General features: G+C 47.0%; 4 protein-coding genes, 4 long non-coding RNA genes and 1 pseudogene across 32 annotated transcripts in view; 4 read left to right on the top strand and 5 right to left on the bottom strand.

Moving 5' to 3' along the window:
- Atp2b3 (ATPase, Ca++ transporting, plasma membrane 3) overlaps window positions 1–51 on the top strand; it is a 70,527-nt gene extending 70,476 nt beyond the window's left edge. For 6 of the 9 annotated variants that reach the window (XM_006528081.3, XM_011247612.2, XM_011247613.2 and 3 more), the window contains one exon: window positions 1–51. This exon is cut by the window's left edge and continues 2,991 nt beyond it. The gene's annotated coding sequence lies outside the window, so the exon portion shown is untranslated. The other 3 variants (XM_006528084.4, XM_011247614.3, NM_177236.4) reach the window with 2 other exon arrangements.
- On the bottom strand, window positions 4,904–10,776 carry Gm9730 (predicted gene 9730; annotated as a pseudogene).
- On the top strand, window positions 9,504–15,437 carry Gm52443. Its single transcript, XR_003953109.1, has 2 exons — window positions 9,504–9,810; window positions 14,242–15,437. It is a non-coding gene; the product is annotated as a predicted gene, 52443 (long non-coding RNA).
- A 35,818-nt stretch (window positions 15,438–51,255) lies between these two features.
- Gm46680 lies at window positions 51,256–62,911 on the bottom strand. Its single transcript, XR_001782768.2, has 4 exons — window positions 62,861–62,911; window positions 61,897–62,011; window positions 55,307–55,598; window positions 51,256–51,513 (listed from the first exon to the last, which is right to left on the bottom strand). It is a non-coding gene; the product is annotated as a predicted gene, 46680 (long non-coding RNA).
- A 3,253-nt stretch (window positions 62,912–66,164) lies between these two features.
- Dusp9 (dual specificity phosphatase 9) lies at window positions 66,165–70,290 on the top strand. 3 transcript variants are annotated; one of them, XM_006528333.1, is made up of 5 exons: window positions 66,165–66,417; window positions 66,969–67,444; window positions 67,493–67,580; window positions 68,123–68,578; window positions 68,860–70,290. In XM_006528333.1, exons 2-5 carry the CDS (start codon window positions 67,004–67,006, stop codon window positions 69,183–69,185), a joined length of 1,311 nt encoding a protein of 436 aa, XP_006528396.1. In that variant the 5' UTR covers window positions 66,165–66,417; window positions 66,969–67,003; the 3' UTR covers window positions 69,186–70,290. The 3 variants fall into 3 exon arrangements, with proteins under 3 accessions (XP_006528396.1, XP_006528394.1, NP_083628.3); XM_006528331.1 differs by having other exon boundaries at window positions 66,969–67,420; window positions 67,457–67,580; NM_029352.3 differs by having other exon boundaries at window positions 66,217–66,417; window positions 66,969–67,580.
- A 4,136-nt stretch (window positions 70,291–74,426) lies between these two features.
- On the bottom strand, window positions 74,427–81,420 carry Gm52444. The gene is made up of 2 exons (XR_003953110.1): window positions 77,730–81,420; window positions 74,427–76,725 (listed from the first exon to the last, which is right to left on the bottom strand). It is a non-coding gene; the product is annotated as a predicted gene, 52444 (long non-coding RNA).
- Window positions 81,421–82,767: 1,347 nt separating this feature from the next.
- Window positions 82,768–86,893, bottom strand: Pnck (pregnancy upregulated non-ubiquitously expressed CaM kinase). 11 transcript variants are annotated; one of them, XM_011247692.3, is made up of 12 exons: window positions 86,795–86,893; window positions 85,956–86,025; window positions 85,464–85,595; window positions 85,030–85,104; window positions 84,795–84,933; window positions 84,496–84,619; window positions 84,214–84,289; window positions 84,007–84,119; window positions 83,847–83,925; window positions 83,688–83,775; window positions 83,446–83,590; window positions 82,768–83,109 (listed from the first exon to the last, which is right to left on the bottom strand). In XM_011247692.3, the coding sequence occupies exons 2-11, from the start codon at window positions 86,021–86,023 to the stop codon at window positions 83,453–83,455; spliced, it is 1,032 nt and encodes a 343-aa protein (XP_011245994.1). In that variant the 5' UTR covers window positions 86,024–86,025; window positions 86,795–86,893; the 3' UTR covers window positions 82,768–83,109; window positions 83,446–83,452. The 11 variants fall into 11 exon arrangements, 7 of the variants coding, with proteins under 7 accessions (XP_011245994.1, NP_001186281.1, XP_030107390.1 ...); NM_001199352.1 differs by having other exon boundaries at window positions 82,768–83,162; window positions 86,795–86,846; XM_030251530.1 differs by lacking the exon at window positions 86,795–86,893 and adding an exon at window positions 86,443–86,773.
- Window positions 86,894–97,182: 10,289 nt separating this feature from the next.
- On the bottom strand, window positions 97,183–101,078 carry Gm32261 (predicted gene, 32261). Of its 3 annotated transcripts, none has more exons than NR_166887.1 (3): window positions 100,805–101,078; window positions 99,455–99,508; window positions 97,183–98,584 (listed from the first exon to the last, which is right to left on the bottom strand). It is a non-coding gene; the product is annotated as a predicted gene, 32261 (long non-coding RNA). The 3 variants fall into 3 exon arrangements; NR_166888.1 differs by having other exon boundaries at window positions 99,455–99,590; NR_166886.1 differs by lacking the exon at window positions 100,805–101,078 and adding an exon at window positions 99,697–99,827 and having other exon boundaries at window positions 99,455–99,590.
- On the top strand, window positions 99,909–109,278 carry Slc6a8 (solute carrier family 6 (neurotransmitter transporter, creatine), member 8). 3 transcript variants are annotated; one of them, NM_133987.2, is made up of 13 exons: window positions 99,909–100,826; window positions 102,414–102,545; window positions 103,426–103,675; window positions 104,097–104,229; window positions 105,412–105,546; window positions 105,642–105,745; window positions 105,840–105,964; window positions 106,461–106,573; window positions 106,695–106,847; window positions 106,908–107,010; window positions 107,108–107,208; window positions 107,281–107,451; window positions 107,736–109,278. In NM_133987.2, the coding sequence occupies exons 1-13, from the start codon at window positions 100,565–100,567 to the stop codon at window positions 107,874–107,876; spliced, it is 1,923 nt and encodes a 640-aa protein (NP_598748.1). In that variant the 5' UTR covers window positions 99,909–100,564; the 3' UTR covers window positions 107,877–109,278. The 3 variants fall into 3 exon arrangements, with proteins under 3 accessions (NP_598748.1, NP_001136281.1, NP_001136282.1); NM_001142809.1 differs by having other exon boundaries at window positions 106,695–106,832; NM_001142810.1 differs by having other exon boundaries at window positions 106,695–106,823.
- Window positions 109,279–111,715: the final 2,437 nt, after the last annotated feature.

Genomic DNA, 111,715 nt, shown 5'->3' on the forward strand with positions numbered 1-111,715 from the left:
AAAGAATAGATCAAAAATTTTGTGTATAAAAAAATGAATGGGTCTGAGTCACATGTGTAATTTATTATTTGGTAATTTCCCATGTGGAACCAAACAAAGGTGTCTGCATGCCATTGAGCCATAGCAGAAGAAGGCACTGGCATGGCCTCCCCTGTGCCTGCTATCCTGATGAATTCTATAGCAAGAAAGGGCACTGACCCTGTGGGCAAGAGATGCTACACCTGTGCTGCCTCCCAGTGATTGGTTCAACCACGTAAAGCCTGCTGAAAATATTCAGGCCACTGTCCTTGTATGGATCAGTGGGAGCATTGTGACAATTCTGTCTTCAGAACTTTTTCAGCTTTTCTAACTTAAACTCCATGCCATTTATCACCAACTTCCCATTTCTCTTCCCCAATCCCCTATTCTATTGTCTGTTGGCAAATCTGGCTGCAACATTATCAAATAAGGTCTCTCCTAGAAGTAGGATGAGAGACGTATTTGTCCTTTTATCACTGGCTCATTTCACTGAGCATCATATCCTGAAAGGTCATCCATGCTCTAGCAGGTGTCAACCTTCAGTTCCTTTTTAAGGCTGGATAATATTCCATTGCTTTCACAGACATGCTGTGTTTAGCCACATAATCACAAATGCGTGCGTTGCTCCCACATTTTAGACATTATGACTAATGCTACTGTGAACCTGGGTACACAAACTGCTCTTTGAGAGTGGTTTTCTTCAGGAAATGATATATACCCAGCCACAAGGTTGCTAGAACTTGTTGTATTGGGCATGTTCATATGCTCTCTCTCTCTCTCTCTCTCTCTCTCTCTCTCTCTCTCTCTCTCTCTCTCTGCATGTATGTGTGTGTGTGCACGCGCGTGCATTTACATCCTCATCACCAAAGTGCCCGATTTCTAATCATTGACTTCCTCTTTGTCCTAAAGCCACAGAAACAAAGCCCAGCATTTCATCCTCACTTACTCTTAGTTCCTCTGTCCTTCCTTCTTCAGATCCCCTTGAATGGCTACGCATAGACATCCAGGTTCTGTAGCACCCTCTTTGGGCCAGGAATAGCTACATAAATAGTTCTGTGGCTGGGCCTTACAAATGACCACCATGGTTACAGCACTCTACACATCCTCCTGACCTTCTCACCATATTTCTATTTTCTTTAAAATGTATTTCTCTTGATGTGGCTATGTGTATGGGCATGCATGTGCAGTGCCTGTGAAGATCAGAAGAGGGCACCAGATCCCCTGGAGCTGGAGTTACTAGCTATTGGAAACCTCACTCAGGGTCCCTGAAGGAGCAGCAAGTTCTAGCAACCACTGAGCCATCTCTCAGGAGGCCATCTTCATGGTATTTCCATTTCTCAGATACACACAGTGTCCTTTTATATTTATTAGTACCAGAAGACAATTTTCCAGGGCAAGAGTCAAAAAGAAGAACCATGGTTCCAAAGATCCCTTAAGTCTCTGCTTCAACAGCAAAAAGGGAAGCAGCACAGCTTGAGTCATAAGACTAAGGAAGTCTAGACAAGACAAATTCGATATCAACACAACTGGCTCCACATGAAGAGATAAGATGCGATGTTGCCCATAAAGCATGAATGTGTCCTTAGTCAAATGGCTGGGAGCATGAGCATGAACACACTACAGCAGCAGAGCCTAGGGAATGGGAGGAAGGTCTGTATGTCTTGGAGCAGTTTTGAAAGACTTCATACTGGGGCCGGAAAAAAAAAAAAAAACAAGAGAAATGTATCCTCTTACAGTTCTAGAGGCTCAAAGTCCAAAACCAAGGCATTAGTGAGGTCAAGCGTCCTCTGAGGGCCCGTGAGGAGAATGTGTTCCAGACCTTTCTTTTGTTTTCTGGTAACATCTAGGTGTTACTGGATTGGTAGACCCTTTACTCTACTTCTGCCTGTCTTCATCTCGCCCCTTCATCTGCCTATGTCTCTTCTCTTACAAGGACAGTGGTTTGTGGATCAGAGCCCACCATAGTGGCCTCACTTAGCTTGATTTCAGGGCAAGGACATGAGTTGAGAAACACAACTCAATGCACCATAGCTAGGAAGAAAGGGGCCAGGCAATTCTCCGGACCTGGTTGTCCTCCTCCTCGTTCCATTGGGTTCATGGGCTAAGTAAGACTAGGCTACTTATCACTAAGCTGTAAGATATGTTCTGCACCACAAGATCCTGGAAGCTTTGGGTTCTAGAATATCTTATCTCAGTCTGTCATTGCTGACCTTTTAAACCTGAATAAAGGAGATGGAAGACTGTCATTTTTTAATCTCCACTAGTCTGTTTACAAAAGCCTTGGCAACAGGAAGAAAAAATCCAAAAGACCCAGATTATAACAATGTCTTTAATTTCATAAGGCCTAGAAATGAGGCCTTTTGCTCACTGTGCCATGGGCCAAATGACAACCAGTGAGCTGACAGGACCAGAGGTCAGCACACAAATAACACCAAGTCAGGCCAGCAAGACTTCTGGGCAATTTGACAGGCACACAGCACATGGGAGGATTCTAAAATAGCAGTCACAGTCAGGTTATCTGGTACAACCAGCTCAATTTACAAAGTAGAAACTGAGTCCCAAGGAGAGGGAAACTGCTGATAACCAGTGGGGAAGGAAATACCAGGTTTCTAGGTGCTGTGCACTGTATGGGGCACTCTCAATGGGAGGGATGCCTGTTCCAACCCCTGCAGAGCTGTATCAACTATCCCATGCTGTGCTCTGAAAAGGCCCTGAGAAGGCAGAGTGAAGAAGAGCCCTCTTTAAGGTTAAACAGCCTCACCCATCCACCACTGCTATTCCAAGGGAAGGGTTCTGCCTTCTGAGAGCTGAGAAAACACCTTTTGTAGAACAGATGACCTCAAAGCATCAAGATGGGTACAGGGCTGAGGGGTAGCTCAACGATAGAGCACAACAGGAAACAAGTAAAAATGTGGGGTGGCTGAAGCCTAGGACGGGGACTCAAAGGCCTGTCGGGGAAGATAAACCAAGAGCAGAACATCTGTCCTGAAAGTCTGTTTAAGCACAGTTAGTGCAGTGTGGGGGAAGGGGAGGGGGAGGAGGAGGAAGGGGAGGAGGAAGAAGGAGAGGGGGAGAGGGAGGGGGAGGGGGGAGGGGGGAGGGTAGTCAATGCTAAAAACAGGTCTGGCAAGGAACTTGAAAACAGCAGACTACAGAAAGACAGCCTGGATTTCAGCCCCTCACTCTATGCTCAGAGCTCATACCCTAGGCCCTAGGCCTGCCACAGGTGTCCTTCAGGAGTCTCAGCCACACTGGATAGGTAAAGTGGAAAAGGGGCACTCTTATAACAGTGGCACTCAGAGGTAGATCCATGTGTACAGTTTATAGCAACCAGTCATTCAGGTTAAAGGCTAAGACAGAAAAGATAAGAAAGCACAAGATGTAGAACAGCCTGTGAGGAGCTGAGGACTAACCTGGAAAGGACAGAGGTACAGGACAGCTGAAAAAGGTGGCTGCACACTCCTCCATCCCATTTCCTGGCTTGCTTGGAAGGGTGGCCTGTACCTCCCAAAGCATGTCAACTGTGTCTCAGGATTGGTGGCAAGAGGACCTAGGGGGCTTCTGTTAGGTCCACCACTGTGAGCACTCCCAGAGGGAACGTTAGAGGCCTAGCCCTCTTCTACATGCCTCTTGAAGACTCTCTCCACACCAGATATAGTGTCAAGAGGCCACTTTTGTATTCAGAAGAGTCCAGAGGTCACCTGACCAGCTGTGTAATGAACAAAACACTTAGGCAAGTCACTAGGAGGAGCCACAAAGCATGCAGTTCCACATTCCTGTCAGGTCATTCCTGAGACCTGAACTTCCTCCCATAAAGGTGTTCAGTGAAGAGATAAATGAAGGTGTCGCCTGTGTGTTCCTGAAGCCAGGACCCAGGCAAACACTTGGACCTACTTTTTCCTGTCAACTCTGGGCCCTTTCTCCAAGAAGTAAGTTAAGTTTTGTCAAGTTGCTCTGTGGCTATGTTCCCAAGCTGACACAAGAATTGATACACAGCAGCTGCTCAGTAAATGTTTCATGACTGCTTGTCTCAAAATGTTTACATGATAAACCCATAATGAGTTTATCATTAGCACCCACAGAAAGAACTTTAAGATAAGAAAGCCAGGCCACTGGGTAAGACTGGCTCACCAAGAAGGCCATGATATTTTTGTGGCTTCCTCACCTTGGGGATAGATAGCATATGTAATTTGTAAAGTCGAGCAATCCTTACCAAAGTGTGCCTACTATGTGACCACTCTGCCTGCCCACCAGCAACAAGTAAGGCCCATGTGTTGGGACATGCTTCCTTGAAGCTCCATGAGCAACTGTTGGTATTACTCTAATACCGGTCCTTTCTAGTGGTAACAACTTACCACATGAGAGGAAGGAGCCTCCATGTGCTGAATATAGATCAAGACCAGCAAGAAGCCCAGGGAATACACAGCAGGTTGCCAATGCCCACAGAAGCAGACTTTCTGAAAGAATCAGAAGGGTGCCATAGTGGAGACTGCCCCTGAACTCTGTTATCATGACACAAAAACCCCATGGACAGTACAACGCGTAGAGCAAAGATGGGGACTTCTGCTGATTCACATTATTTTTATAACACAAAATAAAATTTCATCTATGTTGCACACTCATACTTTCTATAAATCTGGTTTCTAAAAAATCCCTAGGGATACAGTCCCATCTGTTCTTTTGACGCGTCTGTCAATGACATCACACTTCAATTGCAGTTGAGTCTTCTCAATAGGCTAAAAAGCAGAGACTGCTGCCTCAAGGCAGCCACCTTCCTGTAAGTTCCAGTCTGCCTAGCTGGAGGCAACTCCAGACATCATCTAGACCAGGGCTGCTGGGGACAGCATGTGGCAGCGTGTCCATCTCCCACAGCACACCCAGTCCCCTCAGCTGGTTCTCTGGGGTCTGGCTGTCACAGTGGTATAGTAGCACCATCCTCAAGCAGCCAAGCATCCTGGGCTTCTTTGGACAGGCCTGACCCTTGACCAGGACCCTAGGGAATTTCTGTGTCCACAATATAAATCTGAATGAGATCAGACACAATACTATCAATGGTTGGCTTGGTAAGGTCATCACTAAACACCTAAAGAGCCCCCCATCTTAGTTAGGGTTTCTACTGCTGTAACAAAAACACCATAAACAAAAAGCAAGTTGGAGAGGAATGGGTTTATTCAGTGACTTACACTTAGAGATCACAACCATCATTGGAAGATATCAGGACAGGAACTCAAGCAAGACAAGATCCTGAAGGCAGGAACTGATGCAGAGGCCATAGAGGGATGCTGCTTACTAGCTTGTTGCCCATGGCTTGCTCAGCCTGCTTTCTCTTATAGAACCCAGGACTACCACCCACAAGGACTGGCACCTCCAAAGCCATCTGTTGCCTGCTGAGTCCTGTTTTCTTCTCTAGTTGTATCTCCTAGTGCCTTGACACCACTCTCCAGCTTAGTTTGGATATGACAGACATACTCTACTCCAATGGTCGCACCTAACCCAAGTCCCCACATGTTTGCCTGATTCTTTTTTTTTTTTTTTTTCAGAGAAACATGCTCATACTTTTTGTTTTTTGAGACAGGGACTTCTCTATGTAATCCTATCTGGTTGCTCTAGAATTCACTGTGAATACTAGGCTGGCCTCGAACTCAGAGATCTCTCTGCCTGCCTCTGCCTCCCAAGTGCTAGGATTAAAACTGTGTGCCACCACCACCCAGCATGTCCTGGCTAGTTTTTTTCACTCTATGACCCAGTCAGGGCTTAAATTTGTGATCTGCTCTTCTTCCTAAGTGTTGGGATTACAGACATACACTACCTTGCCTGGCTTGAAAGGAAATCATTTGAAATCATTTTTTTTTGCTCCCAAAAGCAGCACCTTTATCTGCAGAATAGAAGGCATCACTCCCTGGTGTGATGTTCCTACCATGAAGACACTGCTTTCAGGAGGACCAGGGACTGGTGACTGTTTTTCTAGGTCATAACAAGAACCCAAAGTAATGGCAGCTTCAGCTATATCTCTATGGTCTCTCAGATTAGGTCAGTTCCTACTCTTAGAGAACAAATGCTTAGCCTGAGTCTCATGCAGTACAAAAAGATAGCAAGAGTCTCCCATATGCATATGTTCCTGGCATGCCAAGAAAGGCAACTCTTGCTACTCATGCCTGCAAGAAATAGAGGTGGGCACAGGTTCCTAGCAACACCTACTACCAGCTCTGATTTGTGCCCAGATCATACAACTTCCTAGGGCAGAATGCTATTCCTTTTCCAAGTCTTGTCATCTGGACAATCTCTATCAGCATGCAATTCCCATCTTCTGGGATACTGATCAGCCCACCCACTAAAAAATTGCTGTGCAGTAACCCAAGACTAGACGTTTCTGTGGTTATGAGGTGTTTAGGTGAAATTATAAAGGGGAAACAAAAGAACATTTGCATGAATGGAGTAATTTCACACCTGTATTCTGGTGGTAGACACATGAATGTAGATACAGGATAAGATCATACAGAACTAAATACACACAAAACCAGTGGACTGTGATATTATCAATATTTTGGAGATATATATATATATATATATATATATATATATATATATATTGTTCTCACTGGAGGTAGCTGGACAAAGAGCACAAGAAATCATTCTTGAATATGTCAATCTATAATCACCTCCACAAAAGATCCATTTAAGAAGACAAGAAGTCCTAGTTCTGCCCCAAACCTGAGCTTCTTCCTCTGCAGGTCATCCATCCACTGCCCCTATACATGGACCTGAGGTGCCAAAGTGATACATCCAAACGCTCCCCTGAGTCAGCCTTCTCCTGTGCTACTTTTGCAAATGGTCTTCTGCTGAGACTTCTGTGGCCATGAAAGTTAAGAACTTTATACAACTTTAAGAACTGGTTCTTCTGTAGATTCTAAGAACAGAGGAGCTAAATACAATAGCAACTCATGAGGACTGGGACTTCATCTAATCACAAAGCCAGCCCTGCTTCTCTGAGGCTCAGTAAGCACCAATCTAGACAGGCTGCAGGACTGCAATGGCTTCAGAGGACAGAAGAAGCCCCAAATGTAGCCATGGAGAAGTGCACAGAAAAGCAGAAGCTGAAGTAAGAACTGGTGAGAACAGCCCAGATAGGGCAGGGGAAGTCAGCTGACACATCATGAAATGTGGAATCAGGAGCCCCAGTTCCCAGTTTCCAATGTCCCTGCTCCTCCTCACATGTTGTGTTCTTGCTCACTGGAGGAGATTTTCTCCCAGACTATAAAACAAAAAAACCTGGTTAGAGCTATTAGAAACAGTTCACAGCCTCCAGAACACACATACCTTGTGTGGATGCTGGAAGGAGCCCTGGAAGCGCAGAAGTCTCAGCATGAGCAATTCAGACTGCACAATGTTGTCTCAGAGCTCCCAGAAGTGAGAGTCCAGCTCCAAAGAGTTGCTGCCCAGGTTAAAGTACCTGAAAAACACTGCAATGCTTACAACAACCAGTGATAGCCTCTCACCCCTAACCAATGAGGTGGTTTCAACAGGCAAGCCCTTAAGGAAAGGGATTTCCAGTTGCACATTAAGGAGTCTTGTAGTACTATTGGTTGACTACTAGAATGAGCTAGTAAGGCCCTATAGCTGATACCACATGCTCTGGTCGCAGAACATAGAGAAAGTAAGCTGGGATTCACAAGGAAGCCCCCCCTTCCCACTGGCTCGTCTCTGTGGTAACAGAACGTACTATGCAGACTGCTAGGGAAGAATTGTCATCTAAAGTCTTAGCCATTTTGGGATAGCATTTGAAATGTAAATGAAGAAAATACCTAATAAAAAAATTTTGTTTTGGGGGGAAACAAAAGGCTTAGCCAGTTATGGACCCTACATGCTAGACTACCAAGCAGCCAGAGTCCACTGGTGCTCTATTGTTAAGTCTGTTTATATAGTAGCCAAGTGCTTTCTGGTTGGACTTGATACCTACTCCACAGAAGGAATTTATTTCTGGTAAATGAAGTCAAAATCCCATAGCTAGGCAAGTCACAGGCCCTGGCTGAGAAGCTACTACTGCTGTTTTGCTAAATTGATATGATGTATCCATCATATTTGTCTTCTGAATAATTATATTTATGCCCATAAACTAGTGCTGCTCTCAGCTTTAGTGAGAAGCTTCTTTATTCAGTGGGCAGTGGTAACTGTAGAGGCTCAGAATTGGTCAGAAAGATGAAATTAAATGTCTGTTGAATACTCAGCTATAAATGGGACAGCTATATTGCCCCCTCCAAAGCTCATGAAACATTATAGAAGAGGAGGTAGAAAGAGTTAAAGAGATAGAAGAAGGGCTAGAGTTTTGTTAAACATTGTCTTTGGGGCATGCTATGCCTGTTGTGCTCTTGAACTCATAGTTGCTGTGATTCCCTGTACCTCAACATCTCGTCATGGAGTGGGACTCACAAGGCCCTACGTCTCCCCAAGGATTTATAGGCAGTAAATGGTTGATGGGTGAGGGTGAGACATTTTCTATACCACCACTTTCAGTGGTGGACCCATGGTCCTACAAGAAAAAGACATGCAAGTGTAAAGGGGACTAGTCGGGAAGAAGGGCATCAGCAGGAGTGACTGGGGGACAAGACAAGGTAATGATAAGAACATTATCAAAATACATTATATACACATAAAAATGGCATAATGAAACCAATTATTTATCATTGATAGATGCTAATAAAAACGTATCTTGAAGTGGGTTAACGTGTCATTTGTGTTATTATAAAATAAGTCTTGCTAGGTGTGATAGCACACACCTTTAATCCCAGCACTTGTGAGGCAGAGGCAGGCAGATCTCTGTCAGTTAAAGGCCTGTCTGTTGTACATATCAAGTTTCAGTATAGCCAAGGCTACATAATGAGGCCCAGTCTCAAAAAACAAAATCTTCATCTACATGTGTAATGTACATATTAGAAACTATGGCACAAAAAAAGAAGTTGTCTTTTATTTCTACCCCAAAAGGCTGTCCATTGTCAGTGAAATGCTAAAGAAAATGACTGACCCTTTGCAATGGCTTCAGAGGAACCAGAGGCACCAGCAGCCAAGTCAGTTATGTTCGTTATCACACTCAGTGGGGCACAAGTGGGGCTCTTTGCACCTGAGGTGTAATAGCCAAGATTCTGATTCTGAGCCCAAAAAACATATAGAAACAGGGAAAGGGCATATATATTTTGAAAGGTGAATTTTTATTTTTTTTTATTTATTTTTTTTTTTTTTTTGGTTATTTCGAGACAGGGTCTCTCTGTGTAGCTCTGGCTGACCTGGAACTCACTCTGTAGACCAGGCTGGCCTCGAACTCAGAAATCCGCCTGCCTCTGCCTCCTGAGTGCTGGGATTAAAGGCGTGCGCCACCACACCCTGCTTTTTTGTTGTTTGTGGTTTTTTTTTTTTTTTTTTTTTTGGTTTTTTGAGGAATATTTATTATTTAACTTCCTTTTTCTCATATTGTCTTTCCTTTCTTCCAGAACTTTCTGTCCTTATTTACAGTCTTCAGATCTACAGTCTCCTGAGAAACAACTCCAAGAGGGATACAAACAGTGCTTACACCCAGTGCTCAGAACTCTGTGCCATGACTCATCCTTCTGAGATGCTCACCGATGGTATCTCCCTCCCCATGTCCACATCTACTTAGGGCTCCACAATTTCCCTTCAGCTGCTCCTCCCTGCTGGGGACCAGGCAATTCCAGGGGAATTCCAGGCGCTCTTCTTCAGTCCTGCTCCTGTTTTAATTTTCACCTCACTCGGTCTACTGTGAACCCTCCAGGCTTTAAGAGAGTAAGGAATGTTTTTGTTGTTGGTATTTTTATTTGTTGAAAAAGCAGCAGGACAAAGCAGTTTGCTTCGTAATGACTAGAGTTTGAGGAAAGGCTCATGACACACAGCTAGTCAGTAATTTTCCATAAATGCCATGGCTGTCTCCAGGGTCCCAGAATGTTGGTGCAGCCTGAAGGCTGGGCCCAGAATCTTTCCCTGGCAAGGACACAACTGTATTGCCCAGCTAATCAATCCACTACCAAAAGCAGGAGGAGACTCAGTTTCTTGCATGATCTAGGTATGACTACTGCCCTTTGCATCCTTGTCCTGTGAGCCTTCCAAACCTACAATATAACTAGGGGAGTTTCTCTCCCATAATCTTCTGCCTCTGTCCTCTTCAAGACTCCATATGATTGTTCTCTGACGTACTTCTCCAAGCTCTAACTCCTCAAGCCTTACATCTAGCTAGGGTAGTAAGAAGTGGGGTAGTAAGAAGTGGGGGTGGGAGTGTTTCAAAGCTTCACTCCTACAAAGGCCCCTGATTAGGCTCCTTTATGATTTTGTAGCTAGTATTTGGGGACCTGGGTCAAAGTCACCCAGCTGCTTCTGTCCAAGTCTAACTGTTGGTTCCTGGAAGGCAAAGCACATAGGAGTCTATCTGCTCTCCTTGCCAGGGTGAACAGTGGGATACCCTCCTACATGCCTTGGCCAAGATGCCAATACCTGTTGAACATATTAATCATGTCAGGAGTACACAAGTGTTGCTCCTCTATTTTGCCAGCCAAGTAAATGGAAGAAATGGCAACCAGATATGGGTCATAGGCATCCAGGTTGATCTCTCACAAGAACTTGTGGTAAATTGCACAAGCAGTGGCAATAGGAATGGAAGATATTACTGACAGAGATTAAGTGTTTGTGTAGAATCCTAGTGCCTTACTTTGCCCTACTCCGGAAACGGGTGCAACTAGCACTGTGGTTACCTCAGCAAAGTTCAGAACTTACTGAACCCTGAGTCCTCCATGGGACCTCCCTAACAATGTGCTGCAAAAGGCCCTCCACTCTGGCAGAGATTATAATGAACCACTTTACATGGAAATGCACCCTTGCCTCAGTCCGTGACCCCTCCTCCACAGCAACCCTGAACTTCCTAGGGCGGTTCCAGGAGGTCCTTGAAGTAGACACAGCTGCCACACCAGCCATGCCATGGTACACCACGCCATGCCATGCCACGTAGTCCCCCTCCTCTCCGCCCCCACCCCACCCCCGCTCTCCGTGAATACCGCTGCTCAGACTGCAATCTCAGGTGAGAAGAAGCCAATGCTGCCAAGAACCTTGCTTGCACCTGGTTTCCTCCCTCTGTGGTTACAGGGTTTCTGGAGGTGCAAGCCACGCCCCCTAGAAACTAAAACCCCCGCCTCCGGGAAATACTTTTAATTCACAGGTACAGGAGGCACTGCCCCTGGGATACTCACGTGAGAAGGGGGTAGGGGATAGGAGGAAGTAGAGAATAGTGAGGTGAGAGGGGAGCAGTGAAAGAGTAGGAAAGGCAAATTTCTGTCCCTCTTCAGATTAGAAACTATAGGTATTTCTTCATGAATGTGCAACAAGGTCGCAGCTAAAGACAGGCATGAAGGCATGTCCAGACGCTGGAGTCCAAGAATCCCCATGGTTCAAGCACTGTCTGGGCTTCGTCTGGTGGTCCAGAGTGTCTTAGTGGTTCAGGACAGGGAGAGTTTTGCAGCACCTGGGTGAAAGAAAGTTCTGGACTTGTTTTGAGGCATCAGAGTCTGAGACAACAGGTGCCAATAATGAGAAATGTTAGTGCTTGCAAAATCTGAATCCAGACTTTGCAAAAGTTCCAGCATGCAAATGAGACCTAAGGAAATGCTGTACCAAATTGTGAAGAGGGGCCTTTCTGATGGAAACAGTAAGGGTGTTTATGTCTGGCCTTCACTGCTTTCCATTTGTTGCAACTGTGGTTTTTCCCTACCTTTTAAGCCTGTCACACAGTAGGGGCTAAGTAAATGATTACTGTAAGATTGAATATGAAACTCACATATTTAACATCCCAGTTAATTCTGTCTTCTACAAACAGGAAATTGGGCAACAGGTGTTAGAAATATAGGATCTCAAAAGATCTTCCAAGCTAGTAACTGACTCCAGTCATTTTGATACATTCAAATAATTGCTCTGATTCCAGACCACCAGGGATGTGGAAAGAACTGCTCCCTAAGCCCTTAGGTGTGATTGGTCTAATCTCACGAGGATGCAGAAGTCCCCACACCTGTCTAACCTCATTCTCCTTCCTTGACATGGCTTGCCTCTACCAAGCTCTTTAGTGTTCCCTCCATGGCAGCTAGGGTACAGTGCTATCATAAATAACCACAAAGGAAGTGACAAAAGCATCAGAGCTCTGATGGTCAGAGGTAACCAAGGTCAGTGGGCTGGGTTTCATCTCTAGAGGTTCTAGTCCACCTTGTTCTACAAGCTCCTTATAGCCTCCCTTCCTGGTACCATCACACCAGTCCATGTTTACCTGGCCTTCTCAACTCACTGTGTGATGAAGAGGGTGTATAGAGCCAGGATGCCCCAAAGAGGTTGTCTGAATATTGGGAAAGGATCTGTGGTTTGTGTCTATTCTCATCAGGTCACCCACCCCCCTCCCCCACATTGCTGTCAACACCTACTCTTCTAAGATATTACCGATTCTGCAAAGCCCAATTCCCCACAATTAAGGCCTTTTCTCTACACTAAAGAGCTCCCTCCCCCAAGCCACACCTATACCTACCCCCACCCAGGGACCCAGAAAGCCTTGAAGAGCTGTGGTGACAGAAGGAGCTGACCCAGAGCTGGTTTTAGCTGAGGCAACAGCTACACAAAGGGACATGAAAGGGAAAGGGAGTGCAGAGACCAATGGTGTCCTAGAGCTGCCATCACAAAGTCCCACAACCAAGTGTCTAACACAACAAAAACCTCTGCTTTTTGTTTACATTGCCTCCTGTCCTGTGTCTCCTTCTATCCTTTCTCTCTTCTGTCTGTCACGTGGACACACATCATTAGATTTAAGCCCATTTCAGTAAGCCAAAACAACCTCATATCAAAGGCCCTATCCTCCCTACATCTGCAAAGGCCCTTTTGACAGATAAGGTCAGCTTCAAAGGGTCTGGGATTTAGAACAGAGAGACATTTTAGGAGACTGTCATTTACTCATGACACCAGCTACCAAAATGAGCTTCCTGGAACTGTAAGTATGCTGAGGGCCATTTACTTCAAGAAAAAGCCAGTAGCTAGGACTTGAGGTACCAGGCCCCTAGGCCTCTGTATTGTTGACATGCCCTGTGCCCTGTCTTGGCTTTCTGTCCCCAGACTGTGAGCAGCTCTACTCCCTCCTCTGCCAAAGGCTGAAATTTCTCCCTCATCCTGGCTGGCCAAGGCCATGATCTTCCTTATACAACACAGTACCCAGGCCAGGCCAGTAGCTCTGAAAACTGGCAGCTTGACATTCAAACTCCCTAAATTGACTGACCTTGGTGGATCAGGCTGCTGCCTCTCAGTTTCTTATCCTACCCCCACCATACATTCAAGCACATGACATCCCCAAGTGCACACACACATGCAACACACACACACAAGCGCGCGCACACGCACAACATATAAACACTTGAAAATAAGACGTTTCCTTCCCTTCCCTGACAGACAGCCTACTTAGAAGAGTCTAGGCTCAACAAGTAGTAGGTGACTGTGAATATGACTCAAGGGAATGACTCAATGAACACATGAATTTTCAAAGCCCCAGGTCACAGAGCACTTTACTGACAGGCAGCCTCATCACAGTGGTTGATAAATAAATAATTTGCAAGCAACCAGTTAGAGCTAGCAAACCTCTAAGCAAGGTTTTTCCTCTGGCAAGCCACGTCTACCATAGAAGCCCTCATATACCACCTGTCACCAACATCCCCACATTTCACATCCTCCCCATATATCATTTTGGTTCCCTAAGTCCTTGCTCAGTTGGTAAACTCTCTGAAGGAATAGGCCTGGGCCTCCTGTCCAGTCCCAGCAGAACAAAAATGCTCAACAAAGGTGGGCTGGGCATTCCCTGGTGGAAGCACTTCCTTCCCTAACATTAGCTCACCACGTGTTAGCTCACCACACACCCTTCCCACAGAGACAGCTAGTACCTAAAAGACTGACTGGCTTACTTCAAGGTCAGACTTTGAGGCAGAAATACCCAGGTTGAAGCTGAGAGAGGGAGAGAGGCATTCGGGTGTTCAAGGACAGTTGTACCCAGGACGCCAAGCCTATGTCTCAATTCCCACACACTCCCTGCCTCGCACCTCCCACAAGTCTTTCACCATGGCTGCCCAGGTCTAAAATATCACCCATTCTCACATAGCCTTGCTGGCTTTGTCTCATTCCTTCTTCTCACCACCTGGTGTCCCTTCTCCACAGATTTCTCCTTCGTACCATTAGGACCCATCACCACTCTTTGCCTCATTCCTCAGCGCAACCGTCTACAGTAAAGAGCCACCCATGGCATCTAGATAGCTGACTGCTGACTGCTCTCAAGCCTCAGCCTGCATATGGTCTCTTCTACTCCACATCTGAGGGGTCTGACAAGCAAGCCTTAGGCTAGAACAGTGTGGTAATCACACCGGGGTGCACTCAGCCTGGCACCACCCTTGACTGAGAAGATCTCTCTGCTGTCTGTGTTGTTCCTTTCCTTGGCCTCTCAAGCCATATTCAAGCCAACATGGGAGGCTGCCTTGATCCCCCTAGAAAACTCCATTTGGGGAATGATGAAACTTTCTCTATCCTCCCAGAAGTGAGTATACCACAAGTCTCTCCACTTCTAAGCCACTTTTCAGTGTCTACCCTGTTCCTACAGAGTGACTACAAGCCATTCTATCCTGCTCACCAAGACTTTTCCCTTCATCGATTCCAGGATCCTGTTTTCCTGACTCCCTTTCTATAAGACTTCTCAAGCTGAATCTCCCTTTGCCCAGCTCCTGCCTATCAGAGAGTATGTGATTTACTCATGCAATCAATGGTTGCAAAGCCATGGCTAGGCGTGAGCCCTAAGCTTACTAACCCACAAGCTAGGCACCCCAAACACATATATCCCCATCTTCATTCCCATTTGTTCTGCCTACCTGAGCATGTACCTGCAGAGCTAGGCTCAGGTCTAGTGCTAGAAACACAGCTGCAACCATAAGCAAACTAGATTTGTCTCCTCCTTCTCTTCCTCCTCCCCCTCCTCTTCCTCCTCAATCCCATTCAACATGGAACAACTTCATCATAGCAGGTTTAATCATAGCCCTTCCCACTTCCAGACAGAAAAATACTACCACAAATTCTAGGCACACATAAGACCATATGTGTGAACAAGTAGAACAGGAGAAGTACTGAAAGCTGAGCACCAAGATGTCCAATAATCATGTGTTCAGAACCCCAAGAGTCAAGAAGTTTGATTGTTGGGGGTTGAAGAGAGGGACAATGAGGGGTTATGAATGCTACTGAGGAACTGAAAAGGATGCCCTGCACCTACATTTTGATGATTGATGAGGAACTCTGAATATACTTAACCCATTGAATTGTCGGTTATACCATGTGAATTAAATCTAAATAAAGCTCCTGGTTTTTGGTTGTTTTTTTTTTTGTTTTTTTTTTTTAATTATACTGAGCAATTATGCCATCGAGGGCAAAATCTGCCTAATTGACAAGTTCAGTACTGATCAATAAAGGAAATAGGAGGGTAGAAAGACAGGTGACTAGGCAGGCAAAGGAACCGGTAAAAGGTCTTAGAGGGCTCAAGGCTCTATGAAGACAAGTGAGCTCAGTCCTGGGGCATGAACATGAGTCCAGCTGCATTAAATAATTAAAATGAAAAGCGTCCGAGTTTGTGGATCAAGACTTGATATTGATGGGATGGCAATACTCTCTAAACCAGCGGCTCTCAGTCTTCCTAATTCTGAGACCCTTTAATAGTTCCTCATATTGTGGTGATGCCAAACCACAAAATTATTTCATTACTATTACATAACTTTAATTTTACTACTGTTATGAATTATAATGTAAATATCTGTGTTTCCAATTGTCATGTGTGACCCCTTGCTTGCCAATCAAGCATGAGGACCTGAGATTGGATCCCTAGCACCTACATAAAAAGCTGAGTTGTCAGTGTGCAACTGTAATCCCAATTCTAGGTCAGGGGAGAGGAATAACAGAGACAGGTAGATCCCAGAAGCTTTGCTGGCCAGCCAGTCTAGCCAAATGGTGAGCTCCAGGTTCAGGGAAAAACTCTCTCAAATATTAAGGTGGAAAAACAGAGAAAGCTCAGTAGTTAAGAGCACTGGCTGCTCTTCCAGATGCACTGGGTTCAGTTCCCAGCACTCACACAGCAGCTAATAATAGTGTGTAACTCTGGTTTCAGGGGGATCCACCTTCCTCCTTTGGCTTTCATGGGTACTTTATGCATATGGTGAACATGTAAGAGAAGCATCCATATACATAAAATTTTGGACCCTGCTTAGTCTCAAAGATCAGATGTAATGGTATGGTAGTATATAACAGTTTCTTCTAAGAGGAAACATTCTATCCTTCAAGAAGCTCTTTAAATACAGCTCAAAATAGCATCAGGAAGTCCCTAAAACTGACCATATTTACTAGTCTCCTCTCTGCCAGAGTAAACAGTAAAAGCTGGGAGTCCCCCTCAGATGGAAGCACAGAAGACTCTCAGATGAGCTGAGGTGCATAGAATGCTCTCAGAAGAGAAAAGCTGCAGAGAAGACTCTGAGACCAGAGCAGATGCCTGGAAGAAGCAGAAACCAGACGAGCTATTTGGAAGAGGTTTAGATGTACTGAGGTACTGGGAAAGGACCTCTCCAACCTGTTGAGCTGCCTGCAGACTGTGCAGTGCACTCCAGGTCCCCAGCTTTGTGAGCTGTCACCCATTGTGGGGTGGGCCTCGATGATGCAGCTGTCTTTGAGTCCTTTCTGATCCTATAAGTAATCCCTTGTCCATGCTCCTGTACGTAATCCTAATGAAATTCAGTCGCTCACCAAGTTGGAGTTTGGTGTTACTCACACTTTGGTCTGTGTGGTTAGATGTATGTGTTGTATGTCCCCAGGAAAAGTTTTGTCACACAAAATGTGACCAGGATGTTTTGACTATAGATAAGATTTACATATTTGGATCCTTCATATGATTGACAAGTACAAAATGCCATATAGTATAAGATTCAATTTATATAAATCCATCATTATTATTAGTATAAATACTAATCCATCATCCCTATTAGTACTTGGATGGGAGAATAAGTAAATTCTCAGAGTCAGAAAATGAAACTGATCCCAGGTTTCATTTTCTGGCATGCATCATTTTCTTGACAGGCAAATCTCTGTGAGTTCAAGGCCAGCCTGATATACAAAGCAAGTTTCATGACAGCCAGGAAAGCCCTGTATTGAAAGACAAAAACAAAACAAGCAAACAAAAGATTAAATTGTATGTCTTGTGTGACTTAGAAATGGGATGTGAATTTGGTTTTTTATTTTATTTTTTGTATTTATTAGTTTTAAATTTTTAATCAATTCTTTCTGAATTTCACATCATGTACCCCTATCCCATTCATCTCCTGTCCCTTTATTTTCATCCTTCATCCTTGCAATCTCACCCACAAAAAAATTAAATTAAAAAATTTTTAAATCTCATGGAGGAAGCTGTAGTGTGTCACTGTGTGTCACACAGTATCCCCTTTTGTCCACATATCTCCACTTGCAATGAGGAATTGGTCCGGTTTGAGGCCTCTGGCTTTTGCTACACTATCAATACTGGAACCTCACTGGGACTCCTTTCAGACATCCTGTTGTTGTCCTATGTCATGGAGATCCTGCAGTTTTGGATCTGTAGGACCAGCCCTTTCACATGCTGCAGCAGTTCATAGATGGGGTAGATGGTGGGGTAGACCAACTCAAAGTTTTGGATCTGGACCTGGGTAGTAGCTGAGTTGGAACACTTACTCTGTAGACCAGGCTGGCCTTGAACTCAGAAATCTGCCTGCCTCTGCCTCTGCCTCCCAAGTGCTGGGATTAAAGGCATGCGCCACCACTGCCCAGTCCTCTCCTACTTTCAATACCTTGGAGCAAGTTCTTCCACCTGCTGCAGGCAGCAAGGGGGTGGGAGGGCATCTCTCGATTGCCCATGCCCTCACTTGGCAGACTAGTGTCACAGCCAGTTCCTCCCAAGCTCATGCCCTCAGGCTCACTCATCAGTGCACCACAGTGCTGTGATGCTGCCTCCCCCCCCCCCCCAGCACCCACACACCCCACCCTCCTCCATCACACTAAGGCCAGCTCTACTCTGCTGCCCCGGCATGGAGCAGGGAGTGCTGCAGCCAGTGTGGGGTAGAAACAGCTCTACAAGCCTTTGAACATCAAAATGATCCCAGGCAGCACGGCCTTTACTGGTAACATAAGCCATGGACATCAATACAGGCCCCTGCTGCTACATAGCCACTGACCCAGACATGGTCCTCAGTGACAATATGGAACAGAACTTCACCATGGCCTCAGGTGGAGGGGCAGGCCACTCACACCAGGCTGTTCCTCGTCACCCTTTGGGCTCCTATTCTGCCTCTCTTCATGGTGCTACAAACCATTTGGTTCTCTTTCTCTCCCAGCTCTCTATTACACACTTGCATAGTGACTCTGGCAGCAGTGGACGGGTTATTATCTTGTCTTTGTCTTTCAAAGCAGGGTTTCTCTGTGTAGCCCTCACTGTCCTGGAACTTAGTTTGTAATCAGGCATGCACCACCACACACAGCCATGGATTCATTTTTTTAAAGGAAGAGTTCAGTGGGGACCCCTATGGCAGTTCTAGCCTTAGAAGGAAGTTATTTTGAATGAGGACCAGACACAAACTTCAGCAGCACTATGTGAAGTCCCAGGACAATAATCTCTGGAACCTGATTTGTACATTGTTCTGTAAAATATCAGTACTAGTCAGGCATGGTGGTACACATCTTTAATCCCAGCACTAGGGAGGCAAAGAGGCCAGTCTAGACTACATAGTGAGTTCTAGAACATCCAGGACTAACTGTGTCAAAACAAGAACAACAAAAAGATATCACTACTGGGAGAAACTGGCCAAAGGGTACATAGCTGCCTGCACTATCTTCATATCATTCTATGTCGTATAATTTAAAAACAAAAAGTTAACCAAAAATATGTTGGACGAACCATGTTACATCTGGGGGAGGCCCAAAGAGCTCATGCAGGTAGGTGTTGGCACACAGCCATAGGATCAGGATTTCCACTTTCTTGGTACACAGTGCTCCCTGACCTATAGCAAACAACCCAGGAGATCACTTCCCCTCCTCACGGCAACTGAGTGAGCTAAGGAGACAGTGCCTGAGACAGGCTGCAGGAAAGAGAACTTTGACATGTATTTTGAAGAGAAGTTAGTGTTTCCCCTGGGGTTATCACCATCCTTGGGGTCTAGTAGCCATGATTTCCACCCAGCAGATGAGTTCTCCTTTCTTTCATCCTCCTTCACTACGTCTTGTCCTCTTTCAACCCCCTAACCCTACTGATTAAGGGCATCAAGCTCCTTGGGGAAAATTTGAGCTTCATCATCAGGATATCTCATTTCTTCTTTGTGCACAACTACTTAATAGCAACCACCAGCAATCAACAACAACCCGCCCTCCCTCTCTGGGCCCTGGCATTTACATACCCTTGGAAAAGTCCCCAGAGTTTCAAATGGCACACATTTTTCAGAAACTCTCTGCAGGTGGCAAAACTACACCCCTGCCAGAGCACAAGGCAAATCACAGTCAGCTGCTGTGGACAGTCTGAAGCATCTCTTTATCCCACACCTGGGGTTAAACAAAAGCACATTCCCATAATATTTCTATATTTTTTAAAGAAAACAAAATTCGAGCCGGGCGTGGTGGCGCACGCCTTTAATCACAACACTCGGGAGGCAGAGGCAGGCGGATTTCTGAGTTGGAGGCCAGCCTGGTCTACAGAGTGAGTTCCAGGACAGCCAGGGCTACACAGAGAAACCCTGTCTCGAAAAGCCAAAAAAAAAAAAAAAAGAAAAAGAAAAAGAAAGAAAGAAAGAAAGAAAGGAAGAAAGAAAGAAAGAAAGAAAGAAACCAAAATTCTCACTATGCAAGTTGTGGCTTCTCCTTCCACCCAACATCAAGAAGATGAAGATCCTAGTCTGGTTCTCCATATGATTTATTTTCAAAGACCCCCTAGGGAATTCCAGTGAGCTCTAGCTGCTGGGGTAGTTTGTTCCCCTATCTCTGGCCTGTATGTTAGTTTCATCCTGTCACTAGGGGGCAGAGTTGTCTAGACCCAAAGTCACCCAGCTGCGTGTGCACACGTGTGGTGGGGCACCCTAGGCACAGGCGGTTAGAGTGTTGACTCATAGGAATGCTCTCTTCCTCTACCCCCAACGCCTCAGGAAATCACAAGCAGCACCTGGCCTGAAAGCGCTAAAAGGGTCCTCGTGCTGGAAATAGAAGAGAAACCTGTTCAGAAGAGTTCAGGTAGTGAGGAATGTCCCCAGTGACCCCTAATACATTTCCCCTTGACTGTCTGAAAAGGGGATCAGATTGTCCTCTGGAGATATGTATGAACTCAGAAATGGCCTTGGAGGTTGGAGGCAGTACTTCAGTGCTCTTTGGAGAAAAAGGAAAGCATGCCACTTGTCTCCCTACTCAGGCCCAATACTCTCAGTGCCATCTCTCCAAAATTGAAATGCATCGCAAAGTACACAAGTAGTGAATAAATGGGCTCAGGTCCCAGAAATTGGCTGCCCTTTCTAAGGGGTAATGGGAATATCCTCTCTGCCTCCTGTTGCCATGGTTTCCTCTCAGCCATCAGGCAGCCTGTTGTGTGGAAGTGATGGCCCTGGGTGCAGCTGAGAGCTACCAAAAAGAGACCGGGGGTAGCAAATGGTCTTAGATCCAACCAAGATTCAGAGAGGAAATGGGAGCCCACACATACTCTTGAGCTCATAGATCAAAGGAAGAGAGGCAGGCTAAAGCCAACAAATGCAGAAACAGAACATGCTGTTGGTTTGACCATTGAACATGTTTTTCAGAACTCTGGGACCCATCTTCTCTTCTGGCCAGAGAAGCCTAGCAGAAGGCTGTCTTCCAGAAAAGTCCCAAGCTAGCTGAATACGATATATTCAGAAGAGCTAGAAATTTGCAAATAGGTCTGAGCTTAGCCTGCTGCAGCTTCCCTGTTGGACCCAGAGCAGCAGGCCCTCCCCCTGACACCCTCCTAGGAAAGCAAAGCAAGGTGTTGCCATCTAAAGGACTTCTCAACCCAGTGCTTTCTGTCCACTCTTATCTGTTCCCACCCCACCTCCTAGCCTCCCCTTGCTCATTGGAAATGTCTCCTAGAGTCAGAAGGCCACAAGTCAATACAGCTATTTTGAAAGAAGAGGGCCAGCTATCCTTTCAAGGAGGGGGGTGGGCCGCTCTGGGATCTGTCCTGCCTGGAACTGAGGAGAGTGAAGAGAGACCCCCCACGGTGGAAGCTAGGCTCCAGGCTGGCCACCAGAGCTCAGGAGTGAAGGGGGGAGTTACACCTGGGCCCGCAGCCCTCCAGCACTTCCGGACGTTCTGCCGGCCATTCCAGACCTTTCCTGTTGGTGCAGTTCACCGGAGTTTGTTTATGCCGCTCACTGTGTATTCTGCACCTCCCCCCACTCCCGCCCATTAACTTTTCTGGTCTTTTTCAGTGTTAAAATTCAGCCCAGACTCAAATCCCCTGTAAGCCTTCCCCCTCCCCACATCCTCGGAGCTGGAAAGGACTGGAATGGAGAGGGAGGTGGCCTGACCTCCCATCTCTGCTCCTCCCCACCCCCTCCTTAGCTGGGGAAGGCAAGGCTCTTTTTAAGCCAAAGTTGAGGGTTGAGGTGAGGAGTGGTATCTTTGTCTGCCCCCTCCTTTGGAACCCTTCTTTAGGTCTCACCAGTGCCTGTAGCCCAGTGCCCTCTCCAAACAAGGATTCGTACCCCTCCCCGGCCCCTCTCAGGCTCTAGACCCATACAAAAGCAGAAAAGAGCTGGGGTAAGGATGTCTGCTTTTCTTTCCCAGCACCCATCATTAACTTTCCCCAGATAGCCCTTCTGCCTTCAGAAATTCTAGCCGGCTGACAAAGGCTCCATCCAGCAAGTCCAGTCCAGCAAGTACCCTCATCCCCACACCCAGCTCTTCCAAAGCTTACTCTCTGAGCAATCCCTGGCTGGGGGAGGGGGGGTGGAGACAGTTCTCTTCTAGTGGCACTCTTTGAACTAACTCTTCATTGAGTTTGGGGGGGTTAAACCATTAACAAAATGTTACTTTGAGAGACAATGGAGGACAGAACTAGAGGTCCAGCCTTCAGTTTAGAGGCTTAGGAGAGGTAATGGCAAGGCTAGAAGCTGGACAAAGGTCTTAGAGAACAGGGCCTGTGCCCTCCAGGCACAAGGAGTGCCGTGAACAGAGCCAGACTAGGCGCCTGGAAAGGGCTCTGATAGTTCCAGGTGCAGCAGACTGTGGCTGCTTCTGCAATAACCCCTTATTTTCTCCCAATTTTTTGTAATTTAACAGATCACAAGGTCACCTCAACAAATCAGTATTGTGGGGACAGTGAGCTCTTATCTGGGCTTCTGTTCTATGGAATCTAATACAGCTCAGCAGTTTCCAAGCAACTTCGGCTCAGTCCCTGTTCCGTCTAAGGGTCAACTAGTGGCCCAGAGGCCACTCCTGCCACATCCAACCTTTGTCCTTTTCTGTCTTCTATGCTGGAATGTTTAAGAGTTTTTCTTTTGCCTTCCACACAAAAAAGGACCTTTATCTAAAAGTGTTTTTTCTTGTGAGTAAATACATTATATGAAGAAAATTTGGATTTTATCATGAGTCATTTAGTTCTGAGCTAGATACAGTCCTTCAGTCTTCTTGTCACTGTGACAGAACCCAGCATGGTGGTAATTCTGTCCAGGTGGCCCTAGCCAGGGCGTGGCCATGAAGAGCCCCAGGGCTAGACAGCTCTGTAGAAAGAGCTGTGGAGTGGAGATCTAGAAAACATGGTTGCAGCTAGACACGTCCACTTTTAAAGGATCGGGAGAAAAGGATCTCCAGTCCTTGTCGCAGTTGTGATGCACAGCCTTGCAATGATGACAGACAGAAGACCTTTAGTAAATTGGTTTCAAATAACGTTTTTATCCAATCAGTAAAATCGATCATTAGAGAACTGATCAAGCAAGAGCAGCTGTTAGAATAAAAGGTGAAATCAACTCCTTCATTTGAATTCCAAATTCAATGGAGCTGACCTGGTAATGAGGTGAACTGGTCATTAGGCAAACTGGCTGAGGGTGGCCAGGGCAGCACATGAAGCCAGTGGGCAGCTGTAACCTTCATCTTCTCTCCTCTGAGAGTATGGGTGCTGGGTCTAGATGGATAGAAGAAACCCCAAGAAAACGGTGTCAGGAATGGACCTAGAGCAGGCTTTCTGAGCACCGAGCCTGTGCCTGGCAAGTGAAGGAAGAGGAGGAGATGGGGGAGAAATAGGAGCAGGAATGCTCAGAGATTCTGAGCTTTGGGGAAGCTACAGTTTGCCAGCAGGCCCTAGAGTATTCTGATGTTCTAGAGTAGGCTGTTGTGTGTAGACTGTAGCAAGCAGAGCCAGGTCTCAGGATCTGTTTCTTCCCTGAGCCTGTTTTGTTTCTTTGTTTGTTTGGCTTGTTTTTGTTTTTCTGAGACAAGGTTTCTCTGTATAGCCCAGGCTGTCCTGGACCTCACTCTGTAGACCAGGCTGGCCTTGAACTCAGAAAACTGCCTGCCTCTGCCTCCCAAGTGCTGGGATTAAAGGCATGCGCCACCACTGCCCAGCTTCCCTGAACCTGTTATCTGAGGAGTTGCCACAGCCCAGTGAAGACTTTGAGGTCTCTCAGCCACAACAGGACCCTGGTGCCCCCATCCATACATAATTCAACACAACTCTTGCTTTGAACTTTTGTCTTTGTCAGATGTTACTGGATAAAATGGAGCACACCAGCCAGGCATGGAGGCGCATACCTTTAATCACAGCACTTGGGAGGCAGAGGCAGGCGAATTTCTGAATTCAAGGCTAGCCTGGTCTACAGAGTGAGTTCCAGGACAGCCAGGGCTACACAGAGAAACCCTGTCTTGAAAAAAAAATGGAGCACACCTGTAAACCCAGCACTCTGTAAACTAAAACGGGAAGGTTGCTACAACTTGGAGGCTAACCCAGGCTACACAGTGAGTTCCAGGTCAGTTGGGACTACAGAGTAAAATCCTGTCTCCCAAAACTGTTCTTTTTATTAACTGGTACAAAAAAAAGTTACAAAATATTCCTAAAGTATATAAAAGTATAAAGAGCAATACACTAAACCACTGTGTTTTGTGAGGTTGTTATTTGTTGGGGGGGGGGGTTGAGATCACATGCTGTCATCGAACTTCTGACTCTCCTGTCTACCTGCCCCCTTCTCTGCTGGGATTACAGGCATGCATAGCCACAGTCTGCCCCTGTGTTTACCTTTATAATTGCATTCTTCCCCAAACAATATACCTGTATCTTAGTGTTTTGAACTTTGTATGAGCCTAAATATTTTGCCAATATTCTTTGCAACTTCGTTTCCATTGGTTATCTTTCTCCTTATCCAAATGAAATGCCTTACAAGAAGCAACTTAAGGGAGGAAGCAGGTTTATTCTGACTTACTACTGGAGGTGGTACAGTCCATTGTGGCAGGTGAGGCATGACAGGAAAAGTATGAATCAGCAAGTCCTGTTGCTTCTGCATTCAGGAAGCAAACAGAGATGAATGTCATTGCTCAACTCCCAGCCAATGTAATGGTCCTGCCCGCCTTCAGGATAAAGCTCCTCACATCCATTAAACCTCTCTAGAAATGTCCTCAAAGAAGCACCCAGATGTGTGTTTCCATGGTGATTTTAAATCCCATCCTGTTGACAATGGAGATTAACCATCATATGCTTCTTCACTGAACATGGTACTCCTGAGCTCATACCACAGTTTTAAGTGCACCTTGCTAAGAAATGACCAATTGTTTTCCCAAGAGCTGTCCGTTGCACTCCACAACCTTGCCAGCGCTTGTTGTTCTCATATCTCAGATTATTTTGCATATGGTTAACCACTTGTCTCCAAGTTATTTTGTTGAACAAACATGGCCTCCTGACCTTTGAATCTGCTAAAACAATGCTCTCTACCTCTTTCTTCTTTACAAGTGGCTTAGCAGTGGCTCTTTGTCCTTTCAAATAAATTGAAAAGCCCCTCTTTGTCTGCAGAGGAACGTAATGAATGCGAGGCAGGCTACAAAGAATATAAACAAAATATTTCTCTTTACATGAAGTTCAAAACAGGTGAAGATTTAAAAATAATTTTAAATTACAATTACATTCAATCTATAAATCAATTTGGGGAGAATTGGCATGTTCAAAAACATAGATTTGGGGGCATGGAGAATTCTGGGTAGCAAAGGTAATGGCAACAATGTATATTTAGAACTCTCAAAATGTTTTTTTTTAATTAAAGTAAGAATAAGTAAAATAAAACCATACCCACAGTATAACCATAAGGCAGAGCAAAGCCCAAAACATAGTCACAAGACAAGGCTCATAGTTGGTCCTTAGCAAGATAGAAACAACAGCCCAAACCATGTCATTGGGAGGAAATGGGGATACTGAGGGAATGTTCTTGAAGAGGATATTGGAAGCTGAAAGTATGAGCCCTCAGGCTAAAGACAGAAACCAATCATAAATTCCAGGGATGACTTCATTTCTTCATGGAGTCATGAATCAATAATTCTGAGTCTACTTTCTGATGATTCTAGTATTGATCATGGATATAAATACATGGTAGCTGATGAAAGCCAACTTTCTCAATGAGAAAAAAAAGTTACACATAAGTTAGTGGGAAGAGAGTTGATATGAACTCAGTGTTGTAAAATTAGAATTGGTGATACCAGGACCTGAAGAGATGACTCGGTGGTGACGAGCACTTGCTCTTGCAGAGGGCCTGGGTTCAGTTCCCATCACTCACATGGGGTTGTCTTAGTTAGGGTTTTACTGCTGTGAGCAGACACCATGACCAAGGCAAGTCTTTTTTTTTTTTTTAAGATTTATTTATTTATTATATGTAAGTACACTGTAGCTGTCTTCAGACACACCAAAAGAGGGCATCAGATCTCATTACAGATGGTTGTGAGCCACCATATGGTTGCTGGAATTTGAATTCAGGACCTTCAGAAGAGCAGTCAGTGCTCTTAACCGCTGTGCCATCTCTCCAGCCCAAGGCAAGTCTTATAATGGACAAGTTTTAATTGGGGCTGGCTTACAGGTTCAGAGGTTCAGTCCATTATCATCAAGGTAGGAACATGGTGACATCCAGACAGACATGGTACAGGCAGAGCTGAGAGTGCTACATCTTCATCTGAAGGCTGTTAGCAGACTGACTTCCAGGTAGCTAGGCTGATGGTCTTAAAGCCCACACCCACAATGATACACCTACTCCAAAAAGGCCATACCTCCTAATAGTGCCACTCCTTGGACCAAACATATACAAACCATCACAGTGGCTCAAGCCATTTGTGGTTCCAGTTCCAGAAGATCCAACTCCTCCTTCTGACTTCCAAGGGCACCAGGTATGCATGTGGTACACATAAATGCATTGTAGGCAAAACACCCATAAACATTTTTTAAAGCTTTAAGAAAAGAATTGGAGATATCAGTATGAACTTGTGGTAAAATATATATATATATGATAGATACATAGATAGATATATCTTTATGGAGTATAGATACATGTATGTGTGTGAACTTTCCAGTATTATAACAAATATCTGAGATAATCAACTTAAGGTTAAAGGTTGATTTGGGTTTATGGCTGCAGCTTTTCACAGTTTACTAGCCTATTGTCATTAGAGGCCTGTGGTAGCAGTTATATCATAATGGAAGTGGGTGGCAGAGCAAAGCTTTTCACCTCAGGGCAACCAAGAAACAAAAAAAAAAAAAAAAAGAAAGAGATAAGAAGGAGCCGAGGTGCTTGAGAGATGGCTCCGCAATTAAGAGCACTTGCTGCTTTTTCAGAGAAATCAGGTTCAAATCCAAGCACCCACATGGCAACTTATAACCAAATGTAACTCCGTTTCTAGAGGATCTGAAGCCTTCTTCAGGCTTCCACGGGTACCTGCATGTACATGGTACACAGACATACATGCAAGTAAAACACCCATACACAGATACCTGACAAAAAAACAAGTTAAGAGGGAAAGAGTTTGTTTTGGTTTGAAAGGATACAGTCTAGCACAGCAAGCCTTCAAGGCAAGAACAATGCTTGGAAGTAGAGTGTTGAGGCTGCTTGCTCACATCAGAGTGCATCTGGAAGCAGAGAGAAAACAGGAAGGGAGACCAGGACTGTGCACTCCAAGTTCCTTCCCTTAGGGATCCACTTCCTCAGCTGAGCCCCACCTCTGAAAGACTCCACAGCCTCCTAAAACGGCACCACCGATTTAGGATTGGGTATTCAAACACTTGAGCCTGTGGGGGACATTTAATGTTTTAACTAGAATAAGATCCTAAAATAAATCGATAACTCCAGTAATGGAAGATAAGTAAACTCAAGATGAGCATAGAAATAGAAGATTTTGTTCACTGAAAAAGTAAATAGCCTGAAACAGAGAAGACCAAATAATAAATGCAGAAGGAGTGATGGAAGAAGAAAACTGCCATTTTGCAGCCATGAGAGTAGTGATTGGCTCAGACAAAAATAATCAACTAGTGAGAAAAACACTAAGCCGCTGCCACATCATGTTGCCACCAACAACATATGAGGGCTTCAGTTTTGCTATATCCTCATCAACTTCCGTTATTGCCTGTTTAATTTCCAGCCATCTTAGTTGGTGGGAAGTAGTGTCATTTTGCCTTCCCCTACCAACTAATAGTCTTGAACCTCTGTGACTCCTCAACCACTTGGATATCTTATTTGAAAATTTTTAATTAGTTTTAAATAGAAACTTTTTTTCCAATTTAAAAAAGGGAGTTCTCTCTTTTTGTGGGTTTTTATTTTCATTTTCTTGGTAGTAACATTTGTAGCACATTGAAACTACTTCCTAAACCAAAGGCAGACAGATTTACACCTACATTTTATTCTAACAGTTCTGTAATTGTAAAGCTTACATTTGAGTCTTTATTTCACTTTGAGTTATTTTTTGTAGGATGTGAGGCTCAATTTTATTTTGACACAAACTTAGGTCAGAATCAATGGTAACTCAATCGCTAGACGCATTAACTAGAATCCTAATCTTGTAAGCCATATTAAATCTAAATCCTCCAGTGGCAAATCCTGGTGGATTTGCCATCTAAGGGGTCACTAGTAGCAACATCTTGTCCTCCTGCTGTCCCTATACAAAAACGCATATCTCTCTCCTGTCTCTTCTCTTCCTGGTGGTACACATCTTTAATCCCAGAATTTAATCCCACCAGTTTTCTGTGAGGCTACAAAGCAAGTTCCAGACCAGTGAGAATCTGTCTTAAAAAAAAAAAAAGTTTGTTCATTAGGATATTCTACATATTAGATCATGTAACCTTTGAATAGAGATAGTTTCACTTCCTGTTTCCCAATCTGTCTGCCTTTTACTTTGTTTTCTTAGTTACTTGAACTGGCTAAAGTCTCTAGTATGAGGTTGATTTGAAGTAGCATAATATGGACATCCTTGTCTGTTTTTTTTTTTAATCTCAGGTAGAAAGCATTCAGTTTTTTTATTATTAAGTATGATATTAACCATGAGATTTTTTTTCATAGATGCTCTTTATTAACTTAAAGATGTTTCCTACCATTTTCTGTTAATTAAAAATTATGTTTTAAGCTGGTGGTGGTGGCGCATGCCTTTAAGCCCAGCACTTGGAAGGCAGAAGCAGGTAGATGTCTGAGTTTGAGGCCAGCCTGGTCTATAGAGTGAGTTCCAGAACAGCCAGGCCTATACAGAGAAACCCTGTCTCGAAAAACCAAAAAAAAAAAAAAAAAAAAAAAAACAAAAAACAAAAATAAGATAATGTTTTATGGGAAAGTTTTTTTAAAAGATATTGTCTCCCATTAGTTAAGCACAGTACAGTTTACAGTTGTTTGGGGTTTTCTATTTTAAGTTTTATTGTATATACATATGTGTATGAGTAGGTGTGTATTTATGTACATGCAGAAGCCTTCAGAGGTCTGAAGAGGCGCTGGATCCCCTGGAACTGGGGTTACAGATGGTTGTGATCTGCCATGGATGCTGGGAACTGAACCCATGTCCTCTACAAAACAACCGGTTGTTCTTAACTGCTGAGCCATCTTTCCAGTACATATATATATATTTTTTAAATCTGTCCTTAAATATCTTTTAAACTGCTATACTTTTTTGAGACAGGGTTCCTCCATGTAGCCATGACTGCCTTTTTACTATTTTGGGGTTCTTCTTTTTCAACCTTTCTCCATCCTTTTTTGCCCTTTCAACCCTCTAACACTACATAAGAAAGGGGGGGGGAGGATAGAGAAGAAAGGAAGGAGATCACTGGATAAAGTCAGGGATAGGGAAAAGGTCACTATTATTGTTAGACTAGTTCCTGCTGAGTAGGGGCAAGTTTAATCTACGCAGTCAGACTATCTACTTTCTTCTTTTGCTTGCTTCTTTTGTATATAACTACTTAACAAGTTGCAACAAACACCAACCAACAACTAACCAACAACCCCACCTCTTGGGCCTCTAGCATTTCTATACCCTCTGAAAATTTCCCAGAATTCCAAATGTCACACAATCACAGATTACTATCTGCAGCTGGCAAAACCATGCCCCTGCTAGAGCATGAGGCAAATTGTTGTCAGCTGTGAAGCAACCCATATCCCCACCTCTGGAATTAAAATGAAAACATATTCTTATAATATTTCTGTTTTTTGTTTTAAGAAACCAAAATTCCAGAATTCTCACTATACCTGGCTGTCTTAGAACTCACTCAGTAGAGGAGGCTGGTCTTGAATTCAGAGATCCACAGCCTCTGCCTCCTGAATGCTGGTATTAAAAGTGTGGACCACCAGGCTGAGTGTGGTGGCATACACCTTTAATCCCAGCACTTGGGAGGCAGAGGCAGGTGAATTTCTGAGTTCGAGGCCAGCCTGGTCTACAGAGTGAGTTCCAGTACAGCCAGAGGTACACAGAGAAACCCTGTCTCGAAAAACAAAAAACAAACAAACAAAAACAAAACAAAACACAAAAAAGTGTGGACCACCACTGCCTGGCTTCTACTGAAGCTTTTCATTCATATCGCCTACTCTGTTCAGACATCTAATTATTTATATTATTTGCTGAACATTATAAAAATCACAAAATTGTAATGTGTGTGTGTGTGTGTGTAAATAAATATCACTTCAGGACAAAAATGATATTATCATTATCCAGAAGTGTATTTCTGGATATATTATCCATTTGTGGGCATTTGCAGGCTACAATAATCCCCACAAAAAGCATGTGGTTCTCACTTGAGAGTATAAACACTTCAGGGGCTGTCAGTCTACCCATGCCAACCAACAACTAACCAACAACCCCACCTCTTGGGCCTCTAGCATTTCTATACCCTCTGAAAATTGAGACATTCAAATGAGACATTCCCCTTGAGGCCTGGTACTTATAGAAGTCCTCAGTAGTTCTTCATGTCTTTGAGAGTGGTTTTGGAGAGGTTTAACTGTGGAGGGAAGAGTTACTCTGAATACAGGGCCCAGTCCCATGGGCCTGGAGCCAGACTGGATAAAATGGGGAAAGCAAGCTAGGCAGCATCATTCGTTTCCCCTTGCTTCCTGTCTGTGCGAGCAGCTTGTCACAGCACTTAGCACTGTGCCTTTTTGCCATACTAGCCTGGATCTCTTTCTAAAACCTGAGTAGAAACAAACACTTCCTTAAGTAGTTTTTGTCAGATATTTTGTCTCAGCAACAAGAAAAATAACCAATAAAGGCTCTCTGATTTTGCAAGCCTTGGGCTCTGCCATATGTTCCCATAGCCATGAGGCTACAAAAATAGAGGCCAAGGTCACCAGTGTCTGCAAATGTCCACAGGGAGAAGGTTAGATGTCTCTGGGTTCTAAGGACTAGGATTTCCTTCCTTTTTGCCATCTCATTGTTGGGTTGAAAAGGTTGATTTTAAAATATTTTACTTCACATTTTACACATACATTTAAAAATCAGCTTCACTTTTGGGTTTCTCATTACATTAAACATAGATGAATCTCAATTTTTTGTTCAGCAGTGACCTTATATTTTCTCTTCACAGATAGTTTTGCAAAAGTAAGGAGAGATTCTGTTGTCGTGGCACACACCTTTAATCCCAGCACCCCAGAGATGGAGGCAGGTGGATCTCAACTGGAGACCAGCCTGTCTGTGCATAGCCCAATTCCCCACATCACCGCCCCCCACAGATCTCTGTGACTTAGAAGCCAGCCTGGTCTACAGAGTGAGTTCCAGGAAAGCCAGGGCTACAAAGTGAGATTCTGCCTCAAAACAAAATAAACGAACAAAAAACAATGCAAAACAAAACCCTAACAAGGCATTTCCTAACTATATGTCATTAAACAGCTGCACTTGTTGGATAATAACAAAGAGACATGGGGACTTTTCACTTCTCCTGTGTCAGTTAGAATTAGATTCAGATACATAGATGACAAAATAATGGCTTTGACCAAGATAGACATTTATATGTGTTGTGCATAATCCCCGGGCCGTGGTCTTCATTCTTTTGGTCCAAGATGGCAACCAGAACTCCAGGTATTAAATCAGAAAAGAGCTGAGGAAAGGGATTGAGGAAGGAGAAAAGTAAAAGCAAAGGAGTTTCCCAAAAGATATTACCCCAAGTTCTAGTAAAATCTCACCAGACACAGGGCCACAATTCAGCAGGAAAGGCAGCTCTAAAAACATTGTCTTATTGAGGCAGACAAAGGAGTTCAAGGTCATCCTTGGCAAAATAGCAAATTCTAGGCCAGCCTTGAATACATTATTGTTTTTCTCAATGAAAATTAACTTTCCAGTTGTTGAATATGCAAAGAAAGCAACTTAAGATATTCCTTAAGCTGGGTAGTGATTGTGGCACATGCCTATAGTTTCAGCACTTGGGAGGCAGGTAGATTTCTGAGTTTGCGGCCATCCTGGTCTACAGAGTGAGTTCCAAGATAGCCAGAGCCACACAGAGAAAGCCTGTCTTGGAAAAACAAGGACAACAACAGATACTCCTTCGTCAGTTTTCACATAAGGACTAAGTTCTGATTATAACTGTATGCTAGAAAAGTGCCCACCAACAAAACAGGAATAAAAGAGTTCTAAGGAACACAGGACTTGAGAAATGAGCACAGTTCTTGAACCTTCATTACCCATGCTGAAGTCAGTCCTGTACAGAAACTTACTGTTGCATACTTAGCAGGGTTATGCAGGCAGATCTTTGTCAGCAACCAGCCAGAGATACATACTGAGAACCTATCTCAAAATACAGCTTTACTACTGAGAGGTGAGCAATGCATGAGATTGGAAGACTTAATAGAGAACTTGAAGAACATTACTCTTTTTGTAGGATAAGTACCAAGGTGTCTACACTGACAGTATAAGGAAATCCTTTTTCTTGGAATCTGTGTATTTAAACATGCTAATGTTGTCTTGTGTTCTTTTACTATAAAAGTCTAATAATTTTAAGAGGGGATTACAGTAATCAGAATGCACTATATACATGCATGAAATGTTCAAAGACCTAATTGAATAGAAGTGATTTAAAGGTTTTATCTTTTTTTATTGTTTGGGGGGAGGGGTATTTTGCTCCACTTTTATTCCTGTCTCTAGTTATCTGCTTTTTTTTCATAGTATTTTTTTATTGATTTTTTTGGGAATTTTACATCATACACCCTGATCACACTCACTTCCCAGTCCTCCCAGGTCTGACCCCACCCTTGTGTCCTCCCCATCCCCCCCCCCAAAAAAAGAAGGAGGAAAAAATAAGACCTGCTTTGTCTGTATACTCACTAGAGCATGATCAAACTCTTAATCGACAGTCCCTAAAGAAAACCTAGCCCTTCCCCACACCCCCAGAGTAGCCATCAGTTGGGTAGAGCTATACTTCAGCATCCTTATCACAATTTTAAGAGTTCTCTTCGATGGTGTGATGGTTTGTATATGGTTGTCCCAGGGAGTGGCACTATTGGGAGGTGTGGACTTGTTGAAGTAGGTGTATCGCTGTGAGCATGGGCTTAAGACCCTAGTCCTAGCTACCTGGAAGTCAGTATTCTACTAGAAGCCTTTAGATGAAGATGTAGAATTCTCAGCTCCTCCTGCGCCATGCATGCCTGGATGCTGCCATGTGCCTTGATTATGGACTGAACCTCTGAACCTATAAGCTAGCTCCAATTAAATGTTGTCTTTATAAGAGTTGCCTTGGTCATGGTGTCTGTTCATAGCATTAAAACCCTAACTAAGACAGTAGTTGGTAACAGGAGTGGGGTATTGCTGTGATAGACCTGACCATGATTTTATTTGGAAGAATGTGGATTTGGGGACTTAGGATTTGGAAAGCCGTGGAATGCTTTAAATAGGGATTAGTGGGCTATCCTAGTAGGACTATGGAAGACTTTGTTACTGAGAGTGATTTGAATTGTGCAGACCTGGCCCAAGAGATTTCAGTGGAGAATTTCAACATGTGGCCTAGAAACTGTTTTTGTGGTATTTTGGTGAAGAATGTGTCTGTTTTTTGCCCTTGTCTGAAAAGTCTGCCTAAGGCTAAGGTGAAGAGACTCAGATTAATTGTGTTGACAACGGAAGTGCAGAAACACCCATCATAGACTTTGTTCTCTGATTAAGTCTCAGGAAGAGCATTTTAAACAAGCATAGCAAGCTGAGAAAGGAAAAATATAAAATATATGGTTCAAGTATTAAAGGGGCACCCAGGAAGTGAAATGGAACTGAATCCTGTGTTCAAGGAGATAACAAATTACAGGAGTGGGACTTTGGGGCAAGATCCTACCCAGCTAAGTTTAGATGCAGGCATGGTGGTAGACACTGTTAATCCCAGGAGACTTGCATAGAGATCTCTGAGTTCAAGGTCAATCTACAGAGTAAGATCCAGGACAACCAAGTTTAGGTAGTGAAGGAGTTGGAAAAAAGGAAACTAGTGATAATGTAATAGAAAAGGGGGGCCATCTTCCAGATCCTGCAAGCAGAAGAACTCAGCAGCTGGTTATAACTCAGAACTCTGGCTTTATAGTCAAGAGGAGAAGGAGACTACTGGGACAATTGATGCCAGTTAGCTGTACCTAAGAAATTAGTGGTGATTAAGAAGAGACCAGCATCACTGAGATGAAATCTTCTGGGAAGTGTTTTCTGAGAGCAAGCACAAAGAAGCTATATTCCACAGATAACTAATGTTGTACCTCATGCTGCAGCTGTACTTGGTAACATGTACAAGTCAACCAGGTGGTACTGGTTTTGAAGACATGAAGGGGTCATGAAGGACATCTGAGGCTTGGCACTATTAAAGGTCATGGACAGCCATTGGTGAAGGTACAGCTTCAGTTGCAGTTGATGTCCCAGGACTGAGGGGTCATGCAATGGATTTGAGCCTTGGCACTATGAAGAGAGCCTATGAGAGGCTATTGGTGAAGCCTAGTTGCAGTGGAAGACCGCAATGTATTGGAGATGCCAGTACCATGGGATGGTCACCAAGAACAGCAGCAGCAGTGGAGTAGATCAACCTGAGTTTAGAGTGCTACAGAGGGCAGAGCTGTAGAAGTGATGCCAGTCTTTTGGAGGAGCCCAGACTTTGTGTAGATCTCAGACATTGAAACAAGAAACTAACATTGAAGTAGTCTTGGAGACCCCAAGATGTTTGAGATGCTAAAGCCGGCGAGCTATCTGCTGAGGAAAGCTGCTAACAGGGAATGGAACCAGCCCAGGAGAAAGAAGTTTGTTGCAGTCACCAAAGATGAAAAAGGAGTTGAGATCTGAAGACCACTTTGACATCAGACATGGAGATGCAGAGTTTTGGAGTTTGCCCAGCTGGTTTCCTGTCTTGCTCTAGGGATTACAGTTAAGAGACTGACAGAATCTCAGAAGAGACTTTGAACTTTTGACTTTTAACATTGTTGAGATGGCTATAGACTATGGGGGCTTTGGAAGTTGAACTAAATATATTTTTATTATGTTATGGGAGGGTATGATCCCTATAGACTCATATGTTTGGACAAGCCTATGGGGGCCAGGGAGTAGAATATGATGGTTTTTATATGCTTGGCCCAGAGAGTAGCACTATTACAAGGTGTGGTTCTGTTGGAGTTGGTGTGGCCTTATAGGAATAGGTGTGTCTCTGTGGGCATGGGCATAAGATCCTCACCCTAGCTGCTTGGAAGTCAGTCTTCAACTAGCAGCCTTCAGATACAAATGTTAAACTCTCAGCTCTGCCTGCACCAAGCCTGTCTGGATGCTGCCATGTTCCCGCTTTGATGATACTGAACTGAACCTCTGAACCTGTAAGCCAGCCCCAATTAAATGTTGTCCTTTATAAGACTTGCCTTTATCATGGTGTCTGTTCACAGCAGTAAAACCCTAACTAAGACAGATGGTTTCCTGTCTAGGCTGTTACTTTCGGAAGGTGTGGGAGGTGAAGGTAGGGGTTGTCACAAAAACTTATGTCCCTCTTTCTCAACTGTGAGTTTGCAGTCATTGATGCCATTGCAAAGTAACTTTCTTGCCCTTTACAGTCATGGATCATGGACTTCTACATGGTTTGTTGTGATAGCATGGACTACAGACATCCACATGGTCTCTGGTGCCAGCACATACCACAGACCTCAACATGGTCTGCAGTGACAGTACACCATAACATCAACACAGCCTTCTGCTGCAACATGAGCCACAGACACCATCATAGCCCTCTGTGGCAGCACAGGTTAAGAACATCAACATGGCCTCTGGGGCAACACAGATCAAGGACATCAATATGCTCCCTGGACACCAACATGGCTTCAGGTGGCAATATAGACCACGTATATCTGCATGGCCTGCAGAGGTAACATAGGCTATGGATATCAACACTGTCCTGAGCTGCAGTAGGACCACAGACCTAGACATGACCCTTACTGGTACCATGACCATGGACATCAACATGGCTCCAAGTGGCAACATAGGCCATCTATAAAAACATGGCCCCTGGCAGTAGCATGGCCCACAGGCATCAACATAGCTTCAGGCAGCAATACAGAACACGGACATCCAGAATAGCCCTTGATGATAATATGAGCCATGGACATCGACATGACCCTCAGCCACAGCAGGACCATGGACCCAAACATTGCCCTCTTCAGTAGCATGAATAAAGGTTTTATCTTAAGGTAGATAGTACACAATAAATATTAAATATATAGACAGTCTTCTTTAAATGGACATGAAATTATTTTGGTTTCAATATAAAACATTAGTATTAATTGTATCATATACAATCGTGGCAAATTTCTTTTTGCCATAGTCATCATTTGAGATTTCCCCCTTGATCTTGATTCACCTTGGCTGAACAAAATGTCAAGCAAGCAAAGGCAACCTTCATCATTTCTTAATATGGAGCTTTTCTTTCATTCATTATCCCTTCTCTATCTTTTTTGGTTACAGTATCATTAACACTGCAATAGTCAAAATGTCTTCTCCTGAACCACTGTGGTTAGTATAAACTGAATTTATAAAATTATTTTAGATAACACTTTTAAAAGGAAAGAGGCTACAGAGATGGCTTGGTAGGAAAATGTTTGCTGTAAAAGTATGAGTGCCTGAGTTCAGATATCCAGGACCCAAGTCAAAAGGTGCACTTAAGAACCTATAATCCAAGCATTGAGATGGGCAGAGACACGTAGATCACTGGAGTTTGTTGGTCAGCCAATTTAGCTGAAATTGGTAAACTCTAGGTTTAATGAGATACTGTCTTAAAAAATAAGATGGAGAATAATTGAGAATTGAGGATTTTATCTCTGCCATAGGTCTGGACATACTTCACACTGTAGTGGTTAGACTTTAGGCAATACAGAAGTCAGAAGACAACAGAGAGTGGTAGATGACACCACAAGGATGCTGTGAATCACTTGGCTTTTTCAACAATTAAAAAGAAAAAAATTAAATATAAACAAAATAGGAGGCTGGAGGATTTTTCAGCAGTTAAGGACACTGGCTACTTTTCCAGAGAATCTGGGTTTGATTCTCAGCGTCCAGAAGCTAGCTTATAACCATCTGTAACTCTAGTCCCGGGGAATCTGAAGGTCTCTTTGGGCCTCCAGGCACATATACAGTACAAAGACACATAGGGAAAACACCACACACACACACACACACACACACACACACACACACACACTTTCAAAAATTACTTAAAAGTCTTTTTAGAATTATTCATTTGTAGGAGAGGACACAAACCACAGTGCATATGTGGAAGTCAAAGGACAACTTATAAGAGTTTTCACCTTCTACCATGTAGGTTCTAGGGAATCAAACTTGAGTCATCGGGCTTGGCAGCAAGTACCTTTAACTGCTAAAGTGCACAGATCTTTTAAATGGTTTTATGGTACTAGATAGATATGAAATTCAGAGCTTCATGCATGCTGAGCATGCTTTCTACCTACTGAGCTTGTTCTAGATTTTTAAGAAGAGAAGGGGCTGGAGGGAATGGCTCTGTTGATAAAGTACTTACCATGCAAGAATGAAGACCTGAGTGTGAATCCCCAGCACTCATTTCAAAAGTCAGGCATGGATAAAATAACTGTTTATAATGGAGAACCAGAAGCTGGAGAGGTTGCTCAGCAGTTAAGAGCACTGTCTACTCTTCCAGAGGTCCTGATTCGATTCCCATCACCCACATGGCAATGAACATCTGTCTATAACTTCAGTTCCAAGGGATTTGATGTCCTCTTTTTTTTTGTGGGGGGAGTTTTTCGAGACAGGGTTTCTCTGTGTAGCCCTGGCTGTCCTGGAACTTACTCTGTAGACCAGGCTGGCCTGGAACTCAGAAATTCACCTGCCTTTGCCTCCCAAGTGCTGGGATTGAAGGCATGTGCCACCACTGCCTGGCTTGATGTCTTCTTCTGATGTCTTCTTTTGGCTTCAGAGATACTGCATGTATATAGTACACAGACATGCATAAAGGCAAAATACTCATACACAACAAACAGACAAACAAATAAATAAAATGAAGATCAGCAAGATGGGTTGGTAAGTAAAGGTACTTGTTCCCACACTGATGACCTGAGTTCAATACCTAGGATTTATATGGTAAACAGAGAAAAAACAACTCCTACAAGTTTTCCTATAATCTCCACATAAATATCATGACATGTGACCCCACAAAAAATAGATAAAAATTAATTAAAACATTTAAAGTTGGATGTAGTCCCATTACTATAATCCCAACACTTGGGAGGGTAGAGATAGGAGGATCCCTGGGGCTCATTGTTCAACCAGCCTAGCCAAATCACGGGGGTCCAGTTCAGTGAGAAACCCTGTGTCAACATTGTCCTCTGGCCTCCACAAGCATACACATATACTCATTCATGTATGCGCACTTGTGCATGTAAAAACACATATACACATCATACACTGTATCCATCACTCCGTATAATAAAAGTGAAAGAAATGTATCATTATATCTTGTCTGAATGAACCAGCTACAAAAAGGTTCTCTGAAACAATTAGCAGAAGTGTGCATTGGGTAATATTAAAGAATTATTTTGGATATTGCATGCCAATATTTATTTGTTTGTTTTTCAAGACAGGGTTTCTCTGTGTAACCCTGACTGTCTTGGAATTCACTATGTAAACCAGGCTGGCCTCAAACTCACAGAGATCTGCTTGCCTCTGCCTTCTGAGTTTAAAGGCATGTGCAGGCTGTCTGATCACCTTTTAACAATTAGATACACCAGCTTTCAATACATGAACCTCTGAATGGCCACTTTAGATTCCAGCTATAACATTGACATTGTATTGATGTTAGTTTCACAATTGTGACAAATGCACCATGGTAGTGTCAGAGGTTAATAATGAGGGAGACAAGGTGCGGGCCTATGGGAGCTCATCATGCTATCTTTGTGACTTCTCTATCAAACTAGAATTGTTTCACCTCAAACATTCATAATTTTAAAATATTCCAGGAAAAGAATCAAGAATAAATAGAAAGGTCAGGTAAATCAGGACAATCAAAAATGATGCTTAGTGGTGGTGGCTGCTGGTGGTGCACGCCTTGAATCCCAGCATTTGGGAGGTAGAGGCAGGAAGATCTTTGAGTTCAAGGCCAGCCTGGCCTACAGAACAAGTTCCAAGACAGCCAGGGCTATCTCAAAAAACAAAACCCCAAACAAACGAACAAAGCCCAACAGCAACAAAGACATAAGACATTTTACCAAATAGCTCTGTAAGTAAAAACTATGTGCATAAAATGACATTCGGTATCATTAACCATTAGGAAAATGTAAATCAAAGCCATAATGAATAATCATGTCACACCTCTCAAAATGGCTAACACAAAAACAGTGACAGTAGCAAAAGTGGGACTAGATGAGTAACGCTTAGTCTTCCATCTACAGCTAGTAGGCATGGAAAATGGGCAGCCACTCTGAGAAAGGTTGACAAGAAGTTTCTTATAAAAGCAGACATGACATTGCTAGGTGGGATTTGACTCAGTGTCAGAGAGCTCAGCTAGTATGCATAAAGCCCTGGGTTGTGCCCCCGGGACTACATGCCTAAAAGAAAACAGACAGTTATGAAGTAATTAGTCCAAAACCTTTGGAGTGCTGAACAGTTAAACACTTTTATTGCTGTGTTGGTTTAATGAATCTATGCAAATTATGAAATTGCATAGAGCACACCCGAGAAAGTGCCTGAATGACAAGATATTCTTGGGAGTGGTTCTAATACTGTGTTGTCAGATGCTCAGGCTGGTCAACTCCAGGGAGGAGTCACCAGTGTTCTCAATGTTCCTCCAATGAGTTCAGACCTGGAATCTGAGAACTCAGGAGACAGGCAGGAAGATCACTGCCCATTCCAGGCCAGCATAGTGAGTTCCAGAGCTACATAGTGAGACTCTGCTTCAAAAATACAAAACAAAATAGAAAGACAAAAATTTTTGAGAAAATATTCCACAGAGAAGACCACATTTATGTAAAATGTGAGCAAATCATTGAAAAGTGTTAACTCTACCTGATTGATCCATGGGCCTTCATTAACTAGTCTTCACTTTTGTTTATGTTTGACCTTTTCCATGATAAACTGTTTTATTAAGAGTCACTGCTAAATAAATGTCTGTTGAATAAGTGAAGGATTAATGAATAACCGTAGTCCAAACCTGTCCTTTTATAGATAATGGAAGGATCTAGAGGGGAGGTACTACTCAAGGTCACACAGAATACTCAAGGTTCCTGATTGTCAATGTAGATCTTCTGAAATGTAGATCTTAAATTTTACACATGTGGTATGTTTTTGGTTTTGTTTTTGTTTTTTTGAAAAAAAAATGACTATTAACTGAAGGGTTCTAAAATAAGAGAAGAGTAGGCCTTCCCAGGAGAAGAAGGGAGAGACCCAAAATGTTAGCTGTACTTTGGGAAGGGGCAGATGGGCCACTTGGGGCAGGTCAGAGGCTGCACTGTTAGAGATTTATTCCAGGGTGAAATCACTAGAATGCCTGGTGTGTTTGAATGTCTTAAGAACATTTACACACCCGGAGGAAAGTATAGGGTTGGTAAGTGCGTGGGAAGCTAAGCAAACAGCAGCCCAAAGGCCAATGATTAACTCCTGGGAAAACAAAATGCTGTTCAGGGAGAGAAAGCGCCTGGTCTACATGGCTCAACTGTGAATGGCATTTACTGGGCTGCATAATTTTCAAGAAAGGGAGAGCAAAACTTTTTTCATGAAGAAGAACCTTGGGGGGAGTACACCCTGCCTCTCAGTGGGGCCACTGTGAGCAAAAGCTCGGGCCCAGACTGAGGGGTAACCACAAGGAGGCCCTGGTGGGACATATGGCTGGGCCCATTATTCTGCACACTAGATTTCCCTGCTTTCTCCCTCAGAAAAGGCACCAGCACCCCTATCTCCAGCTCACTCACGTTTTAAATTGGCTTTCCAGTGCTTGGCCCTTCCGTCTCAGAAACATCTCAGACCTCAGACAACAACCTGCAGATGTTTCCAGCCACAAACACACCCTATCCACTCTGAGATAGGGACTCTTGCTCAGCCTTTGCTATCAGAGGCTAAGTGATAGAGAAAGGATATTTGGCTTCTTAGACAATGTGGACAAAGCTGCAAGTTTTGTGCCTATGGTGGCCCAGCAAGGCAATGGGAGAGATCTTCACTGTGGGGCCCAGTTTCTTCATAATTCAACTAGAATCAGCCACTAATCAATAGCCCACAAAGTTTTTCTAAGAATTGCAGTTCCTACACTGTGTGTGTGAGACGCACAGTGGTAGAATCAGTAGCCCCTAAAAGATATGCTCATTTCCTGGAGTCTGTGGGTATGGCCAGATGAAGACAAAGGGGCTGGAGCCATGATTCAGGGGTTAAGAGTACTACCTGTTTTTCTAAAGGACCCAGTTCCATTCTTAGCACCCACATGGTAACTCATAACCAGCTAAAACTCTAATTATAGAGGATCCAACACCCTCTTCTGGCATCCTCAAGCACTAGGCACACATGTAGTATGCAGACATATCTATAGGCAGAGCATCTATGCAGACTTTTTTAAAGGTGGTAAGCAGGCACAGTGGCACACACCTTAATCCCAAGACTCAAGAGGCAGAAGCAGGTAGATCTCTGCAGGTTGAAGACTAGCCTGGTGTACAAAGGAAGTTTCAGGTCAGCCAGGGTTACACAGTGAGACCCTGGCTCAAAATGGGAGGAAAGTCTTTGCAAGTGTGATTAAACGAAAGGAGTATATCTTCCAGCTGGGCTTAAATCCAATGACTGAAGGAAGACAGAAAAAAAGTCCACATGAAGAAGGACTCAGAAATTGTGGTGGTTGGGGCCACAAGCCAAAGGTTGCCTAGACCCTCCCAGGAGCTGACAGAGAAAGGAAATTTTCCCCTCTAATACCTGAAAAGGTAGTATAGCCTTATCTATATCTCAACTTCAGACCTGTGGCCTTCAGCCCAGATCGGACCATATTGTGACTTCTGTCCAAGGACATCTGTCTAGTGGGAAAGACAAAAAGAATGGGAACAGCACTACATGAACATGTGTACTACAGAACATGTGTACTACATGTCATGGAATGTGGGTCATTAATCACAGTCAACTCCATCCAGTGGTCGCTAGCCAAGCAGCACAGGCCCTTACAGAACTGATCCATCCTTCAGGAGCTCCCAAATTCAAGAACAAACCCTCCAGACATCCCTTGGTGTGAGCATCTGGTACTAACCCCATATATTATTTTAACATAGGCCTTCTTCAGTCACTATAGCCAAGCCAGGCTACAGAGAAAGGGTCTGGGAACACAGCCAGGGTTTGCCCTTTATTTTTCACCAGTCTACTCACAGGCTAATTCTCCAGACAGACTTCAGAAAGAATCATCTCCACAGACTGACGCACTGCCTCACTGCTTTCTCAATAGTCTCCCATTGCCTGGCTCATCCCACACCCTATGACCTTCACTTATTTCCTTCTCTGCTGTGATCCTCCAGGGTTAGTGCAGCTTAAGCTCCCTGATCCCTGACTTTGACTAGGAGAGACAAAGGTACCAATTGCCTGCCTCCATCCTTGGAGTTGTCCATGATATAAATACAGAAGGATGGACCCATAGGTAACATTGAATGCAAAACCAAGAGAGACCCATACATGAAACCGGAGAAATGAGAAGATGAAAAGGCCATGGCTAAGCCAAGGTGCTGTTGAATGAAGGGCTCCCATACACCATAGAGAGTGACATTTAGCCAGATCCTCAAATCAATCCCTTGGGGGTTGAGTAGCCAGGGAGAAGCCAGAAATTCTAGTCCCTGGGATGGCCTCCAGGTGTGCCAGCAGTGCCATCTAGGGCCTGTTGGATGCCAAGTGAATAGGAAGTTGGCAAGTCAGGAACCTGCCACTCAGAGGGATTTATAGGCTGTTTGGGCCCAGCTGTACATGGACTCTAGATAGCTTGCCTTTTGCAGCAGTGCCTGGTTCCTGTACTTAAGTGTTATACTGTGGCAACAGACCCTTGATTTTGCTAATTTCTATTACAGCACCTGGTGTAACACCAAGCATATGAGAGACCTATGCATTTGCAGCTGAAGGAGAGAGTAAACGCCTGAAAAAGCCTATATTCACTGTAAAAGCAGAGAGTCAACCCCAGTAGTACAGCATTGCCACAGAGGTCTGCTGTGCCTCAATCCCCTTTAGTGGTAGCCTAAGGGGCATGGCTGATAGCATATGTGAAAAAGGATCACCCACTCAAAACCAAGCATCCTGAAGCTTGAGTTTCCCTAAGGTCAGACACCATGGGCCTCCATGGGGTACAGGACTGTCCTCTAATAATCCTCCCTGTGCGTGGAGGATAGATGCAAAGACTAAGGTTGCCATTGAACAGCTGGGAAAGGAGAAATGGAAGGGCAGGGGTGAGGTCACAGTCTCCTCCTGGTGGCCCTTGGTGCAGATTGCTACCCAGCTTGTCTGCTGTTCCCCAGATCAGTTCTTCACTTTCCAAGGCTGGCCTCAGAAGGCTGGAAAACATTGCAGTGCAGGGAACCAGTGCTGTTCTGGGCTACTTATAGGAGCCACATGGGCTGGAGCACATCGGAGAGTGATGGGTCCTGTGTTTCTTCTTGTTCCACTTGAGTTTTGGGGACACAGGCATTCTCACACATGTACCTACTTGAAAAGGGAGATATTGGAAGGAGAAGTTCCAATGTTGAGGATAGAATCATGGAGCATGACATTCATAAGGTCTCCACCTCCACTCTCTCCTGATAGCTCAGAGTGCTCATTTCCCAGCATTGCCTCTCAACCCTGGCTTCTAGGAACTGAGCTGTGTCTTTCCTTATAAAGCTGACCAGGGTCTTTTGTCTTAAGGTGACCTTGAGACCAGGTGGAGCCAAGAACAAGGAGCCCTCTGCAAGTCTGTGATCCTAGGATAAGCCTGTCATATTTCCCAGGCTTGGGGGAAAAGCTAGGACCCCCCAGCCAAGATGCTTCTGTCAGTGAAGAGTGGAGACTGAAGAGGAACAATGGCAAGCACAGCTTTGGAGCCCCTTTCCTGGAACAGGCTGGGGGGCCCTCAGAGCCCTCAGCTGTGGGTTTCAATGAAAAGATGCCTGCTCACTGGGGCTGTTGGATAGGCATACCCAGGTCTGTGCCCCAGAGTAATGTATACCCCCCTGACTCCCAGTGTCTGTGAATGTGGCCACACACAAGAGACAGATCTCTGAGGATGTTGTCCCATTAAAGATGGAGAGATGAGATCACCCCGATCATCCAGGTGGCCCTAAGTCCAGTGACAGAGGTTCAGAGGCACACAGAAGAAAAAGGCAAGGTGGTAGGGGTATGTGGCAACAGCCAAGGGACAGCTGGAACTGCTAGGAGAGGTGGGAAGGGACCTCCCTCAGCCCCTCTGAAGGGGTGCGCACTGACTTTAGGCTCTAGCACTCTAGAGCTGTGGGAGTCTGGTTCTTTCCAGGCTCTGCTCATTTGCTGTGCCCACCCCACCCCCCAAGATACTCATCCCTGAGGCGATCAGGGGAACTTAAAGTGTTTTAAGGACAATTTGACCTGGAGGCCGGTGCTCTTTGTGTCCACACTATTAGGGTCGCTAAACTGGTATGAAGACCACCTTGGCAATGTCTCTCCCTTTGGCTTTGGCCATTCTGAGGAGCCTGGGCAGCCATTCTGGTTTATTCTATTACACGTGTGTCATGAAGTCCAGCCTCCATTCCAGAGAGCAGAATTAAGCTACAGGTCTTGTGTGAGTTGGTTCTCTTCTACTAAGTATATTCCAGGCACCAAACTCAGGTCATCAGGTTTGTCAGAAAGCATCTTAACTTGTTGACCCATCTTGCTGGAAAAGGCTCTTTTTGCCCACATTATCAAGTCACAAAACTGCTATGAGAGCCACCCTGTCAAGATCCCTTCTTCCTTTTGGCTTTGGCCATTCCAGAGCCTGGGGCATTTTTGACACAGGTAATATTCACCTCCGTAGCCAGAGACAGAACTATTCCATCAACAAATTCAGATCCATATCCTCATGTCTCTGTACCTCTTTCCTCCAGAGCTGGAGGCAGGCCCACTCAGCAATGGTGCCCCAAGCTCCCTAACTCTGGCCCTGGTTTCCACATTCTAGGGTCAGCACTGAGTAAATGTTGACAGGAGGTACCTGCAATGGACAGTGCTTATCCCAGGCATTTGCCTTCACATTAAGGTTTAGGGCACAGTCAAGAGGAAACAAGGTCAAGTGATAGCCGGAAAAAAGTGGAATGTGTGAACACAGCAAGAAATGGAATGTGTGAACACAGTATGAAGCTTCTACAGATGGAGGAGTTTCAAGGGGTGGGAGAGAGGCCCATGCAATTGGGGCTGCCAGGATGGAAATCCTGCCTCCTGAGCCTTAGATACTATTCCCTATGTCTGAGCACTCTACCCAGTCTAGCTTCCATCCAGGCCCAGACACAGAAGCCCAACCTCACAGGGATGGAAATTCTCCTGGGTGGCTCAAGTAGGAATCCTCTGTACTATCCTGCTCAAATGTACCTCATTTGTGGGATCCCTAGGGGACTATAAACCTTCATCACCCAAAAGCACACACCCAGCCCCTGATGCTTTATTTCCCTGCCCTTGCTCATGTCACATGTGATTCCAGGTATAAACTTCTTTGTGTAATTCAGCCATTTCTTATCTGCACATTTCTCTGTAGCACACACAGGCTTCGCATCCCTTTCAGCATGCTTCTAAGCTGCTGGCTACTGTGAAGGATAGCAGGCTCTGTCCCTTTGTCTTCTAGCAACCTCAAAAGAGGATGCGTGAGGATTAACACACACACACACACACACACACACACACACACACACACACAGCTCACATATGTACACACCATACACATGCATGCTTATATACAGTCACACACACCTGGCACTCCACACACGTGTATACTGATCCATACCACTGAAACATTGGCTCATACCTTCCACATTGTGTGAAAATCATTGATTCCAATGTACACGGGAATAGCAGCTGAACTCTGAGCTGTCTACATAACCAGGTCTTGTAAGGGGACAATTCCAGGGAGTGTGTGGCCTACTCAGGCTGTCCTCCTATTGTTGCTCAAGGAAGTGTCTAGTCCCAGTGCCAGCATGATAAACAACAAGCGCCTAACCCTGGAGATGCCCCAGGGAAGGGGGATAGAACTCTTGGAGGGGGAATCAGAGAGGAAGGCAACATTTGGAATGTAAATAAATAAAACAATTTTAAAATAAAAAATAAACAAGCACTGGGCACATGTGGCTTGGCTATGAATAGTACAGGACTCTTTCCTTTACTCTACCAGAGTCAGGACTTCTGGGCCCTGCCCTATCTCAAGTACATTCCCACATTTACCACTTGGAGGCCAGCCTGCAAAGAGAAGGGTGGGGATGGAGGGAAAGGCAATGAAAGGGGATGCCACCAAGAACTGTCATGGCTATCTTTCAGGCAGCCCAGGTCCAGAGCTCTGTATGTGTGAGTGTGTGGGCAGTGTGCTCATGTGCTGATGTGCACAAGTGGCAGCTGCAGGCAGACAAGGTAGCATGTATAATAAGTCCGCAGTCTGAATGCAGGACAGGCTGTGACTGCGTTATAGTAGGCAAGAGAACATCTGTACCTGGAAGTACAAGGTCTGTGTCTGTCTGTCTGTCTGTTTGTCTGTCCATCCACATATGTGCACACTTGAACAAGCCAGGGAGTAAGCATTCTGTGTCCCAGGGACTCCAGGAGCTGAGCTGGGATTTGGGAAGTATCTTCAGACCTTGAACAAAAAGGGCCTCTCTGCTGACTCCTCCCCACACACTTGCACAATACACAGAAGACCTGTGGCACAGTGCACTCCAGCCATACATATATGCCGGATGTTTGCTATCTGCGCAGAAACATTCTGAAACCTCCATACTCTTACTAGGCATGGTCTTTCTGCCTGATATGGCTTTCTTTCCTGAGGCAGTTAGTTAACTCCTGCTTCAACAGGAAACCAGGTGGACCACCTTCTGGGGCACTTTTCTTGGCCTGGTGGGAGGAAGTTGTAAGCTACTTGTTGAAATTGGTCATCATCTTCCTGGGTCCTCTTTTTTTTTTTAAGATTTATTTATTTATTTATTTATTTATTTATTTATTTAATGTATGTGAGTACACTGTCACTATCTCCAGACACATCAGAAGAGGGTACTGGATCCCATTACAGATGGTTGTGAGCCACCATGTGGTTGCTGGGAATTGAATTCAGGACCTCTGGGAGGGCAGTCAGTGCCCTTAACGACCGAGTCATCTCTCCAGTCCAGCAGCTAGTACTCTTAACCACTGAGCCATCTCTCTAGCCCCTTCCTGGGTCCTCTTACTACCCAGAAACTACATTCAGACCTGGATTGATAGGAAAGTTGTCATTGAAGCAGCTTTTTTGTTTTGTTTTGTTTTGTTTTGTTTTTTCAAAACAGGGTTTCTCTGTGTAGCCTTGGCTGTTATGGAACTCACTCTGTAGACCAGGCTGGCCTCGAATTCAGAAATCTGCCTGCCTCTGCCTCCTGAATTCTGGGATTAAAGGTATGTACCACCACTGCCCAGTTTATGCCCAGCTTTTTAAATGGGTTCTGAGACTTAACTTAAACTTTAAAAAGTGAAACAAGCACTTTACTAACTGATACATCTCCTCAGAGCCAATCTCTTATTTTTTTACAACAATAACTAGACAAAAAATCAAACAAAATATAAAATAACTCAACAACACCATCAACAAATAGGATCAAAAGTATTTATAAAGATAATTAAAGTACAGTGCTCAATAGCAGGATACAAATTGAAAAAGACCATATTCTAGGAAAACTTCAACAAACTTTTTAAATGTCTAAAGTTTATTTATTTATTTATTCACTTTACATCCCAATATCAGCTATTCCTCTTCTCCCAGACCCCCTCCTTGAAACTTCTCTTCCCACTTCCCCCTCCCTTTCTCCTCAGAGAAGGAGGAAGCCCCAGTTCCCCTCATCTGGCATCTGGCACCTCCAGTCACAGCAGGACTAAGGACATCCTCAGCCACTGAAACCAGACAAGGCGGGCCAGCTAAGGGACTGAGATCCACAGGCAGACATCACATTCAAGGACAGGCACGTCTGCAGTTGTTAGGGGACCTGCAGAAAGACCAAGCTGCACTTCTGCTACATATGCAGAGGGCCTAGGTCCAGCCCATGCTTGCTCTTCAGCTGGTGATTCAGTTTCTGGGAACCTCCCAAGGTCCAGGTTAGTTGACTCTGTTGGTGTTCCTGTGGAGGCCCTGTCCTCTTCAGGTCCCTCAAGCCTCCCCTCAACTCTTTCATAAGACTCCCAGCTCCATCTAATGTTTGGCCGTAGGTCTCTGCATCAGTTTCCATCAGCCTCTGAGTGGAGCCTCTCAGAGGACAATTATGCTAGGTTCCTATCTGCAAGCATAATAAAGTATCAGTAATAGTGTCAGGGGTTGGCCCTTGGGATTGGACTCAAGTTGGGCCAGACACTGCTTAACCATTCCTTCCATCTCGCCGCCACCCCACCCCCCACCCCATCCCACCCCCGCAAAAAAGGAAGGCCCTAGGGAGCCTGGTTGAATCTTTCTCAGAAGGGAAAATAAAATAGACATTGGAGGTGGAGGGAGGGAGGGAGGGAGGGAGGGAGGGAGGGAGGGAGGGAGGGAGGGAGGAAGGGAGGGAATTGTGTGGGAGTGACGATGGGGAAGGGAAGGGGGTGAGGGGTTAGAAGTAGGGAGAGCAGGGGAGAGAGAGAGAAATCAGCAGTGGGCAGGGTGGGGGGCAGGAAATCTCTAGGATGTGCCAGAGACCTGGGACAGGGTGGGGTGAGGGAGAGGTCCCAGGGTGGCTACAGGGGTGACTTTAGCTGAAACTCCTAGCAGTGAGGGATATAGATCCTGAAATGGCCACTTTTTGTAGCCAGGCAGGACTCCCAGTGGAGGGACAAGGATAGTAACCCACCCACAAAACCTTTGACCTAAAATGTGTCCTGCCTAAAAGATGTGGAGGGACACAGATGGAGCAAACTTATTATTATTATTATTATTATTATTTTGTTTGTTTGAAACAGGGTTTCTCTGTGTAGCCCTGGCTGTCCTGGAACTCACTCTGCAGACCAGGCTGGCCTCAAACTCAGAGGTTCTTTTGTCTCTGTCTCCCATATGCTGCTAAGATTAAAGGCATGTGCCACCACTGCCCAGTTCAACAAGCTTTTTAAAGACTGAAATCACAGAGTGTATTCTCCAATCACAACACAAAATAGAAATCAATAACAGAAAAATATGTATATACCATGAATCTAAACATACTTCTAAATAATTTACTGTTCAGGCAGTGGATGTGTCCAATAGTAGAGTGCTTGCCGGCATGCACAAGACCTGGGGTTTGATCCCAAGCATCATAAATAAACAATCCTTGGATGGGTCACACGGCCCCCAATGGAGGAGCTAGAGAAATTACCCAAGGAGGTAAAGGGATCTGCAACCCTATAGGTGGAACAACAATATGAACTAACCAGTACCCCGGAGCTCGTGTCTCTAGCTGCATATGTATCAGAAGATGGCCTAGTCGGCCATCACTGGAAAGAGAGGCCCCTTGGTCTTGCAAACTTTATATGTCCCAGTACAAGGGAACGCCAGGGCCAAAAAGGGGGAGTGGGTGGGTAGGGGGTTGGGGGGGTGGGTATGGGGGACCTTTGGGATAGCATTGAAAATGTAAACGAGGAAAATACCTAATAAAAAATAAATAAATAAACAATCCATGCATCATGGGGACTATTCTTGGTTTTCAATTTGACTACATCTGGGATTAAGTAAAACCCAAGCATCTGGGCACACCCATGAGGGCCTTTTTTTTTTTTTTTTTTTTTTTTTGTAATTCAATCATTTGAAATGGGAAGTCTCATCTTTAATCTGGGCCACATCTTCTACTGAGTATAAAGAGCTTGTATAAAGGACATGGGAGAAGGAAGCTTGCTCTCTTTGACTGATTGCCATCCCTCTGGCTGGCAAGTTCATTCCTTCACTGGCATTAGAACTTACTTCTAGCCAGGTGTGGTGGTGCACACCTTTAATCCCAGCACTTGGGAGGCAGAGGCAGGCAGATTTCTGAGTTCGAGGCCAGCCTGGTCTACAAAGTGAGTTCCAGGACAGCCAGGATTATACAGAGAAACCTTGTCTCAGAAAAACAAAACAAAACAAAACTTACTTCTATGGGATTCTGGCATATACTAATGACCAATGGAGACATCAAGTCTCGTGGACTGAACAACTACTGGATTCTTGGACCTTATGTTGATAGATAGCTATTGTTGGACTAGCAGGACCACAGGCTGTAAACCATTTTAATAAATCCCCTGTATGTATATGTGTGTATATATATTATATATGTATATGTATTTACATATTATATAGATAAACTCATTCTAAGTTCTGTCTCTCCAGAGAACCCTGACTAATACAAAGAGAAAGTAAAAGAAGGAAAAGCTTTTGTTTTAGAAGAAAAATTTTAATACACTGAAATGAATGAAAAGAGAGAGACCATGAAAGTTGGGTGGTTTGAATATGCTGTACCCCAACTAACACAGGTGAATAGAGAGTTGATCTGGGAGGAGTTCGTGAGTTGAGTAAATATGATTAAAATACGCTGTATAAAAATTTCAAGGAATTAATAATAATAATTTTTTGAAAAATTAGGGGGTCAGAAAGATGTCTTAGCAGGCAAAGGTGTTGCTGCCAAGCCTGATGACCTAGTTTGATTTCTGGGACCCACAAGATGGAAAGAGAAAGCTGAGTCCCAAAAGTTATCCTTTGACTTGTACACACATGGGATATACACCCTCATGCACATACATACATAAAAAGTTTTCTAATTCCAGTATAAAATCTGAATATATTGGGAATTGGGAATCTTCAGGTGTTTAGAGCTCTTAAATTTCTTCAGATCTACAATAAGTCTCAAGAGTTGAACTCAGTCTGGGAGTACCTCAGTCTGATTAAATAACCCTGGCTAAATCATTCAAAAGTCCTCAATCCCAGTGTTTTCACCATTAAAAATTAAGATCATCTACTTCATATAGGTACTTTAGAATTAAGTGATATTATATATGAGAAAACATTTTTGAAATGGTTTTCTAGAGCAATGATAGCAAAATACCACCCACAAGGAGCCTTAAAACAGCAGACATTTATTTATTTTTCCCCTAGTCCAAAGGACAGGAGTCCGAGACATGGGTATTGACAGGACCTTCTGCCCCTGAAGACTCATGGGATGATGTGTTTCTGGCCTTGGCTTGGATTCCATTGGTTGGTCGGTGACCTTTGGTCTGCTTTGTCTTGTAGATCTTTGCCTTCGTCTTCACATCTTCCTGTGTTTGAGTCCAAATTCCCTTCTTTTGTAAGACAGGTCTTAATGGATTAGGAGCCCACCGCCTTCCAGTCTGACTTCATCCTGCTGACTTTATCTGCAAAGAACCGATTTCCAAATAAAGTCACATTCCCAGGTACTGGACGTCAGGACTTCAGTATATGAAAAACAACCCATGATAAGCTCTCTATGATTGTTATACTAGAGAATTTGGGTCTCTCACTGTTATTGGTCCCACCTATGGTCAGTTTAACCTCCTTGCCCACTTCCCCTTACATGGTTGTCACTGTTCACTCCCAGCTTCCTGCTGCTCTGTCCCAGGCTTTGTTTCTGGCATTTTCCTTCCCAAAATGCACCCCAAGTGTTCTAACAGATCCCTTCTATTTTCTCTACTTAGGCCCAACTTCCCTTACCCACAGCTTCAGTGTTCTCTACTGGCAACCTCTTTGCCAGTATGCCTTAGTGGGACAGGAAGTATAATTTTTGTCCCTGGGAAGACCTGTGCCTATACAACAGACATGTATGGTCATGCTGTCATTCTCATGTTCTTTAGTAAAACACAGCAAGCCCAGAACACTAGACAGGACCAGCCTTGTCCACAGCTCTTGGTGCATGTTTGTGGGTCTGTCTGGTGGGATTCTGTGCAGCCCTAAAGAGACATGCTTTCTCTCTTCCCTGACAACCACTCACTATGGTTTCCTTAGTAACAGAACAGAGTCTCAGGCTAACTGCTCATGGAACCTGTGACAGAGGTTTCTCAGGGACCACCAATGTAATAATACAGCAGCTTGGCCTCCTCCTACAGTATCTGGGGGTTGGCCAGCTGAAGAGGGAAGGGGAAGCCTGTGGCCAGCAAAGCCTTGACAAGCACACACTTGCCTCTCAAGACAGCCCTAGCCATCTGAAGTGCCCTGAGGTCCCGAAGAGATACCAGCTGAAGGGATAGAAGGTGAAAACACTGTGGAGGAGGAAGCTAGGGCTGGCCTGAAATGACTGAATATTTTCTGAGAAGGAGAAAGGTAAAAGCAAAGACTGGAGTTCTGCTGCTGAGCCTAGCAATGTTAATAATAGGTGAGGGGCAATGGGAAAGGAGCCTGAGGGGAGCCTGGACTGGGAGGACCAAAGAGGCTGGAGCCTCTGCGACTGCCAGGCAGTGCCTTCAGGCTCTGGGGCATACTAGGGAACAGGAGACAGAGATTTGAAGACAACTATCAGGGCCTACCCCAGAGACTAGGAATCTTTGCCTGGAAGCAGAATGAGGCCACAAGAGTTAATAAGGCAACAAGGTGCCTATTGACTGCATGGGCAGAATTGGTAGCCTCAGGCAAATGACAGCAGATACTGAAGCCAGTTGCCCTGGGACTGGGACTGTGCTGGACTTACTATTTATGGATGGAGGTCTCCTGGAGGTGGGCTCCATTCTTGGGGCCCTCCATATTCTGGCAGCCTGGTTCAGGCCTAGTACAGTTTTGTGAGGTCCACTCTCTTTTCCAGGAATGGTGGTAGGATACAAAGCAACAGCTTGTCGTCCCAGATCTCAGGCCCTGCCTGAAACCAGCTGTTCACTGCCCTGTACAGCTACACAGCGCCTATGTGTCCTATAGGGCAGGAGTCTCAAGCTTCCAACTCTTTCCATTCCTGGGCTCTACCCACCTTGTTAGACCGCTTCCAGGAGCCAGGCTACTAGAGATACTAGAGACAGAGATGGCCCTTTCCCAAGGTTGGTACAGATGGAGTTTTAAAAAAAGAAGTGAACCATTTCCTGGAAGATAGGCAAACTGTGTGAGGGTAGACAGAGTAGATAGGAGGGATGAGGTGGAATAAATCTGTTTTCTACATGCTGTTGATGCGAATTTGAAAGTCAGGAAGAGGAATTACTAAGCTAAAAAGTGGCCTCACAAAACATGAGTCCACCTGGAGCCTCAGAATGTGACCTTATGTAGAATAAGGCAAAGGGACACTAAGCATCCCAGTATATTCTGGAAACTGCAAATAAAAAGCTGGGGCTGGAATGTGGGCAGGGAGGAAGTGGGAGAGGGGAGTCCAGAGGGGCACAAGGGCCAGGTCACGTAGGACCTGCAAACTGGACTTTGTTCTCAAGGCCACAAGGGACCATTAAGGGGCCCAAAAGGGAGGAATAGCTTAGTATCTGTCTTAAGACAATCCCTCTGGCTTTGGGATGGGAATGGAGTCTGGGAAGAAGCTATGCTGAAGACAGAACAGTATAGGTCAGGAGGCACAGGACTTGATAAGGCCAAGGGGATATGTGTATAAAATTTCAAAGTCTGTATATGGAGGTCATGGAAAGAGAGAGCAGGCTGGAGGAGGAATTACCACGGACTCAATTTTGAACAAACATCTGAAGTGCCATGGGGCTTCCAGGTGGCAATAGCCAGCTGGCAGTGAGTACTATGGACAAGATACTCAGAGGCACTGGTGTCACAGTTTTGACCAAGAAAAGGAGCTGAGATCATCCCATGAGGGCATGTACAGTGACATTAGAAGGCATGGAAAAAGAGACTGGGGCAACTGGCCAGGAGGAGGGAAAGCAAGCCAAAAACCTGGTCAGCTGGGGAAGGCAGGGGAGGATAAGAATCTAGGAGGGAAGAGACACTGCAGCTGAGTATCAGTGCAAGTGCAGCTGAAGAGGACCTGACCACAGAGCTAGGTTGTGGCCATCTTGACAGGTTGGAGGATGGGTGACCCTGGGTACAGTGACTTGAAAACAATTCCATCCAGGCCCCAAAACTGCTGGAAACCAGTGTGAGGCAGCATTCAGAAGACTTGGTGAGGGAGGAAAGATGGCATGTGTGTATGGCAATGGGAAGATAGCAGGGTGGTGTGGCCAAAGTAGGGGGCCTGTGCTGGTGGGCTGAAGGGCAAGAATGAAGAGACCGACCTAAGACAAGCAAATGGCTCCTGTGAGTCTAAACACCAGGTGGCCAGAAGGCAAACTGTTGCAACTGCTCTGTGATATCCAGACCTCCTAACTCCCTCCCCCTCCTGCCCATCCCTTATCAGAGCCATCTACCCCGGGGGGAAGGATGGGGAGGGAGGGAGGGAGGGAGGGAAGCAGAAGCCCAGTCACTAGGAGGAACAAATCTGGCAGTCAAAGGTAGGGAAGAGTACCTCCACCACCCTGCAGTCTGACCACAGGGGAGGAGTCTCAGACAGAAAGGTAGTTAATGCTGCCTGGCCTGGACTCTCCCGAGATGCGTGCAGGAAAATGTATAGTACCCACAGGAGGACCCTGGAAACCAGAAGTTGAAATAGGGCTACTTGGTAAGCATAGATAGATGGCAAGACAGATCCTGAGATGCTGGGCAGGGAAGATTTTGAGAGCCAGTCAAAGACAGTGAACAGAATTCAGGTGAAGTCAATGCTGGTGATCAGTTAGGAGGTAGAAACTAGGTGTGCAGAGAATGGAAGATGATGCACACATCAGTAAGGGCTGGGGCAAGGAGGCAAGCTTCTCTAAGAGAGAAAGCATTTTCTAAACATAAACCTTGCTCTGAAGGTGGGCTTTGGATGTTACTCTTGTGGCCTTCAGAGCCTTTATCAGACAGCCTAGAAGCAGATAGAGCTGTCACTTGGAAATAGTATGTGACATATGCCTCTGAGACATGAAAATTTGAGATATGTTCTGAGTGACCGAAAGAAAGCCACCCAGAGTGTAACTGGGCCCAGTATCTCTGATACAGAGACCTCAGGATATGGGTCATTATATGGACATTGGTCAATGGTATGGGCAGAGAGGTATCCTTGAGAGTATGAGCAGAGAAAACAGGCCCTACTCCATGATACTACTGAACAAGGGTGATGTCACAAATATGGAAGACATGATTTCTCAACACTCCTCCTCCTATAAACATGACTCAATGACCACTTACCAACAGAAGGGACAGGTGATACCAATCTAAGCGCTGAAGTCACAACATCCAGAGGCCAAGCAAGGGGTTTCCAGAAAGTGGCCAGACTCTCACTGGAACTTGATCCTGTGACTAGCTTTGGTGGGCTCTTTAAGACTCTAGTCAGGAATGTGACATGAAAGAGACATTCAGAATGTGGTTGTGAAAAGTCAGCACATACCAATGATCCAAACTCTAGGGAGAGGGAGGCAATAGTGTCATAAGTTCCACATCCTCGTCAGCTACATACAGGTTTGAGGTCAACCTTGCCTACCTGTCTTAAGAAAAGAAGAGCAGCATTGATGTAAATATGTTGGCCTGGAAAAAAAATAAGTCAATGGAATGATTCCCAATGATATTCCATTATACTCAGATGAGTGCTTAGCCCAATTGTCCTCAAAGAGGTTTCACCCAACAACTGATGGAAACATGCAGAGACCTATAGTCAAACATTAGGCAGAGCTCGGGGAATCCTGAGCAAGATGGAGAGGAAAGATTGTAGGAGCCAAAGGAGACAAGGACACCACAAGAAAACCCACAGAATCAACTAACCTGGGCTCACAAAGACTGAACCAACACTCAGGGAGCTTGCATGGGTCTAACCTAGGCCTTCCACATATTTTACTGTTATCCTAACAGTGCAAGCAGGCACTGTCTGTTGCCTGACTTTGGGACCCTCTCTGACTACCGGGTTGCCTAATCTAGACTTAAGGAGGTGCCTAGTCTTGCTGCAACTTGATATGCAATGGCTGGTTGATATCCATGGGAAGCCTGCTCTTTTCTCTTTTGAAGAGAAATAGAGGAACAATGGATGTGATGAAGGGAGAGGAAGTGTGTGGGGGTGGGACTGGGAGAAAATGAGGGAGAGGAAACTGTACTTGGAATGTATAAATAAATAAATAAATAACAAAAATTTGAAAAGCAAACAAACAAAAAAGATATCAGCCTCCCACCAGCCCCAGTAGACCTGGGAATTTTCTACATCAGACTTCAAAAAAGATGTGGTTTAGGCAAGAGCAGGGGGTGGGAGAGGTGGGGATTGGTAGGTGTATACCAAGCTCCTGAAGAAATATCCACTGAGACCAATAATCCAGGTTCCTATCCATGGCCTGCAGGCTACCCAGCACTTAGACATCAAGAAGCAGCCTTGGTGCTAAACCTTCCACTGGCTAACTTGTGTCGTTCTTCTAGCCAGCCAATCCAAAACTGGCAGCTCTGACCATTAGGAAGTCCTCCTAGGCTTGTAGCCTTAGAACTTCTGTCCTTGACCCACTTCTTCCTCCACCGAAGCTGCAGAGACCAACTACCTTCAGGTCATACGTGTTATAAGATAGCCCTCATGGTTCTGGCCAGCTACCCAACTATATGACCCCAGAGCTGAGCTTTGCAAATTTAAAGACTGGGTCACCCTCACAGTCACATCCTATATTACTTATAACAGCTCTCCCTGGAGGCTTCCACTGCTAGAAAACCAAGTCTCAGAGGTCTCTGTTCCAGGTGAAACAACCAAGCATACATGGCCAACTGAAAAGATCCCAGAGTCACCATGTTCCTCTTCTTTCAATTAACACAACTTAGTCAGCTGCTTAAAGGAAACAGTGCTGCCCACAGCTCAACATCTACAGGTAGGACAGTCAGGACCCCACCACCACCACAGAAGAAGCTTAGTGACATCATGGCTCCTCACTGGGAAGGCCTGGTCCAGAGCAAGGAGCTCTCCACCTTCGGCATTTCTCAGGCAGGGACTAGTCAACATTTGCCTCTCTGAATTTCACTGTCCCTACCTCACTTTTCACTGTCACTCCCCACCTTCTCACTACCCAAAGCGTAGCCCCAGGACAAGCAGATCATGTGGCATGGTATCTGTGTCCTCCTTGTAGGGTTCTCTCAGAATACCAATCAGTTACCAATGTGGGAAGTAGGTACTGAGAGGGAATGGTTGGCTTGCTAAATTTAGATAGAAAAATCCCCACAGAGTTGGCAGAAACACCCTGAGTCTTCTTTGTGGCAAGTAGTCCTCAACAGGAAGATGGGGAGGAGTAGTGAGGGTGCCAGGCTAGGTTCACATACAACCTCAGCTTGGGACTCTACCTGGTGGGATGGCCCTACTTTCTTTGCTGATCAGCATTTTGTCTATCTGACTTGCAGCCCCAGTTCTTTGTAATCAGGAGCAGAGGAAGCAGACTTCTTCTCTATCCTGGTGGCTGGATGGGGCCTTACAGGATGCACTGAGGCCTCAGTCCACTCTGAAGTCAGTGGAAAAGAGTGACCCTAGTCGCCAAGTTCAGAGATCACTTCCCACTATATAGGCTGAGACCCAACTGATGAAGGCTGTCAATTTGGCATTGATTGTTCGTAGTGGAACTAACTCCATCACTACTTTCTGTGCTCTGGGAGCATCTAGGAGCACTAAATGAGAGCACAAACACCCTGTCACTAACAGTCAATGTCATTGTTTACCCTCATGGTCATCATGATTTGAATGAAGCCTTCACGCAGTCCCCTGACCTGCTCATTACCCAAAGGCCCGTGGAAGAGGACTTCCTACACCCAAGGAGGCTCCTCCTGACATTTCTGTGCGTCAAGGTGGAAAGCTAAGATAGAGGCCATAATGCTTCAAAAGGCATTCAGGCTAGAGTCAGGACATGGTGATAGGCCTTACCCAAGTCTTCCTCCTAGAAGCCACTTACCTCAACCAGCACTGAATCTTTCCTTAGAAGGTCATTTCTAGTACCTGAAGCTCAGCCTCTGTCCCAAGATATGCCACAGCTCACAACAGGGACTTAAGAAAGTCTCAGGCTGGGAAGGACAGGAGTGCCTGAGGCTTGGTCAGCCTTGGAGTCTGGGAATGGGAAGCCAACTGAAGTTCTGGGAAAGAGGGGAAGCTGGAGCCAACAGAAAAGGCATCTGGGATTCTCAATTCTGCATAGGTCTCCCACAGTCTCCCCAGGAACCCCCTCCACTTGCCACTGACATCGGAGCCCTGATCTGGGCTGTCCATGACTGCCTGCTTCACATATTATCTTGTTTCTTGTGATGGCCAGGCCTGACTAGCAAGGCACATTCCTGTCAGGAGATGGGAAGGTCATCCAAAGATGTGGCCAGAAAGGCCACTCACAGAGGTCTTTCTCCTGACCCAGGCAGAAAGCAGTGGTTAAAGATGTCTAAAGCAAGGGAGCTGGCATCTGTCTGTGCAGCCTAGTCCTTCCATGCCTGGTAGCTCATCTAGTTGCTGGCCTCCTTTGGTCCTTAACATCCTTAAAATAAGCCCAAAGGCCTTCTGTACAAGAGTCACGGCTTCTGTTCACCCTTACCTCCCTTTGCCTGCCCAGCCACTTAATATGGGAGGCTGGTTCTCTCCTGGTAAAAGGATTATATCATCTGTAATGTAGATAACAAACACACCCAATACTTCTCTAGAGGACAAGACAAGGGATGGGAGCACAGCAGTTGCCAGAGGGGGGTTAAAACTGAACCTGGCTCCTGAGGTCCTGCCCCAGAAATCAATCAGACTGCAGACTGACTCTCTCTATCCCACCTTCTCCCTCCTGTTCTCTCATCTCTCCTGTCCCTGCTTAGAACGTGTACATCCGGGGACCTACAGCTCTACTATCTGGTTACCCTGCTTTTGACCTTGTCTGCAAGTACAGCTTAGGGAGACGCTACCAGGGTCATTTTGTTTAACATGTCTAGGTGTTGCCCTAAAGGAAGCCACTAGGCTCAGGAGCTTCTTCTAAATGGGTCGATAATATGCTTCTGAAAGCATTGCACATGATCAAGGAAGGGGTTGGGCTGAGCACAGAGCTAAGCCTGTTACTCATAGATGGTGGCATGGTGGACTGGGGCACCTGTGATAGCAGATGGCTTCAGCCACAGGCATTCTTCCCTGTGTGATTCAAAGGTTGCCCAGAAATAAACTGCAGGGGTGTGTGTGTGTGTGTGTGTGTGTGTGTGTGTGTGTGTGTGTGTACATACACATATATCCAAAGAGTACCCCAAAATGTGAACAGAGTTTCCATGTAAGAAGCCTTCAGTCTGGGCACAGCACTCAGCACAATGCCATGAGGCACAGAAGGGACTGTGGAGAGCTAGGAAAAGAATGAAACCCCAGAGAAAACAAGAGCCTTCCTCTCTGTGCAGCTTGGGAGCCCTACAGCAGGCCTGAGGCTTCAGTGGGCAATACTTTCACATTCCTCTCCAACAGTTCCACTAACTTGGAGAGTGGCGTAGAATTGGGACTGAAAACACAAAAGGGTGCCTTAACAGTTACAGTTTGATCTTAGTCAAAGAACTGCTGCATCTTAGAGTGGCAGAGCTGGCCCAGACATGGGTGACACTGCCCTGCTGAAAACTTCATCTCAAAGAAAGCCTGCCATCCTAGCTTCTCCACCCTGTCTGGATCTGGAAGTTCCTGAGACTATTTTCAGTTTGGGGGAAGCAGCTGAGAGATTCAAGAGAACATGGGGTCTGGAAAGGCAGTAAGATAACCTCCTCCCACAGGCTGTCCCCAAGGAATGGAAGAGAAAGGAAAGGCATGACATGTTGGTGGTCCTGTGTTAGTACTGAGTGCTTTGGTCTTTTAGGAAGCAAAGGGACTGGCTGTAGTAAAGTGAGGAGGTGACATAGAGAGGGCAATGGATAAAGATGAACAATCATCTTATTCTGAGGTTTGTCAGAGACCACAAGGACCTAAGCATGTAAACCTGACTGCTACAGAGATGAAAACTAGCTGTGCCCCCAGTTCAGCAATGGGAATCTGCACTCAAGTCTGGGTAGAAAACGTTATAAGTTTTATTCTGCAACCTCAACAGAGGATAGGCTGGGCTGTGCTACTTGTGATAAATCCCTAGAAGTAGAAAGGAGACTCTATTTTCAGAAGCCAAGCAGACCTAAGCCTTTCAATTTCCCAGACATCTTCAGATCAGCCTAGCCCTTGGATTATCCAAGCCTGGCCCTTGGATTTCTTGTCTTGTCTCGTTGCCTAGAGAGCAGTGACCACTGTAGGAGGTCTGGGTGGGTGCTCTGCAAGGATGGGCCAGCAGAATCAATGCAGATATACTTACCCCAACCTCTCAACCCCGAGTCACTGAAATGTGGATGCAGAGGTTGTTTCAAACCTGTCTAGAAACACATCTGAGTCAGTTCATCAGATGAGTGCCCAAGCCACATACAAAGCTGCCCTGTGTCCTCTGTAAACAGAGGCAGGGAATGGCTGTCCTCATCTTTCTGTTCTGTGTATTGCCCTGTGTTGACAAATAAAAAGAGAAGAGTCCCCTGTGGTACATCACCACTTTCAGCTTCTTTGGTTTCTAAAGGAAGATTCCATAACCTTGGAATAAGTCACAGTTGGGACTAGCAGAGAGTCCCGATCCAGATGTAGGAAGAAACCAAGGGCTGGCCTATGTGCCGCCATTTTGCCAGTTGCAGCAGGATCAAGTCTTGAGCCCATAGGCTGATGCTGAAGGGCAAGAGGCCAGAGTGGAGTGGAGTGCTCTAGAGAGCAAGCTAACAGCCAGTCTGGGGTCCCTATGGCAGGGAGAGGGTGATAATGCTAGCCTCTGCCTGGAAGAGGCTAACCTTTTGCTGAGATGAAGAGGGGCAACAAGGCCCAAGAGCATGGTGGTCATGACAGGCTCTGGAATCCACACTCCACTCTGGCTCACCCATCAGTGTCTAATACCGCTGTAAAACTCACATGGAGATTACAGGATCTTGCTTCCCTTCCCAAATATACAGACCAAGAAACCAAATCTCAGAGATGGGAGACTTGGTTGCTGGAAGCCAAGCTGCTACTTTCCCTCTTCTGCAGGGGTAGTGACTCAGGGGAATTCTGCTGCAGACACAAGCTAACACTCCAACAGCCCAGCAGTCCAGCAGCCAGGCCTCCCTTGGCTGCTCCCTGTCCATGAAGCTGCTGGCATCCCAGCTTGCCTGGTCTCACTGGATTCTGCTCCTCATGAGCAAAGAAGCCAGCCCTTGGCAGTGCCTGACCAAAGACTGGTTCTCAGCATCTCCCTGGTATAGAACTTCCTGAGCTCACACAAGACTCCCTTGGGAGCCCTGGAAAGAACAGGCTTTTCTGAGTCCTTCTCCCCAAAGCTAGAATTGAGACCTGGAATCAGCTGGTATCCTGTGCAAGTGTTTAACTGTGGCTCTAGACTTCTGACTCAGTTAACTTGAGGCTGGTATAGCTTCATCACATTACTGGGCACCCCTTTCCAACCACTGCCTCAGTTGACCTAGCTGTAACATGGGAAATGCCTCCCTTGACTTCCACAAAACTGATATGAGGATAAAATAAAGTCCTAGATGAGAATGCTTGGGACCTATGATGCAAAACAAAGTAAATGGGACCTAGTGCCAACATCCTTGTCCCCACAGGCTCCCAGACCTTTCTCCAATGTCTTAGCTCCACCCTTACCAGGCACTGGAGCTCACATGTTATTCCTATTAGAATAATAGGAATAACAAACTCCCCATATGCCCATTACAGAACTCACCCACACATGAGAATGAAGGAAGACAGTAACAGGGTACGTAGAGTAGGGGATTTGCAGCACTGTCAGTCATACCTTTACACCCACTCCATTGTGGGGACTGGAGGTAACCAAGCCATATGTCCTTTCCCTCTTGGGCCCCTTCATTCTGCTAGAGGCAAGGATGCCAGTGTAGACTGTTGTGCAACATCTGCCCAAACCAAATGCAGACCACTGTTAAATCTCCCCATATACTCTGGCCCAAGCTCGGGTTAGAGGGATAAGTGTGATTTGGGGGACATGGGACCACAGGGCACATCATCAATCAAGTAGAAGTTGAAGAGGACAAGGGCTTGCAGGTAGGTGGAAGGTGGGTGGGGTGTAGGAGCCAGAGGGGGATGCTGGACAGGCCTGGGCCCCTCCCTGATCCTTCCCAGTGCGCCGCTGGCGACAGAGCCCCTCCAGGGCAGGGGGCGGAGAAGACTGCCACAGGAGGGGAGGAGGCGGCCACAGCGAGGCGGTGGTGGAGGCGGGATTTGGAGTTTCCCTCCGCAGCTGCAGTAGCCGCAGCAGCCCCTAAGCTCCAGGCGAAGTCGGCGCCTGGAGCTCTGGTGGCGTATGCCGGTGACAGCAGTGCTTCTTACTGCCTGAGCTACGGAAACTTCCTGGTCACGATGCACAGAGTCAGGGATCAAGCTGAGGCTAGCAGAGGTGAGCAGAGCACGCGGAGCCCTGCCCCACCCCCCATCCCTCCTTGCTGCCTACCTTCAAGTATGTTCCTCCACCATGGACCCCCATAGTCCTGCCAACCACATCCAAAAGGCCTGGGGGCATGCTGGGGAACAAGAATTTACATGACCCATTTGGTCCTATGACTACACACCCCTGCCACCCTGCCCGTGCACCTTCCATGTCCCCTGCCATTTCCACCAGCCTCGCCTCGCAGTCATGGACACACAGGTTTTTGTACTGTACATATTAGCAGCTCCCTACCCCACCACTCACCACAATTCCTAACTCACCAACATCATCCCATACCCTGCCATGCCCCAATACACACCCAGGTGCTGACACAGTGCCAACACATCCCGCGATGTCTGCACTAGCATACTGTTCTCTCTCTCTCTCTCTCTCTCTCTCTCTCTCTCTCTCTCTCTCTCCCTCTCTCTCTCTCTCTCTCTCTCTCTCTCTCTCTCTCTCTCTCCCTCTCTCTCTCTCTCTCTCTCTCTCTCTCTCTCTCTCACACACACACACACACACACACACACACACACACACACACTATGCCCCTACCATCACAAACTCCCCATATGCCCATTACAGAACTCACCCACTTTCCGACAGTCCAGAAACACTGTAATCCACCCACTAATAACACAAATGCATACCCCAGCGGTTGACACTCCCCAGTCCCCAGAAGGACACCTCCAGCACCCCCAACACCCCAACATACAGAAACACCTGCTGGATTGCTAGGAATTTAGCATCCTGCTCCGTCCCCATCGCAACTAGCCCTCAACTCCCCCTCCATGTCTCTGAGTCCCTCCCACCGCCAACACCTGGCACACAGGCTCTAAAGGCTGCAGCATTTGGTGGCATCCCTGCAAGGCAGTGGCTCACTAGCTTGGGACACCCCTCCAGGTGCCTCCCTAAAAGGCCTTGAGATTCCCCAGAAACTGATTTGACCTCTTCTCTAAGAAATAAAGAAGGCACTTGAGGCTCAAGGTACAGTACTTAGATGTGGAGGCAAGGGGCCGCGGGGGTGGAAGAAGAGAAGAGAAGAGGAGAGAGAGAGAGAGAGATTGGAGGCCTAGCTGGGACCAAAGGGGTCCAGCGTATAGTGGGCTGTTTCTGTAAGACTCAACATACACTATGTGTATCCCAACCTGCGTGTATGCTTTATGGAGTGCTATGTGTGCACGTGTGCTTGTGAGTGTCTGGGAGGAGTGTGTGCTAGGTGGAAGGAGAAAGCAGGAGCAGCACCCTCCTGGGCTCCTCCGGGCAACAATTAGTTTCATTCATTCATGCCTTCTTTGTTAATGAGCATTTCTTCTGCAAGCACCCGGAGCGTGTACTAGTCCCTCACTGGGGAGTCTCAGGTCAGCTTGGGACTGGGCACACACCGGTTCCTGCCTTGGAGGAGCTCTCAGTCCCGCGAGGAGCTCTACTAGGAAAATCATAAGGCCATTCTCAGCGGAAAGTGGGTTTTATGGAAAAGACACTGCATTTGGTCGAAACGTTGTCTCTGGGAGTTGCGCTACGGGCCATGTGACCGGGTAGCGACAACTGAAATCCTGCCACTGGGCCGGGCGGGAATCGCGCATTTTGCTGCGAGCAGTGCCGTTCGGGCATCTGGGGGACCTGAGAGCGCCCACAGCACGCAGTGGACCTGGTGGGGGGAGGTTCGTTGGGCTGGCCAGTCGGAAGCCCTGGGGCCCCCAGCGTGGGCGACAGTGGGCTCACCGCCCACCCTGAGGCGAGTGATGAGTGCTTCGCCTGACTCCACCCGCCAAAGTGGGACGGGAAGGGCCCCACGTGCAGCAGCCTTCCCCAAATCCTGTCCGCCTGAGAATCCAGAAGCAGGAGAGGGGCGGGGCCAGAGCTCCAGCAGAGGCTGCGGGGCAGGGGGGGGAGGTGTTAGTAGAGGCAGGCGAGGGGAGGCCTTGGCTGCACCGAACCCTGCAGTGCGGGGGTGGCAACAGGTTCCCATTTGTCCAGTTTGCTGGCACTGCAACGAGGCATGCGTTGGGCACTGAGCACTGACTTTGGAGACGGAGCATCAGTCATCCTCTCCTATCCTATGCTAGAATTGGGGCCTTGCCAGCAGGCGCCTGGGACTAGGTGTAGGGAAAATATTCTTCAGGTGTGGACAGGAGTGGAACGGGTTATTGATGCCTAGGCTCCCCGTACCTTCATGGAGAGGTGCCTCTCTCCCATGCTCATCCTCCAGGGCAGTTCCTATCACTTCCTCTAGAAAGCCTACTCCGGAGAGCACAGCTAGATTTCTGGGAATACCAGTATTTCCCTCTTGTTGGAGATCCTCCCTCCAAGTACACAACCTCCAGGATTGGGAGGGTAAGATACTGTCTCTTCAGCTGTCTGCATCCATGGCCTCATGCCACCACTAACTTGTCCACAACATAATCAAGCCCCAGTCAGCTCTTGCCAACACTTGGCGTTCTCATTTTGAGAACATTCTACTAATGTAGTGACTGGGAAGTATTTCCCTATTTTTTTGAATTGGCTTTCCTTCCATGCCTGAGCTTCAACCTTTCCCCATATATTCTTACCCCATCACATTCCTTCCTTTGGGCAGAGTATGCAGTCCTTGAGTTCCTTACCCATTTATCTACGGGGTCTTAACCCTTTGATTATTTTGTGCGAGCTTTATCTTATCTGTTGTGTGTTTTCCTTTAAAACTGTTATTTGCTTTTCTTGGGCTTTTAGCAGAGAAAGGACACATGGCCAGATGGGGCTTTTTTAGAAGCCTCCCCTGCCTCTCCTTTCATTGTCAGCACTTATCACCCCGATATCTGGTCCAGTGCCTTTGCTTATTGTTAGTGTGTCCTGCTGGACTAGAACACCCAGGCAAGGAGAGCCCTTGTGTGTCTTTCCTGTTCATCACCTGTCCAGTGGGCTGGCTGGAGGCCACCAGCCTTAGTGGACTGAATGGTGCTCTGGAATGGGGCAGGGTGGAGACACGCTGAAGTTTCAAAAACTGGGACAGTGACTTGTATAGTCATGACCACTAGAAAAGCCAGAAGGAGAATGGGGATGGGGACATATTGCAGTAAAACGACTTCTTTCCACGTGGATCCATCCAGGGGCTTATGGGAAAGAGGCTTTGGGGAGGCGCCCCTCTTCACCTGATAAGAGCACAGTGTCTCAGTTTAGAGTTGGGTGCTCGGAATTCTTGTGTACCTTTAGCTAGGCCTGTACAAATGAAGCCCAGATGGAAATAGCACACCCAGGAGCTGCCTTGTGCCTTCAGTTTTTTAGTGGCATCTCACAGTAAAATACATTAGAAGGCTCTGATTGGCCCATTATACAGATGGGGGCCATCTAGTTCCAGGTAGTTCAGCATTATTGAGTTGTTTGAGACAGTTTCTGGTTCTGGGGCTCTGGGCTTTTGTCCCCACCCCTCTTCCTGCTTCCAGGGACCAGACTGGCGCCAAGCAGGGGCAACTGCAACATGTCCCCTGCTGGGCCCCCGACCTGCCCTTGGCCTCTGCCCTGACCCTGTCCCGCCTGGGTGGAAGCCCTAGCTCAGCCTGCGGCTTGCAACTCCCACCAGGCTTTTCCTTAGCCCTGGTTGGCTCTCCTGCTCCCTGAGCCCGCCCCACCGCCCCGCCCCGTCCCGCCCCTTTGAGCTGCTACTTAGTCGGTCCGAAGGCAGAGCCTTCCAAGGTGGAATCTGGATTCTGCTGCCAGGAAGCGGCCGGCGCACGAGTGGCGCGAGGCTTGGCTTCCACGTGCGAGCCTGCTCCACCACCCCGCCCTCTCCGAGCGCCCAAGCCTGGGGGATCCGTCTCCATGAACGATACCTACGCCCTGCCGTGGCACTAGCTGTGGCCAGGACGTCCGGGTGCAGTCGCCTGCCTCTGGATCTCGCTCCAGGTCTCTCCTTTTGTTCTCTCCTGGGGTGGGTAGGAGTGGGGCCGAGTCAGCTCTTACGGGACTCGCCGAGGCCCACAACCTCGGTGACCCTCTTGTTCTCTGGGTCTTCCGGGCTTTAGAGGAGAGCCGGGCCTTGAACCCAACTTCTCCACACATCCAAAATTGAACTTGGGGAGTGATGGAGATCAGAGCAAATGAGAAAGTCAGAAAAGGGGTGTGGAGGGAACTGGTTTTAGTCCTCCTAGCACTTCAGAGACCGGTAGACGCCCAGCTATCTTCTGGGGTATGTCTCACGAAAACTCCATGTAAGCGGGGCAGGGAGCAGCGCCCAAGTGGCGGCAGCCTCGGGTCTTTTTCCAGGGGCGCCTTCCTTGGTGTTCTCACTGTGGGTGGAGCGCGAGGAGAGAAGCAGGCGGTAGAGGAATGTCCCTGCGGGGACACTGAAAGCCTGCCCTCAGGACAGGGGTTGACTTCCCGCCTCAGTAGCCTGATCCACGCTGCAGGAGTAGAGACAAACTTGCCCTCACTCCGCGCCTTGCCTCTCTCCACAGCACCCACTGCCCGACGTGCAGGACGCTGCGCGACCATGGAGAGTCTGAGTCGGTCATGCCTGTGGCTGCGTCAGGAGCTGTCGTCCCCGCGCCCACAGCTTCTGCTGCTGGACTGCCGCAGCCGGGAGCTGTATGAGTCGGCGCGCATCTGCGGGGCGCTGAGCGTGGCCCTGCCCTCGCTGATGCTGCGCCGCCTGCGGAGGGGGAGCATGTCGGTGCGGTCGCTCTTGCCTGGGCCACCACTGCAGCCTCCCCCACCGGCCCCTGTGCTCCTGTACGACCAGGGTAGCAGTGGCCAGTGCCATCGTGAAGCAGCGGAGGCTGAAGCGAAGGCCGAACCTAAGGCTGAAGCGGAGGCCGAACCTAAGGCTGAAGCGGAGGCCGAACCTAAGGCTGAAGCGGAGAACGAAGCGGAGGCTAAAGCGGAGGCCAAAGCGGAGGCCAAAGCGGAGGCTAAAGCGGAGGCCAAAGCGGAGGCCAAAGCGGAGGCCAAAGCGGAGGCTAAAGCGGAGGCCAAAGCGGAGGCCAAAGAAGAGTGGGATGCTGACTCGGTGCTGGGCGTCCTGCTCCAGAAGCTGCGGGAAGAAGGCTACCCAGCATACTACCTACAGGGTAAGTGAGGGTCAGTGGCCTGAGAGAGCACTCTGGAGAGGCCTCAGGTCAGGAGAAAAGATCCTTCTTTCCAAGGGGATTTCATAATTACTTTATCCTTCAGCAAACTCAATCTTATTTTGTCTAAAATATAGGGTAAGCGCCTCCCTCCTGATAACCTGCCCAACAGCTTTTGGGGAGGCAGAGCTGACCGTGACCTTGGGCAAGTCCTTCATCCCTCCAAGCCCATTTATAAGTCTGGATAATGGGGAGAATTGACCTGAAACAACCTGGTTCACAGGATAATGCCCCAAGACTAAGGGCTGCATTGGGCACTTATCAGCCAAAGAAACAGTCACTAATGCTGAGTGAGGGTGGATGGCTGTCTATAGCACAGCACATGTGGTTTAAACAAATCTGCTGGCTTATGCGTTCCCTTTGGCAATATCTGCAACCCCCACCCCGGAGAGCTGTGTGGTGTCAGCTCCCTAGCCCCAGCTAGGGATACTTGGCTGCCCAGAGGCTATATTAACTAGTAAGACCTCGCCCTTCTTTCCTGACAGGTGGCTTCAGCAAGTTCCAGGCCGAGTGTCCTCACCTGTGTGAAACCAGCTTCAGTGGTCGTGCCGGCTCAGGCCTGGGCTCAATGTCTAGCCCAGTGCCTGTGGTGGGGCTAGGTGGCCTGTGCTTGAGCTCTGATTTCTCTGATGCAGAGTCTGAGGCTGACCGTGACACCTTGAGCTGTGGCCTAGATTCTGAGAACACCACATCCCCTCCAGCTGGGCTGCTACCACCCTTCCCAGTCCAGATCCTGCCCAATCTCTACCTAGGCAGTGCTCGAGATTCAGCCAATTTGGAGAGCCTGGCCAAGCTTGGCATCCGCTATATCCTCAATGTCACCCCCAACCTTCCTAACCTCTTTGAGAAGAATGGTGACTTCCACTACAAGCAGATCCCCATCTCTGACCATTGGAGCCAGAATCTGTCCCAGTTCTTTCCGGAGGCCATTGCATTCATTGGTAAGTCCTCCCTACTTTGTCCCCCTGTCCCTCCCCCTCCACAATCTCCACCCACCAGACTGATTCTTGGCCTCTCGTCCTCCTGACTCCATTCCCAGAGCCCACGTGACACTTGGGGAGGTGGGGGTAGAGCTCAGGTCAACTGCCAGTGAGAGAGATCCTTCAGATATGGTCTCGGCAGGGTAGGGAGGCAGTGATGGTGATCCCAGAAATTCGTATAGCTTTGGTCTCACTCATAGTGACCCTTAGGGGGTGTTTCTGTTCTGTCCTGTTTTACCTAGATGAGGCCTTGTCGCAGAACTGTGGGGTGCTCGTCCACTGTCTGGCAGGGGTCAGCCGCTCTGTCACTGTCACCGTGGCCTACCTCATGCAGAAGCTTCACCTCTCACTCAACGATGCCTACGACTTGGTCAAGCGGAAGAAGTCTAACATCTCACCTAACTTCAACTTTATGGGGCAGCTGCTAGACTTTGAACGCAGCCTGCGCCTGGGGGGGAAGCGCTCCGGGGGGCGGGGCAGTGGGGGACCAGAGTCCACCGTCTCAGACCCACCTTCCTTCTTTACTACCCCTACCAGTGATGGGGTCTTTGAGCTGGACCCCACATAAAGCCGCATGGAGCTGATAGGCTGGTCCCTACTTATGACCCCTAGTATAAGCAGGGATGGGATGCAGCCATAAGCAGGGAGAGGGGAAAGGGGAAGGGGGGAGGGAAAGCGCAATACCTCATGTGGGGATGGTGGAGCAAGGCAGGAACAGAGTAGAAACCTGCCCCACCCACTCAAGGCCAGCCCCAGATTCTATTTCACGTGCCTACTGGTGGGCCCGGGCTTCGGGCCTGACCCTCACCGCTCTAGAGCGGGGCCATGCTCCAGAACCTGCCTCGTCTGTGACTGTTACTTTCTTTTTTCAGGGTGGGAGTGGGGCTTCCTATCCAAGAGACCATTCCAGATTGCTGCCTGGGCCCTGGCCCTTCTTGCTGTTTCATTTTCAGGAAGAGTGTATCATTCTTTGCCACAGGAACCTGCTCTTGGCTCCATACCTGTCCCCGAATGCCCACCTGTGGGAGCAGACCTGGCCACTTTGACTCGTGTAGACTCCTTCCTGCTTCTCTCACTAGGGCTTAGACTTCTTGGAACTGTAGGGTGTGAACCCAGAGACACAATGGCTGCTCTCCGCATCCACAGGGACAGCCTCTCTGGGTGGCTTTTTGCTGGGCAGTGTCACATGGGAGGGCATGGGCCTGGGAGCCAATGGGCGAGATCCCAGCCACACATCTGGTGCCCTGACTGTTTCTTTCCTCCTCCCCCAGATGTCTTGACAGGATCACTGAGACTCTTTGTGACTGAGGGTGGTCAAACTGCCACCGGAGGAGATAGGGTCTCAGAGCTAGAGCTGAGGGGGAGGGAGGGAAAGATGAAGGCCTCAATTTTGCTACTGTGAGTCTCACACAGCCACTGTTGGTTTGGGGGGCAGGGAAGGGGCCAAGCTGCAGACACACATGGTCATTCATTGCAGTCCACACCCCGTTGTAGACTCTGTGTGTGTGTGTGTGTGTGTGTGTGTGTGTACACACTAGCCCACTCACATACTCAGCCTGGAGCTGGCAATACCTGTGGCAGCAGGACCATCTTGTCTTTGTTTTTGTAATCCACATCATAATCACATTCTTTCATTGTTACTCCTGAATAAACAGTTTATTTAAGGTACTGAACAGAGAGGTTGTTGCTTCTTGGACTCCTTTGGGAAGGGAGGGAAAGGAAAGGGAAGCCTGCCCTTCACCGATTCATCGTTCCCCATCGATGTACACTGCCTATTGGCTACCAGGTCTCTCACAACCCATTTGAACTCCTAACACACACTTCAGGAAGCTGGGCACAACAGTGAGCCAGACATGAAGAAACTGCCTGTTTGCAGCTGCATTTCCAGAGGGGAATGTGATACAAAGTGTGGCCAGTACCACAGAGTGGGGAATCAAATACTCCAAATTCAGTCGTGAAGTTGTAAGTGACGCCCAAGCTGTGAGTCAAAGTTGGTGGCCTGCATATTTTGCTGAGGGTGCCTAGGACTTGAGGGAATGGACATGGGCTATGCATATCATACAATGTGGAATCAAGGCTACAAAAGCCTGGGCAAAGGTAGGAGGAGCCCTAAGGCAGAGTGTTCACTGGCCCATCAGAAATGTTAGGTAGAGCCTACATCACTGGCTCATCTAACTTTCAGGTAGGGCTCCACTCAACACTGCCAGCGCCTTCTCCATGCTACAGCTGGAAAGCCTGGCAAGCTACATTTTCAAAGCTTAGAGAGAAAGCAGAAGAGAAGCAGCAGAGGGTGGGCAGAGAGCATGTATAGAGGACAATGTAATGGAGACTTGGTTGTTCTAGTCAGGTTTCCAGTTAGCACAAGGAATATATGTGGGAATATGCTTGTTGAGAGAGAAGATTGATTTCTGGCTCTCATTTCAGTGTTCCAGGCCATGCCTGGTTGGCCCCTTCACTCTGGGTCTGTGACAAGGCAACAGCAAATGGTGGGACTGTGTAATGAAAAACAATTGGATGCTTCATTACCAAGAGGGAAAAGAGAGGAAGAAAAAGGGACTGGAGTCCCCCAAAGACCTTTCAAGACGACACCTCAAACAAACTAAAGACATCTCCCCTCCCACTGGGTCCACTTCCCAGTATATATACCACCTGAGGGACTAAGTCCTTAAACATGGATTTTTGAGAGACATTCAAGATCCCAACTGCAGCAATGGTCTTAGGAACCTTAGGAACAAGATGTTCAGGTAGCACTCCTTATCCAAAAGCCCTGAAATGTGGGTCAAATTTAAAATCCTGTGGCCAAATGCCTGAGCTGATAAAATAAGAGAAAGGCTCTGAGACAAAAGAGAAAAAAAGGCCACCAGTGAGCTCAAAACTGCCTGGGGGCACAGCCTGGGACCAGGAGCCTCTACAGGAATGTAGCCTCCCATACCTGTTAGTATATAAAACTATGAGATTATTTTTATTTCTCTCCCCTCTCTGGCATGGTCAAATGCAACCCCATCTGGCTTCGAATTTACTTAATCCACTGTGAGGCTGAGGGTACCTTTGAACTTCTGACTCTCTTGCCTCCACCTCTCACGTGCCAGAAGGACAGGAAAGCGCTACCATCATAGCAGTCAAAGTGCTGCTCTAAGTCACTAAATTTATGGTAATTTGTGACAGCAGCAAATGTAATAGATGACCTTGAAAAATACACTCACAGAAACAAATGAGTATGCATACTTATCTTGAACTTAGATTTGGGTCAAAGTTGAATGAAAATAGAAATAGCACTCGCTAATTACCAGGAGAAAGGACGCACTATGAGTCTCCTGTAGGGTAGCACTGAAGTGGCGGGGAGAGACCATGCTCTATAGTGCTCTGTCTTGGGGAGCCTATGCCTCTGGCCTGTGCTGCTCAGATTCTGTGTCGCCAAAGGTGAGGCAGGATGACCACAGAGGATTCCCTTCCCCCATCCACCCACCCCTGCCACAAAAGCTTTGATAAAGCCCAGCAGGGGCAGAACTTGCCTCGGCAGCTTTTTTTTTTTTTTTTTTGAGGGCAGGGCTTGTTAAGAAAGAATGCCTAGGTTCTCTTCCCCACCCCCCACCCTGCCAGAAGCATGAGCTTGTTCTTTATGGGAGCCCTACTAAGCTTATAAAGAAAAAGTTCCCAAGAACATACAAAACTTCAAGTTTTAATTCTCTGCCCTTTCTACTCTGAGTCTCTGAAATTCAGCAATTTCTGTGGAGCACATCTTCAATCGTCCTGGGTGAAACATGAGTTCCTTGGGTTCCTATGTGTGCCTGCCCCACTCCAACCTGATGAACATGGTTGATGGATTTGGAAGAGTGCTTCATTTTCAGCTGCTTTGCCTTTGTATAGCATGGTGTTAACTTCTCAACTCCTTCTGCAATGGACCACACACTAGTTTTCTACGGCAACCTCTAGAAAGAATAGAGTACACTAATTCCAGACTAGGAGAAGAAAACACGAATGATGAAGGAAAACCCTTTATTAATGCAGAAGTCAAGACAGAAATAAATAAATAGGGGCTGGTGAGATGGCTCAGTGGGTAAGAGCACCCGACTGCTCTTCCGAAGGTTCAAATCCCAGCAACCACATGGTGGCTCACAACCATCTGTAACAAGATCTGACGCCCTCTTCTGGAGTGTCTGAAGACAGCTACAGTGTACTTACATATAATAAATAAATAAATCTTTAAAAAAAAAGAAATAAATAAATAGAAACACTGAAATAAATAAAAAGTGTAACATGACCCATGGGATAGCATTAAGCATCCAAGGTATGTAATTGGAGATATAAAGAATAAGAAAGAGAAACAAGCTGCTGATAACTCTTCCTAGGGGAGATGGGAATAAACATGTATTCATCCCCCGACAGCATATCAAATAATCAATTTACCCAACTCTAGCTTAGTGAACCAATGAGTTTATTGAGGGGTACTTAAAGGGATATTGGTGTGTGTGTGTGGGGGGGGGTATTTACAAGAGCTCCCTGAACAACTTGCAGGCTGCTTGGCCTACTAGAGAGTCTCTACTCAGACACTGTTTGTTGCTGAGGCTAGAGAGTTATCAATGGGTAGGTAACTCTTGCAGAGGACCTGGGTTAAGTTCCCAGGCAGCTCACAATCACCTGTAACTTCAGTTACCAGGAACCCAATGGACTCTTCTAGTCTCTATGGGGCATTTTATGCACATTGCGCACATACATACCTACACTCAAGCCCACACACTTGCACATAAAATAAAAATAACAAAATAAAATTTTGGCTGGGTGGTGGTGGCACACACTTTTAATCCTAGCACATGGAAGGCAGAGAGACAGATGGATCTCTGAATTGGAGGCCAACCTGGTCTACAGAGGGAGTTCTAGGACATCCAGGGTTACACAAAGAAACCCTGTCTCAAACAAAACAAAACAAAAAACAAAAGTCTTGGGGATGGAGAAATTGATCACTGCTTATATAATCTTGGAGAGGAACCTCGTGAACCCTATTTTAAGAACTTCCTGAGCCTTCTAAGTTATCTTAGTCCTCTTGAAAGGAGTGTTTCTATTGGGAGAAAATAACTACACTACACGAGCAGAATAAATACTTAAAAACAAAACAAAAAACAAAAACAAAAATAAAACAACAAGCGGGGCGGTGGTGGCGCATGCCTTTAATCCCAGCACTTGGGAGGCAGAGGCAAGCAGATTTCTGAGTTTGAGGCCAGCCTGGTCTACAGAGTGAGTTCCAGGACAGCCAGGGCTATACAGAGAAACCCTGTCTCGAAAAACCAAAAAGGAAAAAAAAATTCAAAGTTTTATGAAAAACTAATCAGATGGAAGAAATTTAATAAACCCTACTAAGAAAAACTGGGTATCAATCAATGTTTCACTATAAAGACATATCTCACAGAGGTTAATAATGAGGAAAAGAGGTGAATTTAGGTCATAGTTTTAAAATTTTAAAGTAGAAAAAGCATAAAGAAGACTCTGAGGCAAGGGTCACCACTAAGCTGCATCAGCTCAGAGCAGAGATAGCAATAGCACAAGTTACTATCACATATCAAGACAAGAACAAAGATGGGGGCCTTTCTCATTTTATAACAGCCCATCCTAGACCTCAAGAGGTCACACTGAACTACTTCCCAAAAGCACATCCCAAATAACCTAAGGGCCTCTAGCAGGCTCCATCTCTTAAAGGCTCTACCACCTTCGAGTTCTGCCACCCTGGAGTCCAAGTCTTTTATCACATAAACCTTTGAGGGGTACACAATTAAACTATATCCCAACCATAGCAAACACAAAGGAGAGCCACTTATAGATATTTCACAATCACTGTTTAAAGACAAAGATACAGGGCTAGAGAGATGGCTCAGCAGTTAAGAGCCTGACTGCTCCTCCAAAGGTCCAGAGTTCAATTCCCAGCAAGCACATGGTGACTGACAATCATTCGTAATGAGATCTGATGCCCTCTTCTGGAGTGAAGACAGCTACAGTGTACTTACATATAATAAATTAAAGAATAAATAATTCTTTTAAAGAAAAAGACAAAGATACACAAATTGAGAAAGTACCAAGAGAAAAGGGACCCATAAAAACAATCTAACACCTGATTTTTGGTCAGAAACAATGTATGTCAGAAGGTAATAGAGTGATATATTCAGAGTACAGAAAGACAAACAATATTATCAACTAAAAAGTCCACACCTGGCTTTAAAAAGTAATGGCTTGAGGCTGCAGATGTAGCTTAGTTGATAGAGTGCTTGTCCAGCAAGCACAAAACTCTGAGTTTCACTCCCAACCCTGTATAAAACCATTCTCTAAAATGTATTTTCCATTTTTCCAAAGATCTTACTTTATTCTTATTTATGTATATGTGTGGAAACATATATGTTAATGCCCATGGAATCAGCAGAGGATGTCGGATTCCCTGGAGTCAATTGTGATTCAGCACTTGTACTGGCTAGTTTTGTGTCAACTTGACACAAGCTGGAGTTATCACAGAGAAAGGAGCCTCCCTTGAGGAAATACCTCCATGAGATCCAGCTGTAAGGCGTTTTCTCAATTAGTGATCAAGGGGGAAAGGCCCATTGTGGGTGGTGCCATCTCTGGGCTGGTAGTCTTGGTTCTATAAGAGAGCAGGCTGAGCAAGCCAGGAGAAGCAAGCCAGTAAAGAACATCCCTCCATGACTTCTGCATCAGCTCCTGCTTCCTGACCTGCTTGAGTTCCAGTCCTGACTTCCTTTGGTGATGAACAGCAATGTGGAAGTGTAAGCTGAATAAACCCTTTCCTCCCCAACTTGCTTCTTGGTCATGATGTTTGTGCAGGAATAGAAACTCTGACTAAGACAGAACTCCAAGTTTTTTCACTATAACACGTCTCCCTTCCCATCTTCTTGGGCTCAAAACGGCGTTCCAGCTAGTTAGTTCAGGGGATGGCAAGGACACTACACTGTTCATGACTTGCTGCCAATCAGTTTCTCATTGTGTCCTCACCTGGCATCTCTTCATTATGTGCCTGTGGAGAAAGACAGCAAGTAAGCTCTCTGGTGTTTGTTATAAGGACACTAATAGTATCAGCCATCCTGATGGCTTCATTAATTACTTCCTTAGAGGCCCAGTTTCCAAGTATTAGAATTCTAGTGAGAAGTGGGATTTCAACACATGAATTGAGAACGAACCCATTTACAGATTATCAGAAGAAATTGACTAATGCAAGAAACATACAATAGTCAGAACAATTTTGAAAAGAACAAAATTGGAGGACTTGTGCATCCTGATTTCAAAACTAATCACATAACTACAACAATCAAGACACTATGATACTGGCACATGAATAAATGGAATAGAATTGAGACTCAAGAAAGAGAGACCTAGCAGGACATGATGAATGATGCCTTTAATTTCAGAACTCAGGAGGTAGAGTTAGGCAGATCTCTGAGCATTCAAGGCCAATGTGGTCTGCATGGTGAGGTCCAGGACTGCCAGGACTAACTACATTGTAAGACCCTGTCTCGAAAAATGAATAAATAAATAATAATAAAAAGAATAATTCTAGGACAACTAGACAACCTATGTAAAAGAAGAAAGTTGAGAAGATGGTTCTGTGGGTAAGGGTGCTTGCTCTGGATGTACAAAGACCTGAACTCATATTAAATGCCTGGAATGACTACATGTGCCTATTACTCCATTGGTAGATGAGCAGAGACATGTAGATTCTCAGGATTTAATGGCCAGTCAGCCTAGCCAAAATGGTGAGCTTTTGGTTCAAAAAGAAATCCATTCCCAAGGCTATAAGATAGACAACAATAGAGGAAAACACACAAAATACTGTCCTGACCACCTACCTGTACATTCACATACAAGCAACACACACACACACACACAGACAGAGAGAGAGAGAGAGAGAGAGAGAGAGAGAGAGAGAGAGAGAGTTCTGTAGCAATTTATCTTATATAAGCAGTAAGAGGAGTGCTGAGGAGAAAGGCTCTGAACTGTTGAGCTACCTGAAATGTGCAGAGATGTCCAGAGTTCCCACTTTCATCAACTGTCACTCATGCTGTGGTGGCTTTTGGTGATGCAGTTGTCTTTGAGTTCTCCATGTTCCTATAAATGACCTTTCACCCATACTTTTATAAGTAACACCAATAAACTCATTAGTTCATTAAGTTGAACTTTTGCTTTGGTCTGTCAGCAGTTCCTTGTCTTGGGTGAGTAGACATTTGCTCACATGTCCCAAGGAAAAAGTGTCACACAACATAAGCACATGTGTACATGCATGTGCACAGATGCACATACATACAATAAATTGGACCCTAACATCAAGTGATATACAAAAGTCAACTCAAAATATATTTAAAACCCAAATGCAGAAGTTAAACTCTGGTTTAGAGCACCGGCTGCTCTTCCAGAGGTCCTGCGTTCAATTCCCAGCACCCACATGGTGGCTTACAACAGGTAATGGGATCTGATGCCCTCTTCTGGTGTGTCTGAAGACAGTGTACTCACATATATAAAATAAATCAATCATTTTTAAAGCTACTGTTTTTGGGTGATAGCCTCAGTAAGATGTGGTATTACTCTCTTGAAATCATAGCAGCTGTGATTACAGTAAAGAAGTCTCATGATTGGACTCCGCAACATTCCCTCTTGGAACTGGGGATCTGGCTCATGGGGCCCCTAAGGTTCCACCGTTCCGTGAGGATATACAAAAGGTTCACAATTTCTAAAGGAGGAAAAGTTCTTCAGTAGTGTAGCTGCTGGCAAGTTACCCATGATCCTTGTCGGTAACCCCTCACCTATTCTCCTGTAAGCAACCCCAATTAAACACACTTGCCCCATTGGAGGAAGAATTGCTTCAGTCTGTTAGTGCCTTATTTGGAGTAAATATACATTTATCCATATATTCTCAAAAAGTTAATACAACAACCACTTAAAAGAAAATATGAACTTCAACTTTGTGATCAGGATTAGACAATAGTTCTTTATATATGACACTACTGTATAGCTATGTCCTCCAAATTGAAATATTACCTCTTGAAGAGAAAAGGAAAGCTCATGTAACATATTAGGTTGAGGGAAATAAGGAAATTTCTAAAGCTTTGAGAACTCAAAAACTTACAAAACTCTTTCCCTACAGTTAGAAAGGCAGTAAACAACTGTAGGCTGAGCTGCCAGCAGATTGAGCAGGAAGCTCCAGGAATGTAGCTTTCATGAGTCATCCATCATCCATGCTGGGATGGGCTTTGCAGAGATACAGCTGCCTTTGAGTCACCCATGCTCCTGTAAGTAACCCTTCACCTGTGATCCTGTAAGAAACACCGGTAAACTCAGCAGTTCATTGAGCTACGATTGGTGGAATCATTTCTTTAGTCTGTCATCAGTGTCTCATCCGAGATAAACAGACATTTGCTCATATCTCCCCAGGAAAAGTCAGCCAACATACATCACAAGCACTGGAAACTAAGGAAAACTGTTGGAGTTTATCACAAGGCTAAAACATTTGTGCATTGACGAGTGAAAAGACAGCCCTAGGAGTGGGAGAAAAGACTTACAAATTGCATATCTGATAAAGATCTACTAACTAGAAAATATTAAGAACTCATTAACAAAAAGACAAATGACTCAAAAAAATGAACAAGGGTAGGTAAGCTCAGCCACATGACAAGTTTTGGACAATTTGACTGACATAAACACACACACACACATATACACACTAATAAGTACATGAAAAGATGTGTAATATCATTGATCGCCAAAGAAATGCAAATCAAAGCCATGAAATGCCCTTGAATGACGGGGGAGGCATGAGTGCTAATGAGTATGGGGTTTCCTTTTGTAGTAATTAGACAGTAGTGATTGTTGTGAAACTCATTGAACTGTACATGATATTGGGGCTGAGAGTGAAGCAATATCTTATGCATCCCAGGATAAGTTCTGGGATTATAGGCCTATGCCACCAAATTTTACATTTTAAATGGTCAATTTTGTACTGTGTGACTGAAGTCTATCTCAATAAAATGTAAGTTTTATTTCCAGAGTCTCAATGTATAGATCTGGTTGGCTCTCAGCTTTTTTGTAAAGATGTATTCAGTTTATGTATGAGTAGTTTGCACTCATTTATGTATGTGCACCACATACATGCCTAGGGCTCTAGGATGCCAGAAGAAGGAGTGTTAGATCCCCTGGAACTGGAGCTATTGATGGTTGTGGATCAGCTGTGGGTGCGAGAAATTGAGCCTGTATCCTCTGCTAGGGCAGCCAGTTCTCTTAACTGCTAAGCAATTTCTTCAGCCCCATAACAAATTTTAATCTTGGAAAAGGATTTTTTTTAACTAGTAGGAAAACATTAACAAAGCGTAGTAGTTGCTATATTAATATTGACAAAGTGGATTTTAAGACAAAGTTAATCCTAGTACTACATTTTTAATAAAGCATTGGACCAACCTGAAATGCAGAACTGAAAAGTACATAAAGCAGCATGCCAAAAAAAATTGTAAGAACAGTCTGGGAAGATGGCTCAGTGGTTAACAGCACTGACTGCTACTGCTCTTCCGGAGGACCCGGGATTAATTCTCAGTGCCCAAATGATGGCTAATAACCATCTATAATTCTAGTTCATGGGATCTTTTACCCTCTCCTGGCCTCTGAGAGCACCAGGTATACACATGGTGTACATATATGCATGCTGGCAAACATTCATACACATAAATTAATATTTTTTAAATATTTATAAAAGTTCTGCAAGGAGAATCTAGCAAAACGCACTTGGGCTTCTGCTCAAAGGATCATTCAAGGTAAGTAAGATACAGCTCCCTAGACAAGGGGAACTGTCAAAATCTCCTTAGATAGTGAGGGAGGACACCTGAGGGTGAGGTTTTAGTACTGACCAGAATGGCCAGATAGCGCTGAACATATTGAAAAGTACTTTTTTTAAAAGTACTTTTGTTGGGCTGGCAACTTTGTGAAACTTGCTCAATTTGCTCAGTTTGTGAAAGCACTAGCCATCGAAGTCTGACAACCTGAGTCTGATCCCCATACCACACATAAAGTTCTCACCTGAGGTTAGGAATGGAGATAGGAGGCCTGGATAAAGCTAGGCTTGGGTAGAGAATGTGCTTGCAATACACTCTTTGGACATATATGCCTGGCAGGAAGGAACTTGTGGCTGTGTTGCCAACTCAGTCACTGTCTGTCCAAGGGACCTTCATTCTTAGCTCTTTCCTGGGTTCTTGGCTACATTCTTGACTCACCCATGATCCACTCCTGTCAGCCCACCTTAACTGAATCCCACTTCAGGTAACCCTGTATCATGTGCCTTGTTCCTCTCGTATGAACCCAGAAGTGCCTATCTCCCAGTCACCATTCCTATTCCACTTCTGGGCCACTCTTCACCTTAAACTCTAGAGGGATGTTATAAGGTCCAGATCTTATCACTACCTCTACCACAATCAGACGATTTCCCAGGTTTCATTTAAGGGACATTAAATGAAGTCACAGAAGATGGTGACAGTTACACAAAATCATTTAACGTCAAAACTGAAATCTAGACTTCTCCTTGGAAACACTGATAAGAGGGGGCTAGAGAGAACTCTCCTTTTCTTCAGTTACCCAATCCTTATGTCCCAAGCAAGGCCTCTTCCTCACCCAGAGGCAGGCAGGATGATTGAGGGTGAGAGAATGATTTTTACATTCTCACTCTGCCACGAGTTGAGCGTCTCTGAAAGCCCTGCCACTCACATTTGTAGAAGTCCTGTTTGGTCAACATCTGGTGAGGCAATGTTCTCTTGTGACACACACAAGAGGTACTCCCTGAGTCCCTGCCTGTCCCCGAAAGACTGGACTCTGCTCCTGATTTACAGCACCTGACTTTTTTTAAAAAATGAATTTGCCTTTATTTTACGCGCATTGGTGTTTTGCCCGCATGGATGTCTATGTGAGAGTATCAGATCTTGGAGTTACAGACCGTTGTGAGCTGCCATGTGAGTGCTGGAATTTGAACCTTGGTCCTCTGGAAGAGCAGTGAGTACCCTTAACACTGAGCAATCTCTTCAGCCTCGTCACCTGACTTTTACAGCCAGCTCTCTCCCCAAACTGAGCGAGAATGTTGCTTTTGGAGAACACGTCAGTGGCACCTTTGCCCGCAGGCTGTCCCTCTCCAGGTTTTGGTGTGGCTCCCTCCTCTGTTGACCAGCAATACAATGCTGTCTCAGTACCCTGCCTTCCAGTAACACGCAGAGGAGACAGTCAGTCTCTCTGCTAGGTGATCCAAAGCCCTACTCTCTCAAACTGCCCTCTTACAATGGGAAGATCTGGGAAGGATAGAAGACACACTACCTCTGTATGACGCAGGGTTGTCCCTGGCACTTCACTCCAAAATACTCAGGATGGACCTCTCTCCCCAGCTAAAACTTATCTAGGGTAAGATTTGGGGGCCCAGTGGGCAAGGAATGGATTTGAGCCGCCGCCTCAGGTACTGAAGGATTAAGAAGTGACTCACAGATGCCTAAACATGTGTCTGTGGCATCACCTGCTGGCGGTGAGGCCGTACTGCACCCTGTGTCAAGGCCGATCTGTGTCAAGGGCTCAGAAGTGACCTGGCCCTATGCTTAGTCTGAAGGAGCTGGTGATTTAGACTGAGTGATGAGTCTTTCTGGAAAGCTGGCTCTGATGCTCATATTTAAGGCTACCAGAGAATCTAGGAGAATTATTTCCTGTTCATATTGTCCCCATAAAACTACCCACATCGGGCTGGTGAGATGGCTCAGTGGGTAAGAGCACCCGACTGCTCTTCCAAAGGTCCGAAGTTCAAATCCCAGCAACCACATGGTGGCTCACAACCACCCGTAATGAGATCTGATGCCCTCTTCTGGAGTGTCTGAAGACAGCTACAGTGTACTTACATATAATAAATAAATAAATCTTAAAAAAAAAAAAAAAAAAACTACCCACATCAAGCCGGGCGTGGTGGCACACATCTTTAATCCCAGCACTTGGGAGGCAGAGGCAGGCGGATTTTTGAGTTCGAGGCCAGCCTGGTCTACAGAGTGAGTTCCAGGACAGCCAGGGCTATACAGAGAAACCCTGTCTCGAAAAAAAAAAAAAAAAAACCTACCCACATCACCCACTAAGAGCCTCCCCCTGCTGAGTAGAAGTTCAATCAGTACTGCTTCAACAAAATAAGAATGGATAGGTGTCCTATGTGACTGAAGGAAAAGATGACGTACATAGGGCATCCAAAAAGAGACTGGAAAAGGTGACAAAAGACAACGAGGTCCAAGAACAGGTCACTGAAGGTGAGTAAGTCAAGATGCTGAGCCCATTTTTTGGTACCAAGTGTCTAAGGTTTCCCTCCAGTGACCCTATAGGGTCAGGACACTGGGCAAACATGTCAGGATACATGGTCCAAAGCCTGAAGCACAGAATGGCCTGAGGTGACCATGAGGACAGAGGAGGAAGCTGTCCACTTGCTTCTAGACCACCTGGCTCCAATCCTGAAACCCAGAGTAGTCTCTGGCCCAGAAACCCAGGCCAGCACTCTCTTGGGTCTCAGTGCCTCCCTTTGAATCCAAAAATTTGACAAAATGACACTTCTCACACACACAGCCCAATCAGGCTCTGTCATCCACCTCACACACTAGAAGCTAGAGCAAGAGAGAAAGAGGAAGGAAAGCCTCCATTAAACTCTGGCTGAGACCTACCCCTGACTGAGCCCAGCAAGACAGGCTTCTGGAATTCTGGCCTACTGGTGGCAAATAGGGTCACTAGAAGTAGCAGTGGAGGAAAATATCCCGAACTCTGGTCACTTTCAAGACCTTTCCAGCCCAAGATGGGGACTCAGGAGCAGATTGCTGTTGCTGAATTATGCCTCCTGCCATTGCCCCCTGCTGGCAGCCCAGTAGACCTTGCTGGTGTCCATTTTCTCTCAGGCCCAGAGCAACCAGCCAGGCAGCCTCTTGCTGGCAGCACTCTGACAGTCAGAATCAGGAAGTACTTGAATAATCCAGAGTGCCTATGCCATGATCGAAGCGAGGAGAGGTACAAGAAGCAGAGCACAAGACCCAGTGCAGACCCACTGGCAGTGGACTTGCTTCCTTCATATCCTTCCTTGAGGTGACCCACAACCCCATGCTCATCCCACACCCAGTTCAGCACCAGAGCATGGTTCTGTTTGTCTTTATTGGTTAGGAAAAGGAGGAACTAAAGGGCCACAACACAAGCAGGACCACCCACAGTCAGCAAAGCACAGAACAGCCACACAATGCATGTGTTCGTGCAAGGTGCAGGAAGGATGGCTCCCAAGTCCACTTTTGAACACCTCCTCAGTTTCCATAGAGGGTGGCAGCGACATGGGAAAGGGAGCCTCCACCATAGGTAAGAATAGAGGCTGGGGGACATACTGGGGAAGCCCCGTACCCTAGTGCCATGCATCACACCCAGTCTCAGACTTTCCAGCAGAGGCCAGTCTGGAGGACAAGGATCCAGGAAAGAGACCAAAAGGGCTGGAGGAAAGAAAAACCGGGAGTCAGTCCACTTGGCCTTCCTTGGCATCTACCTGGGGTGGTGGGAAAGAGAAAGAAGCAGAGGAAGACAGGTTCAAGAGGTGCCCAGATTTCCCAAGTCCTTCATAGAATCTTACTCAAGCTTTTGCTTTCCTTTCATAGAGACTCCATAGGGTCATGCCCCTATCCTACTAGCATAAGAGGCCTGATGTATCCCTCTGCCTAGCTTCTCCTTCTCTGATACTCTGCCCTTGTCTCTCCAGATCCCACTTAGTTCATTGCCACCCCCTGGGCCCCCTAAGAAGTTAGTTCCCAGAGGGTGCAGGGTCCACACACCTGGTTTTCACCACTTGGGGGACTGGCTAGTCCCAAGGCCTGGGTGGCTATGACGGGTCATACACTGCCTGGAGGCCTCCTCACCCTCTGGGCTTTGTCCCAGCTTACGGATGTGACGTAGGAATGATGTGGCATTGAATGCACGCTATGGGAAAAGAACAGGGTCAGGCCAAGCTGGACCCAGCACCAAGACCAATTCTAAGACCACCATCAAGACCAGTAAGGTCTCTCTCTAAGCTCACCTTCCAGTGGGTCCTGGCAAAATTCTTCTGGATCTGCTCACTGACAGAACCCAGGATGTCCCTATCGAAGGCTGCATCCCCAGAGATCCTAGAGGACAGTTGGGAGTCAGCACAGGTGTCACTCCTGCCCCTGTGCCACATGCCAGGTATCCCACTCACCAAAGATGCTGTAGGGCCTGCTGGCAGGTGAACCTCTTCTGGGGATCACGTTCCAGAAGGTGGCGAATGAAGTCTTTGGCTGGAGCAGTGGGCAAGGTTAGTCTGCCCTGTCCCTCGTTCCCTTTGTCAGTCCCCAGGATAGGGCCAGCCTTGCACTCACCTGATTCTGAGATGTCATCCCAAAAGGGGGAGTCAAACTCATAGCTGGCCCTCAGAATCTGGCTGAAGAGTTCAGGATCGCTCTCATCATAGAAGGGGGGGTACCCACACAGCCTGGCACCCACAGATGAATCACCCAGTTGTCCACCCCTCCCCAACCCAGCAGGGACAGGCAGGTAGGAGTTGAGCCGTCACAGCGGTCACTCACAGGATGTAGGAGATGACACCCAGGGCCCACACATCTACGGCCTTCCCGTAGGGTTTCTGCTCCAGGAGCTCTGGGGCTGGCGGCCAGAGGCAGACAGACAGACAAACATGTCTGCACAAGCACGCACACATGGCATGCCCTTGAGGGCCACCTGGTGTACCTATTCAGCCCCAGGAATAGACTGCCATAGGCAGCAGCTGCCCCAGTTCCTGGAGCCTTGGCATCCCCTGGGTCACCAGCTCCCTCCCCACCACAGTGAGCCTTAGAGTGCTTCCCTCTTACCCACATATCCTGGGGTCCCACAGGCTGTGCCTAGCATGTTGCCAGCTTGTATTTTGGACAGGCCAAAGTCAGAGACCATGATCTTGGAGTCCTCAAAAGGTGTGGCATAGAGGAGGTTTTCAGGCTGTTGACACATGGGACCAGGGAAAAGGCCTATGAGTCTGAGAATGGCTTGGGCATTGGGATAGGGTGGTCCTCAGCATCCTTAATTTCCTGGGATCCAGACTGAAGTGAGCATTGAGAAAAATGACACTCAAGTCCAAATGTAAGTGGGATAGGGTGGAGGCACAGCCAGGCACCTTGAGGTCCCGGTGCACGATGCCCAGGCTATGAAGGTAGGAGACAGCGCCAAGGACCTGCCCTACAAGGTGGCTGGCGTCCTTCTCTGTGTAGGAGCCCCGCTCCATGATGCGGTCAAACAGTTCACCACCTGTTACCCTGGAGGTGGAAGGAACAAGGTAGGAGGTCAAGTGACCCAGGGATAGATTTGGACATTGCACCCCTTCTGCCCAGCCCCCCAGAAGCCCTCCTCACAGCTCCATGGCCAAGTAGAGATGAGAAGGACTCTCATGGACGTCCTCCAGAGCCACAATGTTGGGATGGCTGATTCTGAAACAGAGAAAAGGCTCCTGATGGATCACTGGAGCTTCTTCATCTGGAAGAGCTCTGTCCTGAGCCTTCTTCCTCTTCTCTTCCTTCACCTGGCCCCCCATTCCCTACCAACCCCTGCCCTGACTAGCTTGGACCTTCCTAGAACACATATTTCTGTGGGCCAGATATAAAGCACAGATGGATTGGGTGCCTCTAAGGTTGCCATGGAGACATGCAGCCGCAAAGGGGAAGAGACGCCTAAGCCCCACCCCTACCCCACCCCCACCCCCGAAGATTGGCAACCAGGCCTAATGAGTCCAGAGGACTCAGCCTGGCTGGCCACAGGTCTCCCCAGCCCAAGGGGGAAGTGGGCACACCTGCGAAGTACCGCGATCTCATTCTCCACCAGGGCCTCCTTGCCCCGAAGTGCTTTCTTGGGAATGCACTTGAGGGCCACAAGATGAGCAGAGCCCCTTTCCTGGGCCAGCATCACCTCAGAGAAGGCACCCCTGCCGCAGAGCCAGATGGTGGAAGGCAAGAAAAGAGGGAGAAGGTGTCAGTGAGAGGAGGATGAAGAGCAAAATGGAGGAGGTGCTCAAGCCATACCACCCACCCTAACACACACCCACACAAGTGTGCACACACATATCCCCACACCACCTCACATAGGTTGACATACACTGACACATTCACACACCACCTCCCACACAGACAACAGCATACCTCACAATTTACCCCCATGTTCACACTCATACCACGCCACACACACACACACACACCATTCACAAGCTCCTTCGCACATTTGCTCACATGTGCATATGCCCCACATACACAAGCACTCACGCCCACAGCCCAGCATGCACACTCACGAGCCCAGCTTCTCCCGGATCTCATAGACACTGCTGATGTCCTCCGTCTGTTTCTTGAGCAGCAGCATGTCTGGGGGTGGGGTGGTGGGGGGTGGAGCGAGGCCCCTTGGCAACGAGCAGCTCCCTTGCCCACCAAGCCAAATAGTCCCCCAACTCAAGATGGAGTCACCCACTCCCAAGCCCAAGTACACCTTACTCCTCCCGCCCAGGGCCACACACACACACTCCCACTGAGGCAGAGCACTGCATGCAGGCTTCCCACCGAGGTATGCTGCTGCCAACCTATGTTTCCCACCCTCCACCCCACCCCCGCACTCCAGCATCCGGAGCACACGTAATGTTGGCCACCAACACTATGACACCCCCTTTCTGCCTCCACACATTAAGCCAGAACTGCCGGCTATTTTCCAGAAGGCTCCATACACTCATATCCTGGTTCATTAGGCCCACCTCCACCCATAAGGCCCGTACCCCTCCCCCAGCAGACCTTCCACGGTGGCTCAGCTCAAGCACACACCACGTAGGCCACCAACCCGCTCGAATGCACCTGCGACCCTGCTTGCAGCCACCTGTCACGACCACAGTCACCCACGCAGCCACCTAATCGCTGCTTGGCCCCTGGCGCCTCGGAGTGGAGGGACTCCGCAACCTCGGCCGCCTGTGTCCAGAGCTGCGTGGGCCGCGCGCGTACGGGCAGGGGGCGCGCCGGGCGTCACAGGTGTGCGTGAGGAGGGTGGGCTATGGAGCTAAGGTGCCTGTTGGCCTGGGCCCTGTACGCCCCAGCCCACCCGCCCCCGCTCGCCTGCTTGCCCCTAGTCCAGAGTGGGGGTGGTGCGGACCTGCAGCTGCTGCCACCGCCGCTGCCGCCGCCGCAATGTCTCCTAGCGCAGTAGCTGTTGTGTCGCCGCGGAGCCCCCCGCCCGCGCCCCGCCGGCCCCGCCCCCTCCGCGCGCGGCCCCGCGAGCCCTGGGCAGCCGAGCACGCGGTGGCTGTGGCCGCAGCACTGCAGAGAGCCTTGTAAGGCAATTCCCGGGTTCTGGCCACCACTGTCCAACTCCTTAGTTATGCTTGCTGATTACTGGGTGCTCCAGTGGTCTGGTAGCCAAGTGAGTGGCCCCAGGGCCTTTGCAACAATGGTGACTTTGTCCACAAGTGTTGCCATGCATAGGCCTGGGTGTGCCTTCCTTGTTCTGATATGATGTCCACAAACAGATTATCCAAGCCATTTGCTACGCAGCAGTCTCTTCCTAGTCCCTGCCAGCCCCTGAAACCTTGATGCCAGCATATCCAAGTCTCTACCAGCTGGCTCCCATTGCTTCCAGCCTTACCTCCTGCCCCCCCCCCCCCTTTTGCACATCATTCTCTTCGCTGGGGTTATGTGGCTCCCGGAGGCACATATGCCACTCCCTGGCAGAGTAGGAGTCTTTGGCAGAGTAGGAGTCTGATGACTCTCTGGCCTTTTTCTCCAACTCTCTTCCAGTCTTCAACCTCCTCTGCACCTGCCCCCTAGCCTTTGCATCCACTGATCGTCTTTGCCCAGATGTCTACTCAGTTTAGCTGTCATTCCATTAATTAGTCTGGCATACTGCCTTCTCAGACAGGCCTCTGCTGCCTCTGCCTGCCAGTTCTGTAGGTCATGACTCTGTCCCCTCTTCAGAGCACCTGCCACTGCAAATCACCTTGCCAGGTCTTCTTCCCTAAAGCAACCGACACAGCCCAGGTGAGGCATTCAGGAAATACTGAGGTAAACTTTCACCCAAAATTTTGAGGATTCCTCCATAGCACCCTCACCCCCATCCAGTCCTATTATAGCTCTGTGTCTTTCCTGCAAGGAAGGTCTACTGACTGTCACAGGGGCACAATCCAGACAAGGCTGGGTTGCAAGGCCTCTGCCAAATCACAGAGACTAAAGGTAGCTTGTTGACTCTAGTGTTCTGAGCTCCTGCCTCCTGACCTTTTCCAGTTGCCTCTCTCAGTTAACTGAGCCTAGATACAATCCTGTCCACCTGATCAGGTGTCATGAAAAAGAGGGGAACTGAAGGGGAACAACAGGACATGCAGCTCTTGTGCAGATCCCTGCAGGTCTCCAAAGCCCCAGAATGTCTCACACCCTGATGATGATTAAGACAGAGAGTCATGAAAAGCAAAAAAAGTAAAATAACTGCTATTTTGCAAATATTATATTTCACAAATGTATCACATACATACACTTGTTTCTGAATAACTGGAAACTGTCCACACTGAGCAAGATAAGAAGGCTCAGAGACTCCTGGGGAGCAGCAAATGCCAACTAAAGGTCCTATTTCCTGATCTAAGGATGAGTATCTGCACATGATGTGATTTTGTTTCTTTGGGGGTTTAAATTTTTCTTTTTTGTTGTTGTGTGGTATGCTGGCTAGTTTTATGTCAGCTTGACACAAGCTAGAATTATCTAAAAGGACAGAAACTCGGTTGAGAAAATATCTCCGTAACATCCTGCTGTAGGGCATTTTCTTAATTAGTAAATGATGAGGCAGGACTCAGCCCTTTGTGATTGGTACCATCCCTGAACTGGTGGTCCTGGGTGCTATAAGAAAGCAGGCTAAACAAGCCATGGGGAGCAAGTCAGTAAGCAGCACTCCTCTATGGCCTCTGCAGCAGCTCCTACCTTCAGGTTCCTATCCTGCTTGAATTGCTGTCCTGGCTTCCTTCAGTGATGAACTGTTACCTGGAAGTATAAGCCAAACAAACCCTTTCCTTCCCAAGTTGCTTTGATGATGGTGGGGTTGTTTGTTTGTTTGTTTGTTTGTTTAGATTTATTATATGTAAGTACACTGTAGCTGTCTTCAGAAACCCCAGAAGAGAGCATCAGATCTCATTACAGATGGTTGTGAGCCACCGTGTGGTTGCTGCATTTGAACTCAGGACCTTTGGAAGAGCAGTCAGTGCTCTTAACCTCTGAGCCATTCTCCAGCCCCCTAGATGATGCTGTTTTGTTGCAGCAATAGAAACCCTAACTAGGATATGGGGGTTTTGTTTATTTGTTATTGAGACAGGATGTCATGTATTCCAAGCTGGCCTTGAACTCAGTATATAAATGAAGATGACCTTGAACCTCTGGTCCTCATACTTCTGCCTCCAAGTGCTGGGATTATAGTCCTATATCATCAGGCCCCTTCTTATGCAGTGCTGGGGTTGTAACCCAGGGGTTTGTATATGTTAGGCTTGAACTCTGCCAACTGAGCTCCATTCTCAGTCCTCATGAAGCAATTTGTAAATGTTTAGACTCATGTGAAAAATACCACATGCAAGTAAGTGGCCCGTAGTCCTGGCTACCTGGAAGACTGAAGAGGAGAATCACTTCTGCCCAAGATTTCAAGGGCTGCCTAAGCAACATACTGAGACCCCCATATACAGAAATGATGTCATAAGTTGGGCGTGATGATGCATTCCTGCAATCCCAACACTTGGGTAGTGGAGGCTAGAGCTCCAGGTCAGCTTCAGTTAAATGACACCCTATTTTAAAAAATGGTATCCTAGTTTTTGGTTGACACCACTTGTCTTGTGTACTTTTGTATTGCTGTAATAAAACACCATGACCAAGGTAACTTTTTTATAAGTTTAATTAACTTAGGACTTATGGTTTCAGAGGGTTAGAGTCCATGACCATTATGTTGGGAATAGTAACAGCAGAGGGGCAGGCATGGAACTGGTGCACTAGCTCAGAGCCCAGATCTTGATCCACAAATAGGAGGCAGAAAGAGGGAGAGATAGTGGGAAGGATGTGAGTCTTTTGAAACCTCAAAGTCCTGCCCCCTTAACACACCTCCTCCAACAACATCAACTTCTAATCCTTTCCAAACAGTTTCACCAATGGGACCCAAGTATTCAAATTGGAACCTATGGGGACCATTCTCATCTAAAATTTGTAATTATGCATTCCGTAATTGTGACCTTTGCAAACATTTAGATAATCATTGAAGTACTGTGTATGTCAATTTCAAGATACATATATGTGTAGCAGCAGTGAATAGAGAACTTTGAAAATTAACTGAAGTTGTTGGAGAGATGACTTAGCTATTTTTAAGGCTTGTTGCTCTTCCATAGGACCTGAGCCCTTCTCCCAGTATTCACATAGGGTACCTCATAACTGCTTATCTATTCTAGCTCTAGATGATACAATGCCCTCTTGTGGTCTCTATAGGTACTTATAAGCAGCACAACCCAACACCCCTCCATATACATAATTAAAAACAAGATAAATATTTTAAATCATATTTTTATGAATTCTTTGGAAATGTAATACATTTTGAATATACTCACCCTGCCCCCCAAGTTTTCCCAAATCTACCCAATATTATCCAAAGTACACAAGAGAACTCAAATAAGAAAATGAACAATCCAATTTTTAAAAACAAGCCAAACCTCTGAAGAGACAATTCACCAAAGAAATGCAACAAGCAAATACACATTTAAAAAAAGTGTTTACCACCATATCTCACTACCAAATTTCATGATGTTCTTAGATACCTCTTAAAATGGCCAAAAACCCAGAACACTGATAACAGGTAATGTTGGCAGGGACAGTGAGACAGTCATCCGATGCCAATGGGAATGAAAACTGTAACAGCCACTTTGGACGTTTCTTTCTTTCTTTCTTTCTTTCTTTCTTTCTTTCTTCCTTCCTTCCTTCCTTCCTTCCTTCCTTCCTTCCTTTCTTTCTTCCTTCCTTCCTATCTTTCCTTTTTATTTTATTTTCTTCTTCTTCTTTTTTTAATCAATTTCATCTTGTTTGGTGCCACTCCACCTGGCTTGGCAATTTTGTTGTTTTTTTCAAGACAGGGTTTCTCTATGTAGCCCTGGTTACCCTGGAACTTGTGATATAGAACAGGCTGGCCTTGGACTCAAGCGACCCTTCTACCTTTGCCTTCAGAGTGATGGGATTAAAGGCATGTGCCACCACTGCCTGGAAGAGGCTTGACAATTTCTTTTTTTTTTAATTAGGTATTTTCTTCATTTACATTTCCAATGCTATCCCAAAAGTCCCCCAGACCCCCTCTCACTCCCCTACCTACCCACTTCCACTTCTTGGCCCTGGCTTTCCCATGTACTGAGGCATATAAAGTTTGCAAGACCAAGGGGTCTCTCTTCCCAATGATGGCCGACTGGGCCATATTCTCATACATATGCAGCCAGAGACATGAGCTTGACAATTTCTAATGAAGCTAAACTTGCTTTTACCATATGACCCAGTGATAATAGTCCTTGGTGTTTATGACACATATGTGAAATCTTATGTCCACATAAAACCCAGCAGCTTTATTCATAATTAGTGAAGACTGGAAGAAAGCAGGATAGGCCTTAGTAGCTCAAAGGAAAACTTGTCAGTGAGGAAGAAGGAAAGAACAATACAACGACACAGAGGAACTAATAAGTCTTCAAAATGTTTTGCTGAGCCAGGCATGGTATCACACAGAATGAGGAAATAGAGGCAAGAAGACTGTAGTTCAAGGTAATCCTCAGGTACACAGCAAGTTTGATGTCAGCCTAGAATACCTTGCCCCCACCCACAAATAGGCAAATAACATACTGATAGGTGAAATAAACAAACTACATACAATAGGCTCCATTTGTAGAACATGTCAGAAAGGGCAAAAACTATTGAGACAAGAAACAAATCAGAAGTCATCAGGGAGTGAGAAAGAACAGTGTTTTACTAGGGAAAGCAAAGGGGATTTTGAAAGCAGCAAAACCATTCTGTCTGGTGATGTCATGGTAGAGGGTTGACATTCAGCAGAAATGTCTTGACAGTGGAAGATGGAACTGCAGTGTATACAAGCCCTGATGATCTTCTAGGAGGTAGAGGGGTCACAGTATAAAGTGCAGATTGTAACAAAAAGAGCTTAACTGTGCCACACATGTATATACATATCTGAAGCAGAGGAAAGGATTGATTTATGTCACTGTACACAAGAACAGATGCATAAGACTAAGTGCAGGCCGGGCGTGGTGGTGTGCGCCTTTAATCCCAGCACTCGGGAGGCAGAGGCAGGCAGATTTCTGAGTTCGAGGCCAGCCTGGTCTACAGAGTGAGTTCCAGGACAGCCAGGACTACACAGAGAAACCCTGTCTCAAAAAACAAAACCAAACCAAACCAAACCAAACAAACAAAAAGTCAGTGCATGTCTGTAATCTCAGTTCTGGGAAGGCAAAGACAGGAAGATCTGTGGGACTTGGTGACCATAAAGTAGGCACAAGTTCAGTGAGAAAATTTGCCTCAAAATAAATAAATAAATAAAATAAAGTGGAGGGCCAGCAAGATGGTTTGGCTGGTGCTTGATACCAAGTCCAATGGCCTGACTTTCATCCCCACATGGAAGAGAGAGAACCAATGGTTCTATCCCGTCCATATGTTTGACATGGCATACACAGACACACAATAAATAAATAAATAAATAAATAATGAATGAATGAATGAATGAATGTATTTAAGAACTGTAAATAAATAAGGTGGGATTGATTTTTGGCCTCTGTGCGCGTGCGTGCGTGCGTGCGTGCGCGCACACACACACACACACAAACTTGTAAGTACACATTAAAAAAACCCTAAAAGCAGATGGGTATGGTGGCACATGCTCATCTTTAATTCAGACACTCAGGAAACAGAAGCAAGCAGATCTTTTAAGAGTTTGAGACTAGCCTGATTTACATAGTCTTTAAAAATACTAAAGGCAGATGAGGTGCAGTGGGAGAGTATGAGTTAACACAATTCTAAACCACTGGGCAGTGGTGGCGTACACCTTTAATCACAGCACTTGGGAAGCAGAGGCAGGAGAATTTCTGAGTTCAAGGCTAGCCTGGTCTACAGAGTGAGTTCCAGGACAGCTAGGGCTATACAGAGAAACCCTGTCTCAAAGAAAACAAAACAAAACAAACAAACAAACAAACAAACAAAAAACAATTCTAAGACCACTAGATCTATATAATGCAGTTAGAGAAACAAAGAGACAAGGCTAGGTTGGTCCACATGGCAATGGATTAAAGTCAGAGACATCACTTTGAATTCCTGCTTAATGCAGACACTAATGCATGTCTATTTATATAGTGTACAGAGTAATGACTTTTGCAAGTCTCCTTGCTCTGTCTACTGAGAAGGCCCAGAAACACCACTCCATAGCAATGAGCATTTCCAATGAATGACTCCTTGGAGAAATGGCTCATTCAAAATCCACAACAGGAAATGCATAAGCTGGGCATACAGCCAGAAAGCAAGTACTCAAACAGGCATGTACATGCACACAAGTGCATGATACAGAAGTAGGTTGGGAAAAAAGATAAGTGGTATAGCACATGCCTAGCATGCATCAACCCATGGCTTTCCCCCTACAGAGCCAAGAAGCTTTTTTTAATGGCCCTATGTTGGCTCACAACTATCTGTAACTCCAGTTCCAGAGGATTAGATATCCTCTTCTGGCCTCAATCACACAAGAGGTGCACAGACATAGCACCCATACATATAAAAATAATAAAACTTAAAAGGGATCATGATAATTAACATTGGTTGTCAACTTGACATGATCTAGAACCACTGGGAAAAAAACAAGCCTCTGGGCATGCTTATGAGATATTATCTAGATTAGGTTAATTAATATTTCAAAGCATGAACATTCCATAGACTGGGATTCCAGACTGAAAAAGAGAAAAAAGAAAAACAGAGGAAGCATTCAAAGATTGAAGCTTGAGACCAACCTGGTCTACATGTCAAGTTCCAGATTCGCTAGGGCTGTATAGTTAAGACCCTGTTTCAAAATAACAAGTGAGAGCCAGATGTGGTGGCACACACCTTTTTTTTTTTTAAACATACAGGTTTTTTGGTTTTTTTTTTTTTTTTTTTGGTTTTTTGTTTGTTTGTTTGTTTTTGTTTTTCGAGACAGGGTTTCTCTTTATAGCTCTGGCTGTCCTGGAACTCACTTTGTAGACCAGGCTGGCCTTGAACTCAGAAATCCGCCTGCCTCTGCCTGGGTGCTGGGATTAAAGGTGTGCACCACCACGCCCGGCGGCACACACCTTTAATAACAGTGCTGGGGAGGCAAAGATAGGAAGATCTCTGTGACTTTGAGGCCAGCCTGGTTTATATAGTAAGTTCTAGGACAGCCAAAGCTACACAGGAAGGCCCTATATCAAAACAGAACCAACAACAATAGACTGTAATAAATCATTTATTAACTAATAAATAAATATCAGAGAATAAATAAAAGTGCTGTGAGGAAGAATGCGACATAATCACCAGAGCGGCTCCTGTCCGTAAAAGTTTGTGTTAACTGTCTATCAAATGCTATGGATTAAACACTTGGTCCTAGCCTATAATTCTCTGGACAGGGGTGGAACCCTTAGAAGGTAGGGTTTAGTGACAGGAAGTAAGGTCTCTGAGCTGTATCTTTGAAGACAATGTTGGGGACCTCTTCTTGTGGCTTTCTGGCCAAAATGGGATTGCCATGCTCCCTTGCCATGGTGTTCTGCCTCACTACATGGCAAGTGACTGACATTGCCCCACGGAGAAGGACATGATACTTTCCTTGTAAAGAGTGCAGTGTGGAAAGAGAAGGGGTCCTTTTAATGACACATCTCCATGAGTTAGCCATTGTCAACACTGGCCAATGGTGCTATGAGTACTGATACCCCAAAGGACGGATGAGCATGCTCCTACAAACACCTAAGGCCTAGCTAGTATTCTACCTTCATCAGCTTTCCTCAGAAATGTCAGAGTCATCAAACAAAGCACTCCTCGTAGTCACAGTGATCATGATAGACAAAGTCAATGTTGTATCCTGGATGGGATCTTGGGACAACAAAGAAACTTTAGAGAAATGCTGCAGAAAGCTAAATAAACTGAACTATACTTGATAGCGGACCTCTATTGACTCACTAATTGGACTAAGTGTACCATAAGCGTTTTTGTGATATTTTGACTTCTTCCTTTCCAATTTGTATCCCTTTGTTCTCTTTTTGTTGTCTAATTACTCTGGTTAGGAATTCAAGTACTATATTGAATAGGTAGGGAGAAAGTGGGCAGCCTTGTCTAGTCCCTGATTTTAGTGGGATTGCTTCAAGTTTCTCTCCATTTAGTTTGATGTTGGCTACTGGTTTGCTGTATACTGCTTTTACTATGTTTAGGTATGGGCCTTGAATTCCTGATCTTTCTAAGACTTTTAACGTGAAGGGATGTTGAATTTTGTCAAATGCTTTTTTAGCATCTAATGAGATGATCATGTGTTTTTTTTTCTTTTGAGTTTGTTTACATAGTGGATTGTGTTGATGGATTTCTGTACATTAAACCATCCCTGCATCTCTGGGATGCTATTGTGGATGTCTGGAAATGCTTGCTGATGGAAGCCTGATATGGCTGTCCTGAGAAACTCTGCTATGCTTGACATACAGAGGCAGAAGCTCACAACCAACCATTGGACTGAGCTCAGGGGTCCCCGATGGAGGAGTTGGAGATGGGACTAAAGGAGCTGAGGGGGTTGCAGCCCCATGGAGGGAGCAACAGTGTCAACAGGCCAGACCACCTACCCCAGAGCTCCTGGGGATTGGACCACCAAACATAGGGTACACATGGAGGGACCCATGGCACTGGCCACATATGTGGCAGAGGATGGCCTTGTTGGACATCAGTTGGGAGGAGAAACCCTTGGTCCTGAGGGTGTTCAATGTCCAGTGTAGGGGAATGCCAGGGCAGGAAGACAGGAGTGGGTGGGTGGATGGGGGAGCACCCTCATAGAGGCAGAGGGAGGGGGGATGGCTTAGGGGGTTTCCAAAGGGGAGTCTTGGAAAGGGGAAAGCATTTGAAATGTAAATAAAGAAAATATCCAATAAAAAAAAATAAAGTGTTTTCGTGATATGGGAGAAGGGATATTGGAATGCTTACTACTATCTCAGCCATTTTTCTGCAAATCTAAAAAGGGCTTAATCTGAATATAATACCTGCATCTGGAATCCTAGCATTCTAGAGATGAAGACAGTAATATCAAAAGAACAAAGTCACCCTTGGCTATATACTGGGTTTAAGATAGCCTGGACTAAGATCTTGTCTCAAAACACTGGAAATTTTTTTCTCTAAGCCTGAATGTGGTGACTCTCACCTGTAATCTCAGTACTCAGGAAGTTCTATCTAAGTTCAAGGCCAGCCACTATCCCACCATGTACTCCCCCCAAAAGGGAAACTAAGTCTTCAATAATAAAATGCAGTCTAATATAAAAAGTTTATATGAAAACATAAAACATTAATCCTTTCAGATTGTCTGTGTGGGTGTAGTCTGTGCTGGGAAGAGGACTTCTGCCTTTCAGCTGTCCCCAGGCTTCTGCTACTGCACCCCAGCTCCATGAATCTTGACTCCACCCTATTTGTTCCCCTTACCTGCTGGCTCAGGAGTTGAAAGTACAAAGCCCTGCCCAGCTTTCCCTTTGTTCCCAGCTCATTCTAATTCTAAAGCTTATTATGCTGAACCCCCAGAAGAGGAGGTGTTCCAGCCATGCCTTTAGTTGCCTAGCTTCTAACAGAATCATTGTAGAGGGTGATGACCTCCATCCAGCCTTTTCCTAATCCATGACTACCTCAGGTCTGGGCAGACACTGGGTCCAACCTTAGTCTTGCTTGCCATCCTCCATCACCTTTGGCAGCACTCTCCCAGCTTGCTGCCTTCACCCCAGCCTGTTCTCAGCTTCCACCCCAACTCCTAGATGGATGTTCTCAGCACAGTTTAATGCCTTCATGAGTGCTAGTTGGGAAGAGCCAATAGCTATCAGCTGGGATCCTGGGGAGTCCCAGCATGCTCCTTCCTAGCAACTACACTTTCTCTGACACCCCAGCAGGAGCACGCCCTGGAGAGAGCCTGCCCGGCATCGGAAAGTCCAATGCCTTTGTTCCCCCTAGTGTTCCACATCTCCTAGGAACTGTCCCTAGACACACAAACTGTCCCCATCAGTGCACACACTTCCACAGTTATCTGGGTTGGAGCACACACCATAGGCACAGAGGCTGTTTGACTTTGTTTTTTAGCTTCTTGGGAAATGGCTCATGGGTAGCTATTAGGGCAGTTGTTTACAGTACTTCCTTCTTTAGCCTCCTGACCATCAACTGAAAGTCAGTAAAGAAATAGAATCAACATGAATGCAGGATGTCGATGGGCAAGTGCAATGTCTTAGTTAGGATTTTACTGCTGTGAACAGATACCATCACCAAGGCAACTCTTATAAGGACAACATTTAATTGGGACTGGCTTACAGGTTCAGAGGTTCAATCCATTATCATCAAGGCAGAAGCAAGGCAGCATCCAGGCAGACATGGTGCAGGAGAAGCTGAGAGTTCTACATCTTCATCTGAAGGTTGTTAGTGGAAGACTGACTTCCAGGATGAGGCTCTTAAAGCCCATGCCCACAGTGACACACCTACTCCTATAAGGCCACACCTTGTAATAGTGCCACTCTCTTGACAGAGCATATACAAACCATAACATGCGACCTAAGCCTGGGGCTAGTCATTAGAGTATGGAGAGGTTCAGGCCCTAAGAAGATGAGGTAGGTAAGAAAACTGCTGCAGGAAAGACTGGCTGCAGGGAATCTAGGGTAACCCACAGACTGGGGAGGAGGGGGGGGAGAGCTGGAAGGTGGTATCATTACCAGACAAGAGGTAAGTGGGATCCCATGGAATCAGGTCTTGAGACCTGTCAAACTTATGCCCCTGAGATGTAAAGGCCCAGGAATCCTCAAGGTCACATTGGTTATCCTTAATGACCTTTGATTTCTGTTTCCCAGTTGCCTCCACCCTGGCTACCTTCTGAGCCCAGAAAAGCAGTGGCAGTCCCAGGTGCCTAAGTGTGGGTGACTGATACCTTAAAGTACCTCTTCGTGCCTACGTGGAGATGATACTACTTCCTTATGTTCCTGTACCTGGGGTTGGCGCAGGCCTCTTCACCCAGATGCTCATCACAGGCCCAGGATGGAGGGATGCCCTCACTCTTACACTCAGTCTTGACTTCTTGAACTCCAAACCTCCCCACACACAGCAGTGACCATCTCCTCAAAGTGCCATCAGCTCACCCACATGTTTCTCAGCCTACTACGTCCTTTGTTTCCCAGTCCAGCTCCCTGGACAAGCAGGATCTTTTTTTTTTTTTTTTTTTGCTTTTTTGCTTTTTCAAGACAGGGTTTCTCTGTGTAGCCTTGGCTGTCCTGGAACTCACTCTGTAGACCAGGCTGGCCTCAAACTCAGAAATCTGCCTGCCTCTGCCTCCCGAGTGCTGGGCTTAAATGCGTGCGCCACCACTCCTGGCACTGACAAGCAGGATCTTAAATTCCCAATAGAACCCATATCCAGTTCCCACTTCTACAGCCTGATTTTCCTGCTATTGACTGGACTCTGCCCAACCTCATCCAGATAACTGTTGTAGCAGCTCCTTTTCCTTTGCAGATCTTTATACTGCAATGGAGTCCTTTGTGCTCATTCCTTGGGATCCTCTTTTTTCTTCTCTTAAATGACCCCTCTCCTTGTTCCTTGGATGGCTCCAGATCTTCCAGGATATATGTGCTATGAGTAACTATGAGTAACTCTTCTATGGCCTTTGTTTCTCCAGGAGGACTTTGGTTCCATGCTGGAACAAACATGGCTCAAGTTAGGGTTTTGTGATGAGCAAGCAAATACACACACACACACACACACACACATACACACACACACACACACACACGAGAGAGAGAGAGAGAGAGAGAGAGAGAGAGAGAGAGAGAGAGAGAGATCTTCCTGATAGCCTGGGTGGAGATGCTGCCCCTCCTTCCCTCACCTATCAGGCTCAATCTGGCTCTGGCTGGAACTGCTTTTCTTTCTAAAGCTGCCGGATGGCTGCGGGCTTAGCTTGATGGGATGAGCCATCTGGGGACTTTGGTGTCTGATCAGATCAAGGAATTTGGGATTGAAATGGGCACGCCTCACCTTTCTAGTCCACCCCAGGCTAGTGTTGGCCTTGGAAAATTCCCAAGAAGCTGCTCTGCTGATGAAGAGGCCTAGAAGTCCCTGAGCAGGCAGGTTACTGAGCTTAGAGGGAGGGTCTGTACATCTACCAGGCACCAGGGGGCAGCCTCACCCTATTCTTACCCCAGTATCTATAGATCACAAGCCCTACCCACCCCCACATCAGGCAAAAGGTGGACAAAAGGTGAGTTATCATGGAGTCCCCTTCTGTACCTTGGTGACAAATTGTAACTCTGATCTTCGACCAAGCAAGCTACCCTTTGCCCACTCTGGAGACAAACAGAAATTGATCACACACAAAGCTGATACCATGATCCTCAGCCTCCAGGCTGTATCTTTGAGGAGGCCTAAATGTCTTGAGACAGCTCAGTACTTCTGGCAAAGTTCCACAGAACTCTTGGAGGACGATTCCCCCCCCCCCCCCACACACACACACACACTCCAGGCCAGCGCAGGGACAGTCCTTCAGAAGGCAATCGCACAGGGCACTTACTTTGGTGCAGGGACCAAGAAACTTTGCACCTGGATATCCAACTCTCCCTAGGTCCTAATTGGGAAGTGAAGAGGAAACATTAGGCAGGCAGGACAACCTTGGTGAAGGATGGTCCACCGGGAAACGAGATTCCAGGCTAGAAAGAGTGGAGAGAAGGGAGAAGGACTAAGGATGTCTGGAGGTCAACTAGAGACTCCGTTTTCCTGGTGGTTCAGAAAAACCTGAGGGGACTTTGACCCGACCTGAGCCAGGTGATCCTGGAACGAATGGAGGTTCGGCCCACGAAAAGAAAGTGCTGGCCAGCGCCCCAGGTAGCAGCCATCCTGCTCCCAACTGGAGCAGCGTCTCCTCTAGAGGAGGAGGTAGGCGGAGTGACAGGGAGGGCGGGATGGAGGGGGAGGGGGGGAGCGGTCGGGTCGTGGGGGTGGGGCGACAGTGACATCACCGGGAGTTGGTTCTTAAGCAGCAGCGGGTCGCGTCGGGAAAGAGAGGGACAGTTGGAGTGCCAAGGCGAGTCTTTGAGTCCGCCGCGGCCCGGAGAGCGGCTGTAGCCGCCGCCGCCGGGAAGGAGGGGGCTAGTCGTACCCGGGACCACCGGAGCCGCCAGCGCCAGGAGAGCCGCAAGCGAACAGGACAGCCACTTGGGGCTGGGCCGGGGCCGCGGGCCTCAGGCCCCTTGCTCCGGCCGCCGCTTGCAGACAGTGGGCTTCCGATGCCACCCGCGACGCGCTAGGGTGAGCCTCCGGCAGGGCGAGCAGTCCTCGCTGCAGCCGCCACCGCCGCCCGAGCCGCGGGCAGGAGTCTCGGGAGCCGCCGCCGCCCGGCCAGGCTCCACCGCCGCCCGCGCGCTCCCGGGCCCCCGACACACATGAGATTCTTCAGGCTCACTTTCAAGTGCTTCGTGGACTGCTTCTGACTGCGCCGCCCCCGCCGTCCCGCACCCCTCCCGCCCACCCGTCGCCCCGTCCCCCGGCCCGGCCGCCCCCGAGGCCCCCGGGCGGGCCCGCGCTTTCGGGGCCCTCTCTCCAGGTGCCACCGGAGCCCCCTCGCCCGCCCGCCACCCTCGAGGCGCCGCGACCCCCGGCCCGGCCTCACGGCCCCGCTGGGGCCATGGCGAAAAAGAGCGCTGAAAACGGTATCTATAGCGTGTCTGGTGACGAGAAGAAGGGTCCTCTCATCGTGTCCGGGCCCGACGGTGCCCCAGCCAAGGGCGATGGCCCTGCGGGCCTGGGGGCGCCTGGCGGCCGCCTTGCAGTGCCACCGCGAGAGACTTGGACACGCCAGATGGACTTCATCATGTCGTGCGTGGGCTTCGCCGTGGGCCTCGGTAACGTGTGGCGCTTCCCCTACCTGTGCTACAAGAACGGCGGAGGTGAGTGCCTTGCCCCTGAGCATCCTGGCTTTTCATCAGGGACCAATTCCAACCCCAGCCTGCCACAGGCCCACCAGAGCAGTGGGGCAAAGTCCAGAGGGTAGGGAGGCCCGCCCAAAGCGGGTGGAGGCCATGGTGCCCCCTCACCAACCAAGCGTTCTGTGACCCAGCACAGCGGCCTCCACCCCCCTCACCGGTCATGTGCCTGGCAGTGTGGAAGAGAGGCAATCAAGGGTAGCTTCCAGATGAACTGAGGGGCTGCCTCTCAGACTTCCAGTCCAAACTGGGAGTGATTGGCCACTGAGGTGGGAAGGGAAGCCCTGCCCCCCAATGGAGGGGGCTCTAGGAGGTGAGGAGCCCTAGTTGCCCTCATGGGTCAGGCACACAAGTGACACATTGTGTGGACCCCCCCACGTGTACACATAGGAATACGTACACACACACAATGGGCCACTCTGTCCCTCCCCCACACTCTCCTCTACCCTCCCTCTTCTCCCTTTTCTCCTCTCCCCTCCCCTCTGGCCCAGGCTTGGAACACTGGGTGCTTGAGCCAGGCTTGGGATGTCTGCGGCCTGGCCCGCCTGGCGCCGCCACTAGACAGGCTTCATGCACATCCCATGCTCAGTTGCCTAAGCCCAGCTTAGCAACAGTAGTGGGTGCTTGTCTGTCCTGGGACTACAAAGCAGCACTGGATTTCTGGAGAACTGAAGCAGCTGGGTGATGGGTGAGAAACTGAGTCCCAGAGTGGAGGCCTCTGTCCAAGGTCACACACAGAAGGATGCTGGGAGCAGGAGCCCAGTAAACTGCAATTAACTCTGTCACTGAGTAGCAGAGAAAGCTGATCCTGTGCAGATAGGGTCCTAGAGAGCAGTAAAGAGGAATAGGTCAGAGCTGCAGCTGCTCAGCTCTCCCCTCTTCCTACCACTCCACATAATTGCTGGAATACTGCCTCAGCCCCTTTCCTTGATTTGTCTCTCTTTGTCCTACACCAATACCCCCATAAGCAGAGAATTGCCACCTACCCAGCTTCCTCCTGGGACTCTCATGATTACAAAGTACAGGGTAGTTGGGCTCACTGCCGTTTGACAAGCCCCCAAGCCTGAGCACCCAGCCTGGCACATATGAACAAACCTTGGCCATTCTTTCCTGTTCTGCTGCCTGCCAAAAAGAAGTGTGGCACAAGAGATGGCCTGTATGCATAAGTCTGTGTGTTTTCAATACCTGCTATGTCACCCTAGGTGTCTATAGGCTCAGAACTCAGTGAGCCAAGGGCTCCCCATGGTATAGGGAACACTGGCTAGACACTGCTGCTGTGCCTCCTCTCAACAGACCTAGAGCTCATCTGCTGGGATTGTTCACGTTGAGCCTCTGAGTCAGTGGCCACCCTTGTGCTGATTCACTCAGTGGGAAGTCACGGGACTGGGGTGCAAGCTGAAGCTGGGGCTCTGTCTGGGCCTTCTAGGACTTCTGGAGTCTGGGCTGGTGTGAGGCCTAGACAGCTTGGCTGATGGGTTTGGGTTAAGTCCCCTCCTGCTGCAGGAGGTGATTTGGAAGCATCCTGAGCCCACTCCACACTTCCTCCTCCAGGTGTGTTCCTTATTCCCTATGTCCTGATTGCCCTGGTTGGAGGAATCCCCATTTTCTTCCTGGAAATCTCATTGGGCCAGTTCATGAAGGCCGGCAGCATCAATGTCTGGAACATCTGTCCCCTATTCAAAGGTGAGCCGCCATGGGCCAACTCTCAATTCTCCATTTTTCAATTATTGGGATGAGGGCCAGGGAACACAGTATGGCTGTGACCCACTTGAAGAAGTCTTTTGATTTCTTCAATGAGCACTAGACTTGGGGGGTAGGTAATTACCCCCCCCCCCATGAGCTTAGGAGAGAGTCTGCAGGATACTAGATCACACAATTAATTTGAAGAGTCAGGAACTAGGGGACAGGCTTGCTTCGAAGGGAAAGAATGGAACAGAAACAGCGTAGGGACAGGACCTGTTGGACACACTTGACTCACCTCAGAGGTCCTACTACTGTCCTTGAAGAAGCTGGACACAAAGGGGTGAAGCAATTTGCCAAGGTTGTCCTCTGACGGGATGAGTATTTTCCACACTTCCTCGGGTTGCTAGAAAGCTCTCTCAGCTTATGTATAATAGAGGCTACTGGGTAACATGGGGTGGAGACTTGCCTTCTGTGACTGCATCGTGGTACTGGAACCTGGGAAGGAGCAAGCATTTGAAGCTAGACAATCAACAGGATGTAGTAACTATATAGGTAGGAAAGAGCTATCTTTAGCTCTGGGCTTGGTGGAGGAGCTAAAGCACAGAGATAGTGGAAGAACATGGCAAATCTTAGCCAGAGACAGACAGACAGGAAAGGTAGCCTAGAGTTGGGACACACAATAGGGCTTTAAAAGCTTGGAGAAGCCTCTGGCAGGATGAAAAGAGGGAGAAGATGGAGGGAGGGATGGAGGCATATAGGGAACTTGCTGTCAGGAACTCATCAGGGATCAATGCCAACTCTGGAAGGGGAGATAATGTGGGTGGTAGGAAAATGGCCACAGAGGAGCCCAGAAGGAGTAAAAGTACTCATTCATCTTCAGGTCTGGGCTATGCCTCCATGGTGATTGTCTTCTACTGCAACACTTACTACATCATGGTGCTGGCCTGGGGCTTCTATTACCTGGTCAAGTCCTTTACTACCACTTTGCCATGGGCTACATGTGGCCACACCTGGAACACTCCTGACTGTGTGGAGATCTTCCGCCATGAAGACTGTGCCAATGCCAGCCTGGCCAACCTCACATGTGACCAGCTTGCTGACCGCCGGTCCCCTGTCATCGAGTTCTGGGAGTGAGTCAGGTGCCTGTGGGCCAAGCCCATCCTCTCTCATCCCTTGGTCTTTCCATATGTGGTCAAGCCCTGGGTGCACATGGCCAAGGATGCAAAACAACCAACCACTCCTGGGTTTTGTCTGTCCCCATCCTCCAGGAGTGCCTAGGCTGGTCTTGGGGCTTGAATAGACATTGCTCCTATAGCAACATGACATTTGCTATTGTCTTCTCATGTTGACCTCATTACAGAGCTGAAACTGCATATTTGTAGAAGGTTGGGGTAAATATGATGACCCCAGGGTAGTCCTCCAGACACCTGATGGTAGGGCCTGGACCTAGGGCTGTGATAAGGGAGGACCTGCCAACTCCAAAGCAAATCCCAGTCACTGTGCCCTTTGCTGACATGACCCTCAGGTGCCTTCCTTTCTTCTCTACCCTAGGAACAAAGTATTGAGGCTCTCCACGGGGCTGGAGGTTCCAGGAGCCCTCAACTGGGAGGTGACCTTGTGCCTGCTGGCCTGCTGGGTGCTGGTCTACTTCTGTGTGTGGAAGGGGGTCAAGTCAACAGGAAAGGTACAAGTGGGGGCATTGTAGGGTGGGGGCAACATTACCTGGGAGGTGTACTTGTCTGCAAGGGACACAATGACAATAGGAGGTGACTAGACTGAGGCTCAAACCTACAGAGAGGACAGGTTCCTAAACTCACACCTTTTGCTCTCACTTGTTGGTGGGCATCTTCTTCAATCTTCACCTCCAGGAACAATAACCTTCAGCCACTGAGAGTGAAAGGTCCAGACAGTAACTACCCTTCCCTGTGTCTACTGCCCATCCTGGCCCTTTCCATTTCCTCCTCTTCTACTGCCTCGCCTTCTGTTTCTTCCTACTCTTTGCTAGATGCTTAAGTTAATTTTGTCACTCTGGGTGAACGTGACCTGTGGGGACTCTCAACTCTGTGATCCTCAGGCCCCCAAGGAAGACTCCTTCAGAGGTTTCCTCAGGTTATAGAGACAGATGAACCAACACATTAAAATTGCTAAACCAGGTGACACGGTCAGGTCCCTGGAGGATCAAACTCCAGTGCATCAAGGTTCCTTCACAGCAGGGTCCTTAAATGCTGAGTGTTTCCCTCCCTCCCTCCTTCCCTCCCTCCTTCCTTCCCTCCCTCCCTTCCTCCTTCCCTCTTTCTTTAGCAATAACACCAAGCTGCAAACCCAACTCTGTCTTTCTCTTGCCCAGCTAGAGTCCCTAACTGCTAAGGAGCCCAGCAGCCTACCAAGAATGATCTGGAGTTTGGGACCACAGGGCTCTGAGGGATATGTGCTTATTATAATTCATTGTAACATTGCCATGGGTTTTCTGTGTCCATACTCCCCATATCTTCCAACCCCCATATAGGCATGCCCCATAGGAACAAACTTTCCTTCATTAGATGTTAGATACACCTAGGGACCCTCACCTTGGAATGCTATGGCCCTGTTTCTTCCCTCCTTTTATAGCTAACTAGAGCCTGCTATGAGGCTGCATGGGGTCCAGCCTGGCTCCTAGCTTCCCTGGGGGTAGTCCCTCACTCAGGAATAGAATCAGTGCTACTGGCTTTCCTAATCAAATTCTGAGCATGACTGCAATTTGGGGATATGACTGTTGCCCACGTTATGAGCTCACAGTAGCGCTGGGAACCAGCCACCAAGCTTAGGCAGGAGGCATCTTAAGGGGGATCAGGGATCCAGAGCCTCTCTGAGCACCCTGGCCCCCCAGATCGTGTACTTCACTGCTACATTCCCCTACGTGGTCCTCGTTGTGCTGCTGGTGCGAGGGGTGCTGCTGCCTGGAGCCCTGGATGGTATCATCTACTATCTCAAGCCTGACTGGTCAAAGCTAGGGTCCCCTCAGGTGAGGAAAGGTAGTTTGTGGCAACAGGGTTGGGAGATGCTGCCTGTTGTTGAACAGGGTCCCTTGTGACTCTTCTCTTGACCCATCCCTTCCAGGTATGGATAGATGCTGGGACCCAGATTTTCTTCTCTTATGCCATAGGCCTGGGGGCCCTCACAGCCCTAGGCAGCTACAATCGCTTCAACAACAACTGCTACAAGTAGGAACCCGCCCCTGCTCTGCTTGCCCTGTCTTGCCCTGCCCTGGAGCAGTGGAACTGCTTAAACCAGAATATTCTGTCCCTCCACCCTCAGGGATGCCATCATCCTGGCACTCATCAACAGCGGGACCAGCTTCTTTGCTGGCTTTGTGGTCTTCTCCATCCTGGGCTTCATGGCCACAGAGCAGGGTGTGCATATCTCCAAGGTGGCAGAATCAGGTGAGCTGCTTGACCTTGGCCAACCTCCAGAGCAGAACTACTCTGTTGTAGGGTGTGTGTGTGTGTGACACATGAGTTTAGCTAGCTCTCTGCAGCTGAGACAAACAATTCTCTGGAGCTGGGGACCCCCTGTCATCCACTCCCAGAACTGCAGCGTGTATCCTGTTTGTTGGGTGCTACAGATAGGAATAAAGGAGATGCTCCTTCAGCTCTGTTGTGTCACCCCAGGACAACCAGCAACTGTCATGGCTGCTGGAGCCCAGGGAGGGTAGTGAGTCAGGAATCCTGCTAATGCAGGGTGGGGCTGCCAAGGACCACAGCCTTTCAGAACTCTGATGTGAGATGCCTATAGGACCTCAGTGGGTTTAGCCATGCTAAGGCACAAACAGTCCTCAGATTTTTATTATTTTATTATCTGGGGGACAGGGAGGACTTGAGCATTAGGATATTCAGGATGGTGCTGAGGGCCAGTCTCACCCTGCATCTTTCCACTCAGGGCCTGGTCTAGCCTTCATTGCCTACCCACGGGCTGTCACACTGATGCCTGTGGCCCCACTCTGGGCTGCCTTGTTCTTCTTCATGCTGCTGCTGCTCGGTCTGGACAGCCAGGTTTGCAGGAGCTCTAGGGCAGGAATGGGGTAGGGGATGGTGGTGGTCAGGGGACTTGGCACATTGGGCAAGAGGTGCATGGGGACATGGGGGACCTGGGCCTGAGGTACCCTGGCCACAGTTTGTAGGTGTGGAGGGCTTCATTACCGGGCTCCTGGATCTCCTCCCGGCCTCCTACTACTTCCGTTTCCAAAGGGAGATCTCCGTTGCTCTCTGCTGCGCCCTCTGCTTTGTCATCGATCTCTCCATGGTGACTGATGTGAGTGGGGGTAAGGTGGGTTACTGTCAGTTTCCAACCATGGGCCATCTTCTCTGACCTGACTCTGTTCCTCAGGGTGGAATGTACGTCTTCCAGCTATTTGACTACTACTCAGCTAGTGGCACTACCCTGCTTTGGCAAGCCTTTTGGGAGTGTGTAGTTGTGGCTTGGGTTTATGGTAAGTCAAAATGAAGGGCTGGGTTAGAAATTGTGGAGTGGAATGGGGATAAATGGTCTCCAATTCTAGCCTTCCTGTCCACCTCATCCTGTTCCAGGAGCTGACCGCTTCATGGATGACATTGCCTGTATGATTGGGTACCGACCTTGCCCCTGGATGAAATGGTGCTGGTCCTTCTTCACCCCATTGGTCTGCATGGTAAGGCTGGGGAAGTAAGCAAGTGGTGTGGTGTAGTGAGGCACCAGTGACCGCAGGCATCTGTGTCCACAGGGCATCTTCATCTTCAACATTGTGTACTACGAGCCACTGGTCTACAACAACACCTACGTGTACCCATGGTGGGGTGAAGCTATGGGCTGGGCCTTTGCACTCTCTTCTATGCTATGTGTACCCCTCCACCTCCTGGGCTGTCTCCTCAGGGCAAAAGGAACCATGGCAGAGGTAAGGTCCCTACCTACCTTGTTCCTCAAAGGAACAGACTATTGCTCACAAGCATGGCCAGCTCAGACTGGAGGGGGCAATAGATGGAAGGAAAGCTAACCCATTATGACCTCATGTAGCAGCAAGGAGGCAAGACCCACCTCTCACTTCCCTGGCTCCACACAAAGACAACTTAACCCACTACAGGGAGGCACACCTGCCTTGGTGGCAGATAGTAGGAGCTAGAGAGTGGAAGCAGTTGCATGTGACCCATGGGAAGTTCAACATGCCCTCCTCTCCCACAGCGATGGCAGCACCTGACCCAGCCTATCTGGGGCCTCCATCACTTGGAATACAGAGCTCAGGATGCAGATGTCAGGGGCCTGACCACCCTGACTCCCGTGTCCGAGAGCAGCAAGGTCGTCGTGGTGGAGAGTGTCATGTAACAGGCACCCCCAGCTCACATCACCAGCTCATCCTTTGGTAGCCATAGCAGCCCCAACTTTAGCCCCCACTCATCCCTCCGGGGGCTTGCCTTTCCTTGACAGTTTGGGGGTCTGCCTGGGGGAGGGGAGGGAGCACCATGAGTGCTAACAAAAATAACTTTTTCCATTTTTAATAAAACGCCAAAAATATCACAACCCACCAAAAATAGATGCCTCTCCTCCCCACCCCACAACTAAGCTGGTATTTGCATTGCTTCCAGGCCCTACCTCCTCTCCTTCTTTCCAGTGCCCAGGACCCATCTCCTAGCCTTGCCAAGCCCACCTGCCTGCCTCCCAAGCTCTGCTCTGTAACATACCTTTGCCCTAGAAACAACAGTGGCAGCTTGGGTAACAGGAGAGGAGGGAAAATAAGGTAGGACAGGAGGAGAAGAGAGGGACAGTGGAACCAATGTGAATATTGCAGCTGAATTAGACCCTTCCTACCCCTATTCTAGAAGCTAGAGAGCCAGTCAGCAATGGAACTTTGTGTTCCTGCGCCAATTGCCACCAATATTAACTGTGTGAGCTTGGGTCTGAGTGCACACCCCCCTCTGTGTGTGTGTGTGTGTGTGTGTGTGTATGTGTGTGTATGTGTAGGTCTGTAGATCTCTTATCCCTTAGTGAAGGTGAATACCAGAAGTAAACACAGCCTCTGGGCAAAGGAGGCTTATATTTTGCACATTTTATAAGAAAAACTTGAGAGTGAGACTTCTGCTTGTATATTTCTAAAAAGCCCCCACCATCTCCACATTTCCACTCCTTTCCTTCACATCCTCACCTTTCTTCTCTGACCCTAGCCAAGGAGTGTGAATTTATAGACTTAATTTTCATAGGCAAAACAAAAGCTTCAGGCTGTTGAGTATATATATGAGTCTGTTGTATGGATGTTCTGTATGGTCTCCAGCCAGAGACTGGAGTGGGAAAGTGGGAGCCTCAATGGTGTCCCCACACTGCTCCTTTGCCTCTAAGTCTGTGGGACGGAAGGCTGTAACACTGTTCCAGGGAATCTGGGTCTGCTCACCTGACATGCTCAGACTTGCCCACACCCAGCTCCCTGGGCAGGATTGCAGGGATTTCCCATGGACAAAGCCCGGGAAAGGGATCCTGGGCATGGCTCCCACCTCCAAGCTAAAAGGCTGATGTACTTTCGACATCTCAAGTCTTCCGTGTAGCAGCTTAAACCCACATCTGTGTCCCATCAAGCCTGAAACAGCCAAGTAGCCCTTAGAAAGGCTTCCTTCACACAGAGCTGGACTAAGCCAGAGAGGTGGGGCTGGGTAAGGGTGCAAGCCTTTGGGGACATTCTTACTGTGCTAAAAAAGCCACTGCAAACATAGCAATAAAAACACTTCATTTTCCAAAATTGGCTCCTGTTTCTGCTTCTCTGGAAGAGGAATTAGGTGGGGATGCAGGTGTGGGAACCTTCCTCCAGCTCCAGCCTTGCATTCACTAAAGCCCATTCTGAGGGATTCTGTACCTAGTACCATGTCAGAAACTGGAAATAGAGCAGGAAAGGAAGCCTCAACCCTCTAGACTGAAGAGCATGGGGTGACAGTAAGTTCAATAGGAACAAATGCAGCAGAGCGAGGCTGTAGCTATGAGTTGTTCCAAGATTTTTTCTAAACCAACCACCATGGCTCATGCCTGTAAGCCCGGAACTTGAGATGTTGAGGCAGGTGGATCAAGAGAGAGAGAGAAGTATGTTTGTGTGCAAGTGGCCTTCCAAGATCTAAAAGTAAATGGCACACTAGGATCACAGATAACAAGAGGCCAGCATCTGGACCTGTCCAGTGACACTGGAGCTGGGTTGGGGAGACTCTTTGGCTTGGGGTCTTCTTTCCTGGCATGACCAGAAGGGGCTGTGGATGACTACATGATGCAGGATTGAGGAGTCAAGATGAAAACATCAGAGATTTGGCTTGAGCCACAGGAAGAATGGTGCTGCCAGGTCCTGTGATGGGGACAATTGGGCTTTGGGCATGTCGTCTGGGAAATGTCATCCAAGTAGAGATCTCTGGTTGGCAAATGGACACAGGACTTTGCCGTTCTAGAAAGTCTGGCCTGGAGCTAAAACTTCTGAAGTACTCACCACATGAGTCCTGAGTCTGGAAAGGCTGAGGGTGGAGCTTAAGTGGGTACGGAGGAAGACTCAGCAACATATAACATCCTGGGCCCTGACTGGCCTTCAAGGATCAAAGATGATGGTGCTATATATAGTTCACTGTGTGGCAGAGATTATAGGGACCCAGATAAGAGTGGCCTCGGGTAACATGGAAAAGCCTCATTTGAAATGGGAATTCAAAAAGTCAGCTAGGCCAGGTAGCAAAGGCCTGTCAAACCAGCTACTTAGGTAGCTGAAGCAGGAGGATCAAAAGTTCAAGGCTGCACGTGCTGCAGAGTGAGTTCAAGGCTTTCCTTACAATCTAATATCATATAATCTATGTCATATAATCTATGACAGAGCAGCTACTTAGCTATACAAGGCCCTGGGTTTAACTCCCAGGATTGCCAAAGGCACCAGCTGAGGTGGAGGTGGAGTTAGCTGAGTCTGGCCATTCCAACTATTTGGGGGGCTATGGCAAGGGGGAATTGCAAAATCAATGTCTTCCTGGGCTACAGGGCAAGTTTAAAGCCATCTTGGACAACCTATGAAGATTGTCTCAAAACAAAGAGCAGGAGATACAGCTCAAAAGTAAAACACTTGCCTAGCATGTAGAACACACTAGGTTCAATGCCCAATGGAGGAAGGGAGAGAGAGACCCAAATATGTACATGAATGAATGATCAAGTTATGGTTTATTAACAGAATGTAATTTTAGTTAGCCTGAAAAAGGAATTGAGTTATATGTTGTATGGATGACCCTGAAGGACATGATGATTGGTGAAATAAGAACATTGTATGATTCTCCTCACAAATAACTCCTAGAGACTAAATAGAATGATGAGGCTTAACCCCAGACCAGGGGCTGGGGTTTAAAAACATGACACCAAGTTCTACATGTGTAAATGCTTAATGGCATCAAAACTATGTGCTTAAGAATGGTGAAGATGTTTTAGGATGTATTATAAGTATATACATTTACGCTTTACCACAATATAAAAAAAGTTATAGAGGACAGGTCTTGGAAGGGTGGGGCCTAGTGCACAGAGGGCAGCCTCTGATGAGTATGTGGCGCCACAGGAGGGATGGTAACCAGCCAACACTAGTTCTGTTCTGTGCAAAGTGGTTCTGTTCCATGCAGAGCAGGAAGCAGTCTTCACTTGGGACAGACTGTAGCCTCCCTGCCCTCTTCTCAGCACTCATCTTCAGTTTGTCTTTCTTTACAGGCCTCTGCTCTGGCCCAAACTCCTGGTTTGGTTTTTTTTTTTTTTTTTTTTTTCCAGTTTTTTGAGACAGGGTTTCTCTGTAGCCCTGGCTGTCCTGGAACTCACTTTGTAGACCAGGCTAGCCTTGAACTCAGAGATCCACCTGCCTCTGCCTCCCTAGTGCTGGGATTAAAGGCGTGCACCACCACGCCCGGCTTCCTGTTTACTCTTATCCTTAAATCTCAGCATGTTCTCTTCAGCTGCAGAAGATCTTCCTCAGGTCTACTAGAACACCCACCTGGCCTCACACCACCCTTTCTCTCAACTAACTCCACCCATGAAAAAGGAGCTCTCAGCTCTCCTTCAGACTAAAGGCCTTCTCAGCAACCAGTCAACTTCAGAGACAGAAAATGGTGACACCATAGAAGGCAACTTCACAGAAATGTGCTATTTAACTGGGTGCTACAATAGATTCCTATCTGCTCAGGACACCT

This window comes from Mus musculus, chromosome X, assembly GCF_000001635.26.
Source record: "Mus musculus strain C57BL/6J chromosome X, GRCm38.p6 C57BL/6J".
Lineage (NCBI taxonomy): Eukaryota > Metazoa > Chordata > Mammalia > Rodentia > Muridae > Mus > Mus musculus.

Excerpts from the sequence above, each read along its gene's own strand:
- Pnck (XM_011247692.3), bottom strand. The coding sequence starts at position 86,023 with ATGCTGCTGCTCAAGAAACAGACGGAGGACATCAGCAGTGTCTATGAG. Across the intron at positions 83,926-84,006 it reads GGATGACATCTCAGAATCAG|CCAAAGACTTCATTCGCCAC; the intron begins GTGAGTGCAAGG and ends CCACTGCTCCAG. Across the intron at positions 83,776-83,846 it reads CAGGCCCTACAGCATCTTTG|GATCTCTGGGGATGCAGCCT; the intron begins GTGAGTGGGATA and ends ACTGTCCTCTAG.
- Slc6a8 (NM_133987.2), top strand. The coding sequence starts at position 100,565 with ATGGCGAAAAAGAGCGCTGAAAACGGTATCTATAGCGTGTCTGGTGAC. Across the intron at positions 106,848-106,907 it reads CTGATGTGAGTGGGGGTAAG|GGTGGAATGTACGTCTTCCA; the intron begins GTGGGTTACTGT and ends TCTGTTCCTCAG. Across the intron at positions 107,209-107,280 it reads TCACCCCATTGGTCTGCATG|GGCATCTTCATCTTCAACAT; the intron begins GTAAGGCTGGGG and ends CTGTGTCCACAG.
- Dusp9 (NM_029352.3), top strand. The coding sequence starts at position 67,004 with ATGGAGAGTCTGAGTCGGTCATGCCTGTGGCTGCGTCAGGAGCTGTCG. Across the intron at positions 67,581-68,122 it reads CCCAGCATACTACCTACAGG|GTGGCTTCAGCAAGTTCCAG; the intron begins GTAAGTGAGGGT and ends CTTTCCTGACAG. Across the intron at positions 68,579-68,859 it reads GGAGGCCATTGCATTCATTG|ATGAGGCCTTGTCGCAGAAC; the intron begins GTAAGTCCTCCC and ends TGTTTTACCTAG.